This window comes from Onychostruthus taczanowskii, unplaced genomic scaffold (genome assembly GCF_017590055.1).
Source record: "Onychostruthus taczanowskii isolate IOZ18803 unplaced genomic scaffold, ASM1759005v1 scaffold24, whole genome shotgun sequence".
Lineage (NCBI taxonomy): Eukaryota > Metazoa > Chordata > Aves > Passeriformes > Passeridae > Onychostruthus > Onychostruthus taczanowskii.
In genome coordinates this window covers 10,594,971-10,716,594 of record NW_024499684.1, presented here as the reverse complement: position 1 = coordinate 10,716,594, position 121,624 = coordinate 10,594,971, and the positions used below count along the sequence as shown (strand labels likewise).

The following is a 121,624-nucleotide window of genomic DNA, read 5'->3' as shown; positions in this document are numbered from 1 at the left end:
GGAAAAAAGAACAAAACAGCTGGCAGTGCGATAAAAATGGGCTAGTCCTGCTTTGGGGAAGAATTATATAAAAAGAGGAAAGAAGTATGTATGTCTTTTGTTTCCACAACTGCTCCTTATGTCTACACCCCACTGTAAGAGCCACCTTTTCCTGGGGGATGTGTTCCTGCTTGTCTGTGCATTGGGGTTTGACCCAGGCCAGGTTCCAAGACACTGTGCTCTTCCCCACATACGGATGGCCCCACATATGTGTGCTTCTCCTCCCACCGCTCCACTTCCAAACCAGCACCCAGATGGATGAGATGCCTTGGTGTCAGAGAGAGGACCAGACCCAATGGAGTGCAGCCATGCACAGTCAGATCCTGCCCTGCTGTTCATCCCAAGCACAGCCTTGGGGCCTGGGGCTCCTCATGGACAGGTCCAACAGATGTCACTGAGAGCAACAGAGCTCCCCAGTATCCTCCAGGAGCCCAGCGTGTGTGGGCCACCTGACCATCCCCCAGTGGAAAGTGCTGTCTCCACAGCTCTAGAGGATATCACGGCCAGCCCAGAACTGCTTTTATCTTGTTTTAAACACATGGTGAAAGCTGGCACTGAGTTTGTTTCCTTCTCATTTAGCAAAACTTTTGTTACGCAGAAAAAAAAAATCATAAATGTCAGCACGTCCCAACCACCTGGCCAGCATCCAACCCCACCAAAAATAAGTGCAGCACACTAGAGGAACTTGAGAAAGCTAAACAGGTGACTCAGAGAGCTCCCTGGCCACCCTCACCTTGTTTCTGGTTGAAAGCACCCCTGAATTTCAGGGGAGAGGGTCCAGCTGTGGCCGGGCAGCAGCGTGCAGGGCTGTGGTGGCACAGCACAAGTGTGCACAGGAGCCTGCAGTGTGTGCCCTGCTGGGAGCCCTGATGGGAGCAGGCACTCTGGGGGCCCTGTGGGCAAACAGAGCAGGCTGGTGAGCAAGACACACTTGGCAAAGGGGCAAGTCAGCTAATGATTGTTTCCAGGGATGGTTTGGATAATGAGAATGGCAATTCTAGTAGGTATTTCCTGAAGTTGAGCAGGGCAGGGCAGGGGGAATTGATATGGGCTCAGTTTAGCTTCTACTCCTCCTTTATTTATAATGAGATTAGCAGCAGAGATGGCAGGGCACCCTGCCTCCTGCCCTGATGGGGTGAGCTGATAAGCACCTCCTGCCTGGCCTTGCATGCCAGCCCAACAGCTGAGCCACAGGGGGAAAACACCAGGGAAAACCACTCTTCCATCACACAGGGCCTTTCTGCAACTGCCCTAAGCTCAGGGGTAAAATGTTGCAGCAGACTGGCTGGCCTGATCCTGGCAGTGCCAGGAGTGGTGCTGGTATCCCAGGGCAGCCCAGTGTCACATCCCCTGCTTGCAGTGCTCCGGCACCCAATGTCAGCTGACAGCATCAGGTTAACGCTTGTCCCCACCTCACTGCTGAGATATGAGGCCACCACATGGCCCCCAGTGCGCCTTGGCAGCCCCAGTGCAAGAAATGAGTGCTTGATTTGACTGCATTGTGGCAGAAGCTGTGAAGAAGTGTGATTGCCCTGCAGAGCATGTCCCAGCTGCTCACAGTGCTGTAACTGGACTGTAGCAAAGGTGGAGAAGAAGCTGTCTTATCATTCCCACCCCTAGAGAGGAGAATGTGGATCCCCTGACCAATTTTGAAAAAATCGTAGTGCCCATGACAAGGTCTGTTCATGGCAAACCCAGAGCGACCTCTGAGTGTACATAGCCCTAAGCAGGGGAATTTTGTCTGTAAAACCACTGAAACCCCCCTCCCCCACCTGTATTTTAAAGACTCCTATTAGTTACAGCAACCAAACAGGCATGGGCCAAGCGTATCCATCTGGGGCAGAAGTTGCAGCTGCTGTGGGGCTGTGGGACACTTTGGCACCCAGCTTATCCTTGCAGGGCTCCCTGCCACTGCTGGGCATATCTGAGGTGATGGCTGAGCCTGATGTCCCCTTCACCATGTTGTCACTGGCTGCATTGCCCCAAGCCAGGATGTCCATGGAAACCATCTGTGGTGACATGCCTTTCTCACTCAGCCCTTTTCATTGAGCCAAATCAAAGTGTGCCCATAGCCCAGGGATGACCAAGTCGCTATAGGGGACAGTTTCCCAGTCATGTGGTCATTGTGGGGAGCTGCTCCCACCACCACACAGGAAAAAACAACCCACCAGCATCTTGAAACCAGTTTGCAGTCCCCAGGCACCTGGGGGTTGTTTGTTCAGCTCCTTTCATTTCAACACCTCATGTGAGAGGCTGGGCGCTGGCATTCACTGCTCCTGTGGTGCCAACTTTGAGATTGTTTTATTTGATTTGCCAACCAAAATGGGTGGAAGGGTGGAGTCTGTATTTTCCCCTTTATTTTTGTTTTCAAAAAACCCTTCTGGCCCTGGGTGAGGCCGAAGAAGCTGAGTAGTTTCACGTCTATCTACTCTGTGACAGTTACCTGCCTACAGCACAGCCTGGCTCCTCCAAGCAGAAGAACTGGGTGTGGGCGGATGGCCTCCCTGTCTAGGTGGGGAGAAAGAGCTCTCAGCCACCTCCCACAGCATTTTTCTCCCCCACAAGCACACTGGAAAAAGCTGTCGTGTGAGCCCCTCCTTCCTTCCTCTGGCCAGCGGTTCAAAGGAAAAATAAAGTCAGCCCATGGCACAGGGAGAGGATGGGGCAGGCTGTGAACTCCTCAGAAGTAGTGGGGTGATCACTGCACTCATTTTGCACAGCTGCAGGGAAGGAGTTTGTCACTGAAGTGCCCAGGGAAAGCCCTGAGCCATGTGTGGTTGACACCCTGAGGTGCTCTGAGCAAACACAGAATACCCGTCCCCACCCCAAGCTGTGTCCCAGACCCTATCCAGGATGGGATGAAGTGCATCTGGACTTTCTCTGGAGCCTGGCTGCACCCTGTGCTTCCCCAGGTGACTCACAGAGCCTTCACAGCATCTCTGCAAGCAGAGCAGCCCAGGAGGGTTTCTCCATCTCGCTCATGGCTATGAAGAGGCGGATGTTCGTGAGCATCTTCCAAAAGTTCAGCCACGAGCAAATGACATGCTGTGCTCTTCTGTGCCCAGCAACCTGCCAGGTCCACCCTGCCAGCCACAAGCCCACAAGATGCTGCCACAAGGCTTTCCCGGCATCTCGGGCTTGCCCACCCTTCTGGAGCCTCCTGAAAGGCTGCAGGGAAAGTAAACGTGCCTGCACCAAAGCCAGGCGCTGCAGGGAGTGAGAAATCCTGGCTGATGAGCACACACCCTGCCCTGCTCCGCTGGCACCGGGCACGTCCCTCCCTGTTTGCCACGGTGCTGCCCCTGCAGCCACGACCCGCACCCCGCTAATGAGCCTTTAGTTCCCCTTGAGGAGGAAGATGCCACATCCTTTCTCCCTTTTCAGACTAATTACAGTGAAACAAAAGGGGAGATGCACCATACCAGGAATGCTACCGAGCCTGTGAGTCCCCCACCCAGCGGGATGAGGTGGGAGCTCCTGATGGCACGGATACAGGAGCCAGCAGCCAGCCTCCCACTCCTCTTGCTCAACTGCTGGCGCCACCAGAAAAGATAACAAACATCTCTCCTGCTCTTGCGATGGGCCCAGCAGCAAAAGGAAATTTCCAGGACAGAAGCTCCTGCTGGGTAGCCCATGCTCCAGGCTATAGGGAAGAGCTGCAATCCCATTTTGCTCCCACTGTAAGCACTGCTGGGGAGACCCACGTGCTGCACACCCCAGGCACTGCCTTGGGTTCTCCCCTGCCGCCTTCAAACCTGATCTCACTTCCAGCACTTCCACCCTTCCCAAGAAATGGCATGGCTGCTGCTAATTCCTTCTAAATACCTGCAGCTTCTGGAGAAAACCCAACAGGACTTTTTGTTTTCTCATCCTTCAGTAGCTCTGCAAGCCAAGAGTCACAGTGTGCCAGGCCATGGTAGTCTGAAGGCAGCTCTGCCTTGCAGGCACACTTGGTATGAACAGGGACAAATGCACCAAAGGGATCATCCTGTTCTACCCTAGAAGGGGGAAAAGGGCAGAGTGCTGCCTGTGAACACAGACATCTGGGAGCATCACCTTGACCTTTTCTCTCCCTGTCATGCCTGGCCACCCCGCTAATGCTCTTCTCTCACTTGCAGGGGGCATGCCCACAGCCAGCATGAACGGGAAGAAAATCAGGCTTAGGAAACTGGCCTGAATTAGTGTAGATGTCTGTCTTGGGCATCCTTTTCTGCAGCCTCACTGGGTTTGATTTGCCTGTCTCAACTGTCAAAGCTATTCCAGATGCCCTGGCCTAAGCAGGCATGCAAGGATTAATCTGTGTTCTCCTCAGGCCCAGCATCACCTCACTTCAAGTGGAGATGTGAGACTAAAGAGCTACAGTTTCTTTCCAGCTAGATTCTCTCCATAGGCTCTATCTCCTCTGAAACATCTCTGTTCTTCTTCCTGGCCATAGGGGCACTACTGCAAAAACAACAGCAAATAAACAAACAAACAAACTCCAATTTCATTCTCTTCAGACAGCAGCTGGTCACTGCCTGTGTAGGATCCAGGGTGCCTTCACCTCCTCACCTGCCCATCTTCATGTGGCTGCTGGCAACCCTGGCAGGGCTTTCCAGTCATGTCCCATTTCCTCACCTCCGAGGCAAGGCTGAAACCATCTCAGACAGTTGCTGCCCATAGCCTGGCTAACATACTTGCCTTAATGGTTACTCACTCATGTTTTACCCCTGGGTGAAATGATAAGGTTCTGGGCCAGGTGGAACATGTTCAGACATCTCTTCTTCGGGGAAAGCTGAGTCTCTGCTGTTAGAGTTGTGCAAAACCAAGTTTGTGTGTGGTTCTGGTGCATGTGTTTTTACTGTGAGCCCTAAACCTCCAATGCACAGCACAATCCTGCCCGCTGATGGCTCCTAAACAACTGACTTCCTCCTGTTCAATCACTAATTAAGCAGCAGGAAAACTAGAATATAAACCATAATAGAGGCAACTGTGTTGCTACCCAGTCACTTAAAGCTGGAATAAAACTTTTCTCTAAGGAGAGCAAATCACCCTCAGTGGCAGGCAGAAACCACTACAGGCTACTCCTCCAGCTAAGGGAAGCCCTGCTCAGGATTTTTCAAAGGATGTTGTGGGTTTGAGGCTCCCCAGAGACGGAGGACTGGCCTCCACAGGCCAGTGCTCAGGGCTGGGTAGTTGCTCAGCATCAGCCTTGAGAGGGCAATGCCCTGTGGGGCAGTGGGCACTGCTCAGGGCCAGGCTCCTTTTACAGAAGCATGCAGCACCTTCTAGGCACAGCATGGTAGAGGCCACCCTTACCTCCTGCTTCTGTGAAAACATCTCCATGGAAATACTCCTGCTCACCTTCAGGCCAGCAGCTCCCTGCAGGCTCGGCAAGGGCTGCTTGACCATGTCCTTGGAATAAGAAATCAATGCCTTTATCTCACATTCTGCCACGGCGCGTGGATAATTTGATGCAATTGTGTAGCCGCCTACGCCTTTAATTAATCAAAGAGTTTTTCACGCAGCACTGTGCAATATTTTATTTCCTAACACCTCTGCTCTGGTGTACTAGGGTCTGTTGTAACATTTCTTACCCAATTCCAGCACTGAGGACTATGCAGCCAAGAAGAAGATGGATCACATGTGTGGAAATCTTCAGCATTGTCTCCAGAGGTGACTGCCAAGGAATCAGAAGCTGAATTAATCAGAGATTCACAAAGAGATTTGGGAAAACAAAACAAAAACAAAAACAAACCAGCCAACAAATGAAAACAACCTAGGAAGAAAACAGGAAGAAGTCAGCAGATTTCCTGGGGTTTCACTTAGGAAGCTCACAAAAAACCAGAGGACATCAGAGACTCTCCTAAAAAACTCCTAACACCTTGCTAGAGTTCACTGTTCTAGGACAGAGCTGAAATTCCCTTCCAAGGAGCCACCACAATATCTTCCCCTTCAAACCTTCTTCTGCCTATCTTCATGTTGGTGCTGCTGGTGGGGAAAAGGGAGGTGCAGGTAAAGCCTGGAGATGGTTGGGCTAAATGCTGAACACCTGAACAGAAGTGTCTGAAAAACGCCTATCCACACCTGAGAGCTGAGCAGCCCTCCCACATGTTTGAGTGCAAATGGGGCTCAAAGCCAGTCTTTCCAGGCTCCCTGAACGTTGTGGCAACACCAGCCAGGAAAACTGGGACCTGGAGACTGAGGCAGGGGTGAGCAGTGAGGGTGACTTACTGCTGAGCAGAGAGGTGGCCCCCCACAAGCACTGCCCGTGACTGCCAGCACAGCACCGTTCTCCACCTGCCAGCCAAGGTGTCTGCCATCCTCTCCAGCCCCCAGCTTCTCCTTGGGAGCTGCATACTGACTCTGCGGCACAGCCCGAGCTGCAGCAGGTTCTTGCCCAGCTCTGGGGGCTCTTCTCACGTTTGGCCTCCGCAGAGCAGGACCCACATGTGCCAGGGCCAGCTTTGACAGACACTCCATCAAACTGAAGCGCAGGCAGCTCGCAGCCCCCGGGCCAGCAGCCCCCGGGCCAGCCGCTGGCAGCCGCAGCCCGGAGCCGCACAGTGCGCTCGGGGGGCCGGGAGCCGGGCAGGGAGCCAGGCCGGGCCGGGCCGGGCCTGGAGAGGTGCTGGATTCTCCACCCAGCCCGGCTGTGCCGTGGGAGCTGCAGCCAGGTGCTGCTGTGGGAGTTCCTGGTTGCGGCCTGTGCTCTCGCTGGTGTTTTCTCAGCTGGGAGAAGCGATGTGTATCGCTCTGGCAGGGAGCACTGTGCAGCCGAGGCTCTGTGTGTGAGGGAGGGGAAGGTGGAGCGGCCCTGCTGCCCTCGGGCACGGCTCGCACGGTGCTGCGAGCCCGGGGTGCTGCAGCACGGGGCACCCATGCAGGGCTGCTGCCTCCAGTGTGCCTCCTGGGGTGGGCAGGCTCTGGCTCTGAAGGCATCTCTGGGGAGAGGCTCACCAGCTAAGGGCACAGCTTCAGGCTTCTCGCACCCAAGGGATGCCTGGGGTCAGAGGAATCATCTCTCCTGGTTTGGCAGGTGATGGGCTTTGGTCTGCATCTTCTGAATTTCTCATTTGTGCTGGACTGGGTTGGGATGGGCACAACACCGGGGGATCCCCCATGTGCACGGCAAAGGGCAGGAGAGCAGCAGCTTTCCCAAGAGGCGGCCGCAGGAAGATTTGTTGTGCAACACCAACAAGTCACTTGCTTATTCCGCCCATGTAAGATAAACAAACAGGAGCCGCTGCTGCTGCCCTTGCACGTGGGGTGCAGGGGGCGAGAAGAGGCGGGTTTATAAACTCGTGCCCACGCGGTGAGCGCCGGAGGTGGCCCGGGGGACGCGCGGGTCCCCGGGGCTGGAGCGGAGCCCGCACCCCGGGCTGAGGCTGCGGGGCCGCCAGGGGCCGCCAGGGGGCAGTGTTAATACGGCAGCGCTTTGCGCTCTTCCCGCTTTGTGATTTCTGTGATTTTTTTGCCCCGCAAATCCCCTCGACAGGGAGCCCACGCGGCGGGAGACGATGGACACGGGAGAGTCCTGGCTTCTGTGCAGCCAGCTCTCAGCTTGTCTCGATTTTTTTTTTTTTTAATACAAGTTTGGATTTGTTTCTCTTCTCTCTGTCCTTTTTTCTTTTTCCTTTTTTTTTTTTTTTTTTTTTTTTTGGTTTTTTTTTTTTTGTTTGTTTGGGGGTTTTTTTTGTTTTTTTTTTTGTTTTTTGGCTCCAAGACTCTCATTTTGAGACTGCTGGCAGCTGAACAGAAGAGGAAAAGCACCACCTCCTCCCCAGGCTTGATGGTTTGTTTCATTGTTCCCCCTTAGCCCCTTAGCCTCAGTTTCTTTGCTGCACATGGCTGTGCCATGACCGTGTCTCTCAAGCTTTCAGAACTCAGCAAAGCTGATTGTACAGACAGAGCCACTCTGCTAAATATTAACTAACAAGCTTAGTCTTCCCTTGGCCTTGATGCAGGCAATAACGAGACTGCATCTTCCAGGGCGTGATTCAGAGTGGGAATCTAATATGCCCTGAATGGCTCCCCTGGGACTTTCTTGCCACTGCTGATGCAAAGAGCCTAATCTCCTACCCTAGGCTGTTGGGAGAGACAATGTAAGCATCTCCCTTGCATGCTGTAATGGTTGGTATCAGCCCAGCTGCTGGTGAGTAATTGCTGAGCATGCCAGCAGGCACACACCTCCTGTTGGAGCACGTATCCCCATCATCCACTTTGGGAAGTGGCACAGCCAAAAAGCCACTGGCTGCTGTGGCCACATTACCACAAAGGCAAAGGGCAGTGCACTGCAACACTGGTGAGAAAATCAGCTGAAAGGCTCCCCAAACACTCTTAGAGCACTCAAATCGAAATCCAGTGGTCCCTGGGCCTCATGGACATTGCTGTGGGAGCAGGGTGGGCATGGCACTGCTGTGACTGCAGTCACCAGGACAGAAGCACACTGGGCACAATCAATACCCTCAGGTGTAGCACAGACCCTTCAGGCCTTGGCTTCAATGCTGTAGGTACACAGCTACTGTATACCACCCTCAGTGATACCTCTCAGTGTTCATCTATGCCCTGGACCTGTAGCTGCAGATCCCTTGTCCTGCCCCAGTTCCTGCTTCTCCTGCCCCCTAATCCCACAAAGTCTTTCCTTTTCTCACCTATGGCCCCAGGCACCTGGCTTATTTCATGAAGGCAGAGCTGATGTTCCTAAGAATAAACCATATGACACCAGGGGTGTTTGCAAGGAAGTAAAATTGATTTTAACAAAACCAGTTAATCCTCCAAACCCTCCCCCAAAAACGACTTGGACCAGTTTGAGCCAAGGAAGTCCATAGCAATGCTCACCCAGCAGCTGGGCAAAGGAAAACTACCATATACCTCTGAAAAAATTTTGGCTCCTTCATCTTAGGGAAGAAAGCTGAGAGAAAGCCACAGCCAGTCCTTGCCAACAGAGCATAGAGATTATCTTCCTTCCTGTTTATTTGACCTTCATGGCCAGTGTATCCAAATATCAACAATGAGGCTCCAAAACTCCAGCCTCCACCTTCTGCTGTGTGCTCAGGAAGACAATTCTGCCATGGGTCACAGAGAGGCAAAACAACTCAGGACCCAGAAACCACCAGCTGGAGCCTGGCAGGCAGACAGAGCTGTTTGCCAAAGCTCCATGGCACAAGCTCAGCACAGGCACAGCCCGAGGGGCCAGGCAGGGCAGCCCTGCAGGGCCTGCCACGGCTCCCCACTAACCCCACAGTGACAAGAGGTACACACTCCACAGCTCAGTAAATCAGAAGGGCAAACAGCCCGAGCTCTGACTCGGCGCAGAGCTGGGCTGCCCACGTGGTTTTCCCATGGAGAAACAATGTGGGAAGAGGCAGAGTAGGAGGCCAGGTCCTGCAATCCTTCCCCCATGGCACAGGCAGCTGCTTTGCCATCAGGAAGGGGATTTGCTAAGGCACACAGGACAGGAAGAACATGATGAGCAAGACACCCTCCACAGGCTTCACTCAGACACTTGCCAGGTTTTGTTGTGTCCGGGTAAGCTTCATTCCAGGGGACTGCTAGCTTCAGCACACTTAGGACTAACAGCAGAGAAGGGCATGCAAGCCTTCAGAGGTCCACCCAGGCTTGCAAAACACAGCTGGAAGCTCGTAATGGATCCCTGCCCTGAAAACTTCATGCTTGCTTATGAAGAATCCCAATATCCAAAGACAAAATTCCAGTGGGTATCAGTGGAGGGCAAAAGGGAGAGCAGCAGCTTGGGATTCCTCAGCACTGGAACCCTTGCTGTAACCTAAGCAATGTAGAGGTTCCCCACTTCAGCAGTGGATCACAGCAGTCAGAAATGACAACCATATTTGAAGCCTACCTGTTCAGTGGAAACTGAAATCTTGTTTTATGTGATCCAATTCACCCATCTAGAGGCAGAATCCGTCAGCTGAAACAGCAAATTCTCACAGCTGTTCTAGTAGCACTTCTCTCTTTTGAGACCAACGTACTAATTTTTAATACCACATTCATTCATCCTGCCAGAGTGCAACCAGGGTGCTGTTACCTCTGGATATTCATATCTGTAGTCAACTACTCTAATAATTTGGGAAAAGGGAAAAGCAACAGCAATCAGAACCAAAGAAATCAGGCAGGCATTCCCTACCCCAATTAAACCAGCTCCCAAGGGAGGTTAGGGCAGCCTCTTCTTTTAAGACCTTTGTGGGGTTTTCTTTCCACTCTCCCCATTCCTAAGCATCCTCCCCCAATCGTAATCCATAAAAACTGTAAGACAGCCATATGGCCCCTGTCAAAATCCAGTGATGAAGCTGGGCTGTTAACGTGGTGGTCCATGGACAGAAGGAAGCCCTCAGCTGATGGAGGGGACTCCGTTCCCATCCCCTTCAGAACAACCACCCCACCAGCTCTGACCTGTTTCTTCAAATCCTTGGAAGAAAAACTGAGATGCAAAGGAGAAGGAAATGGCTTTGCTAGGATGCATAGGGTGATGAACAAAGCCTTTGGTGCAAGGTTATTTCCCATCAAAGATCAGCACCAACCCTGCCTGCTCCAAGCACACACACCCTCCCTCCAGCAGGACATGGGATGTGGGGTACTAACTGGTGTCCTGCTCAGAAAAAAAAATATGCAAATCTGATGAAAGGCCAAAAAAGAGCCATGCCAAAGGCTGAAGACCTCACAGTTCAGCAAGCGGCTTAGGGAGCTGACCTGCAGTATCTGTCAGAAAGGCAGCAGATGGATGGGCGATGGCACTTTGGACCACATAGATTCTGTGGGGACAGAAAACTGCACCCATGGGCAAGGGTGGCACTAAGCACCAGCTGCTCAGAGGAGGACATTTCCAAGAAGGAGCACAGGGAGGAAAAGAAGGTGCTTGGGAATTCAGTGTAATTTTCAGTTCTGGCTTTTATTTTCATTCACTTCAACAACAAGGTGTTCGAAAACACAAGAGGCGCCTTGGTGCAGGTAACATGGTCATTGCTACAAGCATTGGCAGATTCTTAGCTCCATTAAGCCATAACACTTTGATGCATCAAAACAAAACAAAATCACAGCTCTACAGGGGAGGGCAAAAGCTACAGCAGTTCAAACTCACTTGAGATTCCAGTTAAACAGAAGTGGGCTCCATAGTGACATACAGTAGAAAGGTTTTCACAGCATATATTTTAATCACTAGTGATGCAGCAGAAAAGCTCCATCTCACCGCTGAGTTCAAAAGCAGATGCTGAAATTCTTGTACCGATTCTGGGCACAGCATTAAATGCATTAACCTTTATAGTCAGAAGCTCCCTAGATCCTAAAATGACAGTGTGTTTTGTATCAGTGTATGTACAATACTGAAGCAGCTCAGAAGGACTACACAATGGAGATCCAGAACCTTGGAGGTGAGAAGAGTACAGCCTAATTCACCTCCAGGGACTTGTAAAGTACCTGCTCTAACTCTCTCCCCACTCTAACACTGCCCTGCTGAATTAATCCTTGCATCAAGTCAAGAGCAGAACAACCCTCATGTTTTTGTATAGAAAAAAATAAAGAGCTATAGTAAGTTCTCACACTGAGCATGTTAAATACTTTGAAATCTAGGACACTGCTCTTTGAAGTGTTACAAAATAAAATGGTACCACAGGCTTTCAGTAGATGCTTGCTCCCCCCTCAACTGCAAAGTAACACAGTAATCTCAGTATGAAAAATACAAATATATTTACCAAGTGACTGGCTGTTTGTTACATGATTTGTAACTGTACGCCTTCTGCATAAAAATAATAATTAAAAAACAGAAAAACAAACAACAACATTTAATTGTGGTTCTGTCAAACCCCGTCTCCCAAAAAGAAATAAATCTGATCATGTCTTACTGTAGGAAAACAAAAAATTACACATACAAAAAATATTTATATACAAACTTGACAGTGTAACCATCTGGCATTACCATTTATAGCTAACCAAAACAGGCTTGCAGAGCCACCAAAAGGCAGTCTTTGAATACAACACAGATCTGGCACAACAGACAGATGGAGGATACAACCGTATCAGACTTAAATGAAATTTGTGACACAGAGCAGGGCCCACAAACAACCACTGCGTTGAGACAGGAATATTCAGCTGTAGTAAGGTATGATACTTCCTTTAAGCTGCTTTTTCCATCTTTTCCCAGAAAAAAAAAAAAAAAAAGTCAGGCTAACTGTTAAAAAGAACCAGCCAACTTGAAAGCAGCTGTGCAGAGCCTTGCTCCTCAGCTTAGGTTGTATACCTTAGAGTCTCAGTACTTTGGCTAATGAAAATGTGAAACACATTTCTCAGTTATTCATCCACAGGACCATTAGAAAGCAGAGCAAATGCCTCAGTGCAGGACTGTAGTAGAACCAGTAAAGAAAAAAACAGAGAAAAATCAATTTCTCATGTAAACATGGCTAGTTGCGATAACAACACCCATAGTTCCCAGAAATTATCTCTGCATTAAGGCAGCTTATGGTTATTCTTCTAGTTGCTTGTCACTTAACCTACAGCAACAAACACAACCAGTTCACTCCCATTAAAGATATATCTAAAGATGAGTCTCGCTTCCTCCCAAGTAATGTAGCATGATCCAAACAAAAGGTTGTCTGAGTTTAGGGTGGCTGAAGTCATACAAATGGCTGTGCAGCTCTCACTCCTCCATTTAACTGGAGGCTAGGTGGGCAAATCCTTATGCTAAACTAGGCAGGCTGCGTGGCAAAGCCTAATTCTATAGCTTAAATGTCAGGAGTATTACGGCATATGGTTATATGTACAGTATTACAGTATACTGTTAAAGGTCAGGTGGGGACAGCATTCAAGTGACCAGTAGATTTATTTACACTTCCAAGCCTGAGGGACACAAACCAGGACATACATATGAATGTATACCCAAAACAAGGGGAAACAGCTGGCTTGGTTTTTCCAGAGAAGGCGAGGGACAAGGCAAAAGCAGGATGCAGGTGCTGTCAGCGCTGGCCTGCCCAGCAAAGTGCATGTGCTGTCTCCGCTGGAGAATATTACACATGAACAGAGCACTCAGCTCCACGGGAAGAGGCTGTTTAAGTGCAGCGTTCAGCAGACTGATTCCCATTTATTTTTCAGATAAACTGTCAGTTCAGGGTTGGGTTGCTTTGGTTTTTTTGCATTTGGTTTTGTTGTTGTAGTGCGCTTGGATGCTTGGGTTTTTTTGTTTTGTTTTTTTTTTTTTTTTTTTCCCCAGGGTTTTGGGGTTTTTTTGAATATTTTAGAATTGTATTCCAACCTTCCTGCTTTACAAAGTGGGACAGCTGGGTGAGAGAAACATGTTTCAGGTCAGGGCACCCACAAGGTGTGTGAGGATTCAAAAGTCAAGAAAAGAAGCCCTCTACCCAAAGGAAAACACAAAACAAGTTGGCCTTCTCAAGAAGGTCAACGGTAGTCAAGGAAATACCACCCACCTTCCCCCTTTGCTCAGCTCTTCCCCTTGCAAGAGCTGGGGTGGAGGTTGCAGTCCAGGAGCACGACCTAGACAGCACCCAGGGCATGACCTAGCAGGAGTGAGCAAGAAGGTTCCCTCCGCCCTCCGTCCGGGGGTGCAGTACCAAGCAGAAGGAAGACAAATGAAGGGCTGAGCAGTTCGTGGCCGGAGCGGGGTGGAGGGGGGCCCGCGGGTCTCACTCCCCCTCCTCTTTGATGCGTTGCTGTTTGTTGCGCCGGGCATCCATGTCGAAGTTGAAGTCGTTCCACTCGTCGCGGGGCGGGAAGGAGATGGTTTGGCGCAGCGTGAAGCGCACGGCGTCGATGACCCGCTCCCCGCGCGTCTCGCTCGAGCCCACGCTCACCGTGGAGGCGCCGCTGGGGGTGCGCAGCAGGTGGGGAGGGGAGGAGAAGTCATGGAGCTGCCGGTGGTCCAGGATACCCTTCCAGATGGCATGGCGGAACTGCTCCGGGATCTTGAGGCTCACCAGATCCTGCAAGGCAAAGTGCAGGGCTTAGCACTTAGGGCTTATCCCAGGGGGATCCCAGGGCAAGCTGGGCTCACAAGGAGTGAACACAGCCTCTGGGCCACCAAGAGCCACCAAAGCTGCTAAAACCCAGGTGGGCCATGATGTGCAGCAGAAGACAAACCACTACTCCTGGAAATGGTGCTTCACTCTGGAACAGGCATGTGTGGCCACGAGGCAGCAACAGCCTGCTTTGAAGGCACAAAGTCTATTTTTAAGTTGCACAAAACACTTGTTCATGCATAAGATGTAGTGACCTACAGCTAGAAGCTTAACTGGACTGCAAGGCCTCCAAGACAACCTCAGGGAGATCTGCTGGCTGTCAGCGGTGGGGGATGCTGGGTTGCTGAAAGTCAATGGCTGAAAATTTCCATGTTAATTACAAAGGAAAATCCTGCAAAAGGATTTTAGAATCCAAGCCTGAGCTCCAGTATCCAGAGCTCTGGGTGTGACTCGACAGGAATTGTCTTAATTACTTTAATGTAACCAAATTTAATAACCGACACATAGCCTTAAAAAACCTGTACTTTGAGGCCTCATCATTTCTGGTGCAAAACATGAGGATTGCATTACCTAAACTCTGGGATACACAGTATTAGCTTCTGAAAAAATTAGCCACCAACTTCAGTTAATTTGGGTCAGCTTTTCTAATTAGAGCAGCAGCAGGAAGGAAGGCAGCCCATGCTAGGGAGCAACAGCTCAGCAAACCACAGTCTCCCAAAGTTTTGGGGGAAAAAAAATGGGACAGCCAGCTCAGAAGAGAGCAATGGCCCCTGAGAGGAAGCAGCAACCCTGCAGCAAAAGCCATGCAAGAGTAAAAAAGTGAGAACAACAAACAGGGATGAGATGCCAGTGGCAAGGGAAGATGATTAAGGTAAGGCCAGAAAACAGAAGCAGGCAGGGAAAATTGCAGACCACTTCTGGAGAGCCTACTTGTCTGCAGGCAAGTGAGGTGTAAACTGAAACCGAGCCTTGCAGAATTAACAGGCACGTGGGCTGGGGCCACTTCAGGGGCTCAGACAGACAGAGCTGGGGAAGGGGAGACACTCTTTCTCTGTGCCAGGCAAGGCAGTTACAGTGCTGGCCCCAAGTCCAGCCTCTCTTTACCTCACAACATCTCTTCTCTATGTGCAACAGCCTTAAACCAAACTAATAATGTAAAAATAGAAGTATACTCAGTCTGGATTTCTGACCTGTTCCTAAGGCAGGGCCAAGAGTGCAAACAAAGGAAATGGTGAGGAGTTACTTACATCCATGGAGTAATGCTCAATCTGATAGATGGTGGTCAGCCCCTGGGTCGTGAAATAATCCACACAGGATGAGCAGCCCAACCTCGCTAAGAAGCTGCAGAGGAGGAAGGAAGGAAGGAGAGAGAAAATAGGATCACCCTGGCTGCAACAGCCCAAACCACAGAAAAACCAAACACTCAGCCAATCTGCAGCAACAGGAAACAAAGCTTTCACCCTTGGCTTGACCTCCTCCAAGACATCCCAGGCCAGCAAGCCACATCGCTGCCACATCAAACAAATGAGGGAGTCCTTCACTCAGCACCTAGCAGACAGCCCTCATGGCAGCACCTTGCCTAAGTTAAGAGCCAGTGCTGCACAGCCTGGGTCTTGAGGCAGGAGGGCTCACACAGACCCTCCTGCCAGGTCACGTCACCCAGAAGGTGGATGAGCCCACGGCAGCCTGGTGCATGCACAGAGGGCTTTAGCAAGGCATGGAGTCTAGGGCTCAGACACATCATGCACTGCCAATCAGCACATTCTTCCCTAAGTGTAAAGGATTCCTCATTCACGGGCAGCATCTTTCAACTGGTTTGACCTCACAAAGGGCAGAGGGGCTTCTGACCCCAGCCACGGCTTGTCAAAGGGCCAGAGGGGAAAAAAAGAAAAACAAGAAATGTTTGCAAGACAGCCTGGCACCCTCAAACTCCACCAGTCCAACAGATGCTGCATCCCTCAGCTTTCTTGCAGTCCTAACATCCCTGTTTCTCTCAGCTGCTCGGAGGTGGGGATTTGAGGCTCGGTGCCCAGAGGGTGCCAGCCTCGGGACTGCCAAGAGCCTAGTGGGATCCGGTGCTCCAGGATCACTCAGGCTCCAGACCCAAGGGCTCTGCTCCCTTCGTGTGGGCAACGTGCCGGGCAGCCTGCTCCCGCTCACCTGACGATGCTGCAGTCTGAGGGGTATGGAGGAGGGGGGGTGCAGTGGGACGTTGAAGGCATGGAGAGGGGAGGAGGCAGCGCCTGCGTGGGGCTGAGGCCATTCATGTCACCGGTCATGGCCATGTGGGTGCCCATCATGGGAACTGGAGGAGAGAAGAAGGAGGAGCACATTGTTACCCAGGCATGCCCAGATCCGGCTTTGCCCCCAGCACAGCACCCCAGGACAGCACCCACAGCTGAAACAGCCTGAAATCCCCTGTAAAACTCTGCACACAGTGAGCTCATGAGAAGTTTCAGGCAGGGCCAAGGACCAGATGAGACAGTCCTTCTGGAGCTCTCCCCTCACAGGAGAAAAGTGCCACCATCGCGTCACCTTCCCTCCCAGACAGGCTGGATAGAAACCCTGGCTTGCCTAGCCACAGGAGACGAGCAGGACAGAGCCAGCAGAGTAACCTAATACAGCAGCCAAACAGCTTTGTTTTCAGAGACAGCAAGAGCACCAGAAGGGGCTCAGCAACAGGTGTGGGCAAGAGTCCAGCTGTTTTGAAATAAATTAAAAAACAAAACACCAACCAAAAAAAGCCCCAACAAAACTCAGCCCCCAGAACCATGTCTGTCATCCTGGATTTACAGGACTGCTGAGCACACAGCAGCAGCCAGGAGGAAAAGAACTGCGAGATGCTTCCTTTAAAATTAAGAACTGTCTTAATTGAACCGAGGGAAAAAAATGCTGCCAACACTTGCATCTCCTCTGCTGGGAAAGGAAGAAGAAACAAGTCTCAAAAGCCAGAGGACAGTGCAGCCAGCTAGATCTGCAGCAAGAAGCAGCTCTGATCACCCTGTGAGGCTCTCAGCATGATGCTGAAGCCTTGCCCCGTGGCACACCAGCGAGCAATATTTATTTGGCTCCGCAGTTTACAGCAAATGACTCCAGGCTCTCCAGCTTAACAGCAGCCATGTGGAGATGCCAAGTCTCCTTGTCCAGACTAGCAGGGAGCACACAGGCAACAGGAGAAGGAGGAATAAGAGTTTCTTACTGTTGGTTCCCATGCTGTCAGGGATGGTGGTTGGGGTCAGGGCGTTGCGCTGCTGGGGGTTGATGAGCTGGCTGACCGAGGGCAGCTTGTTCATGCTGTTCATTTTGCTGAGTGGTGGAGAGTTGGAGCCATAGGAGGACTGCGACTGCATGGAGGTCCTGCAAACCAAGGAGATGTTAGGACAGGGATCAAAGCAGCTGGCTGCTGAGAGTGTGCACCCAAGGGGCTACATGGCATGGGAAATCACTGATACCATAGGAGCATCACAGATAAAGATCCTTGGAGAATGAGTCAACAGGAAATAAGATGTTTCCCAGATATTCTCAGCACTTTAAAAAAGTGAAGTACCAAAAAAAAAGGGACAGCTTAATTTTTGGTTGAAACTTTCGATTTAAGGAGAAGTGTCTATGCAAGTTTTTCAGTTGAAAAGAATATATGGAATGCCAGCAAACATGTGCCAAGATTTGAAGAATGTTTTTAAGTTAAACTCTCCTTGTGGTGAAAGACTTTTTCAAAGGAACAAGAACTGAGGAAACCATCTCAAACCATCCTAAATGCCCCTGAAACCTGACTGCAAAAACAGTTTTCAGATTGGGTCAGGCTTATCACTTGTTTTTTTTCAAAATTCGTAGTTATAACAGCCAGAGGCTCCTTGCTCAAGACAGATTCTATGCACGTTAGGGACCACTACTGAGATGGTCAGAGCTGCCTGGGATGCCAACAAGCAGCTTTTGCTGGTGTTAATGCAAACCTGGTATCCAAGCCCTGCAGGCTGCTTGCAAAGAGGACTGAGTTCCTGCTACCACCTGACAACAGCACTAGCCTCCCTCAAGTCCATCCAGCCCCAAACTCCACCCAGCATTCTCATGGAGTGGGCCAGAGAGGCTGGCCAGAGCTCCCTGCTGCCCAGCCCCGAGGGTCCCAGCTGCAATCCTGCCATGTAAGTGATCCAGACTGCCAAGACTGGGCTCTTCTGAATGGCAGCCCAGCTCCCAGATCGAGTTACGGCTGTGGCACCCTATCTGGAGTGGGGTCCTATGTGAGACATGCAGAAAATTATCATTAAAGCTGGTCCAACAGCACTATTGGCATAGCACTGCCATGCCACAAGGGAGCAGGTTTTTCTCTCTCTGGCACCAGGGGCATTTGTAGGACTGGGCAAAGGTTTGGGAAATGTGCTGCTTCCCAGGCACAAGTACCTTCAAGCTGTGGCCACCCTGCAGGGCAGAGGTCACCCAGCTCGCCACAGAGCCTGGCCTATCACACTGACCCCATGCTGAGTGTCCAGGGGCACATTCCCATCTCATTTCCCACTGGGAAACTTGTTCCCATCTGGGTATATAACTGGTTACACCAATTCCTGGGAACTGGCTTTTCTTCTATGCAAATAAAATAATTATTACTCCAAATAAGCAAAGTGTAAAAGGAAAGAAAAGGCTTATTCCTAGACAATTTATTAAAACCTTCAGCATTCAAGGTCAAGTTCCATACAATTACATTGTCTCCAGCTTCCTGCACTTTCAAGACTTGCAGTGTTGGGTGGAGAAAACATCTATGCTAACAGGCTAGAGTATCTAAGGCCCTGAAGAAATGTTACCTAATTACACAATTACAGGAGGTACAGAAGGGTGTGAACTGTCCTTTGGCAGTGAAGATGCAGGACAAGATCCAGCAAACTTCACAGACTCAAGGAAGTGGAAAGCACAAGAAGCTTCACAAATTAATATTAACAATGGCAGCAGCTCCCAAGGGGAAGTGAAACCGAGCCATGAAGTTCAGACCTGACTTTTCAGAGTGAAGGGAAAGATTCAGATCTGATGTTTCAATTCCCCAGTTGTGAAAGTTGAGGCCAGCTATGAAATTCAAATCAAGTTCACAGTGCCCTTAGCCCAAAAGGCTTTTGGATTTAGGACCAATGAGTATTTCTACTTCATGTGTTCAGGCACTTGAGCTTCAGCTGAAATTAACACACACCTGAAGAGTCTCTTACGGCAAAATCTGCAAGTGAGGAGGACAATGAACACAGCAAAATTCCAAATCAAATCAACAAAGGCTTCCCAAAGGACACTGAGTTGCATTGCTTGAGGTCAGCAGTGGGCCTATCTTTGCCCTCTCCACCACCAACAGTGACCTCAGCAAAGCTAATTAGGAGACTACAAATACTTGGGGGTAAAAGAAAAACAAAAAGCAATCAAAGACAACCCAGCCCAAGACTTTAGAACAAACACTTTAGAAAATAAAGGCATACTTTAACACATAGCTTAGGGACTCCACGCTTATCTCATTCATACTCACAAGAGTCAAGATTAACATCATCAAGTTCAAGGGAGTAAAACAGAAAACAAAAGCATTTTTTTTTGTACCCACACTAGTTTCAACTAAGCTATTCCATCACAAGAGCACATGTTTAAAAGGCCATCTAGCCAAAGAGAAGTCTCAAGATAAACCAAGATGCAAAATTTTATTGAAAATTAATGTCACACATCAATATAGCAAGAGCCTTAGAAACACAAGAAAATGTTTTTGGTATTAAGCACAAGGACTACATGGTGTTTGAGGACCCATTTAAAATATATTGCTTTTTCTCCTCGATTTTTAAAAACAGATATAAGAATGTCATGCACAGTGATTTTCATTAAAATTTTACTTACTAGGTCTCAAGAAAGATTAGAAGTCAGAGCATTAACATTTCTTTGATATCAATGCCAATGAAATGCCTTTTAATATCAAGGTATAAGGACTTCAATTAAGAGACTATTATACTTCTTGGAACAGTCTGATACAAAAGGCACTGAGTCACCTTCTGCAACTGAGTTTTCCCTCTTCAAGAGGCTATGTAATTATTTAGCAAATAACATTTGTAGTTATGCAAGCTCTTATGAGGGCAATCAGTCTCTCATGCTTCAAGGCATATACTGATCATCACAAGAGGTCAGGAGGGAACTTTCTTGTCCCATATATGAACAAAATTCAGTTCACAGTCTCGTATAACTCTACATTTTCCCAGCTCACTGGATAGCAGCCCTTCACCAGAGGCAGCAAACTGCTGGGACAGACCAACTACCTGACTGGGCAGATCAGAGTCCTTGTTGGCTAGAGGAGCACACAGCCATGTAAGCAGCCCTAAATGACATCAAAGGTTCATTAAATGCAATTGGGCAGATCAGGCTCAGAGTTTGAGATTTCACCCAAGCCCCTGTGCCTGCAGTTTGCTGTCCCTGCAGACCCAGAGCCAGTCAGTGCAGAGACACACAAGAATAATCAGAGCTGTCCAGTTCTGTGTCTGCCCACCCTTCCAGCAGCCACACCAAGGATCACATCCCTGGTGGACACAAGGCCAGAGTGCTCATGGACAGTGGTTTTTAAAGCAAGGTTTCCCACAGGTCTGTGTAACACTGGGGTGTCACTGATGTAGTCTAATAAGGGCACACAAGTGACACAGAGGCTGCTCAGTGTCATTAATCTGATTTGAAGGCCCATGAAGCAGCAGGACACTGAAAAGCAGAGACATGCCCTTACTCCCCACATCCCAAACTGCTTCTATTCTAAAGCAAGTAACAGTGCATCTTTTTAATCACTCCAGTGGTTTGAAGGCTTGGTACCTCCCTGGGAGCATGGAAAGGAGGAGCTCCAGCAGTTACTGGGCAGACAGGAACTACAGCACAGGGCCAGGGCTGGCAATAATGACTCCCCTTAGATTTCAGGTATGGGAATTTCTCAAGGCAGGCCATGGATGCAATCTGCTCTCCAGGGAATGGAGCTGTAATACAGGGAGTGGATATATATCAAGTAGTTGACACAGACTGATATAACCTGAGTACCTGATAAGGCCCAATTAGTCCACTTGGTTATTCCTTGAAAGGAAAAGGCTTATTTTCCTGAAGACACAGAGATGGCAAAGAAGCAATGAAAATACAGCTGGGGTAAAGTTTTCATTTTATCTGCAGAGGACAGACTACAGAACAACTCAAATTGCTTTCAGCTCCAGGTAGTTGATAAAAGAAAAAAAAAGAATAGCACCTTCTAATATAACCCCCTGGTAGTTGGAAAGCAAATCAAGTCACCACTAAGATCAGCAAAACAATCATGTTCTTACAGCCAAGTGAGACAAATCAGAAAGTCTTTCCAGAAAACAATAGGATCCAAACAATTTACATTCCTGTTCAGTGGAAGTCTGAGATGTTGTATTGCCCATTACAGTACAAGGCATTTCCTAGAGGCCACACCAAATGATGAACTGGAATCTTCCAGTGCAAGCTGTGGATGCCTCCTCAAACTTCCTGCTGGTGAACAGGTCCAGGAGCAGTGCTTTAAATACAGATCAGTATTTCCCTGTCACAGTACTTCCATATTGCCATCCAGAAGCAGAAAATGCAAAAATCGAGGAATAAACCTTCACTGGAAGAGCAGAAAACAGTGCCAAACATAATCCTACATCTGGGCTGCATTTACAGTTCAGGTTCCCACCACTCACAGGCAAAGGAATCACATTGCCTTTCTTCTCCCACATAAAAAGGCACAGAACAATAGTGACCTGCTTTGTGATCTCAAAGAACTTCCTGGAATTTCCAGGCAGGGTAACAAGGCACTTGATTTTGATTAGCTTTACACAAGGAACAACGGTAAAGCTGCAGCTGTATGAAGTAGGCACTGTTAGTGCTTAATTAGCTAAGTTATTGATATTCTTAACTCCAGCGGGCTTTTGGGGGCTCTTTTCCATCAGCCTTCTTTCACACTGCTATGGTAGAGCAAGTCTTGCTAAGACATTGGAGATAGCCAGAGATGGGATATGGCGCCTAAAGGAGATGTCAAGTATGAGTCATCACCTGCTCAGATCCCTGCTCTGCTGCCTAGAAGCAGATGATGTGATGGTCAGAGATAAGAGTCTTCTCCAACTGCATCAGGCTTTTTCTCCTTGGTGGGTGGCCAGGCAGCCTGCTCTGTGTTTGGGAGGCACCTTCTCTTCATGCTGCCTAATCTCACGTTTGTCAGAGCTGTGTCTGCCCCAAATAAATCCAGCAGACTGCACTGCAAGGCACACAGGTCCCCAGCAGGATTTATACAGCCTCCTGAGCTTCTCAGGAGCTGCAGATCACTGGCATTTGCAACCAAGCTCTGCTCTCCAGCCACTGTTCCTGTGTACCTTCAGTAACTTCCTCACATTTCTATGTCTTACTGCTGTGAACATTGCAGGGTTCCTCAGAAGCAATGCCTGAGAGTGTGGGTTGAAGAGCCCTTCTCTCCCAGCATCAGGGGCTGCTCTTCATGTGAAGATGTTTGAGCACCTCTCAGTGGGCAAAATGCCCACCCTCAAATCCCTTCTCCTTCACTGGGAGTATCCCCATCCAGTGCCATGCTCAACGTAGCCAGCTTAACTCCATGGCATTCATCTGCCTGTTGATTGTTCCTCTTTTGTGACAGTCTGGGCTTGGCACAAACCCCTCCTAGCCAAGCCCAATATGAACGGCTTTCAGAGACCAAGTTTGATAAAAGCAGTGTGAGAATTTACAAGTCCTTGCTGAGAAAAAGTCTTCTGTGCAGGACTTGCTAAACTCAGAAGCACTTCAGACACAATTAGCAAGACCCTCTGGTTGCAGGATTAATGGGCAAGGTGGACTTGGCTGAGTCAACTGCAACATGTGATGACACTGCTTTCGTTTGAACTATGAGGCTTGGAGAGATGGGGAAAAAGATAGGAGGGCTGATGAAAATGTTAAGGCAACATCTAAACTTCTGAATATCTGTAAGGAGAGGGGCTAGCTCCAATCCCTTTTCACAGCTAGGGCACTAGGGAGTTTTGGACACACTACCCTTTACACCCAGGGCTGCAACGGGACAGGGACACTGAGCACACAGGGGTATCATTACAACTCTAGCACACATTCAACTTGTACAGTTCAGCTCACCACTTGGGTCAAGCCCACAGAGTCAGGAGGAACTCCTTAAGTTCAATAAAGCTGTATCAAAGTCAGCAGAGCTGGTGCAAAGTCAAAATCACACGGCCTTCCTTACAATTCTGATGTACTTTGCATCAGACCCCTTAGGGTTGGAAATAAGTGGAAACAACTCATGATGCCAAAGTTGAGGGCTTTTCTGCAGAAAAAAAATATTGATTTCTTAGCAGTGCCAGTTCATATAATTATCACCTCTCCCTGTCCAGCAGTACAAAATACATCAGCTACTTATACTAGTGCATGACCAGCACTGAAACAGGCCAAATTGACTATCACAGACCATTTAAACACGTATCCTCTGCTTCCATCCCCCCAGTCCATTGACACATTTTTTAACTTAAACAAGACAAGAGGCATTTTAAAATTGAGACCTGCTCAGAGAAACCCCACAGAGTTTCACAAATACAGAAGTAAGAAGAAAGAGTATTAACACGTTACAAACATGTTACACCAAGGGGAAAATGTTACACCAAGACAGACGACATCGTGGTTCCCGACCTCGCAGTGCTATGGGTTACAGCTAAGAGGTCTGTACAAGTGTCTGTTGTTTTTGCAAAGTTTGAGTCCCTTCAGAAGTGTACTCTCACTATTCACTCTGCCGCTATCAGGCTGTGTATTTGCCCCACTGTTCCTAGTCCTGCCAGCTGGGCAAAGTGACCCTGCCAGCTCGGTTTATGGATATACTGATGGGTTTGGGGGGCTGGAATGTTTTAGGATGGCATCGATCTGTTTGGGAGGGTCTCTCCTTGAGTCCGTGAGTTCACTCCTGAAGCAGGCCGAAAGGAGACTGTAAAGAAGGAACCAGAGAAAAGAAAAAGATGAATGTACAGAACCCTTTGCCAGCCACCAAGAGAGAAACAGTTACTTTCCACCTTCATGATCACAGCATGGGCTTTCAAAGAGGGAAAAAGCAGATGTCTTAGCACCTACAGTGAGGGTATGTAACAGGGAGATTTAGGAAGCTGGAAAGCCCCAGGCACAAGCGAGTGCTTGGCAAGGAAGGGAAAACAACCAGTTGATAGAGAAACCTGATGCTGTCCTAGTCTCATGGGTACAAATAAGGCCCTGATAATGTTTCCAGTGACAAATCTAGTAGAGATGAAAGCCCTCAACAAAGAGGAAAAGGAGTAGCAGCTTCCATTGAGTCCATTTCTAACTACAATCACTTCAAACCCAGAATTTGGTGCTAGAGAAGGCAAACAGTGCCTATTGGCCATACTGATTACAGCTCAACTACTCTCCTTTGAAAAGCTGAGGGGTCCCTGGGGGCACCAGCTGAAGCAGAGGGCACTGTATCCTCAGAACCCATAAAGCACTTCCACCTGGTTCCTTTCATCTTGGCCATTCTGTAGTGAGAACACTATCCAGGTGCCTGGAGTTCACTTGCAAGCACAGCACTACAAAACCAAACCAAATCATGCAAAAATCCACTGTTAGCTTTCACACCAAAAGCAAGATTAATGAGGTGAAGGTACAAAGAATGCCCTCCCTAGCAGACCCCTTCCCACAACAGCAAGCCCTGGGATCCCTGCAGCTCAGCTGGAGCACTCCAGGCATTGGATAGCTCAGTTCTGTCATAGCTCACTAATGAGGTTAATTCCTCCTCATTTGGATAGTGAGTTGTGCTGCTCACCAGACTGAAAGGCAGCCAGTGGGCTCATAGCTGCAGCCCTGCTGATAGGAAAGGAATGTTTGCTGGGGTACAAGACCCTACTTGGATGTAAGAGCCCCCTTTTTGCTAGCCATTGGAAGACTTTGTAAAAACCCTTCAATCACAGGAGTTGGGCTGGGCGTTATGAACTTTATGGGTCTCTTCCAACTTGAAATATTCTGTGATTCTCTGCTGTAGGGAACTGAAATACAAACAGTTTTGAAAATGGTGCTCAGCAGAGTGAAACCTGCTACATGAAAAAGTGTTTTCTAGTGAAACCCTTAAAGACTATGCAGGTAGCTCCGTGGTAATATTGATGGCAAACATATTTCACAGCAGGGTAATGAGGAAACATTCCCTCCTCAAAGCATTAGCCACCCCTGATATCTCTTGCAGCAGTAATCATCTGGCAAATCTGTTTTACACAAATGGTAGCAGACTATGAACTCTTCTAAATAAATGTGTGTGCTGCAGTTCAAGTAAGGGCCCCAGGATTTGACAGTGAAAAAGGAAGAACAGAAACGGAAAGAAAAAAAAAACCAACAACTTCCCACCTATGATCATGAAGGTATTTGGAATAACAGTAAATAGGAGAAAACCATGCACAAAGAGCAAGCAGAGAGAGGAGATGAGACAGAGAAATATTGTGGTCTGGCACAATGTGGAGCATTGAAGTATTTTGGTCATCTAGTGGGACACAAGAATGCTGATTGTCACCAGATTTGTCCTTCCTATTCCAGAACAGTCAGACAGCTGCATCTGCTGGCCTGTCAAATGCAATGCTGGTCTGTATGTGCACGAGAGCCATTATACAGTTGTTTTCCAAAACGACAGTTTTGTATTTTTAAAACTACCTTTCACCATGATCATCTCAACCTTACTTTTCCTGCTCTTCAAAAAAGAAGCAGCTTTCCATGTTGTTGGAGTGACAGGAAAAACTCTTTCCACACACCTCAATAGCTTCTCTATGCTACCCACTGTCCCAAAAAGTAAACTGAAAAATCCAGTAGTTCCTCCACCAAGGTGTGACTCTGGATGCTGCTCCATTTTGAGAAGGAAGAACCAAAGGCAACTTTCAACATCCCTTTGCCCTGAACACATTCCTTCAGATATTAAGTCATACCATGGACTATTGAGGAAAAAGCACCAAACCCCAAAGTGTACCTAAGAAACTGTTGCCTGAATATGCATTCAGCACAGAGGACCCTGCTTGATGGCAGGCTGTGGACAGAGACAACTGCAGCAGCTCTGGACAAATACTAAAAGTTATTTTTCTCCATGCTCCTGGCACCCTTTAAAGCTCTTAATCTTTCTCCCCTGCATGAGCACACTCAGCAACTGAGAAAAATGAGTATACAACTGGACAAGCGCCAGAAGACACGCCAAAAGAATTTTCATTAAATTAAATGGCTGAACTTCTACATGCTGGTCTTAAAGGTAACACAAATAACCTCATTTGCCAGGAACCTATTCTACTGATATAGAAAGCATGAAAAAGGTTTATGACAAAGCCAACTGTCAGCAAAGGAAAGCTGTCTGCTGCTGTCCATTCCTGCTTACAAAACCATTTCTCAGCTGAAATGGCTGTGGTTCAGGTGAAGCTTTGAAGACAAGCAGTAGAGCACACAAATGCCACAATGCCTAGGAGCTAGTAAATACAGGCTATAGTATATACAAACAGTGCAGATGACTGATAAAAGTAAATAACAATAATGAGATTTTTAAGTGCCCCAAGAAAAGAGTCCAGAGCCCCTGGATGCTCCAGACGTTTTGGCAGAAGGCTTTTCTCACACCTCCACAAGACTCCAGCTGACACTAAAAACACACAGGTCGAAATGCGAACACATGCAGAGATCTGGCAGAAAGCTGTGGTATTGCAGAAGTCCTGAGACAAGGCCAAGGCACTGAAATAAATCCCTACAGGCTCAAGTGGAACTTATAGTGGTGCCTTGGCCCCATGCTAACCTCTGCAGAGGAATGAGTTATACCCACAGCCTCCGGACGTGCGAGATCCGAGCACTGCCCTGGCAGCCACCTACAGCCCAGGGGCCATTTTCTGTCACCCGAGACAGCAGGTGAAGCAATGCCCATGAATGACCCTGCTTACTGCCTGTCTGGGAAGTCATTCTCTGCCCAAGCCTCTGACTGCAATGCTTTGGGAACCCAGACACCTATTTGGCCTTTCTTTTCCCCATCCTCCTCACACTCACAATACACAGAGCAACCCCTGCCAGCTGAGTTCAGAAAGGATGGAAAATTTCTCATGAGCAATGTGAACAGTCATCTGGCAAAGTGCAGTTTTTAACAATACTTCAGAAGAGTGTATAGAATCTTTTTCTGAAGTGCCCACTAGCTGTAAAGGAAATTTTTTGTTTTTCAGCTTTGCTCTTGACTTTCAGCTGCCTGTTTCACAGCTGAACAACCTGAAGTGTTGTTGTACCACTGGAACACCAGCCCTCCAGTGCACTGCAGTGGGTGCAAGCACTCAGCTGAGCTTGTGCTCACAGTCCCAGCTCTAGACACTCTTAGCAAGGCGGTCAGATGGATACTCTGGAGAAGGCACTGGAGATGGCTCATGTTTGCTGCCATTCCCACAGAGCGATGGGACAGGAGCGCATCAATCCCCCAGCTGGGATGGGCACATGCAGCAGGTTTTTGACCACAGGCTGTCAATGGCTCTGCCTTGGGCTCTGGCTGGAAGCCAAATGAGGCACTGAGCCCATCCTCATTCACCCACCGAGGCCAAAAGATGAAATATGTGGGATGAAAGACTAGAGAGGGACCTTGCCAGCAGTCAGGACATGCACTGGGGGAAGCAGGACTGCTTTGTCCAATTGCCCAGCCCTCAGCTGAGCGCCGTGTCCCTGTGAACACCTGTGCAGAAGCCTTCTGTGTCTCTCTCCTCTCTCCCCACTGCACTGACACTGCAAGCACACTGGTACTCACTGCTTCTGGAGCAAGTGCTGGTGCTGCTGCTGCTGCTGCTGCCGGTAGGTCTCAATTGTGTGCTGGGGAAGGAACTGCATCAGCTCCAGGGACTCTTTGATCTTCAGTAGCATTTCGTACGTCTCCCGTCCCCTCACCTGGGTCACAGGAAAAGGACAGGAGGTTTGGGGAAAGAAAAGCTTTAAAGGACTACATTTATAGACCTTATTGATAGTCACCTTAGAAAGTCTTTGAAAATGTCAAGTAAACAACCAGAGCAGTCTGTTTATACAGTATGCTCACACAAGAAAAATGCTAGCTCTGTTCTAGAGGTGCAGCAAATAATGCTGAAGAGTGATAATCTCACACTGCAGGCTGATGAACATCTTGGGGTTGTCATATGGCTCAGCGTGGATCTATGCCAGCCAAAAGCAACATTCTGATCCAACCTATTTAGACAGAAAATGTCTTTACTTGCCTCAGATGTAAGCAGATCTGGTGCTGAATCTTACATGCCCTCAGAAAAGACAGCACATAAATTTGGGAGCTGGGTTTGGCTCTCCCTTCTCCAAGCACACCATGACTTGCTAAATGGCCAATTAGAGATATTTCTTGCCCCTTCTGAGTCTGCACTTAATACAGCATATTTCACTTCTATCACTGCATTACAATTGCAATATACATAAAAGCCACAGAAGCATCCACCTATCAGTAAGACAACACCCAGTTTTCTAGAGAAAGGTCATGTGCCACAGACCCAGAAATGACAGAGGAGGAAACCTAGTTAGATCTTGAAGATAGCGTTTCCACCAGGACAGAGAGATCCCTTGAGATATTCTCATATGCCTTGCACAAGCCATTCTTAGCACCTAGTGGGATTTTCAATATTTTTTATTTGGAATATGTATTTAAAATTAGTAGTTAATGGAATTAAAGAAAATAAAAATTATTCTTTCACACCCCAACCCCATCCTCAGTTATTTCCGAAGTCTAGGTGAGCCTCAAGTCACCATTTAAGATACTAAACATAGGCTAAATAAAAAGAGAGAGAACTCACTGGCAAGTACAAGAGCTCATCATCTGGGGAGCGTCTTTTTTTGATAGATGTCATCTGTATGCCATGAGTTCCTTGTCGAAAAGCTGGAAGAGAAGCCCCAAAGGCATCTCATTAAAAAAAAGAAAGGGGGGGAGAGGGAGGGGAGAAGCATACAAAGAAGAAAAAGGCAAAAAGACATACAAAAGAGACATGAAGTGCATGACCAGCTCAGATCTGTAGTGCTCTGAAGGGATCTCTGCCTGAGCCACTCCAGAACTGCCCTTAGAGCTCCTGGCTGCTTAAGGCAGATGCTGGCAGGCCATGTCACTTGGGGAAACACATCAGCCAAGGAGTGCTGGATATATGACAAAACCCTGGCAAGCCACACTTCAAACAAGCACTGGCTCTTTATAGGAAAGTTACAGAAAGTTTTGGTATTACAAGGCTCACAAGCTGTTGGTGAATCAGTGATCCACAAAGGTGCGACCACTGGCAGGGAGCAGAACTCACTGAGAAAACAAAGCTCCACTCCCATCTGCCTCCTGCCATAATCTGTGCCTGCTGCCTTCACTGTGTACAGGGGAAACCGAAGGTGGATTTCCACATCTGCATGTCCAGTAAGGACTTGGCTCTCTTCAGAGCACAGAGAGGCTGCTTGCCAGGGCATCTGCAATGCACAGCAGGGTTTGTGTGCAGCCTCAGTCTAGATCCCTATGGCTGGAAGACACCTGCCACAGCACAGAACACTGGCTAGATGAAGCAAAGAATAACAGCATGACCCCAAACAAGCGGTAAAGGTCCAAAAGGTTAGAGTTCCAGACATACAATTGGAAGGTGGCAAATAAACACCCCCTCCACTCACCACTGGCAGGGCTAATCTAACACCAGCAATGCTGCAAAGGAGCCCACACACCCAGACTGTCAAACACAGCTTTGTGAACACCAGCTCAATTTCTAGGCTGATTCACCCTGGGAGAACAGATGCCTGATGCCCTCCTGCCTGCAAGCCCATGCACAGCACCACTCTGTCCCCGTGGCACAAGCACCCAGAGACAGCCCCATCTGCCCAGCTCTGCAGCTACTTACGGCGCTTCGTACCATCACCATTCTTTGTGCTGTCGGACACTTGCTGCTTGCGGATGCTGTCCTCGTCTGCCTTGCGGTCCCTGCCTGGGCAAGCACAAATGCGGGCTTCGAAACATCGGCGGCCCAAGACTTGCCCACTGGGAAGACAGGTGAGGAGAAACATCAGCTGGCATCTCGGACACAGGCCAGCAGCTCTCAACTTCACACCACACTCCGCACCTTCCATTGCCCAGCCCGGATTTCCCAGGTGCTGAGCAACTCCCAGCTGCAAAGATCTAAGAAGTATCCTACAGTATCCTACTTAATCCTTGAATTAAGTTGTTCCTAAGGAGATGGAATGCTGTCCTAAGTGGAAGAGGAGCCAGAAGGGTTACACTCATGATGCACAACTTACTCTCTGGTTTCCAGGGTCACAATGATAAGGATCGGGCGGCGGTTCATCCCTCCAACGCAGCTGCTGTTGCACATGAAGTTGTACAAGACTGTGGTGAACTCAGTACCAACCTGGTGAGACAAAGGTGGAGAAGAGATGGTGGATGGAAAGCTCTGCTTTTTCCAAGCCCTCCTTTTTCATTCCCCAAGCTGGGCTGTAAGTGGACCAGCATGAAATAGGCCCCCAATACAGAGCTTCCTTAAAAGGAATAAGGAGGGTGTTTCACAGCTCATTTCTGACAGAAAGGAAGATTCATTGTGGTGAGGACAGGGAAAGCCCAAGAACCCAACTCCTTTGACCAGGGTTACAACCCCCAACCCTTCCATGCCAGGGTGCCACCAGCTCAAGCTCACAACACACCTGGGGTGGCTCGTAGGGGACCAGCACGCTCTGCCTCCCGGTGATGGGGTCTTCTACATACTGGGCATGGCTGTTCCCTTCCACTCTGATCAGGTGGCTGGGAGGTGCAATCTGCCCTGCAAAGGCAAAGAGGAAAAAAACAAGACACTGCTCAGTAAGGTCATGCATTGAGTGGCAAAATCTGCCATCAGGGAGATGCATGTGGACCCAGAGGTCCATCAGAGCACACAGGTGCCTCTCAGCCCTTGAAGCATCCCTTCCCAAGATCCCTGCTGCCAGACACCAAAAGCAACACAGGCTTTCCCAAGCTCACTCTGAACACCTGTGGCTAAACTTGAACATGGGCTTCCCAAGATCCCAGAAGTGAGCCAAAATGTGAACTGAATGGCAGCTCACAGCAGTTCTTCCAGCAGATAACTCCTGCTGGATTTTCACACCAGCTGAAAGCCCTTATTTTCCTCCCTCTAATGTATATACAAAGCAAATTCCTTCAAGTCTCAATTCCTACTCTTTTTCCCATCTAGCTAGCTAGCTCTCTTCTACTCCCTTCCCTCAGTCTTGATCCTTAAAAAAAAGAATCAAGAAGCAAAAGAAATATGCATTTAATTAATGGGCAGCTTGAAAAATCATGCTTGCTTACAGCAGCAGCAGAAGGGAACTTGATCTTCTTGGATCCTAGGCCACTTTCCAATAATTAAAAGCTTCCTTCCTATAAATTTTCTTTAGTGTTTCTACAACATTCAACTAAATTCTGAGGAGAGAAGCCTGCTATGGGTTCATCTCAAGAATTCGTTTTGTGTATTAACTGTTCATTTCCTACTCAAAATACAGTCTATTTCTACAGAAATAATTATTTCAGAATAAGAATTTATAGATTTTTTTCCTTTCTTAAAACTCCATTATTGAATAGCGTCAAACCTCAATAAATCCAGTCCTGTCAGAAAAGCACTTTTTAATACAAAAACTGATTTGAAGAATTGTCTCACTCCACTCTGATTTTACTCTCCCAAGGCCTTGCTTATTTCTGGGGCTTGTCTAGCTGGCTGCACTGTAACCTGCAATGGGATCCAGACTCCTAAGACATCCTGCTAACTGACACCAACCCAGGGTTTTTTTACAGTAGGAGATAAATAATGTATGTAGAATAAAACAGATGCTCATCTGAACTTAAGTGAACTTAAATGACCAAGGCAAAATGGAACCCAGCCTGTGAGCTTGCAGAAAACCAAAGGACATTTTAAAAACAGCTGCTACTTCACTAACATGAGGAGAAGCAAGTAAAAGATTAAAACATGTATACTGAACTGGGAGTGTTACTTGCAGAAGAACGTTGCCTACAGTTGATGCTGGCACTTAGCATTACCCTGCCAGAGATAAACAGCCCCTCCGTCTTTGAGGCGTGGATTAAGGACTGGAGATGATATTGCATCCTGTTACTAGATCCCTGTCCCAGCCACATGGAAGCTCATTCCTGAGCACAAGAACAGCTGCTTCTCATTGCAGGAGCAAAAGCAAAGCAGAGAAGGGCTGCCAGAGGGGCAGTGCCTGCCACGAGGACAGACATCCATCCGACCGGGGCAGGCACGAGGTTTATTTCAGTGCTTTCCTCCCAAGGACGAGCAGGCACAGGGACTGCTAAAGCACTGATTGCATGATCCTTCCTGCCAAGCACAGGAAATAAAAGGCTGCACAACTTCAGAGCAAACCTTCTGTTTCCAGAAGGTTTGCTCTGAAGCTGCTGTCACATCCCTCAGTGGCCGCTCATCAGCCAAGCAGCTCTGGAGAGGGACTGCCAGCACAGCACTGCCCTCCTTACCCTCGTTGAACTCGCGGCTCAGCTCGTGGTTTGGGCAGCGTTTGACCACTTCAGTGACGTGTTCAGCTTTCTTGTAGACTGGCATAGCCCTGATGACAGCTCCCTGAGGCGGTGGGGTCATCACTTTGATCTGGATGGGACATGTCTTGGCGATCTGGCAGTACAGCTTTTTCAGTTCGGTGGAATACTGAATGGGGAACAGAACAAAGGAGAGGCAGAAGTTCAGCTGGGGATAAAGGCACACCAGGAACATGGAGATGGCTTTGTACATGTAACTGAAAGCACCAGCCACTGCACAGCCACTGCATTTGTACAACAACCGTGCTTCCAGAATGGTGACAAAACCCCTAGACCTTTACCTGCTGTAAAATAGCAGAGCATAAATCTACATCCTAGCTTCCCCAAAGGCAAAAATATTCAGATAAAGAGCACTTCATTTACTTGAACAAATAAAGCCTTCATTTCTCTTGGGCACACACTCCCTCTTGCAAAGGACACCCAACACCCACCTAACAAAACAGATGCTATTCTTTTCACAGCATCCTGTAATCCTGGAAGCACTCAAAACCACAGACATAAAAGTGTTTCATCCTCTTTTCTAAGAAGCCCTCCTACTCTTGCAGAGGGATTAAATAAAAACATCACCCTTGGAACTGAACAGTACTTGAAACCAAGACCCTGATCAATCTGAGAGTTATACCAAATCTGACATATCAGTCATCTTTTAAAATCATCTCCCACATCTACTGAACATCTTTGTAGTAATCCCCTCACTTCTGAACTAAAATCATTACATCCAGAAATGAGGTAAATAAAGTCCAGTATTTTATTTTTCAAAGGTCAGAAGAGTTGAACAGCCCAAAGACCAGCCCACAGTGACCATAACCTAGAGCAAAACCCAGCAGCTGGCTCCAAAAGGGAGGCTGTGACCATGCAATGAGTATTTGGAACAGAACAAGGTGCTCTTATTCACTGTGCTAATTTGGAGAATATTAGATTTCTCTTAAGATGTTCCCCAGTACAACAGTAAACTAATGCAGCATTTTCATGGAGTGAGTTCACATCTGGAAACTTTAACTCAGCAAAACATCAAGGCTGAAGCAGGTGGTTTCTTTTCAAAATCCCTCATCAAAATAAATGCATCTGTTTAGCAGAGAGGATGGCAAGGAAAGTCCCAAGTGGTTCAGTACTGGACAACCTAAACCCATTTTCCTGGATATCTCCCATGAAGGAGACTCTCCAGTCTCCCCTCCTGTATAAGGCTGTTCCAAAACATGGCAGGTTTTTCAGAACTCTGCTCCAGAGCCATTCAGTTTTCTCCTGCTATTCAGACATTTATGAGTGCTGAGCTCTCCCTGTAACAACCTAAGCCACAGGAATTGCTGGCATTTCCCCATCTCCGTGCCCTCAGTTCTTGCAGACAAAGAAAAGTGAAAGCCCCAAGGTGGTTGTTTCCTCACAGGAAAAGGTCTCTAGGAGCCCTGGGCCAATAGAGCCCTGTTCCCAGCTGTTCAAACACAGCAGTGACAGGTTCATACTGGTCAGAAGCACCCTGTGGCCATGGACCCCACTGGGACGGGGAGAGCCAGCGCGTGCAAGGCTGGGTGGCAGATGATGCAGCAGGAAAAGGATTAGCTAGTGATAGTCAGGGATTATTTGCATTTCAGAGTGTACACACTGCTAACATAGGAAAAACCAATCTTGCAAGAGATACTGGGCAGGAGAGAGGGATTAAACATAAACCAAGCCAGTCCCTTCCCTCCTCACTCAACACCATCCTGCCATGTGGCAGAAAAGATGCTACAGGTATTTAAGATACAAAAAAAGATTTCTTTAAAATGCAAAGGCCAAATTGTGCAATGTATTTTATGTGCCTGCAGGCTAGAGATTAAACCCGCAAAGGATTTACCCAGCCCGCGGAAACGGGGAACATGCCAAACAATTACAAAAAAGAAAAGTTGCGAAACACATCTAGATGGTGATTTGTATCATACGTCTTTTAAACCTGAAATTCCTTATTGTTTCTTAATTAAAAAGCAATTCCTTACTGAAGGTAAGAGTGAGCTCACCATGTTGTCTTTCCATTTCAAGAGGCAAAAAAAGAATCACTTATATTTAAAAAGGAAGAAAACCTGTAAAGCACTGTTTCCTTCAACACATCAGTTTGCTCAGCACTGTGAAAGTTTTAAGGACAGAAAGCTTCAAAAATCTCAAAAAGCCAACTAATCACTTGGATGCCTTAACATCACTGAAGCATAAAGAATTGGGCACCCAGAAGTGATGGGCTGAGATGCAAGCCTAAATACTGAAGAGCAGAGGTGCACAGAGGGCATGGCATATGCCAGCAGGCAACGTGTCCAGTGTCTGCAGGCATCCAGAGACTTGAACAAATGGAAAGAGATACACACCCTCAGTCACTGCTCAACAGGACTCCTGGTGCTGACTGTAATTTTACATATAGTATCTTCAAAGATAGAAAGCTGGGGTTACAAGAAAGGGGAAAACCAAAAATCACTGCTTTCAGAAATACTGAGATGTATCCAAACCCAGCACAAATACTGAGGCTTGTGATAAAACAGCACAGCCCCTCTGTGAGCAGAGAAAGGGATCCGCTCTTCATCCACCCTTTGGCACCCCAGCTGTTGGAGCCCTTTGACTACAACCAGCAAGGAAGGCATTGCACCTATACCCTAACTTCACACTGCTAAATTCACAGAAAGCAAACAGCCAAGAGCTGATGGCTTATGATGAACAAGCCTATCCAACAAAGAAACACATGGCAGACTCAAGAGCTGCAGGTTCCAGCCAACAACTTGAACTTGGCATGTCAGGGAAGGAGGGTAACCAGGAGCCCACCTCAGCCTCAGAGCACAGTCAGGATGTGGGAAGATTTAGTGGCCGTGCCCAGCAGAGTCAAAAGAGGCAACAGGGGGCTGAGCTGCCTTTTTGTCACCTGACTGCAAGAGGAGTTCAAGCCTCACAGGCACTGCACAGGGCTTGGGGACATGGCACAGAGCCATGATTTCACATCTACCCCAGGCACAGCCGCCTGTGAGCGTGTAATCGCTGAAGGGACAGTCATTTAACACCGGTGTAAATCTGTCCACGGGTACCTGCTGTCAGACAGAGACGGGCTTGAGTTTCCCACCCCGCCAACTTTGCTGCAACCAGGAGTAACCTGATGCACAGCCATTTATTGGCATAAATAGATGCCAACAACTAGGTCATAGTGACTTCGTCCTGGATCAGTGATAATCGCTATATCCACAGAGCAAGACAGGATATTGTATATAGATTTCAAAGCAAAGGCACTTCAGAAAGAAAACCCGAGGCAGAAACTGTTTGTGCACTCAGTGCCTGAAAGCGAGGATCACTCTCTTGGCACAGGTGCTGCTCCTCAGTGGTCCCACACCACCCCACCCTGCAGGAAGGAGGTGACAGTCCCCTGCTCACCATTTTGCTGTGAACTGACACTTGCTGTATGAGGGGTGAGACTGTGAGCAATTCCCAGAAATCCAAAGCATGACTATTAATCAACACAATTGAGCAGGAAAACTAAATTAATTAGTAGTACCAATATAAAAAAATGAGTTTGACCAAACAAACAAGTCTATCAGTTAACAAGATGACAACAACCATTATCTAGCAGTAGGAACAAAGCTGTGGAGCCTGAGGAGTGCAACACCACTTCCACCAGAGTACAGACCTGAAAGCCATTTAAAACAAAAGAGCTGAGCCTGGAAATGTGTTGTCTACTCAAGAGGGAGAGGAAAGAGCTTTGGCTCAGACTTTTCTTTGGGGTTCGACTGCTGCCTGTCAGGAATTTAGCTTTTTGCTTAATAATACATTTTAAAATGAAAGGTGCAAACGTTCCAGTGCCTTTAGCTCTGCTCTCCCCACCTGCCTGTGCATACATACTGTATTACCCACTCTTGGCACCCTGGCTGGTAATTCAGTATCACAATACACACGCCAGCTACCATCAGGCAACACCTGTCTGATTTCTTAGTAAGCCCCTTCTACTGAAGGTGTGTCAACAAAGGGTTGAAAGGCAAAACCAAAACATTCTTGAATCTCAAATGGAGTATTTTTGCTATAAGGGACTGTAGTCTCCTGAAAGGAAGTGCTCAGTGCAATAAAAGCCACAATGGCTTTTTACCAAGTACTCAATTCCTCTGCAAAACTCTGATGCAGTGAAATACCCCAAACACTACTTTCGAAATCTACCTCTAATATCTGTTTTACCATCTGATCCAGCAGAGGGATTATGGCTCCTAAATCTTTAAAAGGAGTGGGGCTCAGTCAGCTCTACAAATGCTGACAGATGTCAGCTTGAAGGTGATCCCAGAGGTTGGCTTAAGGCATTACAGCTCCCTGAGCCCCTCCTGCTCAGATCAACAGGTCTTTCAAATCTTTTGCAAGCTTCTTTCAAGCAGTCATGTTTTAGTTCAACTCAGTTAACTAGATTCATTTTACTTGATGTTTTCAAAGCTGTCAATCAGCTATGCTTTCTCCCCACCAAACTAACTCCCTAAGAAGGGGAAAAAAGAGAAGAGTGGGAATGGAATAGCTACCTGCACCAAAGTATTCACAGGTGAAAACAAGGAGAGGCACAAAGAAATAGAAAATAATTTGAACATGTTTTAATTATTTAGGAGAACAAAAGGCAGTGGGAAGAAAGGAAGCTACCAACTAAGAACAAAAAGTGAAATTTACACAACCACTTTAAACATTTTTGCTATGCTTGACCATGATTTTACTTTTCATTTACAAAAAACTGCTGGGAGCGTGTGGGGGCACGTCAAACACACGTGTGCACATGCACACACACTCTTAGGAACCAGCTTGTACCCAGAAAACACTCAGTGAAGAGGAGCTGTACCAGGAGTGCTGCACACTTGGACACCTCCTTCCAGATTTAACCTTCAGCTCATCATAACCTTAACCACACAGCTTGTGAGCTGACTCACTGAAGCTTCAGTCTGAGGCCCTCTGTCTCACCAGAGTCCAGAGAAAAGTGGACAGCTTGCTGCTAGTGGGCATAGCTGGCATTCAAACCATGAATGGGCACAGCCAACAGGTCCAGTGACACAGATCCACCAGGTGTGGCAACAACCCCCAGCCTCACAGCCCGGGAGACAGGAATGCCTGTGAGCATCCCCCATGTGCGAGGGAAGCCATCGTTCGATGCCCCGGAGCACAGGATCAGGAGGGGATGCTGATGCAGCTCCACCAATGCTTTGCAGGCATGTACCAAATTTCTCCACCCCGGGGCAAAGGAAAAACCATGTCACACTCTCTTCCCTCTTGAGGAAGGGCAGTGAATCACCCAAGGGCGTTCGCCTTCGCAAAGACTTAAACTTCATTTTCCCCTGGGGCTCTTCTGCCCCCTCCCCATCCCCACCGCCTCGCCAGGCGCTCACGAACGGTGCTGATGAGTTATTAAAATCCTTCCTCCGAGCGCTTTTCCCCGGGAGCCGCAGCCAAAGGCCGCCTGTTGCCACCTGTCAGTCGCGGGGATTAATTACCTGCGCCGGGCGGGGCGCGGCACATTCCTGCTGGCCTCGCCCGCCGGGATGTTGACATCAGGCAGGTGGGCCCCGCGTCCCCCCGAGCCCAGGGGGAACGCGAGCCACGGGGGCGCGGGGCCCGGGGTGCCGCGGGGCACACGCGGGGCAGCGCGACACATTCGGGGCACACGCGGGGCGCGGGACACGGGGACGCGGGACACCGGGACGCGCGCGGGGCAACGGGACGCGGGACACGGGGCAGCGGGACAGGGGGACGCGGGACAGGGGGACGCGGGACAGGGGGACGGGGACGCGGGACAGCGCGGGGTGCCCCACGGCGTGTGGCACTCCCAGCGCCGGCAGCTGCTGCGCCTTGCAAAACTTAGCGAAAAAAATAAATCTAAGGGTGCGTGTGTGTGTGTGCTGACCTGCCTAGGTAAACGGGGAAGGGGAGGGGTGGCGGGGAGGAGGGCGCAGAAACGTAGCCTGCGGACAGGGATGCAGGGGAGCCGCTCCCCGGCCGCGGGCACCGCGGGGCGCAGCCCCCGAGCTGCTGCGCCGTGCTAGCGCAGGGCAGAGAGGGGAACAGCAGCTCTGCCAGCGCAGGGCAGAGAGGGGAACAGCAGCTCTGCCAGTGCAGGGCAGAGAGGGGAACAGCAGCTCTGACAGTGCAGGGCAGCGAGGGGAACAGCAGCTCTGCCAGTGCAGGGCAGAGAGGGGAACAGCGGCTCTGCCAGCGCAGGGCAGAGAGGGGAACAGCAGCTCTGCCAGCGCAGGGCAGCGAGGGGAACAGCAGCTCTGACAGTGCAGGGCAGAGAGGGGAACAGCGGCTCTGCCAGTGCAGGGCAGAGAGGGGAACAGCGGCTCTGCCAGTGCAGGGCAGAGAGAGCGAACAGCGGCTCTGCCAGTGCAGGGCAGAGACAGGGGAACAGCGGCTCTGCCAGCGCAGGGCAGCGAGAGCGAACAGCAGCTCTGCCAGCGCAGGGCAGCGAGAGCGAACAGCAGCTCTGCCAGCGCAGGGCAGCGAGAGCGAACAGCAGCTCTGCCAGCGCAGGGCAGCGAGAGCGAACAGCAGCTCTGCCAGCGCAGGGCAGCGAGGGGAACAGCAGCTCTGCCAGTGCAGGGCAGAGACAGGGGAACAGCGGCTCTGCCCTCCGGCAGCGGCACAGCCATCTCTCGCCTTGGCACACCGGCAGCTCCCCGCTCCCCCTCCCCGCAGGAGCTCCCTGTGAGCAGCGCTCCCCGGCCCCACCGCCGGCAAACACACCCCGACTCGCAGGGCGGGATGGAAAGGGGACATGCACACCTGGACATGGTATAGAAGACTCCCTGAAATCCCCCAAATACCGAATTGAGAGTATCAGCTGGATTCTCACATCTTTAGGATAATAAGGTAATTCCTTCATATGACCATATTCAGCATATCTCATTTGAGGCTCCCCAGGGATTTTAATTAAAAACTACCTCCATCAGGTTGTATCACCTCTACCTAACACTGTCAGCAAAGCCACGACAGGCACAGAAATAACACTGATAATTTCCCATACTGCTTTTGCACTATGAAACTATTGTAACTGTGAAAACTTTATATATGTGGGCTTTTACATTTCAGTTTCATATCTACAGACTTACTTCATCAACAAATGAAAACCTCTTGAGGTTTAGCTTGAAAACCATTTTAAAAACAAAAACAAAGAATCAACTGAAAAGTATTCTGTATCAAGAGGAAAAAACCTCAAATGGAAAACTTTGGAGGTAAGCTTTATACATTTTTGATACGAATTGTCAGGTGTAAAGGAAGGCTTTACTCTTTGGTTTTGGGGGTTCTCTTCCTTTGCTAATCTATTATTTAAATAGATTTTAAACTTTAAACTTATTTTAAAACAAAAATCATAAGACTCCTGCAGTGAAATGGCCTTAGCTTGTGTAGCCAGCTTATACATTGCTTGTGCATTGTGTCCAGTTTCTCTGCCAGTTTCTAAATCAAAAATTTAGCAGTAGCACACAAGTTTCAGATGCTAACAATGTCTAGTAATTTATATTTCCAGTAGACTGCTTTGCAGCAAAAATTTTATGAGGTAGAAGTATGAAATGAGAGCAAATCTGCTGAAGGGCAAGCTGATCTGATGCTGAACATCTTCCTCAGTATCTACATCTGCCAGTGACTTCTCCACTATGAATGCACAACAAATAAGCAACCTATTTGCCTACCACAGAAAATACAACATTAAGAAACATGCTATAGGAGGTTCACTCTCATTCTACTCAAACTCACCTACAGGCTATGATGTGTTAAATTCCAGCAGAATAGTGAGGGGTGATCAACATTAGTCTAAATAATTACTTAAAATTGGATCTGGAAAACATCCACTTCAATTATTAAGCATTAATTAGTAAGCCAACAAAATTCAACAGCACAATTTTTAATCATCACAGCGATTGCCAAAGCAGCTTTGTGGATAACTCCATTGCATTTCTTCCCTCCTTCTACAGGCCTGCTACTCTCAGACACGTGGCTACTTCACATCCTCCTAGCACGAGGGTAACCCACTGCTAACAAAGCACCACACTGGAGTTACAAATATTTGCATCTCTATAAAATACACACACCTGCTTGAAGGTAATGCAATGAGTGGACAGTACACATATGACCACATGCTTGCCTACATGAAACTAAGCTGATTGTATGACCTCAAGCGTCAGAGCAGCTGAACACTGCCACAGTGACATAACCAGCAACAGCCCTTCCAGGCAATTCTACTCATTACACCAGAAGGCATATCCCAATGCTGCAGGCAAAAACCTCCAGGACTTGACTTAGTAAAAAAATCTTCAGCATATGCTTAACTTCTGGTAGCACTGTTAACCACTGCCTGTTCAAGCCAGTGTGTGCCTGTGTGTAAGGGAATTTGTGAGCTCAAACCCGAATTTAAGATCTGATTCAACCTGTATTTTAATGAAAAATCTGAGTTCTGTTACAAAGGACTCCAGAAACGAACTGAAAAGAACATATTGAGGCTCCAAACAGCAAAACCTCCCCACCACATACTGCTCCTGACTCATGTGCCTTGTCCTCTGATACTGAGCACCAGAACCTGTTCTGCTCATGGACTGCTTTAAGTAAAGTCCAGGTTGGCCATTTCAAACCTCCTCCTAGCTTGGTGTGGGGGATTCAGCTTTCTTACAGTCATGTGTTCCAGGCTCAGCCAAAGAGGAAAGCTGCTGTGTGTTTCCCATTAGCCTCCAGATCTCATTTGTTTCAAGTTCACAAGTTGCAGCATGCTCCATCCTACCAGCCAACTCCAAAAACCCTAATCAGCTAGAGGAAACATCGTCTGGAGTAACCAGACACCAATTTTTAGTGCATTTCCCTGTCACTTTTGTCCCCTGCTGAAAGTCGAAGGGTGATGAACTCAACCACGAGGGAAGAAGCACAGCAATACATACAGGTTGCTCAATTAAGACAAAGGAAACAGCAAAGCAAAAATTCCAAAGCTCTCCAAAATTAGTCTGCTCCCCCCAATTCTAACCTGGTTTCAAAAACATGAGTCAGCAGTAGAAGTCCCAGACAAGCAGGTCAGATCTTGCAGCCCCACAGAGAGTAGATAGAGGCTTTGGGTCCTCTGCAATTTGTGACAGAGCCACAGATTCAGGCTGCTCCACACCAGCTAAAGATCAGGGGAAGAAGCAGGGTACAAGCAAATGCCCAATGTACAATGTTTGTACAAAACTCCTTTTAGTTCCTTCATCTGCAATAAGGGGATTTCATTAATAACGCAGCGGAAAGTGAATGAGTCACTTGAACAGTATCTGTTACACCAGAGGGAAGCCAAGCTGGACGAGAGAACACATTAAAGAAAAAACAAAACAACAAAGTTGGTCTGGCAATACAGTCTTTTCAATCAGCAACATCCTAAGCCTGCATATTAGTGTCAGAGTCAGTCTCAGAACTATGAGGCACTCTGCCACAGACTGCAGCAGCCATTCAACACCCTGGAAAGCAGGACACTTTACTAGATGGTGACAGATTTCCACCCAAATTCTGGCTCATGCCAAAGGACTGGCCTACTTGTAAAATACCACAGGGTCAGCACGTTGCGAGGGTAGGAGTATTTACGTCAAATACTGGCCCATCTTCCTAGCTGGGGCAGGACAGCGTCACAGGAGATGCAAACCAGTCTCTGCACTACCGTTCTGATACAGGAAAGAAGGTTCAACCAATTCCAAGCTAAAAACAGGTTTAGTGTCTTGTGACCTCTCATACTAAACACCTTTGCCCAGATACATTTTCTATCCTATTTGTTCTTTCTTGACTTAGGTTTCAGATTCAATGTACTTTACAAAAAGAGCAAATAATCCCTGAAGAACTTCATACCCAAATAATTTTTTTTTTCCTTGCCTTCCTACAGTGCTATGGCTGTTGTGCTGTGACCAAGTGCAGGACTGCTGACCGTTTCTGGAGTGGGGAACTGGCCAATGCACCCCATGGAGCAGGGCTGGTAGCTAACTGGGAGGTCAAGGGGCTCACCCATGAACTGGAATAAATCAAGGGGCCACCAACCAAGTCAGTAAATGAGTACTCTTCTGGATGTGCACTCTCAACAAAGACCAAATGGCTCAGATGGACAAAGGTATCCCCTTTCTCCTACTCACTTTGCTTCCCCTCCTGTTTATTCCACCTGAGGGAAGGTGCAGATACCTCTCCACTTCATCCTTGTAATAGACTATTAATCACACCAATGGGAGGTGATGGAAGGGAAGACAAAGTATTAAATCTGACAGGCTCTCAAAGTGGCAATGCCAGTGAAATGCATCATTAAGGTGAGTAATTTTCCTGTTTACTTCATAGGTTCTGAGCCCCCCCGCTCCTTCCTCCCTGCCTAGATGTGGGCAGGACCCATCAAGGCAAAGCTTTGGAAGCAAGCAGCAGCGTCCCCAATTTCTACATAAATGCTGCAGGCCAAAGAGCAAAGGCAAGTTCCAACTGAGTCCTTGACAGTAATCAAGCACTGCGGCGCCTCTGGTCTTGTCTTGTGCATACCTTGCAAGTAGCATCATGTCTTCCCAGGGAGATTTCACTGGCACAGCACGCAAGCGCCTTGTTCCTTGGCTTCTATCTCAGAAAAAGAAAGTCCTGAAAACACAGACACACGCCCCTGCTTTTCTGCTCCAAGGGAGACCATTTCCCTCTAGATCGTTATTGTACTGTTAGAAGCCCTTTCAGAACCAATTTATGAATTTGCCAGAAATCTCTTTTGTTCCTGTGCAGAAAGGATAGCGCCAGACCCTTGCCAAAATGGCATTGAGTCTTCTCTGTTAACGTCCAGGAAACTATCCTGAGTCAGATCTTATTTCATTTTAAACTAAGTGCAAGTACCAGCAAGCCTCTTCCATGATAACAGCCAGGGCCTGTCCCATTTCCTGATCACATTACGCTCAACTTCCAGAATTACATCTATGCAAATATTTTTCTCCTGCTTGTCGAGCATTTCATTGATAATTAAAGTGAAAAACCAGCAAAGCTTTTCTGGTCAGGATGGTGAGGGAGGCAACAAACTCACACAGAGACACCAAGAAGGAACAAATGTTCTCCCTGTGTATGAAGACCACCAGAAAAGTGACCTCTCCTTCTCCTAGACAACAGAGAATCCAGACTGAACCAAACCATTTCTGCAAACATGCCTCTGTTTTCTGGAATTACTGACCCAATGAGGCCATACTCTAGATCTGAGTCATAGTGAAAACATAAAGATTAGGAAAGACAAAAATTAAACCTAACTGAGCAAGTCATAGTTTTACTGAAAACAAAGATGCAGTAACTCAGATCTTAGGTCAATAAAGCATGACAGCAGCTCCAGAATATTTAGGATGAATGCTGACTAAGTCAAACCTTTAAACCTTTTATTCATACAATTAAGCTTTGGGGATGAATGGCAAGAAAGTCAGCTATTACCAGCATTTGCAGAGTTCTGGGATCTCTATTTTACCCAGATCCTCCTCCTCAGCCTTCTCCTTCCATCCTCAATGACCTAGCTAAGCACAGTCCTTGAGTCAACTCATGTGGTTTCTCCTGAGCCTACTTTCAAAGTCAAGACATGATTCAGCAAAGGTGTTTAAGCAGATGCCTACCTTTAAGGTTGGGAGCAGCCTTGCTGACTCCAACAGAACCCAAGAGATTTCACTGGGAATATTCACGTGCTAGAGGTTATGCACTCACTCAAGTGCCTTACTGAACTGAGACCTTGATTTTCCTACGTACCGTGGGAAACAATTCATCAAGTTCCATGCTGAGGAACACAGCAGAGCTGCTGCAGCAGCCATCAGGACATTCCCTGCTCAAAAACACAGCACCTCACCCCCGGCCAGCCATGAGATCAGTGCTGTGGCATCTTCTCTGCTTGGAAGATCAACAAGCCCATATCAGGTTTGGGGTACTCCTTCATTTTGTCTGATACTCCCTGGAACTGTACAACTGCAGCAAAGGAAAAAGAGCTGTTCCACAGAGCAGCATTTAGAAAGGGAGGAGGGCTAGCAATGAGTTCAGAAAATGTTAGCAGCAGTCCTTCCTACCCCTCAGAGAAATAACTAGTCTTGAGTTTTACATCTCCTGCTCCCTAAGAGTAGAACGTAAAACCACATCCCAGTGGACATGCAAGCCAAAGGGAATTGTGTAGTAACATGCACAGAAGAAATGGAAGGCTTGAACACAGCATAGTCCAGATCTCTGATTTTTAGGCTGCTTTGAAATTTCAGCAAGAAAGCACAAGTGTATAAAGTGAGCTTGCATGGACCTGGATGCACTTCACAGGCAGCTCTACAAAAGCCTGCTAGGTAAACTCCAAAGGAATGACTACCCAAATACTCCATGACATAGTAACAGATCTATAAATTATTGGAAATAGATTACATCAAGTCTCTCAATACCTAGCAATTGATTTATTTCACTTGGTAGCAAAGATAATAATGCCATCTGCATGATCTAACTGGAAATATAACAGGAATTAAAGTGGATTTTAGATGCAAATCCTTGCAACCACAACCTGAAGATAACTTTCCTAGGAAAACACCAAACAGCCCTTTGCCCCTGCAGACCTCACCACTCTGCACTCCTTCATTTGCAAACTGCAGGCTCTGAAGACCCCAAGCAACAGATGCTTTGTGAGAAGACCTAGCCCATTCAAAGCAAGACTGCTTTCCCAACGAAAAAGCAGTCTTTGTTACTGGATAACAATGAGAACGGGAATAGTTCCCTGGGAAACATAATTTTAAAGTCAGATTTCCCAACTAACCACACCCAATTAGTAAGTAATGCCATGTTTTTGAGTGATTATGGAATCCCAGCAGATTTTTTACCAGTTTCAATTTTGTGATTTTCTCTAATCACCACAACAACAACAAAAAAAGGAAACAAAACCCCCTCATGATTTTATATAGGTGAAAGGTAACAAAAGGCAAGCCCCTTGTTTTGTTTTACTCCTTGCTAAAAAGGAGTAAAACAAAATGGAACAAAACAAGACAGAGTTGCAACATCAGAAGTTATTCACTCACACTGTCTGGCACTCCCATTTTCCTTACAGCTCATATGTGGTGCACAGAGAAAGGTGCAAATTCTCCACGGGCAGAACAGGCTGCTGCCCTGCAGCAGGCTGTGCAGATGAATTCCTGCCCTAGCAGAAAGCCAGCTTTGTTCTGAGATAGCTACCATGAATCTCATAAGCCTGTACCACTGCAAGTGCTATCAAGGGTAACACTTAAAAGCATCCCCTTAGCAGCTCTGAAAGTAATGCTATCCAAATGAAAAGGCAGGAGAAGGGCTGGGACTAACACTAGCAAGCCATTTGCAAGTGTAGCCCATCAGACAATCAAGTGCAATCAAACAAGTCAAGGACTTGGAACCTGCACAAGTTCACTGCCTCTCTAGAATTTTACCAGCCACTATGTAGAGGAAGACACCATTAAACCAGCTGACCACCTTCTCAACTGAACAACAGAAAAAAAATTCACAGGAGTAAACATTTAGCTCTCCAGCTGCAGACAGCAAAGCACCAGGATGCAGAAAAACCTTAAACAGGATCAGAGATACTACAAAACACAACAAGCATGTGACCACGCTACTGCTACAACGGACAGCAGTTCATTATTGTGTAAGGGAGAGTGCAAGGCTCTTTTGCACTAATCACTGGGTTAGAAGAAAAAAAACCCCAATTTTACAAAGTGTAGAGGCAACAGATTCAAATGCCCCAGAGGGAAGCGTGTGGGAAGAAGGAAGCTGGTGAGGGAGGAGAAGCCCTAGCCACAGCACACCATCGACCTGACCCGAAGGACACCAAGGAATGGAGAGGCCCAGATAGACTGTAACTGTTGCCATGTATTTCTTATTTAAATACAATTTGTTTAATCTCAAATTGGATTCAATCATCAAAGGCTCTCTCCTGTAGCACACTGACAGTTCGCTCTAAATCTCTGCACCTTTAATCCTTTAATTAGCCAAGAAAAATGCGATCTCGACTCTTCTACCAACCTAAGCTTATTTTCTGCATGAAGCTTCCAACTCCTGTAGGTTACAGGTTTTAGCTGCTTGTGTAGCCAAGGGGAAAAACACTAAACAAAACACACACCCCCAACACCCCATTCCCACACAGGCTGATGTGTGCTGCTCCAAGGAGCAAGCTCCTTGAAAATTCCAACAAGAGGAACCCATTTTCCCATTGCAATAGTGGGCTGGGAGGCATAATTACATCACCCAATTCAGATAAGGAGCCAACAGAGGTTTCTGGGAACAAGGCAATGTTTGCACACAACAGGGGCAAAACTGGAGTGTTAAGCCAATGCTTGGCTAAGAGAGTGCCATTAGTGGCTTCAGCCACCTTTCTCAGTGATTTTGGGACGGGAGCTCCTAAGCAAGCAAACAGAACCCCAGACAGTCAATCACTTTGGAAACTCCTTCCAAAAGAGGATTTCTCCAGAGATGAGCCCTGAAAGTGTCACAGCAACCCAGCTCTGAAAGAAGAAATGGAAGACTGCATAAGCCACCAGAGCATCAGGACAGAGACCCATTTGGGCAGCCTGAAATACATATCAGGCACTTCATGCGGCCCCAGCAAGAGCAAACTCAAGGAAGGACATGAGGGCTACCTAAATTCCTCTTGTCTGAAGCCCTAAGCACACTGGAGTGGTATAATTTGCACCTTAACACAACCCTGACCATCTCTCCAGGTCAGGATAAGTCTGGCAGGGCAAGGCAAAAGCAAACAGTGCTCCTGCTCAAGGCATGGCCATGGTGCAGCTACAGGGACTGCTGCCTGGTCACATGCTGACCCCGTGTGTGACATGCAGGAGAAGAAGTTCAGGCACAGCAAACCATCCCTGCACAGCCCCTAAACCACCACATTCTAGCTGCCATGTGCCAGAGCCAAAGACCATTGCTGCAGCCCTACACAGACACAGCACATCTTCTAGGTACAGCCTGCATGTCCATGCAACACTGCAGAGAGCCCAAGGCCATGCCTCCCATGGGTGTTTATCTGCCAAGTGTGGACAAGCTGTAGGAGGCCTTCCTGGTAGCTGGCCAGGGAACACATGTGAGCCAGCACTGAGAGTCATCAGGGATTTAACAAAGGCATGGAGACTTGGGAGTAAGAATAACCTTCGCCTGAAGAGCCAGTGCAAAGTGGAAGAGCCCTGTGGACATCGAAGGCAGAGGACAGGCATATGTGCATCTTGCAGCTCTTTAATTTGTTTTTGTGTTGACGTCTTGACAAAGATCAGCACACGACCAGGGCTGCCCCACTTACACAAGCACTTTTGGTGAAGTTACAGCAGGATTTGGTTTGACAAAGGGTAGAAAAAACCTCAACAGTCTGCTGGATTTAAGCACTAGCAAAATACTACCCAGACAGTACTACAACCCCATCTCTTTCTAGAGCAGACCACTTGAAATGCATGCTCCTATCCTCTGAAAGGATTTTAGAGGCATTGTGTTCACACTGTCCACCTGAATCAGCCGAAATCAGTTCTCTCATCTCCTGAGCAAGGAATTCAGCCTACTAGACAAGCAAAAAGATCTGACTAACAGTTGCTACATTCCACTGACAACAAATCCCAGTCACACACAGTCCGCACCTTCAACACCCACATTAGCTACACGTGCAACCAGAAATACAGCATGTACATCTCTGGGGCTGTCTTACAAAAAAAAAAAACAAAACCCAAAACAATGCAGAGCTCAATAGGATGATGAGAACTATCAGCGCAATGATAAGTGAACCTCAGCATGAGAGCCTCTATTGCCAGCCTCACCACTCCAGCCACTCCTGAGTCATGTAACTGTTCTCTGCTGCCACAGGCCTTCAGAGGCATTTCAAATGCACAATTAAAGGCAGGCAAATGAGCTCTGCAAGCTGCCGTTGCAAGATGTTCGTTGCAAGATGTTCATGCTACATTCAGCTCTGAGAGGACAGAGAGGATGGGAGATGGGAATAGCTGGCAAGGAGCTTTGGACTGGGAGCTGCATTCCGGGGTCCAGGCAGGCAGCCTGGTAACTGAACCTCTGCACTGCCTTTGATCAAATGTACTACAGAACATCCTTCCACCAACAGTGCTCAGGGCGAGTAGAGAAAAGTAGCAAACAGTTAGTGGATTTGCTCCAGGTCACAAAGCAAGCTCATCTCACAGCACCTAGATAAGTAGAGGGTTTTTTTCTCTTTTAGGAAAAAAAAAAAGAAAAAAGAAAGGAAAAACTGTTCCGTGCTCTGAAAGAAGCTAATCAGATTATTAAAGTGCTTAAAAGTTTAATGAAGAAATCAAGGCTATTAAGCAAACATTCAGCTTGATGTCTCTTTTCCTTCTTACCCACCCTTCCTCAATGCATTCAAAATCTCTTTTTGCTATGGTATAACATGTTTGAACAGGTACTGAGATACAAACAAGTCTTGGCCCCATCTCATACAGAATGGATTGGTTGCAGATGTTCTCCTGCAAGCTACATCTTGCCTCCTGCAAGAGCATTCATCTCCAAAACACATCATTTCACCTAGTTTGCCTGAAGCCAAAACTCAAAGGTTATTCAATTTTTAATTTTTTTTTTTATTAACTCTAACATACCTACAGCTGTGCAAGCAAAACCCCATCTGGTTTTTCAAGGCACAAAGAAGCAAGCTACTATAAGTTTAGATAAAAGTAACGAAGTTGGGGCAGTCATCTTTCTGCTCACCTCTGCAGAAGCCAACAGCAGTATCAGGGGTGCAATAAAACAAAAAACCTGCTATATTTCAGAGAAGCCTGACATTTCAGTATCTTCCTAGGACAAGTCAGACATGAGCTCATACAGTGGCAGGTGAGTCAGTGACGAGTCAGACGAGCTCCCTTAATTAAGCTTTAGGGGCAGATGATCCCTCGAAGGTGTAATCAGATTGGTATGGCCAGTGGAAAAAGGGGGAAAAAAAAAAAAGAAGAAAAATATTTTAAAAGGCTGAGTGAACTGCTACACCCTTGCTGAGCCATGCTGGGACGGCTGAAGGCAGCAAGCTGCCCTGAGCCCCCCAGCATGCAGGAATACCTGGCCATCCTGCACCACCCCCTGGCAGCCAGCACCTGTCTGTGTGCTCGGCTCTGCCCCTCCAGGGAGCAGAGAAATGCTGACTTCCCCAGCAAGCAGGTCACACGGGGGTCACACTGTGGACAAAGTGCCATCCCAGGTGTCCAGTGTAAGGGACACCCCGAGAGCTCCCCGCTCAGACGCAAGGGTTGCCAACAGCTCTGACCTGTGTGGTAGAGAAGAAAGAGGTCACAAGTCAGTCATTCCCAATCACTAACAGAATCAATCTTGGCCAGGTGATTTATCAACCTTGAACATGCTACCAAGCCATCTTCCTTAAGAGAAAGGCCCCCATGAATTCTGTGTCTCGGAAGCTTCTCTGAAATAAGCTGCAAAGCACACGTCAGAATATCAGTGCACTGAAACAAAATAGCTCCATTAAACAGATTGAGATCAGCAGGGTGACTAACAGCATCAGAGCATTTTTGTTTCTTGACACCAGACATGCAGCATGGAAATGGTTTTCTTCCAGCACGTGTCCCTGCAAATTCATCCTGGAACTCATCTCGCCCATGTAGCTGCTCCTCCTGTGCTGCAGCGCTCCCGCTGAACACCAGCAGCATCAGCGCAACCCAGCTCTCCCCATCTTTATCTTGCACAGATCAGTCTGCTGAAAAACAAGCCCAGAAAGACAAACTCCAACCTCAAGAGGCATGGCAAAGGAAATGGGCAAAAATGACTCATCAGAGAAGTCAGCACACAAAGGGAATGCCAAATAAAGGTCAAATTTATGAATTCCTTGTAGAAACTGATTGCAAAGCAATCAGTCCACATGCTTTGTCTTCGTCAAACCTTACAGAACTAATGATAACACTTCTGAAGATTTTCCTAAGCCCTTACCACTTTCCTTCTGAGTGCCAATACCATAAGAGGTTTTAGTAGGATATCTAAAAGTGCACAGATTCTTTTGTTGAAGTCCTGTTTGCTCATATGCCTACAAGAACTCACCAAATATGGGCCTAAAAAAATGACTAAGAATGAGTTGTATGAGAGGTTTGCAGGAGAAGAGATGGGAGACAAGGAACTCATTGCAACACCAGCCACCACCCTGCTGATTAACGAAGAGGGATCATTCAGTGCTCAGACACTGGACAAACATCTCATGGGAAGACTCTCTCTCCCAGCCATGGCAGTGCTGATGCTCAAATGCAGACAGAGCGGATGCACTGTCTGCCCTGCTGCTGGCTCTGCAAACACCCTTCAGGCTGGGCACCAAGCCCAGTGGCACCGCTCACATCCCTTCCCCATGGGAATTCCTTCCAGCCCTGCCTTTTAAGAGGGGGTCCAAGGATCTCTGGGTGAAGGTCAGATAGCAAACCTGAGCTCATTTGCTCCCACTGTAAGGTCAGGAGGGAGGCAGCTCCCAAACACAGCTCACACAGTTGTGCTAATGAGCCCTGACAAGTGGCAGGGTGAGTTTGTGAAGGCTCAGCACCACAGCTCACACAGCACTGGTACAGCCCTGTGCTCTGCCTACAGAACAGGAACAGGCTTTTCCCCTAGCCACAACCCCTAAATGGCCAGTGTGTCAGGAATCCTCACACCTGGCAGGCCCAGGGCTGCTGAAGCTCAGTACCTCAAGCAGGGGAAGCAATAACCCAAGCAGCAAGTTTTAGCCTGAAGACACATTTCAGGTGCCTCAAAAGTTAGTCTGTAGGAAGACTCTGATGTCCTGTAAACAAAGCAAAATAAGAGGCCTGAAAGCCAAAGTTAGTGATAGGGCAGACAGAGCAGGCAGCAGGGTCCGGTTGCCCCCCTCAGGCATCTCACATTAGGGGTCTAAGTGTTTTACAGCATGGGATCACAGTTCTGTATTGAGGGTGGGTATGTGGAAAGGGGGAAGAGGGGGAGCAGAGGGAATGACTTGCACAATGTTACCCAGATCAGATCTAAATCACAGGGAAGGAGCAGCTCCGAGGCTGGGCTGGGAGCCAAACGCAGGCAGTGCTGCTGCTGAGCAGGGCACCTCCTCTCCCCAGGAGGAGAGCCTGGTGCACCCCAGGGCACAGCACATGCGGGGAGGAGAGCCCCAAGGCAGCGTGGCCATCATGGCTAATGGGGAAACAACAGGGCCACAAAATGCAGACCCAAGTCCTGCCTCATTTAAGAAAGCCAGGTCAGCCTTCAGGTGCTGTTTTCCTGTTTCCTCCAGCACATTTTTCACCTTTCCACAAAGCTGAATTTAGATGTACTTCAGCAGCTAACATGTATCAGCAGATGACAAAACACTGCTTCTTATCAGACATGTACTATTTTGCTCTGTTAAGAAAACTCTCACAGAATACATTTAAAAAGAAATAAAACAATACAAATGAGGGAGAAGTAGCACTCTCCTCCTGCAGCTCCACCAAGTTTTGTTCCAATGTTTAAGTGTTATTGTGAACAATGGGAAATGGTAACGTTTGTATCAATACTCAGCTCTATTTGCAAGAGGATCTAAGCTCTTACTTGGGCAGCTATCCTGCTGTGTTTACAATAACAAATCTGACACACCTGCACATAGCAAAACCTCATGAAAAGACTTCCATTGCATAATAAAGTTCATGCTCTTTCTATATAGAAGCCATCCCTACTCGGGACACTTCTTTTTAAAATGAAGTAGGAATTTCTTCACAGCATATGGCCTGCCAAGCACTGCAGCTAAACCCTCAGCACACAGAGCATCACCAACGCAACACACAGAATTATTCTTGCTTCAGCACACCTCCAAACTGCTGTGTGCTCTGTATAGAGTTGTCAGGGACACAATATCTATGACAAATGCAGTATTTCAGCTGACCTAAAGAAATGAATGATCATCTCCAAGTGCAGCCTTTGTCTACACGGTGAGCAATACCTCTTGCACCAGCCTCCCTGAAAAAATTTACCCAAAAGTAACTTATTCAACAGCCACTCAAATAGTTTTTGCACAACTTTTTTTTTTTTTTTTTTTTTTTTTTTTTTTTTTTTTGGTAGGGTTGAAATATCTTCTAACAGTGCTCAGTTAGAAGTTTAAGTTACAGAGATCAATGGTGTGGGGGAAACTGGCAACCTGTGAGGAAACCCTCCTTGCCCTGGAGCTGCTGCCTCCCTCCTGGGCCAGCAGCCGTGACCTTTGGAAAGGTAAGGAGGCAACTGTGCTGATGCCTCTCGCAGCTCTGCCAGGCTGCTTTGCATGCCTAGCACTTGTGAAATCCAGGAGAGCTCAGCAGCTTTTACATGCCAGCCCACAGGCAGTCCCAGTGTTGAATGCTACAAAAAACAAAAACTCAAAAAACAAACAACAAAAACAGCAATAAAAACCCCAAAAAAACCCAACCAACCAAAAGAAAAAAAAAAACACCAAAAAACCAAAACCAAAAAAAAAAAAAAAAAAACCACTAAAAAACCAAAGCAAAAAAAAAAAAAAAAGAAAAAAAAAAGCCTCTCCATAAACTGCTGGATTGGAAACTTTTGGCATTTCTGGTACCTCGGTTTCCCTTCTCTAAAATGGCGACTCCACTCCTGATTTGCCTACCAAGCAAAGGTGTTTGCTGATTAGGGAAGTAATGTTTGTGCAGCACTTTGAAGATTTAAAGTACTACATTAATCCTACATGTTGTTCTTAGTAGAAGCCAATTTTTAACTAAGAGGGAGGAAAAAAAAAAAAGAAAAGCTGATTTAAATAGTGACCCTCCCTTACTTCAAGATGTTCACTCATCTCCCAACATCAGCTATTCTTATCTGGAAATGTTTTTTTAACCCTTCATTCTCACAGTTCTCAGAAACCACAAGTCTCATTCAGCTTTTATTTGAAAAATGGCTTATTTCCAGGCTGTGGCTGTTTCTTGTAAAGTTAATTCCTTTGGTAATACTGCTGGAGGCACATTGGTATGTTTGGTGTGTGTATGTACACATATATATTTTCCCCCTTTTCACACGGTGTTGTTTTTATATATGTGTAGTGAAAGATACCTAATCCAGGATTATGATTCTCTTTATTCCTTTCTCATGAAAGTAGGTGGGGTTTTTTTTGTGCAAGTTGCACTGATGAAAATTATGTTTAATTATGCTTTTTCCTCTTCACACAGACAAAAAATGTCTCCTTAAAAAAAAAAAAAAAAAAAAAAAATTCTTGCACCTAATTTTTCCCCTCAGAGTTTTCCTTCAAGAATAGCTAAAACCTTAAAACTAAAATTATGAAGAAAAAATTTATGATGCCAGCACAACTAGAAACTGCTTGTGCAAAAGAGCAGAGGGATCTTCTGCCCCAGGGGGAGAAAAAACCCCTCCCCATCCTCTGTTCAGCCTCATGGTTTTTCACTTGCAGATCCCAGGAGTAGTGTAGGATCCCTGCAGTGAGCTCTAACTCATCTCCAGTTACAGTGGGAGGGAATCAGCCACAAACATTGCAACCAAGAAGCTAAATCCCAGTGGGGAGAGGAGGTCATTCACACCATCTGATGCTTTCTCCCAGCAGGGCAGGCATGCTGGGTGCCCCACACCAACTCTGCTGTTTGAAGATCAGGGTACACACTCAAAGCAGGAAACCCAAATTTTCGGTTCCCAGTGCTGACAAATACCAGTTCATACAGTAAGTAAATAACTTCCCTTCTCATTGCACGGGGTACAGACTGTGCCCTACGGCACAGTCCTGCACCACAGCTCAGCTCTGTCACCATGGAGGGCACTGGTCTGACAGCATAGAGCACACAGAGAGGCTATACTGCCTCAGTAGGATTTACAAAACAATCTGGGACATAAAAAAGCAGGAAAAAAAAAAGCAAGACAGCTTACATCACAAGGCATTTTCTAGAAACTGCTCCACAGGTCTGTACAGCTGCTTGTAAGGAGTAACAGAAGATGATAACTGGTAATAAAAACAAAATATACATGACAAAGATATTATGGGGAAAAAACACAATTACATTCTAATGGGAACCTAATGCACTGAGATCTCATTTTACTCAAGCATAAAAACCCAAACAGAAGCCAGCAGTCCCCTCCTGACTGGTTCTCACAGGTGAACTGGTTCTTCCCAGCTTTGTGACTTGAAAACACCTCCCTGCCGTGAGAAAGGCACCTCCTTCAAAGACAATAAGCCTGGCTCCTCTCTTTCCAGGTAGATGACCTAGGACAAGTTACTTATGCCTGAACAGCCTTGGTGTTAGGCCCTGTAATGTCACACAGAGGGAAACACACCTCAGAAGCTCCTCAAGCAAGAGAACACAAATGCCACCTCTCCCTGCACGAGAGCGATGGTGGCAAGTGACACCCGCCCTGTTCCAAGAGCCCACGTGTGCTGCAAGCAGCCTCCTGAGGCGGGCACAGCTGCCGAGGGCTTAAGGAAGCCAAATCTGAGCCACTTTTCACCGGAGACAAGTGGCCAAGTGCAGCAGCACTGCGGCTCCGCCACGAAGGCCTCAGCTCACAGCACAGCACCAGCCGGCATCCCGAACTGCAACCCCATCCTCTCCTCCGCTGCCTTCTCCTTCCAGGTCACCTCTCCAACTTTGGATTGCACCATCTTGTCCCTTTCCTCTCTGCCGTGACAAGTGGGGCTATCAGCAGTGAAATAAACGTTGCAGGGGAACCTGCTGGGCTGAAGACATTTACTCCCAGAGTGGCCCCGGTGCCCAGTTTGTCTGCCCAGGGAGGGCTGCAAACCCCCTGTGCAAAAGAGTCTCACAAGGACCCTTCTGAACTGCCCTAAGCAAACAGGCACAGCCTACAGCCCTGCTGACTAGGAGCCTCTGAGGAGAGGAAAAGCCAAAATCCTCTAACAAGGCCTTGTTCAATCCCTCTCTCCTGACAGCTTTAAATACAATGTTAAAGGGTGAACCTGGAAAGCTCCAATGACACTGACCAGCACCACCAAGGAACCACAAAGCTAAGATTCCACAGGAACCCCCAGCACAGCATTCAGGTATATTCACTGAGAGAGTCACCAGCCTTTAAAACAGTTTTCACATATGATACTGAGAGAGAATCAGCAGTCAGGACATACTGGACATGACCAGAGTTACTGAAATGATGCACTAATTGAAGAGATTATTTAAGAGAACACTGAACACATAATTAGGAACTGTTGAGTCAAGGCAATGTACACATCTAATTGCCCTCTCACTGCTTCACTATGCTTATGCACAGTCCTCTAATTCGTTTTATAGAGACTGGCAAAAAATGTCCCAAATTTACTACATGGATCAGAACACAGAATGTATTTAAAATAAAAATGGAATGAGTCAATCTGAAATAGAAATACTGAGATAGCCCAGCCAAGGAATCCGTTCTCTCAACCACAAAAACCTGTTATTGCTTGTGTGGACTAATTTAAGTGCATTCTTTTCAGCTTCCTTAAAATGCAGCTTTTCCAAATTCACTAAACCCATCCAGCACAATCCACTTAGTTGCTTTCATGCATGTCACACACACTATTATCCAGCTTTGCTAGCAAAGAGAGTCTGAAATCTGAGCATTTTCTGATGGTTGAAGGTACAGCTGAGTTTACTGAGAACAGGAAAACCAGCGAGCCTGCCTGGAACACAGATTGCAGCTTTGGAGAGCTCCATGTTTCATAACAAACCCTGAAAGGACCAACCCAGCTCAGCTCCAACCTACTGCAGGGCATGAGAATAAACTGCTAAACTCAGGTATTGCCAACACCTGAATTATGCGAGTCTCGCAGGGCTTGGTGTCTTTCTTCAGCAGAATCAAAAATTTGCAAATAAATTTCAGTTTTCATTTAAAACCTTAAAGCAATTTCTTGTGATTATCAAGAAAAGTTTTAAAATATTTAGTAGATGCACCCTAAAGGCTCAAAAACCTGGGAAAGAATAAGAAGAACCTGTTTGTCTTTTAAAAAAGAGTCTCATGACTTATAAGGTGGTATCTTGCTTTTGGGGATGGGCGGATCAGATTCATTTTTTGATAGCTTGCATTTGGCAGTAACGTTAACTTTTACTTACCTTGACATACAACTCTAATTTTTACTTTCCTACTGCAATCATGCTTTCCCCCATTTAACAGGTTCTGCTAGTGGCAGGTGATTGCCAAATATTTTTTAGGGGGGGGGAAAGGGAGTGCAGCTGTTTATTTGAGCTCCAGGTGGTGAAGGTCGGCACGCAACTTCCACAAAGCAAAAAAATCGGAGGTGGCACACTTTTGAAATGCCTTGTTTTCTTCTGCTGCAGAAACAGGAGAAGATATTGCAATGCATGGGCATATGGGAATTCTCCCACAATAAATGAGACACTATTCTGCTTAAGTTCTTACTTCACTCAATTCAGAGGGCTTCTCCCTCAACCTCAGCAACCTACTCTGTCTCATCATTACAAACAGTAACTACTTGTTCCTTTGCAGCATGATTTTCAAGACGGTTTTATCGTATGAGGGTGCACGAGAGAAACTTTGTTCAATTTAGACTATAAAGGCTTTTGTTTTCAAACACTTCAATAGAGTTTCAATTGTTAAAGATTTTCCTTCTGAAAAGGTTGATTAACCTGCTTATATCCTTACTCACGTTCTGAGGTCATTAATTAAAAAAATAATCAAGGATGCTTATAAAGTCCTCTGCAATCCAATCTCAATTTGTCATCATTAATTAGATCAACATTGCATACAAATGAGACCTAACCTGATTAGACAGCATGTTTTACTGGAATTCCTACTGACGGTCATGAAAGACTTCAGAGAGAAAATCAGCAATATTTTCAAAGTGAACTGCTCATACATATGGAATCACCCTGTCACCTAGCATCAGCTAGTGTTTCTCTTTGTAATTTTGGCCTTTTTTTCTTCCTCCCCACCCCCTCCCCCCATTAATTAGGAGCCCATCACAACCCTGAGCAGAGAAGCTGTCACACTCATCCTCCTCCCAGCCTATATTACACAAATAGTGCTGATTTTACAAAGAGTGTCCATTGTCCTAGGACAATAAAACTCCCCCTGTGCAGAATTTGGAGGAGAAAAAACAACACCAAAAAGTTTTAAGAAAAAAATTATTTCAGGTCTGTTTTCAGAAACATAGCATATAAATAACCAGCAAGTATATGCTCTCTACTTTCCCCCACCTCCAACAGAAGTAACCTTGGGATCTAAATGCACAAAGTGGCCTAGAAACCTGAAGCACCTTCACAGGTCTCCAATCCCTCCATGAAAGCAGCTCTTCCTTTCTGGAGAAATAATCCATTCCTCTTCCCCAGCTCACTGCCCTCACTCCCATGACCTAATCTGACATGACTCAGCCCAGAAGATCAGAGGAGCTCTGGTGAAGCACACTGCCAGCCAGGATAGCAGATCCTCTCTGCCAGGCACCACCAACCCCTTCCCAGAAGGACAAGGTGGGTCAGACTGGCTCATCCCCTCCATAAAGGGGGAAAGTGCAACACAATGGAGTTCCTTACTTAATATTGTTATCCGGAGCACTGCAAGAGGGAAAATGGGGGAAAAAAGAGAAAACTAAACCCAACAAAGTAAGAAACAAGGCTTTCAAGTTCTGGACTCTTAATAAGGGTGTGGCCATCAAGTAATTACACTTTTAATAGGTCACTGCAGTGGAAGAAACTCTTCCAGTTGGGTAAGTTCCTAATCCATCATTAAAAAAGACGACAGGCATTAATCAAAGTGTATGAAGTCACATGGGGGGAGCAACTCCAAGAACTTGCTCTTGCTGAGAGGATGGGGCAATCACTCCTGCTTTCATCAACATTTCATGCGTGTTTCCACACTTCTCAGGACGACAGTGAGAAGCAGAGCCTTCACGTCCTTCCCCACCCACCCCACTGATAAAGCTGTCGAACGCAGATTACCAGCTGCTCAAGAGCTCATGTGAAATGAGTTGGTGGATTAATTAGCAGAAGGGCAGAGCTCTGAAGATGGATAGATGCTCTGCTTCACAAGGTGTATTGATTGAAGGTCCCCAGCCAGCACCACAGGACTGTCATAATCCACTGTGAATGTACAGCTCACTGCCAGCTCCTGAACGAGCAGCTAAATCTGGGTCACTTGGCTCAGTGCAGGGACACCTGGACCACACTCCCTCCCCCCTAATCAGACAGCCATTTAAGAGCCCATTCCTTTAGTAGAAATACATGGACTTAGACCTGAACAGACTTGCAACATGCATGGGGAATACTCCTTCATCTGCTGGTCCACATCAGGGCAATGAAAAAGTAGGGAAGGCTAAATGAGCCTTTCCCCAGGCTGCACACATCTGATGACTGCAATCACCAAACAGTAATTTAATTTCTTTTTCAAAGTCAGCATGTAATCTGAGCTTTGACCACTACCTAGATCCACATTGAAATTCAGCCCTCACTTCTACCCCAAAAAGCCACTATCACTGAGGTGAAACATCTCATTTAAGCTTGCTAGTAGCGCTCTTGCCTTCATCTCTGCTGGAGCAACCTACTACCTACGTTCAAACCTCGTTTCAAAAGGCTGCTTTTTGTAGTTGAAAGGACAGCATCAAACACTCTGGCTTCTTGCAGCTGCGTTAGATAATTCTTTGTACCATACGTATCAAAAGAGAACGTCTTTTCATATCTCCTTCAAAGGACCCTCTTCCAGAACAGCTAGCAAAAATCCAAGCCAGCATTTTCTTGCCCTGAGAAATGCAAAGTAGAACTGACCAAGAGTTTCCTTACCTAAAGGGAATTGAAAATAAATATTGTGTGTAGTGCAATAGGAGAAACAAGGACATAAAACAAGTGCGAAGTACAGAAGAGCATCACTCCACAGGCTGATGACTAAGAAATGCAATTTCAACCTCACTTAGAAGAAATACCTCACCCTTTTATGCATAAACAAATGAAAATCTGGTTGTGACTGAACCTATCACATCTTTACCCCACTTAACACAATTTTCTGAACGAAGTTATTAATGTCAGTTCTCGACAAATTTTACCAGAAAAGGCTTTTAAAATATAAGGGACATAACCTTATAGTGATCTGTGGTTGTATGGCATCTTTTTCCAGATGAGAGCACAAGGGCTGTGCTGCTTTGCTGGCAGCAGTAGCTGGGAGGGTTTTTTTAGTTGCATTTGCAGCTAGATTGTATCTGAGATCAAAGCAGTTCCTCAGATTAAAAAGAAAAATAAAAAAAACCCACACTATTTTAATGCTCTTAGCTTTTGGTATAAAGTCTCTCTTTTTTTTGCTTAAAAAAAATATTTAAGTCCTTGCTTTTATTCAGGTAGCATAGGGCAGGACACTATTCACTGCACCTACTGCAAGTGCCAGCAGGAGAGGAAGGCAAATATTGAACATCTTTAAGATAACAATATTCTCCACTGTAAAAATCTCAACTCTAGAGCCCCAAACCAAAACAGCTGGCCTTACAGCTCCAGCAGTGCTGTGTCCTGAGCTATGAAGTCTCTAGAGATTGAACAATCAAGCCAGTGCCACCAAAGATCAAGAGCTGGGCTTCAGGCTTCAAGCTTCTGCCTTTTTTTTTGTTAAGAAAAGAAATGTTCTGAGAGCAAAGTGTTAAACAAAAAACCCCAAAACACCAAACCAACAACAAAACTCTGCAATAAAACAACCCCATCCCCTTCAACAAAACCCCAACCAACACACAGGGCTGACCCTAGCTGGTGACACACTGGGGTTCCCATACCAGCTGCAAGAGGAGAAGGACACAGAAAATGACAGCCTCACACTCCATGGGTCTGAGCAAGGAGCACCACCTGCACCTGCATGGCCCTGCATGCCAAACCTCACAGAAACCCAGGGATGCTGGAGAAAGCCAAGGGAAGCACTGAGGCAATGCTAATGCCCACCTCAGGTTTTACTCCAGTGCTCCTGCTAGGCCCAAAAAAGAGCCACCCGTTCATCATGCATATCTCTACGTGACTGGTTTTTGCAAGGCATTTTAGTCTCCTGGGATTTAGTGGTATTACTGAGGGTTAAATTCCCACCACACCCTCTCAGAGCAACCAAGATAAATGTCTCCCTTCTATGTGACACATCACGCCCTGCAGAGGACTCGGGTCACTTTGTTCTTGCACAAGCCTGTGTATGTATTACAGGATAAAGTCACTATGGGCAGGGGGACCAAAGGCAGTGAAGGGATGCTGTGTCCTTACCGTCCATGTTGCTGACTTTGCTGTGCTGGACTGTTGAAATGATACATCGAAGCTGTGAGGTCCTGGGTAGTCTGTGTTGGAAGGGATGGCTGGGGAGGGAGAGAGGGCGTCAAAAGTCGAGCTGGGCTGGGCGTAGGGCGAGGGGGCCGTGACGCTGTTCTGCGCGTGCTCCGTGTTGTAAGGGCTGGTGGAGGAAGAGCCATTCTGGATCTGCTGGTCCATGCTGTTCAGGAGCCCCAGGTTCGTGTACTGTGGCTGCAGGCAAAGAGATGCACAGGAGCGTTAGAGGAGCTGCATCAGCACAGGCTGGCCAGACATGGCACAGCCTCCACCATGGAGGATGCACAGCATCATCTCAGCATCACTGCTCCTGTCACACCAGGAGGGAGATTTGCAAAGGATATCCCCCTCTTTACACTGGTGACTGAAACAGAAAGGAGCATAGCTTCTCAGTCACACACACTGGATCAACAGCAGAGGTGAGAAACAGCCTGTGCATAACCAGGAGGTGATTTGCAGGGCAGAAAGCCATCACAGAGCGACAGGCTCGCTATGTCTAGCAACACAGTCAGACCTTTCCAAAGGTACTGCTGGCTTTTATCAGGTTTCAGCAGGTTCACTACAGTGCAACTGGCTCTAACTTGTACAAGGCTACACCATCTTCAACAGTCTGATGCTCTACACAAAGGCTGTGGATCTGATCCCACTACAGAGGATGACTCCAGGACCTCTAACTCAGGTGGTAACTGTGCTGAAATGTGACTCACTGGAAAAACGGCCAGGTGCCACTGTCTGCACCTTGCCTTCAACTCCCAGTGACCAGTCACAGATGGTGGTGGAGAATTAAAGTTCTCATCAAGTAGAATGGAAACAGACAGCATGGAAGGCTTCTTCTCTTAAGAAGTATCAGTTTTAAAGTTAACTGCTGGTAGTTAACTACCTATGCATAAGTGCTGCTTAGCACTTTAAAAGCCTTCAAGTACAAACAATATATGAAACAACTGGAAGACATCAAAACTACAAACCTCTGAGAGCAGAGTACAGAAAGGGCAAAGGTTGGATTAAAGAGAGGTCAACAGAAAAAAATACATCTAATACCTAAACTCCATGTGTAGCCATGGTCCCACACCTCAAAGAGAGGGGAACGCAGTTTAGAAGAAGGTGACAAGAATAAGCAAATCCTTTTAATGTCATCATGTAATGTGACAGTTGATGACAACTTTTCAGCCTGGAAAAAAGACTTTGAGAAGAAAGGTGGAACTCGGCATGATTGAAGGTCATAAATTCCTAGACGACATGGAAAAAGAGCAAACACAAAATTAATTTTCATGTTCTCTTAAAAGAGGAGTTGGGGAACAAGCAAACATCTTGAGCAGAATTTTGGCTTAGACACACAGATATTCTTCACAAAAGACTTATGCTTCACAAAACCCACCAATAAACATGGATTTTTTTGCCAAAAAATATCACAATACTAAAAGCCGAAGTTCAAAAAGGCAGGAGACAAATTCTGCTTGAGAAAAATCCATCAAAACAAGCATATCTGATTTTTAAAATTCTGAACTACCAACACTTGGAAGCTGGGAAAGTATTCTGGAGAAAGTTACACAACTGCCACACGTTTTTAATCCTTGGAAGAACATGGCACTGGCCAGAGTGACAGGGCAGCAGGCAAGTGGGATTCAGTCAGGTATGCTGGGTTCACAGCCTCATCCCTGTGTGTGTCCCAAGGGCACTAACTCTGCTCATCTCAGGGCAAGCAGCATCACGAAGGTTTGTGGTGCCCATTCCCAGCAGCTCTGGGCTCAGCCAAGAACATGCAGCAGTAAAGGCACCTGGTTCTGCTGTTAGCTGCTGACACAGAAGGGACTCAGGCTCCTTCTCTCATCCAAAGCTCCAAGCAGCTCATGTCCCTCAACATCCTATAGCTCCAGTCCAACCCAGAGGGATCAAGCTCACCTATCTGTCAGTAGTTCAGCTACTCTGCTCACAACTTCTCTCATCTTTCCAACAGTTATTCCCCTTCTTATCAGCCACGAAGCAAAGGCTCCCTGAGTCAGAGCACCAACCACAAGATCCACAACAAAAAGCTCTCTCAATACTGGGAATCCCAGCAGCCCTACTGAAGCTTTGAGTAGCACAACACTCCTCCAAAGACCTGAAAGGGAAGGGCACAACCTATCTGCTGAGCTCTCCTGGCAACTTTGGCTAAGTTAACATTTAACATCCAGCTTTACCACTCACTTCAGCCTTTCACAGAAGAAAACAGGATGGTCCCTTTGCAAAGATGACGTGTCTTTCATGTGCCCAAAAACTTCACATTCTCAGCTGTACTTCAGAATGGAATTAGAGAAATTTAATCTGCCCACTGCAGCTTTCCCTTAGGTTTCTATTTCACTAGAAGAAGCTAATAATTTCTGGGGGTTTTATTAAACACTCAAAGTGATGCTAGTGCTCTGGGATCTTCAGTGAGGCACATGGGACCTTCTGGAGATGGATTCGCTTGCTGCTAGGAGCTGTGCTGTGAAGGGGAACAGCACAGAAAACTTGATTTTGGAAGCTGGGACAGGCTGCAGAGAGAAGGGAGAGGTGGTTCCCTCCCTGGCTCTGTCAGCGACTTGCTGTGTCCTTGGGCAAGGCACCTCTCCTCCCCCTCCACCCTCACCCTACTGCAGGCAGCAAGGTCTGCAGGGCAGGGATTGCTCCTCACCGTGTAAAAAGCCCTGCACTTAATGGGCCTCCTTTGTCTCAAGCCTGCAGGCAGCAGAGTAATAAAAGCAATTATATATTGAGTCCTAATCCTGGGTGAACCAGTGTCTCAGGTTAGTCATTTGCCCTCCTTGCCTCAGTTTCCCCCTCTGGAGCAGTGTGGATGTTATTAGTGCCCAGCACCCTGTTAGATGGGAGAGCTTGTATTTAATTGGACTCAAAGCTAAATAGTTGATGGGGGAGAGAGCAATCCAGACTGGTTCTTCTTCTCCAAAAGGAGATTGCAGCTTTGGCAGCACAGATGACAGTTATGTCTCATCTCCTGCAGGCTATTCACTCAACCAAGACCTATTTAACGGACTTTTGGTACACGTCTTCCCTCAAGGCTAATTCCGTATGGAAAGAGCCAGAATTCTGACGTGCTGTACCAGGAAGAGTCTTGGACCTGATCAATAATTTTGCATTTCATCAAAAAACAACCCTCCAGCCCCAGAATATCCTAGTGAGACCTGAAGACTTCTCAAAAATGTAGAAGTATCATTCAATTGTTTCATTCCTCACGGAGATTATAATCAGACACACTCCCTAACCAGCAAATGATGAGAAGACAGCTGTGATGAAAACAGTCTCCTACACCAGCTCAGACACACAGACAGCGGAACAATAGTGTTTCAGCTTTCACTTAAAAACTATTTCTCTAATCCCAGGCCACTTAAGCTAATGGGGAAAGATGGCCAAACGAGCGGTCAGTGTTAACAAGACAGCACAGCCTGGAAATGCTGAAGGTGCTGCCTGGGATCCAATTAAACAAAAATAATAAAATAAGTGCCCCATTAAAATGTAAGATATCCTTCAGATATTCCAAGATCCTTTTCATTCCTTTCAGTCCAGGGACCATCTGTCTAAATGTTATCGGCGGAGCAGCCATTCCAGTGCATTTATACACTCGCATGCCACAGCCGAATGCCGTGTCCCCATTTGCTCTTTAAATAACTATTAATCTCCTTGCACTTATCCTCATGCTGACACAAGCAGCTGTTGGACTCCCCTTCTGCTGCTTCGAGTCCCGCCAGCCTTTCACCTTCCCTGGCCCCTGGGTCCCCTCCCCAGGCAGGTGCTCCATCCCTGAGACAAAGCCACCAGGTTTGCACAGCCCAGCACTAAGCCCGGTCTCCAAGCCAGGCGCGGAGTTGTTTGCGCTCAAGGGGTCAACACCTGAACTGCTTGCAAGGTTTTGGAGGAATCTGATAAGGCTCGGGGAGGCACACGCCTTCTGACAACAGGACAATTAGAGGGGCAGCAGGCCCGGGGAAGGCACACGCAGGAATTCACCCCCTTGGCCCTTTGGGTGGGGAGAACAAAGAGAGGCTGCAGACTGTCTGCAAGGTATTGCCCCTCAGGAGGGGGCTGCAGGGCGTGTGTTTGCACACACACCGCTTCCTTTCACCGTCCACAGAAAGGAACACAACAGCATTTCATCCAGAAATTAATTCTTGGCTGGTTGGGAGCCCAGAATTTAACACATGCTCATATTTTGCTGTGGGGTTGTTTTAAATGACTGAAATGTAGCCCGACCACTGATTCCTGAAATAAAGAGAAAGCTATTTGGTGGAAAGAAAGGAATTGCATCTAAAGCTGAAAGAACAGATTATCTAATTGTCAGAGCCTTCGTTTGCTATTTTGTTCCCTCCACCGAGTTTCTGAAACTATTAATATCACTGAACCATTATAAAAACCTTCAGGCAAGTCTAACAGCAAATAATTAGAGAGCTACAATTAGATCTTAGACCATGTATTTCGGAACATCATTTCAACAACGCATCTTGAACTATCAGTTTCGCTTCCTATATCCCATCAGCTTCACTTTCGGGTTCTCATGCTAACTCATGCTTGTGGGTTGGGAGAAACATAGTTCTGCTGGAGGGGCTGCTGAATGAAAACCAGACTGAAAGCTGGGGATGGTTTAAGCGGGGTTCTGCCGCCGGGAGGGTGGCTCTGCCCCGGGCACAGCAGAGCCGGCAGCCGGCGGCTCCGGGGCACTTGCCACCAGAGGGCAATGAAAATGCTCCGGCACGGCAGAGCCGGAGAAGATGCCCCAGCCCACCCTAACCAGGACCCTTCTCACCCTGCCCTGCAGCAAGAAACCAGCCCTGGATCTCCGGCCTAAAGCCCATTGTGTAAATTAATAAGGTTATGAGAAAGATCTGCAAAAAGACCCTCTCCGTTGGAAAGGAAGTAACTAATGCAAGTCATGAAAAGCTCTGAAGGGGACTTCCACGCCAAAAATCCCCTAAAATACACAGCTCCAGCTATTAACTACCCAATTAACAGCATTTCAGAGAGTTGAGAGTTTCTCCACTTGAGAAAATAGACCAAAAGTTACCATCTTCAGGTGTAGAATACCTAGATGCCTCCACCCCTATCAAAACCCTTCTCCCTAATACCAAAGAACGAGCATTACCATACACACCTACTGACTGCATTTTGATTCTCACCACTGGGTCTACGCAGCTCAAGACCAGTGTCCAACTACTCACAAGCCGTGCAAAACAGCTGGTGCTTATTCTCCAAAGACAGGAGATGATGAAACTAATAAACTACCGTGGTTATTAGCAACAAGAAGATTTGCACAGCACTTTGGAAATCCTGTGCTTTGTCCTTAACCACACCACAATGATGCACTAGGGCTACCTCTTGTAGGACTAGTAAGCAACTTAGAGCAATATTTCAGTGCTGGCCCAGGGAAACATTCAGATTCCTGCTGGAGAACAGCTATGTTAAAAGCAGCAGGAGAAATGTTTCCTATCCCAATTAGATTACAGACACCTCAAATATATCCAGAAATATTGAAATCCACCTAAGTTTTCGAACCTTCCTAGCAAAGGATTTTAGTAGGTGGAAATAAGTCCCTTAAGCTCAACAGAAAGGCTTCTATCACAATTATTAACCAAGATATTGCTGACTGCCAGCTGCTCTGATGGCAGCTGATACAATACCCCATGTCAGCACTCTGCTTGTGCCATGACAGGGCAGTGCCAAGAAATAAAGGGCTCCACCCATGGCCCTCAGCTAAGATCAGGGCTGAAGCAGAGATAGCTCAATCATCGCAATGAAAGCTGTGATTTGGTTTGCCCCTCTAGTGTGTTTTCTCATATAAAAAACCTCAAACAAACAAAAAAACAACCAAAAAACAAATTTAAAAAAAAAAAGAGTGAGAGAAAGACTGAAAAACTTCAAACTTAATTTGGACACTGCTCTGGTCCCCTTCAAGCTATCAGGGGAAGAAGTGCACAGCTCATTTCAACACCAGTTCGGCCACACTCCCTCCAGCTCCAGTTCTAAAATGGAAACAAATCCTGTGGGTCTATTTTGCAGAGGCTTTTCCACACAGCTACTGTGCAGCTGAGTGCACCAAGCACTTGGAAACCCTCAGATAAAATGATAATGTGCACCATACACTCAATGTGAAAAGCAAGGGAACAAGTAACTTTGGTTGAACCAAAGATACCAACAGTTATCAAGATTGATTTGTTCTAGTATGGTGCCTGGAAACCTATCTGATTTGAGTAATCCCACTCTTGGGTCATTGCTTTTTCCAGGAAGAGAGGAGGCTATTTCCCATCCCAGTGGTATAACAGGTTCCCAGTGCAGTGGAGGGCACTGGATTAAAAGAAGCCTTGGAGTCAATCACTCCTGTCCTGGATATTAGACCTGCTGCAGCACAACCAAACAGCCTTTCCTAAACTCAATTCCACCTGTAAGCAGGGAGCAGAAATATTTCTGCACATTTCCTCCTGTACTATTAAGAAAGGAAGAATCTATTTGAGATCTGCATAGCTGTGCAATATGTACAATTTTGAGAAACTAAATTCAAGACAAATAAAGGAAAAAAAAATTCTTCTTCCAAGAAGAACAAAAACCAAAACCTCATGAGTGACACACACAATCCTTCTGCACAGGTATTTCATGTTAAGTAGTTAGATAAACCCAGGAGTTGCCTGGACAGCTTCCAATACCACCTAAACACATAGGGAAAGCCTAAAGAAGACACTCCAGTTCAATCAGCTGGGGAGGAGAAAAAACCAAACCCCTACAACCAACCCCTACTCTCTTCCCCTCAAAAAAACCCACCACTACATGACCGACTCAAATCATACCACTACGTTTTCAAGCTTTAAAAACTTGACTGCTCTGCTCACTTTACCAGAGCATCCCTTCCATCCCCTATGGCGCATTCGGTGAACAGTACACCACAGAAGCTGAACAGGAGAAATCAGTGCACATCAAACACACACAGAATCACACTTGATAAACAATCTGGCTTGTGCACTGGAGGAGGCAGAAGAGTCTGTGCCATTTTCACTGGGATGAGCTAGTCCAGCGGGCACACAGTGCCACATCTACACCCTTTAGGTTCACAGACGCAGCACAATTTTAAGAGCCATACCCTGTACAGCTGCAGGTCACATTTCACTGAGCCACAGGACTGATGAACACAGCAGAACTTCATGTTCAAGTTAGAGTCCACATATGCAAGTATTTGTGGGCTCAGAGAATGAGACAAGTTAACAAAAAGCAACGTGAGGGCGAGTTCCTGTCTACCCACAAGAGCTGTAAGCTTTGGAGTTGTCTTCTTCCCCCCAGCTGTAATAGTTTTCTGTTTTAGCAAAACTTTTGAGTTTTGCCCCTTGGTTAATTCATTTAACTCAGCAAGAAGTGTTTTTCAGCCAGGAGCAGGGTGTCTTTTAAAACAAGTACAGCCCAAAGCAGGAATGCCTGTAATTCCTGACTCCCACCACCTGCCACAGGTTCACGTGAAAGACCTTGTCTAATTCAAGGATTATCAGAATGACAGGGCATCCCACTTCACAGAAATATTAAGGCTGGACACCCTACACTGTGTAAGTACGTCTAAATATTTTCCAGTGCATATAAAAATAATACCCCTGATCTCCCTAGAGCAGCATTTTAGGCTCTTAAAAAAAAATTCTAAATTGGGCTCTTGCAAAAAGTTCTACTTGCATAGAAAGCAACGGTGTTTCTGAAAGTCAGATCGTTTTAGTTTTTAGACTATAAAGCTTTCATAAAACAAAAAATCCCTTTCAGAAATATAAACCACTTTCATTAGAGTATCTCAGCTATGCTCAGTTATTTTGAAAATTCAGACAGTTTAAAACAGGAAAGTCCAAGACCCACCCCCACTGCACACAGTCATTTCTTGATCCTGAGCTTGTGCTCTGCAATTTATTTTACATGTAATTTCAAAACACACATACAAAAAAGAGAAGGCAGTGAAAAAAAAGTAAATCGTACAATATCTTCTCTATGAAATGCATGAAATCACAAGACATTACAACTCCATCATCTTAAAATAAAATGATTAATAACCCAAACACTCAGCTTCCTAAAACTGAAAGAGAAGCCAAGAGTTTCCTATGCTCTCCTATTACCAGCTGGACAACACAACATCAACAAAGATCTGAAGAGCCATAAAGTACAGACAAATAGGAAAAGCACCCCCACACGCTCCCAGGAGATGTAAACATAACTGAAGACAAAGACCTGCATCAGAAAAACCAGAAAAAGATGCCAAAATCTTGGCGAGGCTTTTTTTGCCTGATTTCAGTGGCTGAGAACAACTGTAAGATCCCAGCTCAGACAGCTGCCCAGAAATCCTGTGTGCTGATTTTGGACAATAATGCTGAAAAGTTGGATTAAAAAAAAATAGAACTTTAAACATTAAGAGGAACCAATTAAAACACAAATGGGGAGCTGGGGAGGAAAAGCAGGGGCTGGAGAGGAAAACTCCAGTAGTTGATTAAAGCTGCCTTGTTTCTTAAACTCTTTACTGGACAGTAACCATTGATGTTATCAGTCATCTCAGACATGCAGCATTTTATTGTGTTGAGAGGGCAGCTTAGGCTGGACAGGATATCTGTGTGTCATCCACAGTGAAAGGCTGCAGGCTCAGTAACCACCAAAGTATGGCCAAAGGGCACAGGGACAGTGAATAACCAGGGTCAGAATAGAACTGAATTGAAAGTTAGCTTTCAATAGAAAGGAATTGAAGTTAGCTCCCAAATTCATCATTATGCTCAATAAAATCCAAATGCATCATCTTTTAGACATGAAAGTAAAATACTCCAGCTAGGTAGCATTTTAGTCAGAACAAGAAATTCAGATCATCTGCAAGTTAAATAAGTCAAGCAGTTAAACACACAGGGAAAAAAAAAAAAAAAAAAAGAGAAAAAAAAAAGCCACACACATAAACCCCCCACGCCCACTCTTTGAAGCATGGTGCAACTATGGAATATAAGAATTCATAAGAAGAGTTATAGGAGGGCAAAGGGCAGATTAAAACAAGTTAGAGCAAGCAGAGGAAAAGGGTTACACAGCAGCATCAGAGTCCTTATAGATTAAAAGGAAGATCTACTGGATTTTCTGATGTATTTGGCCATTTCTTCTGTCCAAATCAAGCAAGAAAACTCCTGGATGGTGTTCCCAAAAGCCTGGACACCAAAGAGCAGACTGAAAAGCCTTCAAGGTTGAGGGGGAGTCAAGAGGACTGGATGCCAAATTCTGATTAGATCCCAACTGCAGAGAACAAAAGGAGGCAGGGCTTTGCCTTCCAACACTATTTTTTGCACAAAAGCAGCTCCTGGGCTGCACCAAGCTGACACTGCCTGAGCCCAAGGATCTGCTGGGGTTCAGTGCAGCAGGATACACACAACCAGGAGACCCTCCTACCCACCCTGCCTCTCTAGCTCACATCAGAAACAGCTTCACAGCACTGCTGCAGCCTACTCAGAGGTGAGCAGGAACCTCATGTGGTGTTTTCCAAAGATGCCAGGCTGTGCATAAAAGAAACACAAAAGCTGGTCTTTGAAAGAGGGGGGTGTGAGTGTGCACAGACACAACACACATGCAAAGGCACTGCTTCTTCCACAGTGACTTCACTCCATCAGCTTTACAAACATCACAAACATTTTCCCCAACTATTTAAATCACTTGGCCACATACGCTGCACATGCAGGATTCCCAGTGGGCTCTCTGGCATGGGGTTTCCAATGTCTAAGAGCAAAACTTAACTCAGTTTTCAGTACTTTCCTCCCTGTCCAGTACGACTGGCTGCAGCAAACACCAGGACACATGGTGCCATGGTCACTTATGCAAGGCTCAGCTTCAGAGAGGAATTACATTTGAGGAATTCAGCTGCACAGACCTTTCCCTGTGCAGACAGAAAGGTGTTCCAGATTTCTGAGTAACAATATACCTACTAATTTCCATCTGACACCACATTCAACTCCCTGCCCCTCCAACTTGAACATTCACAATTTCTTTCAGACACAAAACACAGTGGCCTGACCAAGGCTCATCTCAACAACTTTCCCACTTTAGCATCAAGCAGTAGTTTCCTGTTTTCAGAGTACTGGTGACACCTAGCCAGGGCACATTCTGGTTTCCTTTAAAAGAACTTCTTGCATATTTTCCTGCTGCTGAAAGAAGGTGGAGGGAGATTTACTCATCTATTCAGTCCCAGTCAATCACCACCAGCACTCCTGAGGGAGCCAGTCCTTTGACTATGGATGAAATGCAGAACAGAACTGCAGCCCTGAGAAACCACAGTAAAGGCTTGCAGAGGCTACTGAGAATCTGAGAGACATAACTTACATCTGCAGAATACAAATTTTACAGAGCACTTAGTCAGAAATTTTTTTTTGAGCCATCGCTCTCCAAAAAAGACTTTCATGATTCCCAAAGACTCCATGACATTACCTAAAAAAGCTAAAACAAACAGGCAAAATGATTAAATACACTTTTCAGTCATTTCCCATCCAGTTGCTGACTCAATGCTTCTGCTGGCATCCACCTATTCCTATTGTTCTGTTCCCCTTGACTCCTGAGGCTCTAGCCCTGTGCATCATCCCCTGACACAGCTGGACCACTGCTCTGTGGCACAGGGATTTCTGCCTCAGCAGCACAGCCCAGAAGCCCAGCACCTCCTCCCCTCTCCCCAAAGCTGGCAAGATTCTTTTTATTTACTTCCTAGATGTGGATTAAAACTGAAAGATTCATATCTGCTGAGACACAATCCATCCCTTTCATTCCCAGACACTACCCCACCATAAAATATTTCCCCTTCCCTCCCTAAACTGTGCGTTTCCTCCCACTTTCTTGCCCTTGGTAAAAACATTCATCTTCTTGCCATCTTGAGGAAGTTGGACTCATCTCAAATTTCACCAGGTCCCCTTGTATACCACTTCCCAAAGTCCTTGGGGGGAAGTTTAATCCGGATCCAAACTCTGGAATCCATCCCAAGAGGCTGCTGGGCTCCAATCAATGCATTAATTTTCAAGCGTGCTCAGCCTTGCCACTTGGGTCCACTTCCAAAGTGAGCGGACGACTGAGCACAAGCCCAGAAATACATCACAGCTCAAGCCATCCACTCAAGATACTAACACACATGTCCTGGTTAAAACACTGCTCCTTTAGCTGTTCCACTAAGGTCCCAAGTGAAACAGCAGCAGCAAGGGATTTGTAAAAATACAAGATATCATTGAGCATTCTTGGATCAACTTCCAGGTGACCCAATTCTAGTACAAATTAAAAAACAAAATCTCCCATGTTTATGTTGCTTGCTTGTTCATGGAGCGGATAACAATGGTCAGTAATTTCAAATAAAATCACCAAATTTAAATTCGAGTTTCCAAAGAGGATCCACGTTTACTTTGCCAACACCAAGGACCCAAACCTTTCCTGTGTCTTATCTGAGACTTCCTGAACAGTTGTTTCTTACTGGGTTTGCTCCTTATATTAGTAGCCTTACAGAGGTAAAACCCCAAACACCTTAAATGCCATCCTGTTCTTTGTTCCTTGCCCCAGCAGCTAAGCTAACCCTGGACAGCCTCTTATAGGCTCTCCTTTAGAAGAGAGACAATATTCTCAGCTAGGACCCAGTGTATTTATACAAAACAGTACCGAGAAACATAGGGATGAACCTTTCTTGCCAGTAACTCACAGCCAAATCATCACTTGCAAAGCCTTATATGTTCTGGGCTGCTATACAAAAAGCTTTATGCCATGGTCTGCTCCTACTGAAAAGCAGCTCTTTAATCCATCTGACAATTACAGCCTCTTCTCTCAGCACAGCAAAGTCCTGATGGGAAGCTCTGGGAGACTGAAAACTGGAAGATTTCTCAGAAATAATTTAGTACTGTAACTGAAGAAGACAAAACAAAACAGGGAGATTTTTAAGAACAGCAAGTTTATTCATTGGAGAGACCCACCCACATGTCTGACCATGGCTGAGCTCATGTGTCACTCTAAAGATCACAGCCTTGGAGAGCTGACAGGGGACTGCAAGGATCATGGCACTGAGACAGCAGAGAATCCAGAAAACACGTGCAAGGGGAAAAAAAGTCGAACCTTAACACCCTTGGAGAGTAATTATTTTCCTCTTAATTCTACTTGATACCAAAAGTGACTTAATACTAATCCAGGCCAAGTGGCACAAAGAGCTTTGAGCTCACTTCTCTGCTGGAGAGGATGGAGTGAGTGCTGCTGTTAGAGTACAAGAAGCTCCTCTCCTTTCTGATGATTTATGCAACCTAGCTTTAAAAGAGTTGCATTCATTTTATTGCCTACTCTGCACATTCTCAAGAGGCGTTGGAGGCAGTGCCAGAAAAATAACAGGGTTTAACAATGTCTAGCACAAATCCATCGGTGCAAGAGCTCCTTTCTGAAGCGTTTCCAGATTTTTTTTTCAGTGGGAACATTTTGTAAATAGAATTTAAAATTTGCCTTGAGCCAGGCAACACCCGCTTTTATTCAGCCCTTCACGATAATGAAATAAGTAGTTTCTCCACTAGTTATAACTAATGCCTTCCAGAGGAAAAAGTGCAAAGCAAATGGTTTACACCCTCTCACATCCCACATCCACAACTTTCCTGTTGCAGATGCCATGTCTTCTTCATAGATCTACTGAAGCTTCTGTCTCACAGTAAACAGAGATGCAACTGGAAATAAACCCTTCCACAGAGTTTATGCCTTCCACAAGGCATAAACTTGAGAAATACAAACAAAAAGGTTGCCACCCGATGGGCTGAAACACAAGGTAGAAAAAGTTCCTTTCTGGTGTTTCTCTATGCCCAGGGAGAAAAAAAGAAAGCAATTTCATTCAACTTAAAGCCACTAGCTTGTTATTTAAAACAAAGCAGGTAAAAAGAAAGAAAAATAGCTCCTGAGGGAGCTAGGCAATAGCATAACTGGGCTCATGTTGGAATAAATCAGAGAGATCGGGTGTTGGTGACACTGTTGAAGATTCAAATCAGACCAATAAAAATAACAATTCAAAACAGCAATTCTAGTCCCCAAGGAAAAAACATTACCAGACCATGAAGATATATATATATATATGGATAATTTCATTGCGTCTCAACCAAGGTCAACTTACAGCAAACCAAATGGATCATCTGTTGCAACCACTTCAAGACGTAAAACATCCTGACCACACTGCAATGGCAGCTTTTTTTCATCTCTCACACTGAAAAACTATATTTTCATACTAGAAAATATTTAGAATTTTTTTTTTTTTTTGCCAAATCAAACAAGAAACTGAGGAGATCATCCGTCCCTGATTTCACAGTGCTTACTAACCTTTCTTTTGACCATGGAAAATTGTAAAACGGAGCTGCCATTTCTAATCTGATGTCAAGTGTGATTACGTGACTGACAAACCCCAGAGCATGTACATAACTGAGCAGTACCAACACTTCACACACAGCCAGGCTGTCCTGATTTCTGCACAAACACTGCACAGTTAAAGCAGTGCAGATGGTCAAATGTCAGCAGGTTTCATTTTTGTGTGATATTTTATTCTTTCCATCCACATGCAGGTTACAATCTGCTGAGGTCTCGTTCCTCCACCTAAACAAGGCGAGAATTTCTCCAGGCAAAATCCCCAATTCGCCGCTCAACATGGGGGTCACATTGCCCGTACTACCACAAGAAATTTTTGGTGCCCTACAACAGAACAAAAGGCCACCCATGGCACAACAAACCCACTGCAGCGATGGGGTAGATTTTTGCTGGAAGCACGCTCAACTCTTGCCCTTCCCTGTGTTTCTCCTGCAGCATGATCCCCTTGATTCAGCCAGGAGGGAGATCGGCACATGGCAAGAGGCAGGTCTCAGCTTCCCACTACCCATCTCTCTGGTCTATCTAACCCTCTTCCCTGGCAAAACCAAAGAGAGCAGTAGCATCCACTTAGTCTCTCCAAACCAAAGATGAACTCATTTCCAACCTTAGGGTTTTCTACCTCAGATTAAACTTTTGCAACTGGAATGCAGCTTGAAAACCTCTTGGAAAAAAAGAACCTGGTTATATATAGGGCCTCTGCAGTCTTGCAGAAGACCTTTGCAGCTCAAGGATAAGACACATGCCTCTCAAGCCTGCACAGATGTCATCACATCACAGAACCTTTAATCCCCTAAGTGCAATTACAGCAAAATCGAAGGACGAATGCACAAGAAGCGTAGCTGGAATTGCAGGGATACCATCAAGAAACACAACCTCCAATGCATCTCCCTATTTCTTGCTCCTAATGACAGACTGTGCTCAAACATGTGGGGTGTTGATACCATTTAAATAAAAGAGAGGCCACTGGAAGGCATGGAGCTCGCATCTGAATCCTGCACAGCTCAGAAAGAGATTTCCTTCCCCAGGGATTGGGAATTGCTTGCCTGCTCAGAGCCAGCAAAACTCCAAGACAGCATCACAAATAGGAAAGCAGGAGAGACGGTCAGGTTCAGCCAAAGCCTTCTTCCTTGAGAAAAAAAAAAATCAGGCTTTATATAGCATCTATCCAAGTGTTTTCATCTTGGGGTAGGACAAGATGTGGGGTTCAGAGGGTAATGCACAGATAATCCTTTCTTCCTGGTACCTCTGGGAAGGAAGCAGATGGGCTGCTCTTCTGGGCAGTGACCAGGCAGCATCCCTTAGAGATTGCTTCCTTTACCCCAGGTTTGGCTGAGGGCCACAGAGAAGGGGCAGCAAGAGGGAAAGAGCCTTTGTCAAATGCAGTCATGATGACTATACCATGTGGCAAAATCAGCCAAGGAAAGCCACGGCTTTGTCCTCTTGTAGTTCTCGGCCAAATCCAAGCTGACAACAAGGATGGTAAACCCAGGACACACTTTTACTGCACATAAATTAAGCTGATGCTCCAAGTTATCAGTTATAGCTCAACTCCCAGACTCTTTAACCTTAAACTAAGGTTTGCTGAACCAATATCCCAGATAGGCACAAGAAATGTTTCTCTCATTGAGGAGGTCCAGCTCCCTCAAGACATCCTTCCAAGCCAGCCCAGAGCCCAACGTGCCTGCTCCTACAAAGAAAGGACTCACACCCAGGGCACTGCAGCTCAAACACACACATGTGAATTATTATTTAAAAGCTAAGAGGGAAAAGAAAAACAAAACCGAAATGCACCCTTCTGAAGAGGCTATCCTAACCCTCAAAGATATTTGCAGTCATATGTATATAGCTCTTCTTAATTTTCAGCGTGAAGGAATGCTGCCAAAAACCCATAAAGCAGTGCACAAGTTCTTTTAGTATAAAACTATTTCCCCCCCCACCCCTCCCAAAACGATGATAAAAATCTTAACGGAAAGAGATTCTTTAATTTGTCTCCCACAAAGAGCAGGAAGATCTTTGGGAAGAATGACGGATATAATCAAAAGTCATGGCACATATTTCTTATCAGTGTTTGAACAAGATGTGTTTATTCTTTTGGCAATGATTTAATTTGATTTTAGCAAGCACTCCAAACTCTGCATCATCACCCAGCCAAACTGCAGATGAACCCAGAGTCCTTAGAGGGAATCTCTATTACTCTCATCTCCCCTCAGAAGGACATAGGAAAGTTGGACAAGACCAGAAAAACTTGCAGGTTCTCTTCTTCACATCCAATTTTGTGCATGCTTCCTCACAAACATTTGTACACAACACAAAATTCCACATGTGGAGATGAGGCAGGAAGATACACTGACATCCAAAGGGTTCCTATTCATCAGTACCTCATCATCCTATTAATAACTACCCAAAGTCTCTCTCCTTTTCACATCTCCTACTTGTAAGCACACAAGAACAGATCTCCAGGGTCATCAAATCCAGTGCTCTACCAACAAAGAGCTTGATTGTTCTTACAGCTGACCCAGATCAAATGCTGGGATAGATTAAGCTGAAAAAGTGGTTCAAACAGGTTCCACCTCCAGCCTCTCAGGGCAGTGATTCACTTTAACACCCTTCTCCCCTCTCTCCTCTCTTCCCAAGCAGATTTGACCCATTTGGAAGGAACCCATGGCGTTGGGCACCACACTCGCAGGCATGGGTGGCCCACGGCCGTGGGCGATGGTGCGAGCTCGCCACCCTGACCACACAGCCTGCACTGGGGCTTGTGCAACGGCCCGTTCCCAGGCTGGGAATGCATTCCCAGGCTGGGAATGCATTCCCAGGGCTGAAGGCACCACAGAGCTTGGCATCTGCCAGCACGCAGCCAACATCCTGGGGTGGCAGGGCACAGCACCCCAAGAAACAGGCTTGGGATGAGAGAGGAATCCCTGCTCTTCAGCTTGAAACTTGATTGTAATATGGGGGAATTATTTCCTCTGCTTAAATAAGGTCCATTTCTAAACCCAGAAGCTAGTCTATACTAAGTTTTTCATGAGTTGCTATGTCTGCCTTGTGACCAACCCAGCAACAGCTCTAAAATCTGAACTGCAATTACCAGTGACAACAAAGCGCTGCTTCTATTTGCACATTGAGAACTTTATTTTTTTCTTCTTTTCTGAGGAATTCATGCCAAAGTCTACTTCTTGTTTGCAAGCTTAAGATGGGCGAGGTTCATCATCACCAATATATTTTAATTGAGCATTAACAAGTCTCCCTCTCTTTTGAAACAAGTCATTAGTGAGGCTGCTCTTCCTCAGAAACGAAGCCAAGTCAATGCTAATTGGGTTTTCCTTCCCCAGAGTACAATGCTTCACTGGATGAACTAAGTCAGTGCACCTTGTTCAAATCCAAGGAGGTAAGAGGGAGAGTGAGGGGAGGGGGAAAAAACAAAAATAAATCAGAGCTGAAGCCTTTTAAAAACCTTCCCTGACAGCAACAGTGACGAGTGGCATTTCAGCAGAGCGAGAACGCTGCTGAGCGCATCGCTTCTGACAGATGAGCCCAGCCAGTCAACCATAGGGACTCCACAGCCCCACCGCTGCTGTTCAGCGAAAGTTGATCAGATAGCAGCAGACAAATAACACCAAGCAAACACTCCAAGAAGTGCTCTCTCCACACTTAAGAGTTTATAATTAACCGAGGGAAAAAAACCAAAAGTCACCCATTTGGGTTTCCTGCATGCAGGCGGCAGAGGAACCAGGCGCACGCGGGGTTTGGGCTCCCTGCAGACAGGGACGGGGAGAGCACGCTGGTTTCAGTTTACCTCCCGCTCTCCCCGAGTCACAGACCCGCCATCCCAGGCGTGCAAGCCTCGAGTAAACTTTCGACAGACGTCTCCTCGCCACCTGTCTCATCTCCTAGCTATGCTCTCGGCCTTTCAATTTCTATTTTGTTTTCTCTTCCAAGTGGCTGAGGTTCTGTCTGCTTTGGGGCTCGTACCCCGTGCCCTCCACTTGAAGCCTTTTCTTCAGGAATACACACGGGCGCACACACACACACACACAGAGCTTTGGCGGCTTTGCCACTCTGGCAAGTGTCAACACAGCTGCTGTCTCCGCTGGAATGTAAACCAATATTGTCGTTAGATCTCCCTCAACCCCTGGTAACTTCCTCCAAGATTTGCACAGCGTGTGGCAATCCTCTCCACGGCCACCTTTCAAAGCATCGACCCAAGCTAGTTAAAAGCAATTAAATAAATAATTTTAAAAAATTAAATCAAAGCTGCACCTGAAGTTTGCGTCCCACTCACACCCATGAAGTGCAAAGGGCTGTAGAAAATAAAATGCATCTATTGTACACACATTTATCCTCTACGAACACCCTGTGTAAAATACCTTGCTGCTGCAAGTTATGAGGCAAGCTATTAACAGCACTGAGTAAAAGAGCTGTTGGTGCGGACGCTAACACAGTATTTGCAGCGGAGAATCTTTGTTTGTAAAAAGCATATTATTTTGCTTTAAAAAGTAACCTAAGAAGGGATTTTTAACACATTTTTAGTTATTTCCTAGATACCATCCACTTGAAACCACAAGCAGTAATTTTGGCAATAAAAGACTCGTAAAAGAGTTATAATGCAGACAACACAGCTAGTATTCAGACTGCTACAGGAATGCAATCTGTGTGCATTGCCCACCATAAAAACTGCCTTGCCTTGCTTCTCCAATGAAAGAAAATTATGTTGGTTGATCAGGCTTCCCAAACAAATTCGCTGTCCCAAATGTAAAGATCTGAAGTTCACTCTCATTCAGCTATTTAGCCCAACAAACTCTGCTTTCCACTGTAAATTGCCAAAGTCTCACAAAAACAAGTGTATATTCCGCACCTAACCTCAGGGGTGAAGAAATTGCACATATTCACTAAAAATAAAAATACATTAGCGATATCACAGCTGAAACCTAGAGTCCTTACCTCGCTATACTGGGACTGGGCATTGTTTTCCAGGTACAACATGTTAGCAGTCAAATTGATCAACGCTGCTGTTCTTTCTTCTGGCTCCAGGATTTTGACAAATACCTCCCACCCCCTAGAAGACCCTAAAAATATGTGATGCTACTGTGGAGATAACAGGACTCAGAGTGTGCCTCTCTGCATAATTGAAGTTTCCCTTATATACCTATACTATAGGCAAGCAGGAGGAGGTGGGGCTCTCCTGCCTTACCTGTCCAATCTGTCAAAGTGCCACCTGGAGTCCTCCACTCCAATGGAGAGAGGCCTCTCCCAGCTCATTAAGTAGTTAGAATTCCTTATCACCAATCTCTAAAAAGCAAAGGGAAGGGAAGGGGGGCAGGGGGGGAATGGCCAAAAAAAGAGAAAAGAAAAAAAGAAAGAGACAGGCAGGGAAAAAGAAAGGAAACAATAACTTTCCCCCGTCACTTTTCTACAAGTTTAGGAACTCAAAAGAGAGCCATGGAACTGCTCTAAAGGAGCTGCTCCAAGAAACCTCTCCTATTTATTTTCTACAAAGATTCCAGAGCTGTTTTTTTGCTGCTACCAAGAACCAAAACGTTCATGAAGGGATCAAGATGCAATGCTCGACACCAGTGGTACCGTAATGCAGCCAAGTGTGTGGAGATTTGGGACAAACCCCCCAAGGAGCTTTCTGAGAATCAATCACTGGTTCCATGCACCAGAATCCAGCTACATTCTCCGTCACCTCTGTGTTCCCATCCAACTCACAGCCAACAGGTCCTGTGTTTGCAGGGCATCACTCCAGCTAGATTTTTTCCCCTCCTCTGCAGTTGCTTCGAACTTGCATCATGATTAAAAAACAAGCAAAAAAACCCCAACTCGTCCAAAGGGACTCACGGTGTATAAATTAATACATGGGAGAAGTTTTTGGGTGTCGCTCAGTAAAAACCACCTGGACAGGATGCCCACGGGAAACTTTTCAAAAGATAGGAAGAGCACTTAGCCGAGATCTGCAGGAGAGATCCCCGCTGTGATTTTACTCCGGGCAAGCAGACAAGCCCCCTGTCCTGTGCTGGTGTTCCCGGGGAGCCCCCGGAGCCGCGGGGTGCGAGCCCAGCGCTGCGCAGGCGGCAGCCCGAGCCCCCGAGGCTCCGCCGGGCGAGCGGGATGCGCGGCAGAACAAAAGGCAGCTGCTCCCGAAGCGCCAGGCGAAACAGAACACCTTCCCAAAGGGCTGGGGAGGGGGGGAGAGAGGAAACCAAGCATCCAAATCGGAGCGCGGCCCAGCCTAATGACAGCGCTCCGAACTTTATCCGAGGACCTGTCCTCACGCAGGGCTCTGCCGAAACGCCAGCGCTGCCAGGGAACACCGAGCCTCCCGCTGCGGCCGGCGAGCGACCGACCGCAGGGAGGGACAAGGGTCCCGGCAGGGCTGCCACCCTCACAGAGCCTCAGCAGCTCCCCGCTTCTGCCCCGGAGCTGCTGCCGCTCCTGCCACGCCTGGCCGCGGGCATCATTTCACTCCAGCCTCCCCGGGCACGCAGGGAGGGACTGGGCTCACGGCGGGATGGAAGCGAGCAGGCGGTGCTGCTCGCGGGGATGGCGGCTCCTGGGCTCACGGCAGCTCTGTAAATTAAAGGACACTGCAAGCTCACCAGCCTATTCCAGGCTGGAGCGGCCAGCACATTCCTAAGGCTGCCACTAATAAAACGGGGCAAAACCATCTTCGGGCAGGAAGCGAAACAAGAACAAACACAGAGCAAAGGATTACGGTGTCCACCTCCCCTGCAGCAGCCGCTTGCCACAAGAACTAGGGGTCTGACATAGCTCTCACCCTGCAAGCACAGCTCACTAAGGCTGCGAGCAGGTTAGAAAAAGGTTGGAAGCATTTCCAGTGCACCTTCCCAGCTCCTCCTCACCGAGCACAGTGCAAGGAGGCACTTCCGAGAACACACTGCAGAGAGGAGCATTGAGCCCTCCCGACCTACCACCGACAGCAATACCCCAGCTCGGGTCGGGGCCACCTGAGCTTCTCACACACCTTCAGTGCTCCTGAGCTACCCGCAAGAGCTGCCGAGCACACAGCCAGTTTGCCACAGCACAGGAACAACTCAACAGACCACTGCCGTGGCCCCTTGCCCTCCTCTCCATCTTCCCAGCACCACCTCAGACCAGGGACTGTGCCCGATGTACTTATCTGATCTCACCCGGGATGGGCACAAGCCAAAAAGCCACACCAGTGCTAATCTGGAGATCCAGGTGAAGTTTGCAGGGAGCAGCCACAGCACCGTTAGCCAAACAGGGCACTTTGCAGCACCACTGCAAAGCTTACACAGAGGTGGACATGGAGCAAGAATTCATGTCACCCATGGATCTCCTGTTGTCTAACAGTGAGGAAAAGTTATGCTGTGCTCAGATGACCATTTTGATCCCTAAATATTGTCAAGTTTTTCATACTGGCCCATGAGCTCAAAAACTATGGAGGGGAAGGAGACAGCAGGAGAAGGTATATACATAAATCTCCCAACCTCGGCAGGTCATTGTAAAATCCTCTTTCATAGCTATGCTCTGAAACTCAGAAGATCCTCCTTTTCCAGGTCATTAATGCAGGACTGTTGTGTGAGGTATCTGCCATCTTCTGCCCCACAGGTGGCTGGAGGTGGCTGTGGGTGAAGCAACACCCAGATACAGAGAGATACGTGGAAGTTTATCCAAAGAGATCTGCATGTCAAACACGAGGAGAGGTGTATATAGCATGAATAAATTGACATGTCAGCACAAATCCCTGCCCTCTGTACACACAGCCCCAACCTGGCTCAGTCTTTCAGATGCATTACCCTGCGTGGTCACCTTGAATCAGATGCTGGACAAGTGGCTTTTTGCACATCTGTCATCTACAAGGGACACAAAAGAGGACACCACCACACCACCAGGGGTGGCAGGAGGCAACAGAGCAGGCACCGGACACTGTGCCCACCAACGCTGCTGCAACCCAGGCACAGGTGTGTCCCTCTCCTCACCCCAGGGACCCAAACTTGGTTTCACTGGCTTCAGATCTAAATGCACTCTCTTCCTATGATGCTCCCCTGGCAGGTGCCATGCCCTGGATATGCACACTGGCACCAGTGGCACAAGTGAAAAGTAAAGGCTTGAACCTTTCTACCTTATCACAAGGAACAAAAGCTTCCAGATCCTCGTTTGATTCTCTCCTTTTGCAGGTACAAAATTTTCATATAGATGAGCCTACAACAACCTAATGGCAGCCAGGCAGCATCTCTTTGGGGTTCTCAGAGGAAAACTTGATTTCCTGAAATATCATACGCTTAAACGTCTGAGTCATAAAAGCAAAAGGACACCCCCACCCTCCCCACACTGCACACTCACTTTTCAGCTGTGGGACAGTGATAGTCATAATTTGTCTGAGACTTCTGGACAGGTCTGCAAGGGAATCATCAACTGTAATGATCTGAAGTCATGGCAAGACAATCTTTGTAAACAGAGATTATGCCTTATCATTCCAGTTAGCCTAATCAGAAAAAGCACACCGATTCAGGCAAAGGCCCTCCTTTCACACATTAATAAGAATGACTTCACACTGAAGGCAGACGAACAAGGTTTAATTCTGCTTTTAGAGTCCAAGAAGCTCTCCCCCACCCCAAACAGAAAAAGAATAAAGTAGAAAGCAAAGAAAACAAAGTGTCAAGAGAAAAGCATGGAAATTATGCTCTGGATGCTTAGTTGGATTGAAATGAAAAAAGTAGCTCAGCCTCAGGAAAGGAAGTCTTAAAGTAATTTACCTCCAATACTGTAGGAAACTAAAAATAATAATTGCTAGTTAGATTTGAAAGTTTCAGCTGCAACCCTCCCAGGTCTGACTCAGATATTCTAGAAAGCTTCTGGCAATGCTTTGTGGCTCCTGCTGGTATGCCGAAGAACAAAATAAAATGCAAACAAGACCCCAAAGTTTCCAAAATGAGCTGTCGGCCAACTCAAACTGCTGAGTCAGTGTCTTTGTTTGAATGCTCTTTCCCCATGCTCTTACATGGCTCATCCCAGCTCCTCTCACCACGGGCAAAGTTCTCAATAACCCTCTCTGGTCGTAAGGGAAGTGCGCAAAATTGTGACGATTAGAAATGTCATTACCACAACTGCAGTGTTAATTGGAGATTGTGTAATTTCGTGTAGAAGGGGGGTGTGTATGCACACCTGCCTGCCTGTTAGGCAGTTCATGCAGAATTTCCTGCAGATCAAATTAAAAAAATCTGCTCAGACCTCTCCACTCGTATAAAAATAGCATCTGGATTGACTGCGTCACCACAGACTGTGACATTCACTTAACTCAGAAATGTTTACAAATTAGGACTGAGATAACAGGAGGAGGAGGGAAAAAATAGAACATAGTTTTTGGTGGATTTTTTTTCCTGTTACCTCTGAATAATGCTGAATTCTCAAAAAACAAGCCTCTGCCAATTGTCTTTGACAGTCTTTCCAGTGCAGATCTTACAGGGACAGATGTGTACTCTGTGATAGCAGGAAGCCAGGTTAAAGAGGCAAAAGAAAATACTTAAAAAAAAAAAAGCGCAAAAATTAGCCTGCCTTTAAAAGTCATGCAGAGCTGATCTTCACTGCTCAAACTACAAGGAAGAGAGGAAAAAACAATGTGGTCCCTGAAACAGGGACTTTGCTCTTTTTTGTTTTTAATCCAACCATTTATGGCAAGACAGAACAAATAAAAAGAGATGAGGTATAAAAGGCAGCATCCTACTCGCTGCTAACTGGCTACAGCCTTGTGTGCATCCCAGCACTGCATGGTCCTGCAGCTGATCCATACACAGGAGAGGGACCAGGCATCCCCAGCTCCCAGAGAAACCTCTCTGCTGCACCTGGGAGCACAAACTGGAACCTCCTGGCTCCTCACCACTGACCCAGGGGCAGGTCTGTAGTCCAGAAATTTCTCTGAAACGCACTCAAATGTACAAACCTTCACGTTAGAAACATGCCCTGTCTGCAAGTGTTTCGTACTGAGGATCAATCCCTTCTTCCAGGGACTCCAAACTGCATTTTTTTTGCCAGCATTTTAAAAGGACAGGGTAAATAGCTGGACTTGCCAAAGGCAGGAGAGCCCAACTCCTAGCTCTGCCCATGGTGCAGGTGGGCTTCTCCTTCCCAAGGAACATGCCCTCCCCAAGGCAATCCCTGTCACAACAGCCCTGCCCTCCGACCCTGGGTAAACATCTGCGCACGCTGCTTATTTGAGCTCCTACAGTCTCGTTATCTCCCCCAGAACACCCCTAGGGTTAATTAGAGACTTAATGGCATCATGTCAAGAGATAACGCTACACGGTGGGGGAGCAGGGAGAGGGAAGGTGGAAAGAATTGTGAAACAAAACCAGTTCCCTTCACAACCCGCTGTGCAATATTGGTTTAGGAAGGGCGCACGCAGCCCCCGGGGCCTCTGCCCTCCAGCTGCCGAGCTCCATGTAATGAGAGAGACCAAGACACTCCTCCAGAGAGATCCAGCTCTCCAGCCAAGGTGATGCAAGGTCCCCACACCTTCCCCACTGTCTGCACAACCAAAAACCCTGTAACCCCAAGGGTCATTCCCACCGAAGTGCCAGCAGTGACATGACACAGTTGGTGTATGACATAGGAGGCAGACAAAACATACAGATAGTTCATCAAAAAGTGTTTCTGCTTATTCCTGGTGCACCTTTCACCTAATTTTCCCACTTTTACTGTACGCTAGTGATTCTTTTTAAAGGAATGTGCTTTCACTATGAAAGCTTAGAGGTAAAACCATATGGACACAGATCTTGGCAAGGCAGCACATAAGCTTGAAAAACTACCAGCCAGCAGATAACTTCACACTGCTGAATGCAAACGCACGGGTCAGCAGACACTCATGCATGTAGATGTGTCCAGAGGACTCTGGGGGATCAAGCCAGGACTCTGGTTGGAGTAACGACCCTCAACATTCAAACTGCATTTTTGCCTCATGAGGATCTTTGGATGCTCAGTACAGCATGATTGACCACCCCCAACCCCCCATATTTACAAAATATTTTCCAAAAGTTAAGAGGGGAAGTTACACAAGAAAAATCATGAAAATTACTCCTAATTGGCATAAACAGTCTCATCCCTCCAGCTGGAGGCAGGACAGGGTCATGGCACAATCCTGCACCCCGAGACCAAGGATTTTAGCCAGGGAAAGGGAGAAGGAGATAGCAACAGATTACAGAGCTTTTGTTTTCACTTAGAGAAAGGAGCAACTGTTGACAGACCAGAGCTGTTCTTGCACAAGCAGATGAGGGGAAAGTCCCTTATCTTATATAAACTACAGACAGGTCTCGTGAAATGCACAACTGTTTCTAAACACACAACCACAGCATCTCTTTCTATCCAGCCTCTGCTCTGCTGCCAACTCCCTCCCACCCAAGCCCTTTTACAATAATCCAGTATTTAAAAGAAAGTTACCACTTTGCAATAATTCAAGAAGAGTCTTCCGAATGCCTGGTTACACCCTGACCCTGCAACCCATGGCCAGTCACACTTCTATTAAAACACCACTGTTCTCCGATATTGCCCAGGTGCTTTGGAGTGCAAGACACTTCCCAGGGCAGGAAGCCTGTTTATGCCTTTTTTCCTATGAAAAAAATGCTGCACTTGGCAGTGCTGGTCTTCCCCAGAAGATTGATCACTTTTGCTTCAGACTTGTTTAATTTCAGTCCAGTCTCGACATCACCATGAGGTCCATTATAACCATCCATGCTCTCAAGGAGGAATAAAAGTGCTTCAGAGTAACTTCTTCTATTTAAACAGGCTGGAGATAGAAGTCCACGCTTTTAGAGTGACAGTTATATTTGTTACTGAAAACTCCTTTGAGCTTTCATTAATCTCTGCAAATTCAGCTGCTGATTAGAGAAGAGTTCAGTCAGCAGTGAGCAAACTAAGCCAGGCCACAAACCACTCCTTAAATCTGCGCTTCACAAAGACAGATTTAATTTTTTGTGACTGCCTGACAATTCATTCTCTCAATTTCAGCGCTATCAAATCAGTGATAGCGCTGAAGTGGAAAGCAGATGGTAGAAATTCATTCGGTAGAAAACATTACCTAGTCCAGAAGTCTCCTCGTGAAATATTGGAGGGAAAAAATAACAGTCATTAAAAGGACTGTGGGCAGGATCTGCAGAACCACAAAGCAACATATATAGTGAGACTTTGGATGCCTAAGACTCTCTTCAAAGCAAGAATCCCAATTAATGCAGGAGAGAGCTTTTAAAACAAAAGCTACACCCCACAGCTGGCTGCAGCACAGACACTTTGCTGTGCTGGACAAGGAAAGGGAACAGGACACTCCCCAGGCTGTGCTCCAGGTTTGTCTCAGCCTGGAAGGAGAAACCTCTCCCTGGCATGGTCAGCTCTGCAGCTTGAAACAGCTTTGTGAGGTGCTTCCCATCCTCTTCTCCCCTCACCCCACAAAGAGGGGTACCATAAAGCTCCACAGAGTTTTCAGTTAGCTGGATAGATATGGACAGCTCAATTCATCACCCTTCCAGCTAACAGGAGAAAAGGACCTTATTTTCCTTCTTCACACAATTTGGTTTAGAATTAAAAAAAAACCCAAACCAACCCAACAAAAAATAACAACACAAAGCAAACAAAACATCCAGAGGAAGGTGAATTTTGGGGAAAAAAAGAGGATCCTATCAACTAGGTAGAAACAATGAGTGAAGTTCCCACCAAGACAGCATAAACCTTAAACTTACTCCAGAGGAAAAAGTGCCTATAATCTATTGTTTCAAGATCAAGATGCCTTTTAATCAGGTGTTTGTGCAGACCTTTTAAAGATGTAAAATAAGCACTAACACATTATTGCTCCATACTTGCTCAAGGAGCACATGTAGCACCATGGAAACCTCTGGAGCCAGGCCTAGCTGCTTCAGGAAGATGCTCTCTGAAATGACTGCTTCTTTTGTTTGGAGGCATTTGCATATAGGCAGAGGACTCCAGTTACCACACTCTTCCACATCAGGTGCTCACAGCACTAGAGTTGGAGTTAAAGCCACACCTCCTGAAACACCCCATTTCACTGTGACTCTCCCTGTAGGTTTGTGCTTTTCAGCTTAAAATTAGTTTATTCCTTCCCAAAATGAATGTACAGCAAGATGCCGAAAGGGAAGAAATATTTAAGGGAATTTTAAATATGCTTCTAAAATGATCACACAGCACACAGATCACCCATTAGTTTCCTGGGAAGTGACATTAAAAACGAAAGACTTGGTTTAAGGGGACTGCATTCCTCCAAGAAGGAACATACCCATCCCTGGTCTGCAGCCAGAACTAGGACAAAATAGCAGAGAAAAAGAGAAATAGGGAAAATTATTTGAAAGAAACATACATATGTCTTTAGAGCCCTGCTACACACAAGACAAGGGAAGTCTTCAGACTCTGATTAAACTGAACATTCAGATACATTTGTTACATCCATTCTTATCTGAAAGAACTGACCACTTCTAGATCTGGATCTGCAGCCCTAAATGTGATGATTATATAATTTGGAGGGACCTACACAGCAGAAGATTAAACACCAGCAGGCTTACAAAGCCAAGCCTAAATTAGGAGAGCTTCTGAGTTCAACTGCAAACAGGAGAGGTGCTGGAGGGAAGCTTCCAATAGAATAATGCCTTTGCTCATTATGGAAATGTCTTTGCATAATCTCAACTTTCTTTGCACAGCTATGGCACGAATAAATAACCACAAAGAAGAGAAACTTGGCAAGCCTCAAACTCTCTCAAACAAAAACCAGACAGTAATAAAAGCTTTGATCACATCCCTGTGCCGTACAAAGTCCTCCTTCCTTCTCTGCCATGGTCAGTCCTGGAATACCTAGGTATGGAAACGGATGGCCACACAAGCCACTTTGCTGCATCTCCTTATCAAATCAGCCTCATCCTCCAGGCGCAAAACCATTTCCCAACAAAATGCAGGGCTGTGGCAACTACCAGAGCCCATGGCAGCACACATCACATGATAGCCAGTCCCTGCACAGAGGCACCATTCCTGCACTGCTCACCACATCAGCTCCCCACCCTGCTGTGGGCACACAGGGACATCCATCCCACAGTTCCACCACCCCATAACCAGCTTCCATCTGCTTCTTCAGCCATTGCCTTGCAACAAGCAGAGTTCTCTTCTCCTGACCCAGAAAAACACTTTCAATAAGCAATTAAAATTAACAGAGTTCAGAGCCTGCACTTTAATATTAAAGCGTTGGATAGAATGCAGCAGTCATGCAGGACAGGATGGGGGAGCTTTTTGTGTCTGTCCATCAGATGCACAGCTGATCCTGCAGGAATTCTGTGCATGGCCATCAAATATGAATTAGAGATTTACATGGTGCTAAGGCTGAGAGCATGCACAAGAGAGCCAGCAGCCACCTTGGGCCAGAACAGCTCCTCTACAGCTTGCTGGGCTGCAGCCTGGGAATGTATCCTGTACAAGGCAGTTTGGTGGCACTTTCAGGAGCCTACAGCAGATTAACTATGGGAAAGGTCGCTTGTTTCCATTGGGAAGCATCAGATGCCAACCCTGAGGTGTGTCATTGGTAAAAGGACTGAGGCTGAGAGCCTCAACGCTTCCATTTCCTACACAAGATGCATCCAGTCTATCTACCCTACAGCCTACTGTTACCTCCACCTCTGTGCCTAAAGGAGAACAGCCGAGCCACAGAGCTGAAGCTCTCAGTTTTAAAATAATGAAACACATGTTGCACTTCCAAAATTTCTGTAGCTACCAGGCTTGGGACACCCACAGCCCATGAAGCTGTACACCCAAACCCAAATACAGCCTTACACACACCACCATCCCCAGGGGAGAAACCCACCCCACAGGCTGCTCAGCACTGCCTGATCAAGCCACACACAGCAAATCCCCACGATTATTTGCAGAAGATGAGGGAGAACAAATAAAAAAAAAAATTAAAAAAAAAAAAAAAAAGGAAAAAGAGGCAAGGAATTCTCTCTGCCTTTTATGGGGCAGGATGGATCCAGGTTAAGAAAACTCTGACCACGGCACTGTCTGGGGAGCAGGCATTCCACTGAACTGGTTAGGCAAGGGGCTGCGGGAGGGAGGACGGCTCGCTCGCTCAGGGGCATGACAGGAAGGTATGTACAGGGGGAGGGGGATGTGCTGCTCCATCCCTGGGGACAGCACTCCAGCTCCTGCCAAGAGCGTCTCCAGAGCCCTGGCCACACTGCTGGGGTGATGGTGGCAGAAGACTCACAGACTCTGCAAACACTTTACCAGGAGGCTCTTGCTGAAATCCTTAGCCCAAAGCAGCTCTGGGTTCAGACCAGCATCTCTTAGCATCAGTGAGTTTACAGGACTTCTGAGACATGGTATGAGAAAGCAATTTTGCACCTGGTAGAGCAGGCTGACAGCACTAAGAGGGCTCCAGGACAATGCAGGGGTTACTGCACTGCCACACACCCACTCCTAGAGAAGGATCTCCAGATCCCTCCTCCCTGATGCCCCAGGGCATTTAGCCAGTCAGACAAATATAAAATTGCTGTAACATTTTACCTGATTTCTAGCACTGCAGGACACAGGCTTTGTGATCAGTGTTCATCCTGAATGCAGGGAACTAGACATCACCCCACCACACCCCAGAGCTGCTGGCTGCATCCTTGATCAGAGGAGAGGCTGGGGACCACCTCTGGTGCACTTAATGAATGGCAGGAGGCCCACAAGGACACACAGGCAACTTACCTTCCTGGCCATCCGCAGCTCCTTCCCACACCAGGGCCATGGCAGAAAGCAAGTGTTCTCCACACCCACAGGGACCACCAGCCCTTCACTCCAGTTATGCAAAAAAGGCAGATCTTTGCTGGGGTTTCCCAGCCTGCCTGTGGTTCACACCAGGGGAAAGGAAAGGGCACAGCTGACAGCCAGGATGGGCCACCCAGGACATTGTGAAAGAGCTGGTCACAAGGCACGTGGCTGGGGAAGGCTGCTGACTGTCTAATGTTATACCAGACCCAAAAACCTCCTCCTGCCCCCTTCAGCTCTTTCCATCCCAAGCTAGTGCAGATCACCAGTTTCTCTTACCCCTTTCTTGCACAGGCACAGAAGTTTATTTCTTCCTCAAAACAAGTGCATAAAACTGCAAGGTCTCAGCAAGAGACAGGGCTACAGCCCAGACAAGAGGGGTTTCTGTGTCACCCAGCCTTCTCCCCTAGGTTTCTCCCCAAAGAGCTGCATCTTCGAGGCAATGAACACAACTGATGGGTGCTCAATAGGGCAGGACTCATGCTCATTTTCCAGCCCACTTGTGGGACAGTTTCTTCAGGCCCTGCAGCTCCTTCCCCACTACTAGATCTGTTGTGAACAAGCACTTGTACTCCCAAAAGTCAAATAATAATAATAATAATAAAAAAAAAATAAAAATCACAGGTTCCACCAACATAACTCTTACGCTCAAGGATGGACATCTTTTAAGACTGCAAGTTTAATTTTTCAGCCATAAATTGCAAGAAGTTGCAAATCTTATTTTAGAAGCTGATTGGAATTGCTTTAAAGTCCACACAAGGACAATTGCTTTCAATAAATCACTCTTAATTGCTCTGCACTCATTTAAATCTCACACGGTGATGCATTTTGGAGAAAAACTGGCCTTGCTCTTTTCCTAAGACAAATGTAATACTATAAAGCACTCTGCCTTGATCTCAGTGCTCATCTCCCAGGGCCCCTCTGTTTCTGCTGCATTCCTTTGTGTTTATCTGCCCTCTTCAACCCTTTGCTGCAATCAGCTGCGTGCAGCACCTCGTGTCTAGGAGTGACATGGCTGAGGTTACAGGAGAGACAGGTGCAAGGGAAGCTCGTGCCCCGAAGCCATCCGAAGGAAAAGAGAAGCTGGAGGGGAAGAGAGTTGTAAGGTATTTCAGATTAAAGCAAACACCTTGCCCCGGGCTACACATTCTCTGCCAATGAAAGCTGCAGCCGCTGCGAGCCCCAGAAACAGCAAAGCAAACACAGACTTCTCTGCAAGGGGAGTTGTCACCTGTCAGGGATGTTTGCAAATTTATAGGGAGGTGGTGGTGGTGGTAAGGGGAGTAAAAAGAGCTTTCCTCATTTTAAAAGACGGGCTGTTTGCACAGGTTTGCAGTGCATATTTTGCTTTGTGAAGGCTTTTGTCCGGCATTCAACTGAGAGAAGGTGCTGTCTTCCACTGAAGACAAACTGGAACATTTATTAATGTACATACATTAATGTACTCCGAGCTGCTGCCTTTACAGTAAGGGTGAGGATGGGATGGAATTTCCCCGCTCCCCCTTCAGCTTGTCACGTCAGTGAAAAACACTTCTTAAAAAGAAGTCACCCTGCAGCCTGGCCTCTCATGAAATGCCTCCTGCAAGGCTGGGCTCAAACTCATCATCAGCAAGAAGTAATTGCATAGAGAAAGCTTCTTGTCCCCTTCCCAGGCAGCAGTGCTCAGAGAGAACAAGGGGAAGGGACTTTCCAGTCATGTTTCACTGCACCACTGAGGGAGGGGGAGACTGAACAGGCCTTCGGTGAGCCCAACTCAGGAGTGACAGGAGATGGGGAGGTGAGCTTGTGCTCAATGCCACAAACCCAGATTTGAGTACGAAAGGAGAAAAGTTACTGCTAAGGACCTTTAAATTGTTGGAAATTGTTTTTTAGGAGGACACAGTCCAAACAGACCCTTATAGTCTACTGTGAAAATCCAAATCCCCTGTAAACATGGAGAATCTTCTGGACTATTGAGGAGACACCATTTCACTGGAGCTGCAATGGTGGGAAAAGCCAAGATCTAGATGCTGATGGAAGACTTACACGCCACTCCTCATCCCCCACCAAATGCTGAATCAAAAGATAACCAGATGTAACGTGGGTCACCTCTCCTTGTGCACTTGGATTAGTTCACCACATTATCCAGGCACATACCCGACCTCAAACTGGCTTTTTAACCCTTTGCAACCTTCAGGGAGAAGGAAGAGCACTGCAGCCTCCCCAGCAGTCACACCAGTGCAGCACTGACAGGTCAAACCTCCTGTCACCAGGGACTGCAACCAGAATGACCCAGGAGCTCCTTCCTTGCAGACACAATCCTGCAGGTCACAAACACTACCAGGATACAGACTGCCAACACACCATCACTGGGCACATCAAAAACTGTGGCTGGTTAGCCAGGGAATTAAATAACAACAGTTTCTCAGGATGGAAACATCCAGAGAAACAACAATAAAATTTACAGATACCAACACAAATTTCAAACTACATTTTATTTTTACCCCAAAGTATACAAAACCCAGGAAGAACAGAAAGAGGACATGAGCAACTCAAACTCCAGAAATACCTCCTGCTCCAGCCTGCAAGAAAAGCACCTGGCTTCTTCAGAAGAGCTATTGCTAAGGAAGAGCCAGTCTGTTAGTGCCAAAGGCAATGAACCAGAAGCACCAGTGCCTCATCTGCATTCCAGTCTTGAGCCATATCCCTGAGACACCCATGGCCAAGACTCATTACAAACACTCTGGTGTGAAGAAACTGGAGCAGAAAAGAACCCAACCACAGCCTGAAAACAAGTTTTCATTCATATGTGACCCTCAAGAGAAGAAAAAAGAGAAGAAAAAAGTGAAGAACCTCTGGCCTTGGTTCAGCAAAATTGCAACTGTGCCCAGAATCTGAATTATTTTAACCCTGAGGTCAGACTAGCTCTAAGCAGGGAGAGTGCAGGGATGGTTGAGTAGCCTATGCAAGGGGCTCCTCAGCTCTCCTGCCAGTTTAGCTGCCTCATCCCTTTCTCCTGCCACTGCTGCTGCAGGAGAAGAGCAGGTGAGGAGCCGGCCAGGGTGGGAAGATGGCCCTGGGGCAATGCAGCTGGAATAGCTCCTGCAAAAGCTCCCCTTCTGCCCCCAAAGGTAAAGGAAGTTTCTCATTACTCACCCACATTGGGTCGTTCAGCTCGGTGTCCTGCACCCGGACACAATCCATGCTGATCTCAATTTTGTTTGTGGAGCCATCTTCAGATGGGCCATCAATGAAGTTTAAATCAATTGGCTGAACCGAGCATATTGGCCTGGAAAGAACACAGTAATGGAGTTAAAACTGGCCCAGTTCTGTTTTTCCACCCCCCCACCTTCCTTCCCTTCCGCTGTGCCCAGGACTTGGCATTACCACGAGCCAGTCTCATGGCAAAGTCAGGAATTGCTGAGGAGCAGCCACCTCCTCAGCACTGTATTACAGCAGCCCTGAACAGGACAGGGCCCTGAGGGACTTTTCACTCACTCTGAGGCAAGAGCAGAGGAGTCAAATCAATCAAAGACAGAACTCATGGAGGATTTACAGCAGTGATTGTTTCAGCATCAGTCATGGCAAGTCAGGAATGGGAACAGAGTCAGCTTTCTTTCAGCCAATGGACCTGACAGGGTGAACTCTGCACCATCTTCACCTCCTTTCCCTCGCTGGCATCAGCAAGGGGCAAACATGCAGTCTGGACACAGAGTGATGAGCCCATTTCCTGAGGGGAAATGCCAACCACGAGCTGTAGGAAGCAGCCAGCTCAGCCACCAGAGGCCTGGCAGAGACTCAGTGTCACTGCTGCACTTGGTCCCCACAGCCTGGGTGTTGGAGAACTCCAGAGCTGCCAGTCACCACAGGCTGACACATCCAATCACCACATCCATGTCTACTCAACAAGCACAGAAGAGTCCAAACTCCCCAGCATCAACCCCCGAGCAGCTTAATTATAGAGGCATCCTGTCCTAAAACACCTTCCATATGTCCCACATAAGGGATACTTACTGTTCCAGGAAGTCCCAGATATGCTGGATTACCTCTGGGCTGAGGAATTCCCTGGGCTGAGAGTTTTGGGACATGGCTGAGTGGTAGTAACTCTCCTTCCAGGAGAAGGTGCTCGGAGTTTCTACAAACCTTAAAAAACAAAAGCAAAAAAAAAAAAAAAAAAAAAAAAAAAAAAAAAAAAAAAAAAAAAAAAAAGAAAGAAAAAAAGAAAGAAAAAACAAACCAAAAGAAAAAGAAAAACACACACAAAGACATGTTGAATGCATGAGTCCAGCTCAATGAAAACCCATAAATAGAAGCTATTGTGTGAAAAAGGAGACACGCTGAATGCCTGAGACATTCACAGCTGCACAACACACATTCCACACTGCTGCAGATGCTGCATTTAAATGGGAGAGAATTTGGCCACCCTCCCCTGTAAATTAAATATCCATCAGAGTTCACTGGGATGCTGTGTCATAAGAATCCCAGAGTGGAGAAAAAAATAACCCAAACAAACCATTTTCCCTTTCCCCCCAAATAATCAATTTCCCATAGGAAGCAGGTAGTCTTTGCAGTGGGTGAAGCAGCTAAGTAATGTGGGATTCCACTGACCCAGGCTGTTTGCCTGTCTAAATGGCATGCCCTTGAATGATTTAGGTGACTTCTACACCCAGCCACTGCAGCTGAGGTCGTGAACTAAGTATTGGATTGTGGTTTTACTTGGTTTGGGGTTTTTTTTTTGGTTGTTTTTATTTTTTAATTTTGAATAATAATAGTAATAAAATAATATTTTCGTTATATTTTCTATGGAAATAAGTTAAATCACATCAGATTTTACCTGCTTGTCTACTGCCTTCTCGCCTCCACCAGTTTCTGAGGCAGACCAACTGATTCCCACCAGATCTGCTAATTACCGTGGCCATTTTTATCCCCCTAAGCTCCCACAAGCCTCACAGAAATAGGTGGGCCCAAGAGGAGCAGTGACAGAGCTGGAGCACTCATGCCTTCCACAGCTGCACATTCTCATCCCACTGGCCAATTTCTAAATTCAAACACAGCAGCTTTTAGACCCGTGTCAAAATACTTGATGGCTGTAGGGATGTAAAGGGGGTGGGAGCAATCTCTCCAGTTTATTTGCAGTTGACAAAAACTCTCAGTTCAATTTCAGAGTATGAGGCAGGTGACCACCTTTCCTGCTACAGGGTTGGGGGTGTCCTGCAAAATTTCCACATGAGAGTTATTTCAGCACAATGCAAGTGAACAACCACATTCTCTGCCAGGGGAATGGCCACAGCAGGAGCCAAGGTTACAACTGGATTCCAAAGAGACTTGAACTAATATTTGGTTTGGCACATATTGGTCCTGATTAACACAATGGTCTAAACAAGTTGCATGGAAGACCCTAATTTATTAAGCTGCCAAAATTAAGAGTATTTCAGAGGGAAGATCACACTATAGTGTTTTTACTCCACTTTTCCTGAAGTATTTACTTCTGGTTGCTGTCAGAGAGGTATCTAGGTCTCTTTACTGAATTTTTATAGCCTCTTTCATTTTGAGGATGACTTTGGTCTGCAAAAAGCTGGGCTTTCCTCACCTCTGCGTCCACAGAACTACATGCTCTTAGAAAAGAGCAAATTGTTATTCTAAGCTAAAAGAAATAAAAGTGGCTTAAAAGCCCCCTGGAGCCAGTGCTGGGCATGCCTCAAAATAGCTGAAAGCATCACTTCAGTTCCTCATCCTTTTTGTGATTAGGGAGTCAAACCTCCAGCATAATTTAAAAGTTCATGAACAGCCAGAAACAAAAATGAAATGCAGAAGTGCATGGGTAATAGCTCTGCCTCACATATGGGAGAATATGCCCACACTACATGTGAAAAAATAATCACAAATCCTCTGAGAACAGCAGTTATCCCACAAAGTACCCAAAATTACTCATTTTAGTCAGTTAAGACACTTTCAAGAATGCCATACTGAAACCCAGAAGAACAGATCTGGCCTAAAGCCTGCCATATAAACTGCAGATCAATGCCACCACGAACCTTGAAGGAGCACAGTGGGAAGCTCTGCAGCCTCCTCTGATGTTAAACCCAGACAGACCACAGGCATTGCTCAATACCCTGCACCCAGTCCTGACCACCAGGAATGGGTAGAGAAACACCACAATGGGCTCTCTCAAGCCATCAAAGTGCTCATTTTTAACAATTATTTGCCACTTATAACAACTGCTTTTGACTTGTACACTAAAAATCACATTTCATTACTACACAGACAGGAACTGACTTCAAGGAAAAAAGAGTTATACCAAACTAGACCTCTCCCAGAGACCTTTCCTTCAAAAAGTCTCAGGGCAACAAAGTTCTTGCATGCCACAGCATGCCCCAGCTCTGGTTCACTGCTGGACAAAGTTCTGTCTCAAAAAGGCAAAGTGTCCCAGTTCATCCTGCCTGCTCTGGTCCTGTTCAGATGCAATTCCACAAACCTGCCCCAACCAAGCAGTGCAGGAGATATCAGCTGCACAAACTGATACAGCCAGATTTGTTCCTCCACACCTTTGCAGCTAACAGAGCTGTTGGAAAGCATTGCACCAGTTAAGGACACAGCTGGTGCACCCCTCTACTAAACACAACTCCAAATTCCTCCAGAGAGGGACACTTTCCAGCTGCATCACCTTTATTTCTGTAGCCCAACAAGCTCCCAGCTTACTGTATCTAGGAAAAGCATTGCCAGATTTTACCTGATGACCAAAAAGGCACATTTCCCTATACCAAGCACAGGGTGTCTCCTGGTTAATGCTTTCACAGAGACTCCTTCAACACTTTTACTACCTGTACAGCTCTATTTCCAAAGGAGGCAGCAAGATCTGGCAGTCAGCCTTGGCAAGGCAGCGGTGACAAGGCCACAGCATTACAGTAAACTCAGTTTGGGGCACCCTGTTCTCAGGCAGGAAAGCGCTGTCAAAAGGCAAGAAAACCAACTGCAGCTCAGCACAAAGCTGCATGCAAGATAAACTTCTCCTTCCCTGTGGTCTCAACAGAATCTCAACCTAGTACTATTTTCCTTAACTAACAGCCTTCAACATAGAGGAGACGCTTCTGTCTACCAAACACATACCTAAGTGTCTGCATTTCCACTAGAAAATAACAGTTAAAGCCTATGTAAAATCTGTACATAAATTTCACTGCTTTAGTTAACTGTCTCTTCCCACATCAGCAAATGCTCTGCTTTCAGTACAATAGTTGTTGAGTGCCTAAAGTTAATCACAAGATTGCATTGCTTAAATTGCTTCTATGAACCAGATGCTTTTTTTATTAACAAGCATTTAAACAACACCTCTTTTACCTACATTGCTCATCCCAAAGGCCATAGCAGGAAATACCACCACTGAACACAACCTCTTATACCAAAACACTGACTACAACAGAACAAGGCACAGCAGTAAGTCTTGCCTAGGCTGTCTCTGTTCAAAGTCTGCAAGGTCCCTGCACCCACTGCTGAACTATCTGGCAGGATGCTTTTGACAAACAGAGAGCACTAACTGCACCAGCAGCTACAGGGGGATTTACAGCCCCCATCAAACTGTAAGCTGAACAGGACATCACATCCACAAGCCCCTCCTTTAAAAACCACCAGGGGATTATTAACAGCAAGTTAAGTCTTCTCACAGAAGCAGCACCTCACCAAGAGCAGCGTTCCTTTGTGCAGTGCTGGCACTCTGCTCCTGAGCCGGTGAATCCCAGGACAGGTTTCAGGCAGCCATGCCCTCTCACCGAGGTCCTATTTATCTGCTGAAACAAGAGCAGCCCAGAGTCCAGGTGAAAGCACTTTTCCAAATTCACTCGGTGGGCTGGAGCCCCAGGCGCATACTGATTGTTGTGCTGCCTCCTGAGCACTCCCCCAGAAGAGCTGTGTTACAGCCCCTGAGTGGGAATGTGTCCCAGCTGATCCCCCTGGCCACCCCACTGATGAGTGACATCTCTGCAAAACACAGCAATGACAGCAACACGCACCTGTAGCTGTGCCCACACAGCACTCCATTTCAGAGTTTACAGAAAAAAGCCCAAACCAAAACCAACTCACCCTTCCAAAAAAGGAAAAGCACAGCATTTGTCTCTCATAAGCTGTGGCCACACTGCTATCACCTTTCCCTGGAGCTGTATCCCATCACAGGAGGAAATGAAGCCCTGACTGCTTGGCCAAGCATGACATAAAAGTGGTGATGAAGTGGAGAGAAAACAAGACCATTTCTGCACCCACTGCTCAGTCTAAGCACATCCTTCCATTCTTCACCACATCACCCCCTTTCCTACCTTCATATCAAAGAGATTAAAGATAAAGCAAACAAGCCACTCACCACCCCAGGAAACAATGACAGAAAGCCATTAAACTCAACGCAATACACCAACACTTCTCACCCAAAATACCACCTTCCACTGCAAGCAATCTTTCTTAGAAAGGGCTTGAACCAAAAGACCCAGGTTTGACTTACCACTGGGGAACAGCCACAAGCTCCCGAGGAAAGCAAGACCCAGGCTTGACAGTGAGCATGCACAGCCCAGCCCCTCCTCTGTAGCTTTGAACCTTAAAGGCAGATGCCACCTGCTTTGCACTGATAGAGGGTCAAATCTGACACAGGCTGCAGCCCGAGCACCGCTGGCGCAAGCCTGAGTCCAGCAACCTCCTTCCAAAAATAAAGGCTGTCACAACCAAGAGGTAGCTGGTTTCCTTTGTGTTTTCATCCAAAATGGGCTTGGTGCTTCAACACTCTGAGCTACTCCGGGGTAATAGCATGGTTTGTGAGGAAGCCAGAAATGAAGAAGGTATCTCAGTGAAGCTGCTGTGTTGGGTTTCAAGAGGTCCAAGCACCTCCATTTCTCCATAACTCCCCTCAAAAACCAGAGTCTGGTTTGGTTTGTGCTTGTCCAGCAGTATGCAAGTTCTCAGAAATTGTCGGTATGGTTTGTGGGTGCAGAATTTTGTGGCTTGATGTTGGTGTAAAGCCACACTGTAAAATTTTGTAAAATGAAATCTTTCACAGCATGGATGAGCAAAATGATTTGGAGCTTTTTTTCTGCTTGTTCCCAAACTACAGAGTGAGTGTTGCTGTCTGCTTCTCCCTATGAAATGCCTATCAATGGTGTACAATTTTCTGTCACTGGGCCTGTAGTTCTCAGTCAGTGGACATGCAGATGGGGCCAGCAAAATCTTTGTCTGTAAGCTATAGATTTAGCTCTTTTTTCACAAGTTACAGTCCCCTAAAGAATATACTAGTGGAGTACTCAGGAAATCTTGCTGCAGAGAGAAGAACATCTGGTCTTATGAAGACAGCACTTCCACATTATACAAATGTACCCAACAAATAATGAATAAGGTCTAAATAACGATATCTAATATGCCTCATTTTATTCATAGTTCTCAAAGTGCTCTACAAAGGAAGATAGTGTGATTACTCCCATATTACCTGTGAGAAAACGAAAACACCAGGAGCTTATAGAATTACTCACTATTAGTCAGCAAGCCATAAATACAACCTTGGTCACCCAAGTCGCAATGTGGTGCTTGCTCTAAAAGGAACTAGTGATTTTGAGTGTTTAGATAAAGAAATTCAGAAAGGCCTTAATTTCTTCTGGTAGGGTATACACTGTACCTCCTGCACTGAGAAACTCTCAAATTTCATTAATCTTCAGACACCAAAATGCTGATGCCCAGGAATGAAAATCAAGGGGCTGCAAAAATGCTGGGACCAGCTTTAAGACACACACAGAGTTCAGGGTGGAAGGAGAATTCCAATCCAGACTAAAACCTAATCTTTCTTCCGGAATTTATACAGCAGTTAACCCCTTAAAATCCCTTAATTCATGTGCAAATTAATATATTAGCCCTGAGCCACCACAGGGTGTGAGCTGGATAGAGATTTAAGTCCCAGAGGAGTTGGCAGCTTCAGCTCCAGCAGTCCCAATCCACGTGCTCGTCCCTGCCTTCTCCAGTTACACCTTGAAGTGCATAAAAACCAATGGTAAACGATTTAAAGTTCATGAGCATTATGTCTAAATGCCTGAATCTTGGAGTCAGTTGTATTTTTAGTTTTTGCGTGGGGAGGGGGCTCCTTTTCAGATCACACCGTTAAAACTGTAGGAACTTGGCAGCCCTCGTCCTGCTGGAATTCCCCCTGCTCTGCATTGTAACACTGCAGTGATTTGTAGACATCGGTACCTAATGAAGCTCACAGCTGTGCAAGAGGAGAAGGATGCTGGGTCTGGCAGCACGGGACAAGCGTGCGCCTGGCAGGCAATGTCATCTGGAATTCCCCGACTTGCTCTTGTCCCCCTGCCTGGAGCAGCCACCCTCAGCCAGCAGAGCACACCCTGGAAGCACCCCTTTGTAACCCTTTCCCAAAGATTAGAGAGCTTTGGAAATCAAACAGGTTCGTTGCTACCCCCTAAACAGGGGGCAGAATGAAAGCCAGATGGGAGACAGGCAGGCTCTCCACACCCTCGGAGAAGATTGCAGTTGAATTTCATCTACCTCTATTGCACCTCCTTCTGTGTCTACTTCATCAACATGCAGCATGAATTGCACTGTAGAATGCATATTCCTGCTTCTTTCTTTGCCTGATGCTGTATTCCAAGGTCTTAACGAGCCCAAAAGAGACTGACTCCCATCCTGGCAGAGGCAGGTTGTGCTGAACTGAGCTCACAAGTCGTTATTCTCCTTTCGATTTTAAGCCGAGCTTTCAGGTTTAGCATTTTAAAATTTAGACTTTCAGCAAGCTCTTTAAACACTTCAGATTGTCTTTGCACATAATGCTGCTCCTATGTGTCAGTCCTAAAAAATAATTCCAAGAGGATACTGACAGATTCATGGATTAGAAAGGACAAATGTAAGGAATAACAAACACCAACACAGCATTCTTTTGAGACAGAATAGAACTTCCGCCTATGGTTCAGTTTTTTCCAAGTTCCCACATTTGTCAGATGTTTCAGTGATCTGGTCTGTCACAAAAAACTGTGTACAGCAGCACAGGTCCAGGTGGGGAGGGGCAGCAGTGAAAAAGTGGTGAAGTTGCACAGGGATATGCATTAGAAAATGAAAGAAGCTGACTGCCAGAAAGGTGAACCCTGATCTCAGAAGTGGCCAACAGCCAAGGAGATGTAGGGAACACATGAAGGAACAGGGAGTGGCAGCAGCAAAGGGCTCTGTGACACTGCTGGTGTCCTACGGCATCTGTCAAGGACAGACCAGGGAGGACTGTTATCTTCTCCTGTTCTCCAGGCAAAGGGTGCTTGTCCTGCACACACCCTGTTTCAGCTGTGAGCTGAATGGCATTTGGGGGAAATAAAGCCGTTCTGTCTCACACCAATGCTGAGTGTTCTGCTAGGGTCTACTCTAACAGTGCCTCCTGATCTCCCTGTGACTTAGATTTGTCTTTTGGAAGCATATGTGTGTGAGATGAATGGAAAGCGGTAGGAAGGGATGGTTCAGCTTCCTGGTTGCTCTTCACTCAAGTCTTCACTGCACAGGCAACACTGACCTTTCTTTTCAAAGAAAGTGAAACTGGCTGTACAGAGTAATCCTCCTAATTCACCATGCTGCAAAACACAAGGGGGATTTTTTTCTTTTCATCATCTCCTTTCATCTTGAGTAAGACTGCCTGCAGTGAATGCAGCATTTGCAGCTTTGTGGCAGCCCCTCAAAGCAGCCCTGTGCCCCACACCAGTGCCCTGCTCCAGTGCTGGCTGCAGAGCTCCTCTGGAAGGAAAAGACTCCCTCTGCATTCCCACTGGGGTTCCCAGAATGAGCCCTGCATGGCCTGCTCCCTGCAAACTGCTGGGAGTGGCTTCTTGGAGCTGAGCAATTTCAGTACCTCCATAGCCCAGGAACCCACCGCATTTCCTATCAACAGCTCATCTAATCAGCTATCTACATATCATCATTGTCAGCCTGACAACAGGGACCACTTTTGCACAACAGAGATTTCATCCTCAGAGCTTCAGGCAGCTCAACTATCCACCAGCACTTGAGACTCTCTCCCCTAACTGTAAAACATATTTTTAAATTTTTTTTTCCTTCAGGATTTCCTTCAGCAGCTTGTGGACTTTCCCAGACATCTCTTATCTCCCACTCAGCTTTTGACACCCCCTTCTTTTCCATCCTCAGAAGCTCAGCCATGGACATCCCCTCCTTTCTGCTCAGCCCTGACACCCACTCTCTTTCTCAGCCCTGGCCAAGGTGAAGCACTGCCACAGCAATTCCCCCACCTGCCCACTGCAATTGGTGCTTTCTGGTCTGGGGTACAAACTCTTCATAACCTGCAGAAGACCACTCAACCTGTGTGGAGAAGCCCAGAGTTAGAATGCAAACCTGGAGCTCAGGACACCCAAACTCAACTCCCAGCCCCTGGGTGACATGTCCAGCTTTGCTCTTCCATTCCTAAGGTATAACCCCCAAACTGGTAAAGCACATAGAGACTTGTTAACAATCTGTGCATCTCCAGGGAAACAAGACTTTCCAAATTTAGATAATAAAAGAAAATGTAAATAATCAATTTTAAGAAAGCCTTGAACCCAAAACCAATTAAAAGCATTTGCATTATCTTGTGACTCACTTTTCCAGTCAATCCCTCTCCCAAGCCTATTGTAGTGATGGTGAGAAGCAGTGCCCATCTGGAGAAGGAAGAGTCGGAGCTGCTGGACAGAGATGAGATCTTTTACTGCAGTAAGTGAGAAAGTCTTCTCAAGAGCAGCACAAGTGGAAAATCCAGGCCTCAAAATTCTGAGGTATTTTTGGTCCAAGTCCAAAAATAAGTGCTGTAAGAAAAACCTTACAGGCAAACTGTCCAGAAGCCACAAAACATTTGCAGGTCCCTTAAAAAAAATCTCTTTGGTCTAAGTAATAGGTATTATCTGCTCTATTTCAAATACCCAGCTGAGAACATGTATTTGGGTCTAACTTTTGAAGTTGATGCAGGAGTTTTGTAGCCAGACAGCCCCGGTAGTTTCACAGCAGGATGAATGGAGGGATGCATCCTCCCCTCAGGAGAGGCGAGGACAGGCACAGCTCTGCTGAGGCATCTCCTGATGGGTCAGTGCTGCCTCCAGCCCTGCTGCCACATGCCAGCCTCTGCTGTCCAGCTGCAGCTACAGCTGAAGACAGCAGAGACCATTTTTTGTCTCTCTAATCCAAAATCAATCCACGGCCCTCTCATCCACCATCAATAATCTGCAGCAGGTGCCTGGGGGCACGTGGGGCAGTAGGAACTCAGACACCCCTGCTATTGCATTCTGCTGCACAGATGGGGAGACCCCTCCTCTTTCCTGGAGGAGCTGTGTTAAGTGCCCAAAGCAGCCTAAACCAGTTAGCCATATCCTTTCAGATACTCAGATCTCTGCAGCACCAGGGAGTATTAAAAGAAATAAAGCAACAGATCCAGAAATAAAAGTGGGCAAGATCACTTTCAGGAGGTGTCAGTCATGAGAAAAATACACCTATGACAGGTCTTCATCACTACTCTTCTCCAATGATTTTAGATATTTAATAAGGAAAATTGCAAACTTCTGGAGAGGCAGTGGCCAGAAGCCTCATCTTCCTGAGGTTTGCAAAATCAAATTCCCCTCTTTTTGAGATTTGGTCATTAGTATTTTTCTTGCTATCACAGCATTTACCCAATAAAAATATCTACCTGATTTCATTCCTATTTTTTACCAGGACCTTTCAGTATTTCCCACAGAAATGGAACTTTCTTAATTACTGTCTGCCAAACTTTTGCAGTGTTGAGTACAACCAGCATCTCTAAGTTTTCACTGTCTACCTCCATCACACCAATACAGAGACCACAACACAGAATGAAAAACTGATTTATTTATTTATTTATTTATTTGCCTGAAAGAAACCCCCAGATGAAGGGTTCATCACAAGTATGGCTGGGCCCCCAAACCAGGGGCTCTGCAAGGGAGATATCTTTGAGTTCCTGGCAGCCCTGCTTGGTAACACAGGTGGAGACTGTGCGGTTCAAAGAGCAAAAGGCTGTGGCCCCGATGGCTCATGATGGGGTTGTAGCCCTGCAACATGCTCTGAGCTCTGTTCAAAGCCTGGCATGTTGCCTGCAGCCTCCTCCCTGCTTGCACCATATCACTGTCAGTAATATTAAGGGCACATGGTCCTAAGGACAGTAACACACTCTGCCAAGAGTGGAGCTTCTTTTAAACTTGCTGAGATTTGAACTTATTTGACGTGTGGAGGAGTCAGATTGTGCCTCTGCCAGGGTTGCCCCAACAGTTCCTGGGGTTTTTTTGGCCGAGTACTTGGTGTGCTGCAGCTGCAACCTCCAGGAAAGCAGTGGGCACCCCTGCACGCTGAGCAGCAGGTGCTGAGCTGCTGCTGTCCCAGTGCACACAGGACAGGCGTTTCCCAAATTTGGCCACTGTGAGCAGGGAGCAGGGAGAGGACATCCCACATAGAATACCTCAGCATGGTCCCCCACCCAAGAGGAAGCAAAGCAAGACAAATCATGCAGCCCACGCTGATTTTCAGCCCTGGGAAACTATGCATTGCAGGGCATTTAGTCATATAAATATAGTGAGAGAAGAGAGGGACTGACAGGGACATTAAATATGTGCTTCTTTTTTAGAACAGGAGGCTTCTCAGACTGACTACTGCAAAAGGCTTGTGACATTTTGTGTTGAGCCAGGTAAGACACTTGGCTCCCTAAGGTGCCTGCTCTTACAAAAACTGCTTCTGTCTTTAGTTACACAAATTCCTTATGAACTGCTCAGGGGACTTAAAAAGTCTTTCTTCACAAACTTTCTCTCACAGGTTGATTTTTTTAAAAATATCAAATAAATCATCATGACAATACAGAAAGTCCCCAGAACTCTTCAGAAGCAGGAAACTGTAAACAGCAACATCCTGAGTTTCAGTAAATAATTAAAATGCAAAACAGAAACACCAGCAAAGCAGATGTTAGGTGCAGATTCCTGTAACATGAATTTCATTGAAGCTCCCCAGCCAACCTGTGAATTCTGGCATGTTTTGGATAGTAAGCATTAACTGCCATTCCTCATCCTTGCCACCAGTGATACTCCTACAGGAAAAGGAGCTCTTCTGCTAAACACCATGTGGGTTGCATTTTTCAGCGTGTAGCAACTCTGTGGCAGGGCAGCTATTCCTAAGCCCAAGGGCAGAGAATCCTTCTCTCAAAAATAAGAGCATTTACAAAAACCTTTCTGTGTGTCACAAAATAGCTCCAAGACAGGGCAGATGAAGGACAAAGAATTAAGAGCAGATTATAGTCCTGGGAGACAGGAACAAATGAACTGTTTGTCAGGAACCCTGCTGGTGTGTAAGGGAATGCTACCTGGAGCGCTCACAGGATCTTTGCTTTTGTAACTGCGCCGGGTGCTAAGAAATTACAGGGGTTGGCTCCCTATAATTTTATCAATACATTGCCACACCTAATGTGATTTATGATTTTTTGCTTGTGATAATCTTAAAGCTGTAGCTGCTGTAGTAGCTGCTATGAATACATACAGCATCACCCTTTTCACCAAAAACAGGAATGATGTTTCCAGCCTGTACATTTTAAGATGAAGATTCACAAATATGAACAACCAAACTTGGAAAACTGTGCAAAGAAATTTTGGTTTTTTATGTGGAGAGTTTTAACCTTACAGTATTTGACCACCTAATGCCCATGTTAACTCTCAAAGCCAGCTGAACTGCAGTTTCACACTTGTTGCCACCGCCTCATATACCTCACTGACAGCAATTCCAGCCGTCTCACTGATATTTCCCCCCTGCTCCTGCTCCCCAGACACTGCTGGCAACACAAGCTGAGCCGCTGCTGTTTGCAACGTCCAGCTCACCAGCGCAATTCAAGCTTCCTTCCATGCATTTGTTCAGCCTGCAGTGACTTTTGTGCCTATCAACATTACTAAACCACACAGGCACTGAACCTCCCAGGGCAGGGTTTTGTAAGCAGGCTTATTTTTATGTTGCACAGAACCCACTGAAGTCCTGATCACTTACTGCAGGGTTTCCCCCTTCTCATTTGGGGAGGTGGCTGTTCTCTTTATAGCTCCATGCACTAACTGAATTCCCCTTGCTTGTGTGTACTGGTATTTATCACATCAGACCACCTGTGGCATTTAAACACCTGATTGGAAATGACTCAGCAGCAAAATCCTGTGGCGAGGTGATCTGCTACACAGGAGTGATTGTAAACAGGCACCAAAAACTCCCAAGTAAAGCCTAAGAACAGATACAGATGTTTTCATGAAGCTATCTGAGCTGATGTTATCTATTATCAGCAGAGGTTAGTCAAACCTCAGAAGTCTATAACAGTAAAACATTTTGCTTCTGATCATTTCACTGTTCATCGTGGGCTACAAAATGTTAAGGTAAAAAGAAGTCAGAATTTGTATGGCAGTATAACCACTGGCTCCCACCACCATGTCCATGTTCCCAGGAAAGTTTTCACATAAGTGCCAAACTAGCTTAGAGCCAGGCACCAAACTGAAAGCCAAGTTTCCTTGATTTCTTCCTCATCCAAGCCTCTCCTTCCTCCCCTGTACTTTTACTCCTGTTGAAATGTTTTTATGCAGAAGGCTGCAGTACTCTTTTGGACACGTGTTGAATGGCAGAGGGTTTTATTTTTCCCCAATTGAAGCTGAGCCCTTTTGCTTTATATCAGACCAGCAATCGTGGTGTTTGTTGAGAGGAACTTTTACAAATTAGCTCGTAGCAGAAGGTACAATGTAAATCAGCATGGAATTATAACTTATAACATGTACCATGAACATTCTAAACACCTCTGAACAGATGAACTATTAAGAACTTGCTTCTTTAATTTCTTCAGGTTTTTTGGAATTTGGACAAGGCACTATAAATCAGGTATTGTCTCCTCACAGTACAAAGGACCCCATGAAAGATTTCACATATTCTCCTTGCAGTCCTTTGGGATTTGAGAAAAAAAAAAGTTTGGTTTGGTTCCACTTTAATCCTTTAAGCAGCACTAAAAGGACCTCCAAGCAGACAAGTATTTCCTTGAGAAGCCTAAACTGTTTTGAAGAGGAAAAAGTGCTGTCCTTGTCAGTGACTGTGGAGTAAAGAGGGTACAGCAGAGACAGAATGGAGGAGGGCACAGACTTCAGGGGCTCTGCCAGGAAGAGAGAACTGAAGAGGGTTTAATGTGCAACTCTTGAGTGCTGTTTTGCGAAGATTCTATATTTTAAACCCATCTTCTGATGAGATTGCAGCACAAGAACAGGACAGTGACCAAAGAACAGACCTCAAAGATGAGATAAATGCCCTCCCCTCCTCACCACGAGCAGCACACACGCCTGATGAGGTGCTGGAGGCAGCTGAGAGGTCCCATGCTGGCATCCACTGTAGAGCTGCTCTGCAAAGCCCTCCTGCCCAGGAGGCCACTCTGCAAGAGTTGTTTTGGCACACAGAATGCTGTACTCTCATGTGCACCTGCCTCCAGCTGTGGTCCTTCCCCCAAGGAACTTTTACCCGTGGTGGCAGCATAGCTGTGAATGTGACCACAGGAGAGCTCACAAAGACGAGAAACAAAAGCTCACCTCTCCTTCCTGCATGGAGCCAATTCTGCTCCTTCAGGAGTCACCAGCTGCCCTGAGCACACCACAAGCTGCTCAGAACAATTTCTGGGCCCTCTCTGAGCCTCTGGAAAGTACCTGCACTATCACTGGCTGTTTCTGCAAACAGATCTATACCAAGTCATGTGTCTTTCGTTACTTGACTTCAGGTCTTTCTGCCAGCACACCAAATTTGGGCTCCCATTGCTTAGGTGAAGGCAACTGAAATTTGCCCATTCTGTCACAGCAGGAGTTCAGCTATTCCTCAGCAATGCATAGCATGAGGAAAGGGAAAAATGCAAGGATTCTGCAGAGCCTGCATGTGGGATGAGATGCTCCTGTGGGACACGACCCTGTGACAACTTTAGCAAATCCCTGTCACAATGTCACCCAGCTGATGCCTGAGTGAAAGGATTACTCCAGCACTGATTCACAGCCATGAGGGGTGCAGCACTCTGCTGCCTGCAGCCAGCATGTTTTGCCTGGATCTGTCCCCTCCCAGCCCAAGGGACAGAAGCCTGCAGTGTCACTAGTGCCTTTGGCAGCGATGAGCACGGGGTACAGTGAGTTTCCACCTTTGTGCTGTGTTGCAGCATTGACCTTGGCCAGACTCCTATCTGATCACTGCAGTCCGTTCACCAGCCCTGTCTGATACGTGTGGGAACCAGTGAGGGAAGGTGAAGTGACACATGCAGTGCTCCTGATGAAAGATCTCTTTGAACCCTGGAGCTCTGGCTGCCTGGAACTATGCCCTGCTCACCAAAATCCACTCCGATACAGCACCCAACAGACGATGTTTCCATGGCCCAAACACTCCCCTCTGTTCCAACTAATTTATAATACCCTCCTTAAGTAATTTCTTACAGTTTTCCTCATTGTTTTCTAAAAACAGATTATTTTTTCTACGTACCTGGCTGGGGGGGTTTGTTTGGTTTTTTTTTTTAGCAACCTCCTCAAAACCCAGGACCATGTCTGAGAAATCAGGTTTCCAGCACAGATGCTGCAGAGAGCAGTGGTTTTCAGGGCTGTTTCTCTGTTATTAGCAAGAACTGGGAGGCTGGACTGTATCACATTGTACTGAGAATACAAAGTGAGAAATGAAAGGAGAAAGAGCACCTTGTGTGAGAGCCCTTTCATCCAAAAGGGAAGAGTGAGCCACGGTGAACACCTTCAGCAATGATGTGAAATCCTGAGGCCACCAATTAGCCTAGGCATGGGGAGAGGGAGGAGCAGAGCAGGCAGGACTACAGTCCAGTGCACCAGCAGGTGCATTCCCAACAGCCCCCAAAGAAGAGGGCTCCTGGGTAAAACACAGCCTAATGACCATTATTTCCAAGAACACAAGTAACTTATCTGTAAACATCACTCCCCCAACCAGGCATTAGGTGGGAAAAAAAAGCAGCTTTGGGGAGAGATACTAATTACATAGCTCTCAACAGCTGGACTTTGATCATAATTACAGTGCCTTTTTCATCTTACATTAGTGGCTTTCAGCTGCAGCTAGGTGGGCACTTCTTGGAAGGAGGAAATCCCATCTGTTTCAGATAGTCAGCTCTTTTTATGACTCAGAGCTGACCTGGGTTTTCTGCAGCACAGGATGAGCTCCCACAGTATCATTCATGGGGGTCAGTGGCCTGGCACTCCAGTGCAGGTGTTTGTGTCGTTACAGCAGCACTTCCCAAGTCCCAAAGCCAGAGCACTGAGTGTGCATATTCCTGATTTCAAGTGTTTCCCTTTACAAGGGAAGTAGAAGGAGAAAGGCTTTGAGGTCTACTGAATTTTAGCATCTCTCAGCTCTTTCTGTTTAAGAAGAAGAAAGATGGGCAGGCTCAGGATACACCTGTCCAAACAACCTCACTTCAGTCACAACCTACATTTGCATCCTTCACTTCTGCAAAAGGATGTACATCCCCATCTCAGCACCCACTGTTCCTTTGCCCCTCTGACAGCTGGGCTGCAGCTCTAGCACTGAGCTCCAGCACACAGCCATGAGTGGGGTTGTGAAGGAGGAGGCTGTGACCTGTGACCCAGCTGAGTTCCCTATGATTTTTTGTGATGCTTTGCTTTGATACCCACATTTACAAATAATTTAATAGCCTAAATGAGGGAGCTAGGCTATTGAGACAGAGGCTGAAGTGGCTTAAACAATCACACAGAGCACAGATTCTGGGCACTCAGCTGTTTTTCCTCATCTGTAGCACTGAATTGCTGTGTTCTATGGACATATCCTTTCACAGTGGCATGTGAAATGACAGGCATGAGGCACATGAGCATCATAAAGGTACATTAGCTGATGGTCCTCGGTGTGCTTTGTGTTCACCTCTTGACAGAGGAAATGTTTTATCTTACTCCCACGTGTCCTCCTGCTGGACACCCCCAAACTGAAGAGATAAGTAGATGAAGCAACAGCAGAGGGTAAATCAAAGCCACAAATATTAGAGTTAACTGGGATTTATAACTGCTTCCCCTTCCACACTGAACATCAGGGAAATCTGTGTGGCATGCATACCCTCCCACCAGTTTAACAGGGTTTAAAACACTTTTCACTATTGGGTTTTTGGCAGCATACCTCAATGTTATCAGTTTGCTGGTTAGATAATTACTAGATGTAATTTTAAAGTTGCAAAGAAGCACACTGGTATTAGCTAAATGAAGTATTTTGGCCACATCAAAGCAGAAGTGTTTCAAACTGTGTAAAATAAATGCAATTCTGAAACTACTGAATTTTGTTAAAGCAGTCAGAGAAATGTCACATAACACATCATGAATATGCAACCAATGGAGCTTAAAGATGAAGACCATCTATATCTCAGACTGAGAAAAGTATCTTTGGGATCATCTTTGAGCTGATTTTGACCTGTGGCAGAGCACAGACTAACAACTGAACAAATGCCACTCTTGGCTCATGTAAACAGACATGCATAACAGCTGAGACATGTTGTTACTCTAAGCTACATCTCAAACAGGTTTTATGACTGAGGGGTGTCACAAATTCTATCTCTCCTGAGGCTTCCCACACTGCAATGGTCACTTAAAAACTCATCATGCTGCTAAGGCATGTGGTGAAGAGCAGCATTTCTACTGTAAGGCCTGACTTGGTGGATGAGGTAGATTTTTAGGATTGAAAGTCTTATTTAAAAAGTTCTACCAAATACAGCCAATGGATTCTTTTTGTCTTTAATTCATGCTCCAACTGAATTTTTTGCCTGAGCCACAGCACCAGTTTTCAGAACCTATTATTTGGGATGAGGTGGGATTCAAACTGGCAGGAGTTGACGGGCTGGAAAGCTGTCCCAGAGCTCAGGTACACTTCCCAGTGCACCTTCTCACTTTCCAATGTCAGGGTTTTTCCCTTTTTCCCTTTTTCTTCATTTTCAGTTTTGGAATTTGCCTGGCTGGGGCTTCCAGCCATGGAAACATTAATGTGCTAAAGACTGCACTGCTGCCAGCCCAAATGCACCTTGCTCTGGTACTGCCTTCTCCTGGCCACAGGCACATCCCCGCCGGGCTGGGTGGATTTGCAGGAGGTCAGAGCGTGGCTGCATGTGCCTGGCCAGCCCTGGGCTCGTGTTGTGGAAGGTCTCCCTGGGGAATCCAATACCCCCGGCTTCATTCCATCTTCCTGTGCCATGGCAGCGCGGCCAAGGACCGTGCGCTATTTCCCAGCCTCTCTCCTTTCCCTCTGCTGGCCCCAAACGCGGCCCCTCCTCGCTGCCAGGTCTCCACTCTCCTCCCCAGGACCTTCACACAGCAGTGGCACCAAACACCCGGATTAGGGGGAAAAAAGCCCCCACAAACCTTGTAACAAAGTGCAACAGTGGGGAAAAAAACCCAGAGATCACAAAGCTGCCATGGGCTGGTGATGGTGGCCAAGCCCTTTCTCCAACACAGAGCTATGCAGCAGGGTAGACTTCCCCAGCACCCTGTGGAGGATGCAGAGTTAATAGTTAACTCTTCCAGGGATTAATGCCTCCGTGAGACACCAGACAGGGCTTTTACAAAACACAGACAGAAACTGGTCTTATAAAGGAGCTCAACAAGTGACTGTGCCCAGAGGATTTCACCTCTCCGAACTTTACGACTGGAAAAATACCATCTACATGTCATTTGCATGCTTAAATATAGTATCTTCTATTGGGAGAAACAAACAAACCGACAATGTGATACTGTGACACCTCGTGTGGACATGCTCTTTTATCTACTGGAAAGTTATAAAACTCAGCATAACAACAAAGCTAAAATAAGAGTGGTTGTCAAGCTCTGACTCTGGCTGTTAGACAGAAGGAAAAAATATTCCTGGAAAATTGCTCTCTCTTAGAAGGCAGTTTTTTCTTCTCTGAATCTTTTAAATTAATTATTTATTTTTTAAATTCCAAAGTCTCAGGGCTCAATAGTTGGCTCATATCATTCCCAGGAGTTTTTTCACTTAAAGAAACAAACAAACACACAACAGAAACCTAAAGCCATTCCTGTACTACCCAAAGCACCGTGTAACCTTCTGCTCCAAAACACCAGGGAAAGATACTATCAGCCTTTGTCTTATTTATCATATATTTTTTTTCCCTCTAATGCCAAAGAGGAAAAGGGGATATCTTAAACGGATGCCTATAATTAAACAGTAACCTGTTAGAAAGCCAAAAATAATAATAAGCTCCACTGAGCATGAAGAGAGCGGCACATTTTTTCCGCGTGCAGCCCAGCTGCCGCCGGCCGACAGCAGGAAAGTTAACAATTACACGGGAGACTGCGATGGAAGCTGCGATAGCAGGGTTACGTCACGCTCACACTCACCGCGGGATGCAGGGATCAGGGTAGTACGGCAAGGTGGTGAAAGGTGCTGCTTCAAAATTCATTTCCTTCCAGCCCCTCCTTGGGGACAAACTGAAATAAAATAAATAAATAGATATAAAGCCAGCAGGCTAAAAGCAATAAGGTCAAGTGGTACACGAGGTACAACTTTAGAGATTTATTTTACACTTGCGGATGGGTGGGATCTGCCAGGGGCTTGGCCAATGGGATTCATCCAGTTACCCGAGCATCACCACCACTCCCTCCTCGCCAGCTGGGCATCTTCTGCACAGATATTTTCCCCTCCTCTCAACATCCTTAATAAACTTTGGTGTGCACTGGCCACACTTGTTGTTGGGAGCTCATCTGGGGCTTCTCTGAACTTCTGATCTCGCCGGTCATTGGTTGCCTTCCCGCCTGACTTCACAGTTTAATTTTGGCAGCTCTTGCAATTTTACAAACTGCTGTGGCCGCTGGTCATCCTCGTCTCCAGATGGCCGGAGTTTCCTCTGCTGAGTGCAGTGCCTGTGCTAAATTTCATCCTACTTTAAAAGCTTCCCTTGTCAGCTCTGGGTTTAGTACCTGCTTGTAGCTGCCTGGGGAAATTTTCAGTCTCCCTCCCACCATACACAGTTCACACAGTCTGTTGTGGTCACAGTTTCAAAACTGAATGACAAAATATGGGGAAATTCCTCAATTAAAAATAACTTTTTTTTTAAACTTTTGCCTCTCTGCCTCCCCTTCCTGCCCTCCTCCCTGCAAGAAAGTTATCAGATATATTTGTTAATCTTTCCCTTTATAGCTTTGCATTTTTTTCCAAAAAAAGTGAGATGATACAGAAATCTTTCATCGTTCGGGTGTCCTGTAAATAACATATACATTTTACACATTAAAAAATCTCCAATATTTTCAATGATTTTGAGGAGAAAGTAAAAGTAAGAAAATAGAAATCACATCTTTTTCAGACACTAAAGCTTCGAGAAACAAGAGTGAAGTCCACTAAAACAAACTACCAAAGATGAAAAGCAGATCTGATTTTCCTGAAGAAGCATGAAAGCAAGAAAGGATGGCTTTAATTCTCTCCCTACCACCTCTTTTTCTTTTTTTCTTCTCTCTTTTGAGTCACACAGAAAATCATTCAGTAAAGCAACCTGTTTTGTCCCCCTGTTTTTTCCCCCTCCATGATTTATCCAAATAGTACAGGCTGTAAACCTATCCTGGTTTTGTGGGTTTGGAGAATGAATGAAATATGAATCAGGAGCTAAATTAAAATGGATTCCAGCAGGAAAAAAATAGCACCCACATATCTGTGCACCAGAGGGATTGCATCTTCAAGCAGACTATACATTTGTGTGGACAGGAGAAGTGTAAGGGACTGCCCTATAGCTCACCTACAGTGCATATTTTGTGCCAGTGTCAGCACAAATTCCAGCCACCCCTGGAGCAAAAGTCACGAGTCCCCTGAGATGGCAGCAATTGCCTCTTATTTTTCCCCTCTGTGTTTTCCTTGTAGGAAATGTTGGTTCGAAGAATGTCACGTGGAAACATTTTCTTTGCTGCCTGTGCCAGGGTGGCAGGAGAGCTATTTCAGACTTGACATTCTCCACCCACACTCAGCCTGATAGTTTCTAACATCTGTGAATTGTGAATCCTGTAAACTCGCAGGGCTGATCCCCAGCCAAGTCCAAGCAGCTTTCACTAAGTGGCACCCACCAAGGAAGAGAGGCTGGAAGTGAAGGATATGTTTATTAACTGGAGTTAAGGGCTCCCTGCTGCTGGACACTGCTTCCCTGCCTAGCCCATGGAAGAACAGTAATATCAAATACCTTTTCTCTCTTAGGCTGAACCATGGAATAAACATCAAACCTTTTAGCTTGTGTTATTGGGGAAGAGGTATGGGAATCTCCAAATCTGCTGGGGAGGAGAGAGAAGGATTCACAGCAGGGTTTGCACACACACAAAGCAGACCATGGAGAGCTTCAGAGTGGCTGCATCCTCTGCTGCTGCTGAAATTGGGGCTGTGGGCAAATACCTCCAGGGAATGGGCAAGGAGGGCCACACCAACTCACACTGCCAGCCTGGTTTAGTCAAGGCCTTGAGCATCCACACTTAAACCACAGACACAGCAAGGAAGTGCTCTCCCTGCCCAGACCATTTGAGAGAGAGCTTGGGTTTGTGCTCTCATACTCCAGGACGTGGTTTCAATCTGCACCCATGGATGTGGGTATGGATAACCAACCATGCACACAGGCAGCAGGCTGGGCTCTGGGCACACTGCTGAGACCTCGTGCTTGCTCCTGGAGAAACACCAGAAGCTGGTTGGAGTTTGTCTACCATGCCCATGATGGGATTAGCTGTTACCTCCTCAAGCCTGACTTCATGGAAGAGTGGCCATGCATTGTGTGCTCTCCAAACAGCCTGGAAAAGTTTGTCTCTCCTCATAGGTTTCATCCTAAAAGGCAAAAGAAATGTCATGAGAAAAGTGCTGTTCTTGTGAAGCCCTGCTCTACCTACTTCTTCTTCATGGGAGCTGGTCCAAGAATGCCCTGGGTACAATGACCAATGGTTTGGGAGCAGGGAATTACTCCTACCTGGAGATAGACTCTCTTCTGATTTTGGCCAGTCTCCTCACCCAGCACGTGCCCAGATCATACATCCCAAGGGCTTTGTGAAGTAAAACTGGCAGCAGACATTGCTGCCGCTGGGCTGGCCCCTGTCTCCAAGGGAGGAGCCGTCCATGGTTTTACACTCCCTTAGCTCTGCACAGCCTTGGTACCCCAGGCACAGTAAATACAAGTCTGTTACAGCCCAAACCCCCAGTCCTGTGGTTCCTGTTTGCAGTGCTGAACACACCTTGCAGTGCAGAAGTTAAGAAGTGGTAGTCTCCAGCTAGCAATTTACAGCAAAAGAATAATTTCTTCTGAAAAAATTAAAAAAGCAGCACCACATAATTCTGATGAGAAATAGTGGCTTGCAGCAGGGCTGTCTTCTCACTCACAAGGCACTGATGAGAGACATTTCTAGCCAGGACATTTCCACAAAAACTTCAAAAGGGGCCACCTAAGACCTGTACCACTCCTCATGCCAGGGGTTGAGTAAATGCAAATTGCTCATGATTTGGTTTTCTTTGGCAGTGCACACACCAGCTTTTCCCAGAGAACTGGACATTTTCAGCCTCCCACAGAGATCTGGACACGTTCTGAGGTAGCTCAGAATGCCTTTCTTTTGCTTCAACCAGCTGGAAAACTGAGCCATGGAAACCCACTTGCAGTAGTGTACAAAAACCTCCTGCAAAAGCCAGCAAGTGTCCTGATTTCTCTCCTGCAACCCAAACAGCCTTCCTCCCTGCTGCTCACAGCCAACACAGCTATGTGTTGATGGACCAGGAATTTGGGCAGAGATATTCAGCAGTGCAGTGAGGCTGCATGCAGCTCCTCTCAGCTGCAAGGCACGCTGCATAGCACAGTCAGCAGTGGAAACACAAGCACAGGGTGTGTGCCTGTGTGAATTGCCAGTGCCCCGTGCATAGCTGGGAGGCTCTCGGGGCTCCGTGGTATTTGGCCAAGTTCATTTGCACTGCCTTAAAGGAAACCTACTGGGACATGGAGCCCGAGGTGTTTGGGAGTTGGGATTTCAGAGTGGGGGGTCTGAGTGAGTACATGAGGACTAGTAAACTTCCTTTAGGAATAAATTTAGGGAGAAATTCTTTATTTTAAGAAGAAATTCTTTGCTGTGTGGGTGGTGAGGCAGTGGAACAGGTTGCCCAGAGAAGCTGTGGACAGCCCATACATGCAAGTGCTCAAGGCCAGGCAGGATGGAGCTCTGAGCAACTGTTCAAGTGGAAAGCGTCCCTTCCTCGCAACAAGGAGCTTGGAACCGGCTGAGCTTCAAGGTCCCTTCCAACCCAAACCAGTCCACGGCTCTGTGATCCTGTGAGCACAGGCCAGGGGGAGCTTTTTACAGAGGCAGGCCCCGAGAGGAAAAGGCGCTAGTGGGATGCTGAGCGCTCGCTGCCGAGCCGCTGGGGCCGGGCTGCGGGGCTGTGACCGGACAGGGATTTCCAGGCGGGCCCGGCAGGCAGGCAGCGCAGGAAGCATGTGTGTAGGTGGGCAGGAATGCGGTGCTTCGCTCCGCTCCGCCGCTTCCACGTCTGCGGCAGACAAACAGCCAGGAAACAGCTGTGGGACACTCTCCCGTTACCCCTCCGTGCACCCTCTCTCGACTTAAGCCGTCGCTGAAATGACCGGGAGATTATCTTTGAGCAGAGGCAAACATTTATATCCCCGGGAGGAGACTGCGGGGGATTTACCATGGTCCCCGCACCGCCACCCGAGGTCAGGATGCCTGAGAGCAGCCCCGCTCCTGAAAAGGGCACAAGGGAGAGGCAGCTTCCCGACATCCCTGAGCCTCCAGCCCTGCTCCGTGGCTCCGGGGACCTCTGAACCACTTGGAGCTGAAGAAGACAGGAAGATGCTTCGCTCTGAGCCGCCTTTGCAACTGCTGGCTTCAGGATTTGCCTGAAATCAGACCCGCCCTTTATGCCAGGGGATGAAACGATTCATTCACAGCTCGGGGTTTCCAGGGGAGTGGTTGTGGTTCTTGGTTTGGTTGGGTTTTTTTGTTTGTTGGTTTATTTGGTTCTTTTTTTTTTTTTTTTTTTTTTTTTTTTTTTTCCGTTAAGTTATAATTAATTTCTTTTAAGAGCAAGAAGTCTGTGGGATATTTGGGGATTTTTTTTTTTTTTTTTGGTTAGAAAAAGTTAGAGAAGGAAATCATTCCCTCCTACCATCAATGAAATGTTTTTAGGTTGGCTATCTAAGGGAACAGAAAACCACATCAGCATGCCTTTTGAGCACATTTTTCAATTTTAACTAAATATTAGCGATGTTTAAAGGTTTCAAAGGAATTAAGGTTTTAGGAGTTTCCTGAACAGACGTAAGAAAAGACAACTTTTCAGTAACTCCAGTGAAGGGAAAGAGGAAACAAGAGTATGACTCTCACAGGATCTGGAGGACCTACCCAGCGCTGTGATGGCAGGAGAAAAGCTTCCTTAAGAATTCAGACTTTGCCTCCAGCTAATTTCTGATCCCACTGCTTCAGAAGTGTCAAATTTCTGGCTTTTTTCCAAGCCTTCCCCCCTGCACCTTCCATATTGAGAGACAAGGGATGGGGAGGAGAGCAAACGTAAAAAATAAATTAATAAATAAAGCCACCACAATTCCACACATGATCCTGCCCATTCCCCCAGCACCTTTGTCCCCAGTGCAAACACCAAGCAGCAGAGAAGGGCACTCACACCCCAGGCCCCCCATGCTGGCACTGCCTCGCTGGGGAGCACAGAGCTGCTGGTGGGGCCTGAGGGACTGAGCCCAGGCAGCAGCTCCCCACATCTGTGCAACACCTGGGCAGGTCATGCCTGGTCACTGATGGCCAAGTGTGGCCCAGGACTGATGACAATGCCCTGAGCCAGCAGTCCAGCACAGCCCTACAGGCACATCTGGGGAGAAGATGGCAAAGGTGTCTCAACGCACCACTCCCCACATCCTTCTGCTAAACCTGGACATCTCAGTGCCAACAACTGTGGACTTTAAAATACACAGCAGCTTCAAGCTGCCATCTCCCTCTGAATACCACACACCTGGAGCTCTGCACAATCCTCGTGCTGGCCATCAGCTGCTGAGGCAGAGTTAGGAGGAAACAAAGGACAGGGCACTGTTCCAGCCCTGCTCAACAGACAATGGGAACTGCTTTTAGAGCTGTCCGGTTGCCTTTGGTGTCTCCTGTGTCACAGCTGTAGTGTCAGAGCATCATCCACTCACAGCAAAGGTCAGTATAGTTTGGTGTTTTCCTTTGCGGGGATAACAGATACTTTCATGAGGCACAAACCATTTATTGAGTGTTTGTCCCCAGGATTTTGTCTCAGCAGGAGCTCAGATGACAGGGGCTGGAAGACTGACTGCCTCAGAGGGGAAAAGCTCAAGTCTTCCATGCTCTCATCCCTCACCATCATCTACTTTGTGGTTTTTTCAGGGCATGCCCTAGTTCTCTGCTTGAGCAATCCTGAAACTATCAATACTTTTAAGTAACCCAGAACAGCTACAGCAGGAGTTTCCCACTGCCTCCCTTTCTACTTCAACCCCACAGCTTCTAGCAAAGCACTTTTTACTCTTTTCCTGTTCTCCCACATGCTTATGGAGACTTCCAGCTCCCACGGGACACTGAGTGTCATTCTTTGTTTCCTCTAGGCTTTCCCATCTTCCAAGTCCCAGGGCAGAGACTGGTTCTAGGAGAAAGCCCAGAGCACCCATCTCAGCAGGTTAATTCAGTTGTGCTCTGGGCTTCCTGGAAATGCCAACTCCTTGTGTTTCCATGGGATCAGGCCAAGCCAAAAAGCTTGCCTGAGGCTGGCCTCACAGCTAATCCATCAGCCTCTTTTTCTCACTGAACCCCCCATCAAGGTCCTCAGAGTTGTAGTTTCCTATGTCACAGTCTGTTGGTTAAGCCTCAGAACAGCCATGGATGTTCCCTCTCCTGGAGACAGTCCCACCACTGAGGGCCACTCTGTGTCTTCTTTCTCCAAACGTCAGGGCAGCAGAAAGTTTTGACCCTTGTTTTCAAGCTGGAAGGAGATGGCATAGGAGCAGACTTGAAGCTGAACATTTGTTTTGGAAGCTGCAGTCTCTATTTTCTCCCTTTGAGGAGTCATCAGACAAAACTAACTATAAGGGTAATACCACAGCAAAGAGCAGATATGAGCACTGGAGAGGTTTCTTTCCACTGTTACTAAAAACCAGGGCACTTCTCCCTATGAAGAGGGAGCAGAGTGAAACAGGTCTAAGAGACCAAATTTGGAATATTGCTCCATCTCCCTTGCCAAGCCTTATGGTTATTCAGGCACATGTGAAGAAGGCAAAGCACAGAGCAGCGACTACAGTGATAAATCAGAAGCAAGGCTCTCTCTCAGCTCTGGCCCCAGAAGAGCCTGCTCTGTCCTCGAGAGCTGGCAGGCCACTGTGCAACTCCCACGGGAAACTCCTGCCACCCGAGGCAGGAGGGAGGGAATTTCCCCGCCTGACGTCAGCGCAGCTGTGCCACATCTCCAGGCTTTCCGAGACACAGCGGGGCCACAGCCCGGCCTAAAGCGGGTCTGGAGGGCAGAGCGCCCCAGGACAGGTGGCAACACCCTGCCATGGGGTCAGGATTGCATATCAAAGGGGTGGCAGGGGCTGTGTAGGTGGAAGGCTTGGTCTCCCCATTCAGCTGCCACATGACATGTCTGGCATTCTGGCAAGAGCTGTGCCACAAATACACACAGTGTCATCACACCCCATAGGGTCAAGCCCAGGTTGGGGGCAGGAACCTCAGTGACCACATCCCTTGTGGGTGAAGGTCTGCCCCAGCTCTGCTGTGCAGCGGAGTGGATGGGAAGGAGGGCAGGACTGGGAGCTCCCTGCAATTTCCCATCAGTTTTCTAAGCACAGGCTCACGCTCATGCTCTCATCACAGACCCATCCCAGAGTTTTCTCACGCTCTGCTCATATCTTCCAGGTGTTCACATCAGAAGCTGCAGAGGCTGGTTCACGGAATTCCAGGGTATCAGCTTCTGAAGTGCTGGTGACAGGCAGCAGCACCAGCCCAGCAGCAAATGAAAGAAGAGGCTTCCTCTACGTGAAGCAAAGCAAAAGATTTGCTGAATCAAGTTGTCTGGGTGGAGAGATTGACTCAGAGAGAAAGTTCCTAACAAGGAGAGCATTTACTGTCAGCCTCGATGGAAGACACAGAAATGCAGTAAACCAAGTTTATTGCTGCATCACTCATCTTTCACAGCCTCTGACTCTTCCTTGTGAGTCAGAGCTGAGCTGAATTGTAGCAATGTCATGTTGCTCCTATCAACCCTGCTGTTCCTGCACCTTCCCATCTCCTGCCTGCTCTGCAAAAGTAGAAACCTCTCTGCCCTTTTGGCAGCTGCAGAAAATAAATCCTCAGTGCAAAAGCCTCGGTCTCAAAAGAATTTCTCATTTCCAAACAGGATACAACGAAACTCACTGCTTGGCTGGCAGAGCTCTAGTTCCCAGCATTAAGGCTATGTCTCTCCTGCAAGCCAAGGTGCAAGCACAGCTCCTGCAGGCATACCTGAACTAATGGGATTAAAGCCAGTTCAAGAACAGTAGCAATTAAAACAAAAATCCCTAAAGCATTAACCACTAGCGATGGAAGCCCTGGTTGCAAACCTGCACATCCTCTGCTAAAGCCTGCACTTCCACTCCCCAGCCAGCAGTACCCAGCTCACCATTAAGGTGGGTGTGTTCACACAGGTAGTAATTTCCCTCCTGTCTGTGCTGGAGATAGAGCCCAAGAATGCCTGCAGTTAGGGGCACAGATCCTTTTCCAGGCTTACAGTTTGAAAAACACTAGGGGTGGGATGTGCTTAACTCTGCTAGTTGGTCCATCCTCCTCAGGATGGAGCACAAAATCTACTTAATCAGTGACAGTACAGTACATGGGCATAAAATAAAGAGTTTGGTGTCACTTGAGTTAATAAAATCTTCTTTCTTGTCTCAGAGCAAAGCTGAGGAAAGCTGAAGAGCCAGTGTTTCATGTCTTTGTGGAGAAGATAACAACTAAAAGAGAGTCTCTTGCATTACCCCCATCCTTGTGCTTTGATGTTAATAACCATACATGCATCCCTGAAAAAAAACCAAAGCCTCACATGTGATATGATCAAATCTTAGCACCTCACTTTTTCCAAAGTGAAACAATTTCTGCTGTGACTCAGCCCAAGCACGTCATACTTTGCACCCTTGAAGTAGGCAAAAGATAACTCCCTGTCCCAAACTCCCAGCTCAGCCTTCAGCTCTTCAAACCAGGGTAATTTTCCCACAGCCACGGGATGGCAGAAGCCAGTATTGCTCATCCTTGTGAGGTGAAGCTGCCAGAAGTGACACCATCGGTAGCACAGCTAAAACCGGAGGTACCCACACAGAAGACAATCCTACATTTGAGAAGCCCAGTCCCTCCTTCTGAGGGGATCAAATCTCCCCCAGGCAGCAACACTGTGGGCAGGCTGAGAACCAACAGCTGGTTTTCAACAATCAGAATAATCAGCCTCTTAAAAACCTCGGCAACGCTGCCTGACCCGAGACAGCACCTTGCAGGAAAGGGAGTTATTGGGAGTGCGCGTAACAGTGCCATCTGGTGATCCCTGCCACCGTGATCCCTGTCACTGGTGATCCCTGCCACCGTGATCCCTGTCACTGGTGATCCCTGCCACCGTGATCCCTGTCACTGGTGATCCCTGCCACCAGGATCCCTGTCACTGGGATCCCTGTCATCTGGGGATCCCTGTCACCGGGGATCTCTGTCACTGGGGATCCCTGTCATCTGGTGATCCCTGTCCTCTGGTGATCCCTGTCACTGGGGATCCCTGCCATGGAGGATCCCTGCCCATGGCATTATTGACAGCTGGGCAGTCAATAACTC

At 46.8% G+C, this 121,624-nt stretch overlaps 1 protein-coding gene across 9 annotated transcripts; it reads right to left on the bottom strand.

The window, feature by feature from the left end:
• Window positions 1–10,914: 10,914 nt before the first annotated feature.
• On the bottom strand, window positions 10,915–112,527 carry TP63 (tumor protein p63). 9 transcript variants are annotated; one of them, XM_041405801.1, is made up of 15 exons: window positions 112,388–112,527; window positions 112,148–112,237; window positions 93,783–93,911; window positions 92,925–93,057; window positions 60,615–60,869; window positions 32,464–32,650; window positions 30,648–30,763; window positions 30,249–30,358; window positions 29,855–29,991; window positions 28,790–28,872; window positions 27,754–27,890; window positions 17,203–17,360; window positions 16,164–16,308; window positions 15,251–15,344; window positions 10,915–13,967 (listed from the first exon to the last, which is right to left on the bottom strand). In XM_041405801.1, the coding sequence occupies exons 1-15, from the start codon at window positions 112,393–112,395 to the stop codon at window positions 13,671–13,673; spliced, it is 2,079 nt and encodes a 692-aa protein (XP_041261735.1). In that variant the 5' UTR covers window positions 112,396–112,527; the 3' UTR covers window positions 10,915–13,670. The 9 variants fall into 9 exon arrangements, with proteins under 9 accessions (XP_041261735.1, XP_041261736.1, XP_041261737.1 ...); XM_041405802.1 differs by having other exon boundaries at window positions 29,867–29,991; XM_041405803.1 differs by having other exon boundaries at window positions 112,332–112,498.
• Between the last annotated feature and the right edge of the window lie 9,097 nt (window positions 112,528–121,624).

Excerpts from the sequence above, each read along its gene's own strand:
- TP63 (XM_041405801.1), bottom strand. Across the intron at positions 27,891-28,789 it reads ATGAGCTCTTGTACTTGCCA|GTGAGGGGACGGGAGACGTA; the intron begins GTGAGTTCTCTC and ends CCTGTGACCCAG. Across the intron at positions 16,309-17,202 it reads TGACAGCATGGGAACCAACA|TTCCCATGATGGGCACCCAC; the intron begins GTAAGAAACTCT and ends TCTCTCCTCCAG.